At 40.6% G+C, this 141,207-nt stretch overlaps 9 protein-coding genes and 1 long non-coding RNA gene across 15 annotated transcripts in view; 4 read left to right on the forward strand and 6 right to left on the reverse strand.

Moving 5' to 3' along the window:
* The first annotated feature begins 1,043 nt into the window (after nt 1-1,043).
* Nucleotides 1,044-32,457, forward strand: LOC119908773 (polycystic kidney disease 1 like 1). Its single transcript, XM_038726627.1, is given in 56 exon segments — nt 1,044-2,855; nt 3,517-3,651; nt 3,888-4,051; nt 4,911-5,072; nt 5,209-5,531; nt 7,350-7,436; nt 7,815-8,994; nt 9,448-9,613; nt 9,838-10,080; nt 10,666-10,798; nt 10,919-11,122; nt 11,197-11,378; nt 11,480-11,683; nt 11,941-12,104; nt 12,213-12,434; nt 12,583-12,645; nt 12,905-13,189; nt 14,046-14,132; nt 14,206-14,385; nt 14,481-14,558; nt 15,161-15,303; nt 15,791-15,911; nt 16,008-16,149; nt 16,481-16,673; nt 16,893-16,949; nt 17,054-17,431; nt 17,526-17,783; nt 17,866-17,979; nt 18,123-18,274; nt 18,426-18,526; nt 19,184-19,382; nt 19,469-19,552; nt 19,825-20,032; nt 24,390-24,496; nt 24,679-24,778; nt 24,874-25,002; nt 25,082-25,255; nt 25,352-25,538; nt 25,745-25,839; nt 25,925-26,406; nt 26,563-26,647; nt 26,746-26,931; nt 27,005-27,123; nt 27,229-27,339; nt 27,432-27,540; nt 27,672-27,737; nt 28,117-28,223; nt 28,353-28,587; nt 28,763-28,867; nt 29,215-29,355; nt 29,600-29,734; nt 30,199-30,414; nt 30,844-30,999; nt 31,297-31,461; nt 31,633-31,715; nt 31,847-32,457. Coding segments are annotated over 56 exon segments (10,386 nt in total). The 5' UTR covers nt 1,044-2,532; the 3' UTR covers nt 32,205-32,457.
* LOC119908759 lies at nt 21,253-24,136 on the reverse strand. 2 transcript variants are annotated; one of them, XM_038726607.1, is made up of 11 exons: nt 23,828-24,136; nt 23,677-23,718; nt 23,384-23,446; nt 23,191-23,253; nt 23,010-23,072; nt 22,778-22,819; nt 22,620-22,682; nt 22,442-22,483; nt 22,289-22,351; nt 21,826-21,954; nt 21,253-21,605 (listed from the first exon to the last, which is right to left on the reverse strand). In XM_038726607.1, the coding sequence occupies exons 1-11, from the start codon at nt 24,105-24,107 to the stop codon at nt 21,322-21,324; spliced, it is 1,134 nt and encodes a 377-aa protein (XP_038582535.1). In that variant the 5' UTR covers nt 24,108-24,136; the 3' UTR covers nt 21,253-21,321. The 2 variants fall into 2 exon arrangements, with proteins under 2 accessions (XP_038582535.1, XP_038582543.1); XM_038726615.1 differs by lacking the exons at nt 22,289-22,351; nt 22,442-22,483.
* A 601-nt stretch (nt 32,458-33,058) lies between the features above and the next one.
* pdia4 (protein disulfide isomerase family A, member 4) lies at nt 33,059-37,280 on the forward strand. Its single transcript, XM_038726577.1, has 10 exons — nt 33,059-33,335; nt 33,839-34,025; nt 34,157-34,362; nt 34,471-34,609; nt 34,750-34,955; nt 35,083-35,241; nt 35,475-35,626; nt 35,844-36,000; nt 36,200-36,433; nt 36,623-37,280. Exons 1-10 carry the CDS (start codon nt 33,260-33,262, stop codon nt 37,036-37,038), a joined length of 1,932 nt encoding a protein of 643 aa, XP_038582505.1. The 5' UTR covers nt 33,059-33,259; the 3' UTR covers nt 37,039-37,280.
* A 72-nt stretch (nt 37,281-37,352) lies between these two features.
* On the reverse strand, nt 37,353-51,109 carry si:ch211-217a12.1 (alanine aminotransferase 2-like). Of its 2 annotated transcripts, XM_038726599.1 has the most exons (12): nt 50,994-51,106; nt 50,702-50,893; nt 46,526-46,615; nt 46,281-46,389; nt 45,979-46,112; nt 44,338-44,581; nt 44,151-44,230; nt 43,535-43,671; nt 43,211-43,385; nt 38,428-38,583; nt 38,239-38,351; nt 37,353-38,025 (listed from the first exon to the last, which is right to left on the reverse strand). In XM_038726599.1, exons 2-12 carry the CDS (start codon nt 50,846-50,848, stop codon nt 37,935-37,937), a joined length of 1,476 nt encoding a protein of 491 aa, XP_038582527.1. In that variant the 5' UTR covers nt 50,849-50,893; nt 50,994-51,106; the 3' UTR covers nt 37,353-37,934. The 2 variants fall into 2 exon arrangements, with proteins under 2 accessions (XP_038582527.1, XP_038582529.1); XM_038726601.1 differs by lacking the exons at nt 37,353-38,025; nt 38,239-38,351 and adding an exon at nt 39,530-39,660 and having other exon boundaries at nt 38,450-38,583; nt 50,994-51,109.
* Nucleotides 51,110-53,009: 1,900 nt separating this feature from the next.
* Nucleotides 53,010-70,637, reverse strand: ppp1r16a (protein phosphatase 1, regulatory subunit 16A). The gene is made up of 11 exons (XM_038726589.1): nt 70,554-70,637; nt 59,641-60,709; nt 57,882-57,952; nt 56,930-57,075; nt 56,547-56,650; nt 56,164-56,288; nt 55,752-55,877; nt 55,589-55,664; nt 55,237-55,366; nt 54,961-55,123; nt 53,010-54,861 (listed from the first exon to the last, which is right to left on the reverse strand). Exons 2-11 carry the CDS (start codon nt 59,885-59,887, stop codon nt 54,328-54,330), a joined length of 1,722 nt encoding a protein of 573 aa, XP_038582517.1. The 5' UTR covers nt 59,888-60,709; nt 70,554-70,637; the 3' UTR covers nt 53,010-54,327.
* LOC119908780 lies at nt 68,414-72,219 on the forward strand. Its single transcript, XR_005445342.1, has 2 exons — nt 68,414-69,408; nt 70,582-72,219. It is a non-coding gene; the product is annotated as an uncharacterized LOC119908780 (long non-coding RNA).
* Nucleotides 72,220-73,845: 1,626 nt separating this feature from the next.
* Nucleotides 73,846-79,006, forward strand: foxh1 (forkhead box H1). Of its 2 annotated transcripts, none has more exons than XM_038726677.1 (4): nt 73,846-74,137; nt 75,680-76,252; nt 77,000-77,104; nt 77,402-79,006. In XM_038726677.1, exons 1-4 carry the CDS (start codon nt 74,069-74,071, stop codon nt 78,368-78,370), a joined length of 1,716 nt encoding a protein of 571 aa, XP_038582605.1. In that variant the 5' UTR covers nt 73,846-74,068; the 3' UTR covers nt 78,371-79,006. The 2 variants fall into 2 exon arrangements, with proteins under 2 accessions (XP_038582605.1, XP_038582613.1); XM_038726685.1 differs by having other exon boundaries at nt 73,847-74,120.
* Nucleotides 79,007-79,537: 531 nt separating this feature from the next.
* On the reverse strand, nt 79,538-98,714 carry oplah (5-oxoprolinase, ATP-hydrolysing). Of its 3 annotated transcripts, none has more exons than XM_038726648.1 (28): nt 98,562-98,714; nt 97,703-97,909; nt 96,677-96,868; nt 95,919-96,033; nt 94,844-94,967; nt 94,011-94,206; nt 93,627-93,792; nt 92,933-93,071; nt 91,360-91,427; nt 90,644-90,819; nt 90,417-90,542; nt 90,179-90,291; nt 89,903-90,073; nt 89,634-89,771; nt 88,326-88,464; nt 87,964-88,076; nt 86,588-86,739; nt 86,270-86,430; nt 86,050-86,151; nt 85,779-85,953; nt 84,148-84,332; nt 83,895-84,041; nt 83,659-83,793; nt 83,235-83,384; nt 82,984-83,141; nt 82,718-82,878; nt 82,480-82,577; nt 79,538-82,122 (listed from the first exon to the last, which is right to left on the reverse strand). In XM_038726648.1, exons 2-28 carry the CDS (start codon nt 97,871-97,873, stop codon nt 81,970-81,972), a joined length of 3,924 nt encoding a protein of 1,307 aa, XP_038582576.1. In that variant the 5' UTR covers nt 97,874-97,909; nt 98,562-98,714; the 3' UTR covers nt 79,538-81,969. The 3 variants fall into 3 exon arrangements, with proteins under 3 accessions (XP_038582576.1, XP_038582585.1, XP_038582593.1); XM_038726657.1 differs by lacking the exon at nt 98,562-98,714 and adding an exon at nt 98,020-98,039; XM_038726665.1 differs by lacking the exons at nt 79,538-82,122; nt 82,480-82,577; nt 82,718-82,878 and having other exon boundaries at nt 82,999-83,141; nt 83,659-83,768.
* A 2,123-nt stretch (nt 98,715-100,837) lies between these two features.
* On the reverse strand, nt 100,838-115,394 carry LOC119883207 (voltage-dependent T-type calcium channel subunit alpha-1H-like). The gene is made up of 31 exons (XM_038693804.1): nt 115,263-115,394; nt 114,746-114,873; nt 114,318-114,406; nt 113,549-113,708; nt 112,780-113,104; nt 112,403-112,495; nt 111,619-111,785; nt 111,186-111,240; nt 110,966-111,091; nt 110,356-110,504; nt 109,825-110,014; nt 109,554-109,676; nt 109,297-109,452; nt 109,063-109,155; nt 108,760-108,876; nt 108,423-108,508; nt 107,625-107,748; nt 107,211-107,279; nt 106,731-106,915; nt 106,433-106,559; nt 106,098-106,223; nt 105,693-105,782; nt 105,038-105,215; nt 104,430-104,596; nt 104,209-104,318; nt 103,990-104,123; nt 103,816-103,874; nt 103,169-103,247; nt 102,654-102,775; nt 102,025-102,183; nt 100,838-101,444 (listed from the first exon to the last, which is right to left on the reverse strand). The coding sequence occupies exons 1-31, from the start codon at nt 115,377-115,379 to the stop codon at nt 101,349-101,351; spliced, it is 3,999 nt and encodes a 1,332-aa protein (XP_038549732.1). The 5' UTR covers nt 115,380-115,394; the 3' UTR covers nt 100,838-101,348.
* Nucleotides 115,395-134,967: 19,573 nt separating this feature from the next.
* The window catches only part of shrprbck1r (sharpin and rbck1 related), a 32,142-nt gene continuing 25,902 nt past the window's right edge, over nt 134,968-141,207 (reverse strand). The window contains exons 7-14 of the mRNA XM_038726738.1: nt 140,984-141,084; nt 140,622-140,792; nt 138,314-138,474; nt 137,998-138,109; nt 137,297-137,476; nt 136,885-136,983; nt 136,465-136,608; nt 134,968-136,234 (exon numbers count right to left, since the gene is read on the reverse strand). Of these exons, the coding sequence (XP_038582666.1) occupies nt 136,154-136,234; nt 136,465-136,608; nt 136,885-136,983; nt 137,297-137,476; nt 137,998-138,109; nt 138,314-138,474; nt 140,622-140,792; nt 140,984-141,084 (1,049 nt within the window). The 3' untranslated portion in view covers nt 134,968-136,153. The remainder of the gene's footprint in view (nt 136,235-136,464; nt 136,609-136,884; nt 136,984-137,296; nt 137,477-137,997; nt 138,110-138,313; nt 138,475-140,621; nt 140,793-140,983; nt 141,085-141,207) is intronic.

The following is a 141,207-nucleotide window of genomic DNA, read 5'->3' on the forward strand; positions in this document are numbered from 1 at the left end:
TAAACTCAGTTAATGGGCTGGTGTTCCACCCCCATCACCCCAGCTTTTATGATAGAAACCTTAAGTCTGTATCTATTATCAATATCGTTCCACCTCAAGCGACTTCACAGTATACCGGAGTCAGCTGTACTGGTTTCTCCTGCGGACTCTGTGTCCTCGGTATAGGGGCGCAGACTGCAGGCGCTTACATAACGCCTCGTCTGTCCGTTAGTGCTCTCCGTTACGCATCGCCACAGCGCTTCTCTGGCAACTTATTTTTCAAGATTTCGTTGACATAATCATTTGTTAAATGTGTCACGGCGTGTACACACTGAAAACACACCGAGCGCTTAACGAATGAAGCAGGTTATTCGGGTTTAGAGCAGGCCTGCCAGTGGGCTTTACGCAGCGTCTCCGCCACAGCGCTGCATGTTCGGTTAGGAAAAGCTTTTCAAAGTGTGAAATGGTGACCTCCACGGCAGTTCTCTAATGGGCTCCGGGGGTCCCGCAGCAAATAAAGCCTTATGTTATTTCCACCAGGCTACAGGCTAAATGAATTCACATGGGAGGATCCCAATTTAATGCGCATATGGGCGTCAAATATAGGTTTCACCCTAACGACTGATTTGTTTTCATGTAGCATATGCAGTTGAATCTATGTTAAATCATCAATACAAAAAAAAGACTCTATTTAGTTTTTTTTTTTAAATCAAATAAGATCTTTGGGCACATGTGGGCTGTGGGTGCTTGGTGTTTGTATGATGTGAAGACGTCTGCGGGTCCCTGAGAGGAGAGGCGAAACGAAATCTGCGCGTATTCCGTATAAAAAATGGACAGAGGAAATGTGTTTGATCCCCCCCCCACCACCCTCTGTGCCTCTCTCTGCTACAGTCAGCCCGAGGAGATAGTGCGGTCTGACAGCGCCCCCAGCTGGTCGCAAGTAGCACTAGACATTCTCTTAAAGGGGATGTCTGGAAAACCGGAAGATGTTTTTAAGGTGGACCGGTGGAGTTAGCTGCACGACGAGGACGCTTTTTCTCCACTACTCATTGCTCACGGGGCAATCTGGACTCGAGACGAAAAAAACATCACCGGTTCCGTTGTGTTTTTGCAGTTTTTAGCTCTGAATTACTCTGCAAAAAATGTGCGTCCGTAGAGGGAGTTCGTGCCCGAGCTCACACTACTTACCTTCCTCAAAGAAAGTTCAGAAACACCACTGCTGGTGAGCTCATTTCGCCTGTTTAAAAACGACGTTATAGAAGAATCCCCTTGAATTAAGCGAGTGAGTGGCGACCTCGACCCGAGCAGGGTGACAACAGAAGACTCATTCACACAGCTCTGTTGTAGGATGTGTCACCCCGTTGTCCTTTAACTTGTCAGGAAAATTAATATTGAGACTCAGAGTAAAACTAAAGGCTCAACGAGATTCGCATATTTTTCTTGTTGCATCTCATTCACTGTTGGCCACTGCTTTAATAGTAACCTAATATAATGACTGCTTCAGGTCGGCTGGCTAAAAAACTTTGGCACCGTATTTCTATTGACATAATAAAACAAGACGTGATTAGCACACTTTCTGGTGCTTTAGAAGATCCAGATGTTTTTTAAATGTCAATGAAAGAACTCAGATCAGCCTCTGGCCCTCACGTACTCCAACCAGATTCAAATGTGCTGAATCAAATCAATAAGGTGACGGCTCGACGCAACTTAGGTCTCACGAACTTGTCTGTGAAGAAATAATTTATTCCCTTCTCATGATGCAGATTGTGTAGGCCTAGCCTATGTGAAGCATGTGGGTGCGTGGCACAGGTCACTTTGTAGGCCAGCTCAATGTATCGTAATTAAATGATTTAATATCAGCAGACTAACAGAATGATTTTACAGACAAAAGTGAAGGCTACATAGGCCTATGGTTTGAACAGACTTTCTTTTTTTTTCCTCCAGTGTTTTGTTCAATGTGGCCACGATTTTCTTCGCACCATTAAACACACAATTTTGCAGTTTTTTGTGACAAAAGAACAGCAATACGCAACTTTTACCTGTGGTAGTTGCTTTATTTTGCACGCACTTGTAAAAGCACTAACTCTGGTAATACTAATTGGCATTGACCAGTGACCTTTGTAATTGTGATTTTCACGTGCAGACTAACAAGTGGCATTAAACCTTATATTAACTTAGAAGGAACATTATTATATTCAAAAGTTCAGGTGCAGATTTATTTCAAATCTTAAACATCACGACGCCATAAACAAAAAAGGCTACAGAAAAAAGTGTATCAGGAAAGAGGAGCAGTGATGCCTTCACCCTTACCAGCTTGACAGGAAACATACCGCCTCACTAATATTTAATTATTACCGACACAAATCCACGATGGTTTGCTTATTTTATTGCGTAGCAGCATATTATCTGGCCTATAATTAGAAGGTCGCTTCTCTTTTTTAACCCTTCTCAGTAAAAAGCAGCTTCCTCCTGCCTTCATTTGCACACAGTCCCTCTGTGTTTTCACCTCCCACACACCTTTTCTGCACAGATTCGGGGGGAGGGGTTTGGTCAATGCACCTGCACCTTTTCTCCTCCATTTCCTCCCCTCTGCTCAGCCTGAAACGTGCAGTCCTCTTTACGTCCTCGTCAAACACGGTCGGTCCATCCAGCTGCAGTAGTTGCTTTGAGGCCTCAGACATGCTCGGTGCTTTTGTCTACGCGCTCGTTTCATTATATCCGTTTTTTCATCGCTTGTCTGCGGCAGCCCACCCATCAGGTCACGAGGATTCACCGTGGTTCATGGGATGCGTCAACGACAGCAACAGGCTTTATGCACCCAAAGGTGGACGTGACCTTGACCCGGTAACCTGCTGTGCACGTTGCCTGGATGAGGGGTAAGCTGGAAAAGAGCAGGTCGAGTCAGTTGCATTTCAGCTAAAGCTGGTTTGAATATTTGTGTGAGATTACAGAAGAAAAAAAATCCACTTTATGATTTTTAGAAATACTCATTGGAAGGAGTTACTTCTTAGCAGTGAGTAATAATCTTGTATCAGAGCAGACCTCTTTGTTATGTTTTTAGTAGCTTTCTGCATTTGTGCAGTTGTGATGTTCTCACTCTGAAATATTTTAGATACAAAATTTATTTTCAAACACCAGGCCAGCTTAAAAACAAATACATATATATGTGATAAGTCCTTCTTTTCATCCATTGTTTTTCTTATGAGAAAAATCTGAAAATAAACTCAGTGGGCTTTAAGCTTTTAAAATGTTTATTTCAATAAACAAAAAGCCCTTAAACATTAAAATAAAAAGTGTGCTTTGGCCTCTGGGCTCAGTCGGAGAAATTGGCTGATTTTGCAGAACTTAGACATTATGTTGGAAGTAAGTATGTTTTTATAGTGTGCAATAACATGTAGCTTATTGATGCACACCAAATGTTTGTTGCATGTGAGTCATTACAATACTTTCACAAGACATCTTCACATGGGCACTGAGTTGATGCATGTGCAGCACTTAAAGTGGTATTTTATTAACTTTAAGTTTTTGTTGTTGAAGGTACCAGGTTGCAGCGTTGACCTCAGAGGGTTGTTACTGCGACAACCGGCAACACGGCTTGGTGGCCAGAGAGTGTTTCAACACATCTTCCAAAGGAGGGACAAAGGATGCCAGAGGAGAAAGTGAAAGACAAAGGTGAGCAAGACTGATGCCTTTTCCTTTTTCTATCCACCTCTAATCATGGCTTCTCTAGTTCTGTGTCATCCAAAAGTGGCAGTGTAAAACCTCTGTGTTAATATCTCCTGAATGCCACCAAATTCAGTCTGAGTAAAACATTTAAAATTCAAATGTGTACATTCTGAGCTGTAATGTCAGTACACCAGTCTCTGAAGCTTTTTGTGTTTTGACCTGCTGAATCTTTTCTTTTCTAGCATGCCTGCTGGAGGTGGACCAGGAAGTGTGGCACTCTACAGAACTGAAGGACCATTCCTGCACAGTGTTCGGCTGTCTACTTCTCCAGACAGAGTGCAGGCTGGGAAGGCTTTTGTCGTGGAAGTTTCAGGAAACCTGGCTGGACGCCCCAGCCAGCCCACAGGTCAGTGGGTACTTTCCTCAGGTTAAGTTCTTGGGAATAAGACTCTGCAAGTTGCACCTAGGTTGACTCCTGTGTTATAAATACTTTCTTACTTGGCAAAGAGGTTTGTTTGGATGAACATGTTTTCTCCTTTATGTGCAAGTGAAAATGATTTTTAATAGTTTACTGTATATAATAGTGTCTGTTATGTCCTTAACATTTATTTTCTGTGTGTTGTATATTTCTCATGGTTTTACATGAAGCACTTTGCTTGAATAAATGGATATAATGAATTATATTATTTACAGTTATATGAATGATGTAATATTATTTTCATTATAAACTATTATTATTACAGTTATTAGTGTATCCATGCACAAGACTGCTCCAGCTGCTTTTTAAAATGCAGCATTTGTGTAGTCAGTGTTTGTTATTGTGTATATATGTGTATTTATTTGAACTTTTGAAGGTTCAATTCTTTTATAAAGAAACAATGTGCAAAACACAGTCAAAGCCACCTCGCAATGTGTAACTAATAAAGTTGTGCATTGCAGTGGAAAACACATTTTCCGTTATTGTTTTTTAACAGCTGCAGATGTACTATGTAATGTGGTTAAAAGTGATCAAATAATTATAAATATGAACAATGATGTAATACAGAACAACTGCTCCAGATTTAATTCTAAATTAATGATTATTTTTTAGAAAATGTTTTGATCTATTTTATGAGGTACAATAACAACAATAATTCATTCCTATATATAAATATTATATTTACTCACAGACAGAAAATATCAGCATATTTGATTAATGTTTACATCATTTAATTTATTTTGCAGCATATGTTTTTGTTTTAAATAAGTTTTTCTGTGATTTTTAGGAATTCTGGGTCTGAGAGGGCAGGATCTCTCTCATGTCACTGTTGAGTTTCAGGAAACAACCCCTAGAGGTCAAAGTTCACATCGTGTGAATTTGTTGGATGACGGTTCCTTTGTTGTGTCATCTGATTGGATTTTGGAAACTCCGGGAAAATATGAACTCAGTAAGTCAACAGGAGCAAACACATTTTGTTGAATGATGAATAAGTAATGAACTAAAAGATGATGATGATTATTATTATTATTATGTTGTAACCCTCTCTCTCCCTACTCTTTTTCATTGTGTCATTTTCTGTGTAGACGTCAGTGTCTCCAACCCCCTCTCCACACTCTCCTCCACCCTCCAGCTCTCTGTCTTGCATCACTCCACAGACAGCTTGATGATCTCTGTTCTTCATGGGCCCCTGGGTGTCCCCTCCTGCATCCCGTTCCTACAGACAGGCTCCAAGAGCGAGGCAGTCGAGGCAGCGTACCTGGGCGACCCTGTCACACTGCAGGCATACACAGCTGATGGTCCGCCGCTAGAGTTTATTTGGTGGTTTGCTCACAAGGGAAAAGAGAAGAACACAGAGGGTGTAAAGACAGCTTGCCTTCCCAACTCAGGCTGTCTGAACAGCACCGTGGTAAGTAGGGCTCAGAAAATAGCACTAGTATGTGGTTCAGATGTATCTCAAAGTTAAACATTTTCAGCATTCAAGTTCCCTCTTTTTATTTGATCACAATGCTTTTTTAACAGATAGCCATTTACAGAGTCTGACAATGGATTTTTCTGTGTGTCGTGAGTCAACAAAACCTCAAAGTCTAAGTTAAATGAAGCACATTCAAAGACAACAAGAGATATTTGTTTAATGTATTATTAATACCAATGAATAAATAATGCGCCTGTAATGTCAGCCTGCGCATGTTTAAAGTCTAGTCTTTTTGTGACTCCTTTATATAACCCTTTCAATATTGAGCTAAACATGCTCTGCCAGTCATTATAAAAGTCTTGGCTCAGCCTCAAATATGAATAAAATGGGCTTTTTGAAAATAAAAATATTCATTTGATGTAAATAATTGGATTCAAGATTTATGATGAATTATATACACAGAATTCTTAGGATTAGGTTTGGTGAGAAAAGAAGTTCTGTTGTAATATGCATTTTATTATGAAAGTGTCTCATCTGGAAGATCATTACTGAACAGTAATCCAACTAATCAGTGAAATCTGGAATTTTCTGAAATCTGTTTGGTGAAACTCCCAACAACAGAATAAGGACCCATAAAGAACAGCCGAAAAGTATTAACCTTTCTTATTTAAGAGGGGTCAAGGGTCAATACGTAGAATGTGAAAAATTCACATAAGCATCATGACCAAGAGGGTAGGGCTGCTCTGACCAAAATATATACGTGTGTGTGTGTGTGTATATGTGTGTGTATATATATATATATATATATTATTTAAATATATATGAGTTTTTTCCTAATTATTTTTATGTTACCACATTTTAATATAGCCTACACTTAATTATCTGTTTAGTTCTATGTGAGTAGCATGAAGGGACTACAAACTTTCTTTTCATTATACAACTTTGTAATGATAAATAATTTAACTTGATATATATTTTTGGGGCATCCAAGGCTGAGATTGATTATATTAGTAACACTGTTAACACTGTGCAACATTACAGAGAAATACAAAAACGTAATAATGAGCCTTTAAAATATAATGAAGCGAGCCGCATGTTAATGACAATGATAATCGAAAAAGTGGTGAATGTGTCAAACAACCAGCAAGGAGACGGAACATTTTGTTCATTTACAGTATAACATCACACAAGACTTGTTGTTCAGTCCCGTCCCATCCGTGTTCACTGAGCTAACTAGAGTTGGCAGCAGTGTGCTGCTAAATGACTTCCATTTTACAAGAGAAAAGGTCCGTGTTGCAGCAAGCCCTGGATACTAACGACAAGGCAAGTTTGACATTGTTGTTTTCTTCGCTAACAAACCCACTAATAAAAACTGTGAACTGTGTACAATAGGCAACTATTTAGTGAGTTATTAATTGAACTTCTCTTCATAGCCTCCATGAAGGAGAAAGGGACACAACCAAACTCTGATTCGCATGTGTTTCTCAGATCGCCATGGCAAATGGAAATCCAAATATTGGATTTGGTATTGAGTCCATCTCTCTCAGGGTCCATATCCATCTAGTTTTAATTAATCATTTGATAGGTAAAGACACCACTCATCAAAGCAAATAGTAAGAATTTATAGGGTTTCTGTCAGTACAGAAGGAATGCTGTTCTCTGTTGGTGATTTACGAGGACAAAAAGGTGTTTTATGTAAAACATATCCAAAAAAGGATTAAAGTGAAAATTCTTTAATCTCAAATCTTTCTAAACTCACTGTCATGGTTTTAATCTAACAAATTAAAAAAATTAAATTCATTTTGTCTCCAGAACTGGACCTTTGAAACAGAGGGAGTTCACATGGTGTCAGTGAACGCCTCCAGTGCCTTTGGATGGACACAGGAGACGATATATGTTGTGAGTCCTTGTGAGGCTTTCATTTACTGAAGATATCATGTTCATGTTTATTATGGATAAGGCTGGTGATATTTTAAATGTGTCGTATCACCAGCAAAACCTACGAAAAGACCAAACTCAACAATGTCTCAAAGTCTGCCTGTCTGTGGCTCTCAGCACTAAGCCCCATGGCTCCAATGAAAACGTTTCACTTAAAAAAAAAAAAAACATTCCCAGTGATTTCCTAAAACAGCTGGCACCTTTAGTTTGTAGCAGATGTTACACAAACTGGAGGAAATTTTAAATAGGATCTGGCTTATCCTTAATCTCTTTCACATTTGTGTGTTTTTGTGTGCATGTTTTAATGTCCAACACATGTGGGTGTGTGTGCACTCACAGGCGATTGTGCGTCTTGCCGTCTCTGACCTCAGAGTGAGTGCGCCGGGGGATCCGCTAATGGCCGGGGAAGGCATTTCTGTAGACGTGGAGCTGTTCACCACGATGAAGCACCTACTCGCCCTCGACCTCTCGCTGAATGCTGAGGTCAGCAACATTGGCATGAGGGATAATTTAAGCAACACTGACGGTGGAGACTTTAGTAGTGACAATAAAAACATCAGTGACAAAGCTGAAAATCATTCAAGCAAAAACTCTCACCAGGAAAACAGCAACGATCACAACTGCAGCAGCAATTATCAACTCAACCAAAACCACCAAAACATCTATTTTCATGGTGCCACCCACTTATATGTTGGCTCTGATGCCCACCACTTCACCTCCCTTCATCTCCTCCACACCTCCAAACGCTCAAGCTGCCATTTGCACCTCCACCTTCACTGCCGCCTCCCCACCACTGCAGGACAGTATTGCCTCACATCGTCTGTTCTCTCCAATTCTGACCCTTCGTCAGTGCTGCTCTCCACCGTCCTGCCTCGACCCTTGATGGTGTACGAACACATATGTGCCCTGAGGCCTTCTGGGAGTTGGAAGTCAGTGGTTTCAACACGCTCAGAACTCAGCCTGGAGGTCGTCAGCCCTGCGAACCGAATGGGGTCAAAAGTGATTTGGACTTTTAGTTTGGATAGTGTTATTGTGATGAGCAGGACGACTGAAGAATGGAACGTAAATGTGTCTCTTGCAGTAGCAGGCCGTTATGAAGTGACAGTTAAGGCCTTTAACCCAATCAGCTGGGCCTCATTCTGCACACACATCCTCGCTCAAGACCCGGTTGGAGGGTTGGTGTTGAATGTTCCCAGTGTGATCACAGCACATCAAATGTACCCCGTTTTATTTAGTGTCACTGCAGGGTCAAATGTGACTGTGTCTCTGCTGGCGAATGCGACACTTCTCTACAGAAACAGCAGCTACACGACAGGTGAAGAGGCAACAGTGGTTTTGCTTCTCAACCACACCAGGACAGTTGCGGTGGAGCTTCGAGCTGAAAATCAAGTGTCTTCTCAGAACAAAAGCCTAAGAGTGTGTTTTGACAGGAACAGGATGTCGTTACCACAAGTTAGAGCTAATGCAACGTGGCAACCACCTACCAGTCAAAGTCCTGTTCACAGCCTCGCAGACAATGGTGAGGAAGTATTTTTAATTAACACCCCATGAGCAGTACAAAACATTTGGACATTAATAAAAAATTCTTTTCTTCTAACGGTTAAGTATGTGTCTGAGATTTTCATCTTAAATCAGTGTCCAAACATTTTTTCCTTTGATTATGACATTTCGTGACTAAGCTCAGAATTCACTTTTTTCCAAGTATGCTTTTTTTTTTATATGCACACTTAGTTCAATAAAGGTCTTGTGTTTTTATCTGAATCTGACAGCTCTAAGCTGTTGAAGAATCACTTATTTCCTGCCAGTTATTTTATGACTTTGGTTCTTAAAAAGTGAAAACATTCAAAATGATGAAGTCGATGAATGTCTGTGTTTTCAGGTCCACCTTTTCTATTGTTTGTTTGGCTATTTCTGTCATGAACCATGTATAATTTGTGGTATATATAAATATTATATGGTTTTCCCCTAACAGTGCGGATTTATGCAACAAAGCAAGCTTACCCCACAAATACAGATATAACTTTCCTGGCTGTGGCTGAAGTACCAGACCCTGTAGAGTTCCTCTGGCACTTTGGAGACTCTAGATCAGCCAGAACCACTTTAAGGACCGTCACTAAAAGATACCAAAAACCTGGCAGGTATGAGACATGAGTAATCAGTTTGAGAGCTTGTGCGTAAACTCTATACCCCGAATAGAAAAGAGAAAACAACCAGGAACAACAAGATATTTAAAATCCTAAAGTTCACTTTTAAGTTATTTTACCTGTTAACAAAAATTAATGGAGTTATGTACATATACAGATCTTTTCCTGAATAGGACCATTGGCAGTAGTATTTATCATGCTCCCTTTCCTCAACATAGGTATGATGTAGTTGTAGTTGCGATGCCAGTTGGCCGGGCCTCCCTCACCTCCGATGTGTTCTCGCTGGTAGTCCAGAGAGCAGTGAAGCTCAACAGGCTGCTCCACCAGGCTTCTGTCCTGCCGAACCAGACGGTGGTGGTGAGTTGCTGGGTCAATGTGGGGACTGACATCAGCTTCCTGTGGAGCTTCGGAGACGGTTCATCCAGGCCGGGACAGAGCACAGAACAGCACGTCTTCCACAGGTGAGTGCTGATTTTAAATTAGCATTATTGTAACTCAGGTAAATGTAAATTTGGATGTTTCTAATAGAGCTAGACAAATTGCAGATCTGTCGGTGTATATGTTGGTCATTATATATGTAAAAAAAATCCAATACAGAAAACGTATATTAGAAATCATTTTTAAAAAGTCTTTCTATTACCATATATTTATTATTACTGAAAAAGTTTCCTCTCAGTCCATACTGTATCTTGGTCACAATTATTTAATAAACCAAATTTGAAGCATCCTTCTCTTTCTGTTATGTGTTTATATATATATATATATATAGTATTGGTATCTGCCACAAAAATCCATTATCAATCGAGCTATAGTTTCCATTTACCAGCTTTATACTTAAGTTTAAAAGAAAGGTTTCTTCCACATTTTTACATGACCTTAAATTTCTTCTCCTAAATATTCATGTAATGAACCTTATTTTCATTGTTCCTCACGTACCTGTAAATCTTTAAATTACCAAACTGTTTAAATGTAATGTGTATTTTTGCCTGTGTACACTTAGTGTGTGTGTGTGTGTGTGTGTGTGTGTGTGTTTTCACTCTATGCAGGACAGGAGAATTCAGAGTGCAAGTAACCGCGTCCAACCTGGTTAGCTCTGCCTCTCTATCTAGTCACATCTTTGTTGTGGACCGGCCTTGTCAGCCTCCACCAGTCAAAAACATGGGTCCTCTAAGGCTACAGGTACATTTCACCAGCTGGGCAGTTACTTGACCATAATGTGAATGTACTATGGTAAAGTCTAGCTAAAAAGATAATTACATTTCTGCTTTTTCTTCTCTATTACCCTCTCCTCTCTTCAAGGTGAGAAGAAATGAGGTTATCCATCTGGCGGTGACGTATGAGACTGAAGTTGACTGCGACGTTTCAGGAGGCCTTGACTACACCTGGACCTTGTTTGACTCTGCAGGACAGGTCTTCCCTTTGCCTCTCATAGACACACACAGGCAGAACCTCGTTCTGCCAAGCCATCTCCTGCACTATGATACCTACACTGCCATAGCCAGGGTAAGTAGCGGACAAAAAGTGTCACGCTTTGGCCCTTAAACTAGGAGTATTGAGTAACTGTCAGTGCTCTGCAGGTTCAGGTCGTCGGCAGTGTGGTGTACAGTAACTACAGCGTGAGAGTGCAGGTGATACCAAGCCCTCCTGTGGCCTTGATCCAGGGTGGCACGAACATCTTCATTAAGAACAGGAACACCACAGTGGTAACCCTGGATGGGCAGAGATCTTACGACCCTGACTTCCCCATGAACCCAGTCAGGTACACAAATAATTTTATGCATGCACCAAACCTTTAATGGTTATAAGTTGTATGCATCTTTAACGTCTGACTCCAATGTGCATTCAATTTCCTCTTCACAGCTTCAGTTGGACATGTAAACCAGTGAGCTCAATCACCACATCCTGTTTCCACCATGACATTCCAACGTCATCCCCTGTGCTCGTATTTCCTGCTAGTTTCCTAAAACGCAACTTTGACCAGTTCCGGTTCACGCTCACCATCCACAGCGGTGAGCGGTCAGCTTCATCAGAGACCTTCCGCACATTAACATCAAATGTGATCAGGTGAGAGTTATAAAAATATCACTATTTCCCCGTCACTGTATCTGAACATGTGCATTAACAAGCAGATTAAACCTTTGAACTGCTATATTGCTTTTCTTTTTTGAAGCAAAGTCTGACTGCAAATCACATTTACATCTAAGGACATGAAATTTGGATGCTTTATAGTGGATAGATGTTTAGAAATATTTGTCACCATTAATAAGTGTACTGTACCTACCTTGTAATTCTTACCATGTATCTGAATGTTTCCAATCCAGGATGGTGTCAGTTTACTGCCCTCAGTGCCAGGGAGACCAGGTGAACTGGGATCAGTCTTTCTCTGTCAGCGCCTTGTGTGAAGGCTGTGATATTTCCCCAAAATACACCCAGTACACCTGGAGCCTGTACTTGGTCAATGTGTCCTCCAAGCCTGTCATAGAAGGTACAAAAAACATGGATGCACAGATGTATGCAGTAAATTTTCCATATTTGCTATTTAGTTCATTTGTAAGAAAAATGATGAGCTCAATTCTTTTCTCTTCTATTCTAGTCCCGTTTTGTTACACAGTGCATCTTGGTGCTCCGTCTACCATCGTGGAAGGTCCTGCCACTTCCCTGCATCCACCTGCTACAGATGCTTCACAGCACACCCATCCTGTCAATAACTCTCTTATTAAGAATGCCTCTGAAACTACAGCCAAAAAGCTAAATCTGAATGTGACTGACAGCGGAACATTATCGAAGAATAACAGAAAGAAGTCAGCTGTCTCTGGTGTGTAATTAAATGCGACTGGTGAGATAAAAAAAGCATCCCAAGTGGTTGCCTCTGCAAAAACAGACTGCGACATAAATCTGCATACTGAAATAGAAAATAACACCATGTCTCTAACCTTGACATCTCTATTTTCCTCCTCACTCAGGTTTGACAGAACCTGAGCTGTCGGCTTTCTCTTCTCTTGTCAACACAAGAACAGCAGGATCAGGTAGGCCAGGGCAGCTGTGTACACTGCCATGTTGCTACTAGCTTTTTTAATGGATATTGTTTAATTCTGTAGGTAAACAGGAATCAAATACTGTGAATCAAAATGTGAATAGGTAACGTTTTTCAATGCTCACAATGTTTATCTTAAAAGCATGCACATCAATAGGGAAAATCAACAAGAGTAATGATGTGCAAGGTCATAGTTACAGTAAAATGGGTAGTTTATGAATTATTTAACAGCTTATCCTCTTTATGTCCAGGAGAGGAGCCTTTTTATCTCACTCTGGGGGAGTTTGACCCTCCAGAGCCTTTGTACTCCTACACTGAATACCAGACTCTTGCCCTTGACAACAGTGGCGTCCTGTATTCAGACCACTTTGGCAAGAGTGACGTTATCAGTGAATTGCCAATTGATTCTGACTCCTCTGCTGACTGGGACTTTTCCTTTCCTGTGCTGGAGAGCGATGACTACGGAGGAAGACCAGGTGAGACAAAACTGAGCTGAGATTTGTGAAGCTGTGAAATTGCTCTGGTCTGGCAGTCATGCAAAATCAAACAGTTGGACTGTGAATGGTTTTGAATAGTGTTTTCCGTGATTCTGGCATCTGCTCAGGTCGAAGCTAAGCGGTGCTATGCTGGGAATTATGTGAGGTAAACAAACTGCGTGCGCCAATAAGGATGATAAAGCTGGAAACTGTCCCGCCCTAACAGGTGCAGTAAAGCTAACAGTATGTGAGGGAGCTGTCAGTCAAGCACAGTCTGTACATGCCCACACATTTAATTCTAATCAGGCACAATAGAAACACCAGCATGTACAATCAGTGTGTCATGGATGTGTTTGGTCTTTAGATTGTTAGCAGTTGATATAGTGAACTTGTTAGCAAAGCAGATAGGGAGCAACATTAGCTTTCATTTGTTGAGTCTTGTTTCTGTTAACTGATAAATATAAGCCCAATATTCACCCTTTTAGCTTTGTGTTTGGTATCAACCAACTCCTGAGGCTAATATCTGGATTTTTAACAGCTAAATGCTCCCCTATGTTCACCAGCTAGCTGCTAACTTTGTCTGACAGCACTTTGGTGCTATGAGAATAAGGCAACATAGGTTAAGCAGAGCCTTTTCACTGAAAATAGCTGCCTATTATGTCTAGAAAGGATGCTAGTAAAGACTGAACCAAAACATTAAAGTTTTAAGGTATAAAACTAAAACTAGCTAAAACTGCTAAAAGGTTCAGTAGAGCTGAGAGAAACTGCAGTCAGTCATCATTGTCTGTGTTTTATCACTAAATCTAAAGAGTCAAAGTGGCCAATTGGTAAAAAGTGAATAAAGAATAACTTTCTTTTATTTAAATGTACACGGTTTGTGCAGATTTGCAGTGTGTAACTAAATTGTGCATTACAGCTGAATATATTACAGATTCAGTTTATGATGTTCCCTTGATGAGCGCAGAGGAAGGAGACCCAGGGATCTCAGCAGGAAGACCCACAGGTACAGTACATGTCTGGGTTTGCTAATAATCTCAAGTGTGGCAGGTTGTGTGTTTACCCATGCATATCCCCAGATGTGGATGGTGAGAGCTTAAGTCCAGGAGATGATTCAGCGTTTCATCCAGCATTGCACGAAGATGAGGGGAGTAATCTGGTGGATTCCAGGCCATCTGTCATGATCCAGGAGCCGATCTTGCTCGATTTAACTCGGGACCCGGTAGACAGAGGCCTTTTTGAGTCCTACACTTACACTGGTCCGTTATTCAGGAAACTCACCGACGCACATTACCTCTCTTTATCCACTGAACTCAGCCTTTAGTCATATTTCTCTCTCTTTCCATCTTTCCAGGAATTTCCTCCCCTTTACTCAGTTTCAGACCTTTCAGTCTGAGGCCTGGGAGCAGATACATGTTGGAAGTTACTGCCAGTAAGTTTCACAACAATAACTGACATTTTTGCCAAAATGTAATGTGTTGTCTGCACTGAACTATGACAGAATGATGATGGAATGATAAATGTACATTAACGTGAAATTGAAATACAGATTTGGCACAGATAGGTATATAAGCCCTAAAGTCATAAACCAGGTGAGCCAGGAAGGGTTTAAACCAGGAACAAAATGCAGTCCTCATTGTCGTCACCATTCCTTAGAGATGGGCCAGAGAGCTCTTCCTGAACATATAAGCAGCTAAGATTATTTAGCAACTAAGAATTTATAGTTGAGGCTAAATGTTAATTGACAGCCAGGAGGATGCAGTCATCGCAGAAGTCCAAATTTCTTGAATTTCCTCACATTTGCTACAGTGCTTTTACATATGTAATAACACTGTTCTGATTCTTCTAATTGTCCTGTGAGAGTGATGCAGAATAGATGTAATGTGGTTTTCTGGATTGAGGACTACCACATTGGTGTCTACATTAAAATAATAATAATGACAACATCAGTCCTGTGTTAGCCCATCATTTATTTTTCTAATGACATTTGAAGGGATCTGGATGCTAGTCTGACTTGTTACCTGTTGCACTCAGAATCTCGTGATAGTTTCCTGGGCCGGACTCAGCTATTCTTAAAAACCAACCCTGCCCCAAAAGGTATGACGTGCCAGGTGCAACCAATCGAAGGAATGGAGTTATACACACACTTCAGCATCTTCTGCACCTCAGGGAAAGAGGTATCTCCTGTCTCATACTGTAAACACACACACACACACACACACACACACACACACACACACACACACACAAAGCTCTTAAAATTCTATGACTCATTTGACTCACAATGTACCAGATGGATGTTTTTTAGGATCCTTTATATGTGAGCCCTTTTTTAAGTACATTTTAAGTACTGGAAAAAAGTTTAAAAGAGCGGGAGGGTGTTTACCTTTGTATTCTTTATTGATTTTTAATCTTAAAGAATACTCTACATCATTAAAGGGAGCTTGAAAGGTTACCTAGCTCAGTAATAAAATACCCTAAAAAATTACCCTAAAATGTGCAGGGACTGTGATTTCTGTGTGAGTGAGTGGGTTCCTCTCACATCCCAGAGACAAGCACCACGACACATTTACAAATGTATCCAGTTTTTTTCTCCGGCATTGATTTCTTCCCACTGTTGGCTGCATATTTACCCTCGCATGTTTGTGTGTGGGTGTGCTGAAGGACTTACTGTATGAGTACAGCATGAGCGTAGGAGACAGACCTCCCAGGATGCTGTATCAGGGGAGAGATTTCCAGTACTACTTCAGCCTTCCTTCTGGTGACCCCAGTGATGACTATAAAGGTAAACACACACACACACACACACACACACACACACACACACACCTATTGCAGAAATTTCCTTTTCATTAATTGTGATTGATTTTTGTTCCTGTAGTAACTATTTATACAGAGATTAGAAGCAGCACATATGGGACGGCCACCAAACCCTGTCCTGTCACGGTTCAGGTCCAGCCAAGCTTCCTCAGAGACACCACTTCTTCTTCTTCTTCTTCTCATCTTGATCCTGATCTGGAGCTGTAAGAATAACCAATCACCATGTCATCAAACCCCATCAGGATTATGTTTATGTTGCAGGGCTTTGTAAGAAGTGTATTCTGTTTATTACATTATTTTTTTGTTTTTGATCATGAAAATGCACATCATAGTAACTCTGAAACTACTTAAAATCTTATGAATTTATTGTATTTTTATAACTTAGTACCACCTTCGAGTTTTTATTGCTTAGTACGCCCTTAATTAAGTCAGCTTTTGTATTGCCACCATGTCTGGAGCTGTACAGTTTAATACGTTACTGTCTTACTAGTTATGCAGTATATTGTTATGTTATTAGTATTTCTTTCTGTCCAGTTCAGAGTCAGGTCTGAGGAACCTGTCAGCTCTCGTGCGACTTGGGAACAGTGTGGAGATCCGTAACTACATCAGTCTCCTCTCCAGCATCCTGAACAGACTCAGCCTGGACGCAGATGCCAACACACACGCACAGAGACGCACACGCAATGTGCTCATTTGCACAGTGTGTAAGCTAGGGAGCAGTGAACAGGTATCCGCGCGCGCGCACACACACACACACACACACACACACACACACACACACCTGTGGTAAACCTCAAGATTACCTGAGCTACGCTTTTGATTTCAACAAATGTTCTCTTTGAGTGTCTCTCACTCTCTATTCCTGTTTCTTAAGTTTCACAGTTGGAATGCAAGAAAACTTTTCCCACCTTTTATAGCATTTTAATTGCATGTCATTGAATCATAGGCATCAATGTTGGACAACATCTTCATCCTCAGAAACCTTTTACAAGTTACAAGTCAGGTAGGTGGATAGTTGTCTCCTTTCATGCACTTCCACTGAAAAAGAGACACTGATAGATGCTGATAGATGAAAAACGTTTCTCATTCTTGCTATATCGTGTTTAGGTGACATTAGCGAGTGCAAGACGAGTGATAGTTCACGTTCAGGTCATCTCAGAGCAGCTTTCCAAGCCCAGCAGTGCAGACTGGAACGATCTGGACCAGGAGACGCTCACCACTCTGGTCACCCTGCTCTCTCACAGCCTGCAAGCTGCTGTCACTAATAATGGCTTCACACCAGAAATGTCCAACAGTGCTGACATTACACAGGCATTAGGATCAGACTCGCATGATGGAAACTTCAGAAATGCCATAGCACCTTCTAGTGGCTGCATACCAGACTCATCCAGTGGTGTTTACATCCAAAGAGGCCGATCGATTTCAACAAAGCAGACGGTGCAGCTTGTAGCTGATATTCTGCAGACTGCTTCAGACCTGATGCTGGTGAGAGAGAACCACGAGAAACACTTCCTTGTGAAAATCTGCTCATCAACTTACCTCCACATATGTCTCTACTGGCAATTCTCTTCTTTTTCAGAAATACCTCTTGTTCCACAGGACCCATGAGCACAGAGTCAGCACCGATCTTATCTCCTTATATGCCACATACCAAAACCAAACCTCCGGGGTCGTCAGCAGTGGCTCGACCGCCTTCTACATGCCAGCCTCCCTGATCCAGCTTCTGTTTGGCCGTCGCAGTAGAGAGACTGGGCGTAGACGTCATCAACCATGTGTGCTCTGCATGCTAACTGAGCTTACCCACAGCCCTTACACCTGGGCCCACTATCCTGGAAGGGTGAGACTGGCATGATGCGATGACACTTGGTGATTAAACAGCAAAAGGCATTGCTCTCATTTTCCCCATTGCTGATTTCCAGCTGAGTGGACCAGTGGTTCACCTGAGTCTGTACAAGTGCAGCACGAGGAGAAAGATCCCTGTTCCTTCCCTCGTTCATCCAATAAACATCGAGCTGCAACAACCACCAAGAAACGTATGTCGCTATTTCTTCTTTTCTGTTGTTTTGCAACAAGTTGACTTCATTTGCACTATACCACTACAGTAGAGCACATTGTTCAATGAAAGTATTAATGTGCTAATTGAGCTTGAGCAACTAACTCCAACAACATTCAGCAGAAGAGCTCTGTGCATGAGTACGTCCTCCTGCGCAGCCAGGTCAACTACCACAGCTTCAACATTACCCAGGAGCACTTGCAGCAGGCCATCCAGCTGAGTATATCATTCACACCACCGCTCAACAAGGCGTTTCCCATCATGCTGCTCTTCAGGTAGATTGCAGGAACTTGGTTTGTTGTTTCTTGGCAATTATCATCTGATAGTTAGAGCAGCATAACAACACAATGTAGTCATTTAATGGGGTTTTTCAGTAGATGGCATGAATGTGACACAAAACCAAACCAAGAGTTTCTGTTGCGGCAGGATGTTTGTGAGGCCGACTCCCAGCATGCACCATCTGCGCAGGATTCATCGCTGGGAGAGCAATACCACTCGCTTCACTCTGCCCCCACCCTACCTCAGTGGTAAGACATGCCTTGGTTCAGCTCTGTGCCTCTCTCCTGGTCTTTCCATCTGTTACTTTAACTGCTCATTCTGTAAAACATCAATCAAACTAATCATCCATCGAATTGTGTCCTCGCCTTTTCTGAACACAGTAATTAGACAGAATGTGTAACGGAAGCAATTACTCAGCACGGTGTTTTGTTGTTCTGATCATATTTGTGTGTAGTCAGTAAAAAATAAGTGATGCAGATTACAGATGTAATATTCTTTTGGTTACTTTTCCCTTCCCTCCTGCTCTTTCCATCTGTTAGAATAACAACTGTTTGAGAGTCTATGAAATTCATCATCCACAAACATGCTTTTTGTTTTTTAATAAAAACTCCAAAATCATCAAATACTTGAACTTTAAGAATGTTTGTTTATTTTTATAGTGACAAATATACAGCGTGTAGCATTAAAGCAACAATACAGCTCTTCTCAGTTAACAACTCACCAATATTACTAATCAGTGATATTCCAAAAGAAAAAAAAGAAAACCAGTTGTGATAATATCACAGATAAGAGTGTTATTTACCATATGAGAACGTGTCTCAGAATATTTATTTGTTTTGAAATGTCTCATGTACTTTCTGTAGTTGTTATAAAAACTGTATTAACAAAACAATAAAACTTTCTAGCTGCAGGGGTTGGTCATCTTGCCCTGCTGAATGCTGATTTTGGGAAAGCAACTAGACACAAGCACCTGAGTGAGCAGGTCAGTTACAGTCTCTCAGTGGACAGCAGCCTGTGTTTGTCCTGGGACGACCACCCAGGGGCCTGGACTGACCATGCCTGCAGGACACGGCAAGCAGACTCGACTACTACAGTCAATTGCAGGTAAGGAATGGACTACAGGAAAAACCCGAACATTGTGACGATTCACATAAATGAATCTCTTCTTGCTCGTTGGTGTTTTGTCTCAGTTGTCACCAGTTGAGGCCGCTGACTGTAGTGCAGCAGCAGATCCAGAGCAGCCATGACACAACCAACCTGGACCCGTTCCTAAGGTGACCTCATCCTCCTTAGGCCTGGAAGAAAATCTCTCTGTTACTTAAATTGTAGAAGCGATTTGGACCTTTTCTTCACAAGTACAACATGAAGAGCATAGTAAAAAGTAAAAAGCATTTGGTGATCAAAAAGTAAACAATAGGGAAAAGTGCCTCACTGAATGCCCTGCCATTCTGGTCAGTGTTGTCTGTACTTTTGAGACATTTATGTCAATGAATGAAAAGTATAACATCCTACAGTGCCTCTCCTCTCTCCCCCTCTGTCTCCTCAGTGTGCCCAGTGATCTGACAGTGTTGGCTGTGCTGGTGCTGTGTGTGTGCCTGTACTTCGTTGGGTTGGCGGTGTGTAAGAGAGCTGACGTTGTCTACAAGGCGAATCGGAGAGTACACTACCTTTCTGACAACTCCCCATGTGACCCATATCTTTATGCAGTCACAATCCACACTGGTCTCTGCTCTGCAGCCTGCATGAGTGCAAAGGTACAGTTTATATTTGTTCAAACCAGTCACATTTTGATGAATGATACTGAAACTGACATGTGGTCCTTAAATAACTGATTAGGATCAATCATGACCATAAGGCTTGTCATTTGGATATTGTTACCTTTCACAGTACTTTGATGGCAGGATATCCATGCAGTGACCACTGAGTTAAGTGTTTGAGTCCCATCATGAATGTTGTAATGTCTGATGGGGTTTGGTGCATAGATGGATTCATAGAATATCGTTGTGGTACTATACGAGTAAATATGTCATCCTCTTCATATTTATTAACACTAGAATGTAATTTCAAACTGTATGGAGTTTGTTTGATATTGTCGCTAAAGGACTTTCTTATTCTAATTCCTTTGTCTCGTTCATGTAGGCCGAACCCCCCAAAAAACACACATACAGAGATATTTGGATTTAATTTTCCCTCATATTCAAAAGAGTGATGTTGAAACTTAATGCAGCTGACTGTGGGTGTTAAACAGCTGACTTCACAGAGTAAAAAGTAGAAATCAACAAAGTGGTACGATTATAGGAATCATCCCAAATACCAAAGAGGGATCTGAGAACCATGGAGACCACATCGCTTTTTTCCAGTTGAAGAACAAATGCATTACGCACGACATAACCAATATCACAGCAAGATGCAGTCTGACAGGTCTCGATCAGTTCCTGTCTTTATATACACATAAAACAGGCCAACTGCTGTGTGAGAATTAAACAGATGTCATGATAACAACTTTAAAAATAATTGTAATATTGAATTGAATTGTGGTTCTTTTTAATTAATATATAATGAATAATTTCAAAAGACCAACATTAATGTCAAACAATCATAACGACTAAATTGTTGATAAATGGAATTTAATTTTAAGTGTGCATGGTTTTGACTCCCAGACTTAGGTTATAAATGGCTAAATTGGGACAGGGTTCTCCTGATGTGGATTTAGATATCCTCAAATTAAAGCTGAGAGTTCGCACTTGAACCAAATTCTCATTATTATATTTCACATCTAATGTGTTGCAGAACAGAGCCAGCACAAAATGTTCACTGTCCAAATACATAGAGACAGTTCTACAGTATAATTTTGTGTTTAGTAGATTGACCCTGGCCATTTTGTTTTTAAAAATGAACGTGTTTATAAAATGTACAGATGTTCTTTTGATATTTTATGTGTTCATCTAACCAGACAATAAAATACACACAGACACACAAATTTGAAATTTATTTTATATGTGCTTATATTTTAAAATGAACTGCGGGTACTTCACGGCTGCACTCACAGCGGAAAAAGTAGAAAACCATCAAAGGTGGTACGATTATTGTTTTCATCCGAAACACCGTAGGATGAGTTGAGAACCATGTAGATCACATCCCCCTTTTCCAGTTGAAGAACTAATGCATTAGACACAGCGACATAGCCGATGCTATCACTGTAATCTGAGCTCCACATCATTCTCTTGTCATTGTGATAGAGATTAGCACCCATCCAAGATGACTTGCGGTTGTCCCACATGGTGAATCTGAAGTAGTAGGCTCCTCTGACTGGGGCTGTGAAGATACCTGCAACATAGGAGAAAATCAGTGAGGGGTCAAAATTGTATTTTTCTCACTGTTCAGTGGCTTCTCCCCTCTGTTTAATGGGCGGTTGTTTCTTGATGCTTTAGCAAGCCTTAGGGGTGGGTTTATATAAGTAATCTGCAGGAGCTCTTGGTTTGGTATTATTTCCTTCCCAGATTAATACTGTAAACTGCTGTTATTGTAGCAAAACAAAGGTGAGTACCTGTAGTTGGGCTGTAGGCCTGGCCGATATTGGTAAAGACTTTACTGAACTTAAGTGTGATGTCAGTGTTGAAGGGTCCGACTTGTCCTGCGTCAGTAAGACCAACCGAGAACGCCACCTTTGGACGGTCTGTGTGAATGTGGAAGATGCGCATAGACAAAACTTGTCATATGTACAGTCTACGAAAAAAATTTATGAGTGCTGTATATCATGTCTTTAAAAAATATTTTCCTCATTGACATAATGATAGGCAGCCCCACAGCAGAAATGTGGATGCTGATTGTCAGCAGGCTTTTAACTCCAATAGAATAACATACTTTCTGACTAATTTAAAAGCAGTAGTCATAAATAATGTCAGTCTGCATCCTGCTGCACTGAATATGCTCCTTAATTTACCAGTTTCATTCTCACTGCTGACACATTATGACATTTTGACTTTATAGTTATGGTTTATGTAGATTACCTGCATTCTCTCTCTTGAGCTCATCCACCTCATTTTCACTGGAGCTCATTCTGGCCTCTAAAGCTGCAATCACATTTAACATTTATCTTATAATAGCATTATCCTCAGTTTTCACATTTTCCATTGATTATTTTGTAATCTTTGTAATCCTACCCGTGTTCTTAGTTTCACTTGCTGTTGCTCTAGCCAAAAGATCTGCGAAAAGGGAAAAATTTAATAAGTAATTTAATAATTCATCAATTTGTTAAACATGTTGAGAGTTTGAAACAAAAACAAAGTTTTCTAAAATAATATACAATATTTACTTTGTAATGATGTTTATGTAGATTACCTGCATTCTCTCTCTTGAGCTCATTCACCTCCTTTTCACTAGAGCTCATTCTGGACTCTAAAACTGTGAACCCATTAAAATTTTTTCTCATAAAATAGAATTATGATCATCGGTTTTCACGGTTTTCTCTGATTACTTTGTAATCTTATTAATCCTACCCCTGTTCTTATTTTCGCTTGCTGTCGCTCTAGCCAGAAGATCTATAATAAAGGGGGAAAGGATAGGTAGGTTAGTTCATCATCACATGTAAATCCTCATTCAAATGTAAATGTTTCTGCTAAATTTTTTGACTCCTCACCCGTCACTTTTACACATCCCATCTGAAAGGATCTTACACAATGTGTTTGCTACCACACTACTTTACTTTGTAATTATGTTTTTGTAGCTTACCAATGTTATCTCTTTTGAGGTCCACGACTGCATTTTCACTGGTGTTTATTCTGGCCTCTAAAACTGCAAACACATTTAACATTTTTTTTTACCAAAAGGAGAACTTCACTTTGATGATTGCCTCACTAAAATGTTTTTTTTTTATAATTGACATATTAAGCCATTTTTAGATATAGCTGACCTGCGTAGTCTCTCTTGAGTTCCTTCACCTTGTTCTCGCTGTCGCTCATTCTGGCCCCCAGTACTGCACAAACAAGTTTTCCACCAAAACGTCAACTCCAAACTCACCCTTTTAATTTAGTCTTAAGTATATTCTCATTGCTAACATACAGTATTATGCCCAACACACATGACATTCAGATTTTTTTGCTCACCTATGTTCTTTCTCTGGAGCTCCTTGACCACATTTTCATTGGAGCTCATTCTGGCCTCTAAAACTGTGAACACATTTAAAAAATGTTTTATTATAAAGTAGGTTTCTGATCAAAAGGTTTGTTATGAATCTAAGATCTTAATCTTGGTAGATATACACAGTACACCTTAAATATGTAGTTACATTTTACTCTGGATATTTACAAAATAACAAAACACAAATCATAAATGAAAGTGAATTAATTTCACATTTATATATAAAAGTAAACAGATAAATAAATATTTAAATATTTACCTGCATTCTTGCTTTCACTGGCTGTCAGTCTGGCCTGTGTGGCTGGGTTTAAAGCAAAGCAAGTAATTAGTGCCATTAATGAACCTTGCATGAATCTGTGCAACACTACAGTATGTGACTGATTATCACTATGTTTTATAAAGTGTGTCACCAGTATCCGTTTGCTCCAGCTTCTCTATCTTGCTCCTGTGTTCAATGGCCATGTCTCTCAGCTCCCTCAGCTCGGCCAAGATATCAGGGGTGATGTTGGTCTGGCTGCTGCTCGGATCATTAGTTGCTTTGATGCCGTGAATCTCAAACTGAGCCTCTTTCTTACTGATTTCCCCCTCTGTCTGACTGATACCGATCCCTGTCACCCCTCCACTCTCACCCTGAACCCACGTCCAGTGCAGACAGAGCAGCGACGCCAGAAAAACCGCAGCACTTCTCATTCTGAAATATCACCTGTTCAGACAGCAAGATGCAGTCTGACAGGTCTCAATCAGTTCCTGTCTTTATATACACATAAAACAGGCCAACTGCTGTGTGAGAATTAAACAGATGTCATGATAACAACTTTAAAAATAACTCAAATATCCTTGAACACATTAAAGTGAACAACAACTTTCAGTTTCAATTATGTTCTTTAAAAACAGGACTTGGATTTAACTAAACTATCTTCAGGGTTTTCTAGTTCCAGAGTTTCTGAGAAACTGTCTCTGTATGTTGACAAGGTTTATGTTGTGCTGAATGGTGAAGATGGGGTTTCGCAGACAAGAGAACTTAAAGTCCCAAGATGCACCCTGTTCAGGAGAAACTCTCAAGACACCTTTATATTCAGGTAAAATCCAAATATCTCCACATACAGCTATCAATAGATACATTTTTTTCCCCATGTAAAATTAATACACAGTATGCTGTGCATCTTACTACAGCGCAAAATAATACTTGCAGTTTAACAAATTAGCAAGTTTGGTTTGCTCATTGATAAACTCTTATTTCAATGTGTGTCTGATGCTACAGTGCAGCAGACAGCCTGGGTCCAGTATGGGGGGTTCACATCTGGCATGACAACTCTGGACCCTCCCCGAACTTGTACCTCAAACAGGTGGAGGTATCTGAGGTGAGGTCCATCTGCTTAGTCTTTGTGAAAGCGTTGTTACGTCTGTGTTTTCAATTTGACCGTGAAGATGGTTTGTTTGTCTGCTGTTTGTACAGGTGAACAGAGGGCATGTGAAGGGACGCGCTTGGCTCTTTGTCGCTCAGTGCTGGTTGGCCATGAACAAAGGCGATGGCCGGGTGGAGAGAATGCTGCGAGTTTGCACTCAGGGAATGGGCTTTGCTAAGGTATAGTGCTCACACACACACACACACACACACACACACACACACAATCTCTCCTCCATGTGACCCTTGTTGTTGGCAGATGTTACATCTCAAGCTATTTGACTACTTGGCCGACCACCACATCTGGATATCTGTGCACAGCTGTCCCTGCCCTAACTCGTTCACACGCACTCAAAGGCTTAGCATGAGTCTGCTGCTGCTGTTGGGGTACGCATGTGTCAACACAGTAATCATATCACAAATGGACGATCAGGTATGTTAAGAAAACCTTCAGAGTTTGAGAATTAGTGCATGAGTGTACCAAAACATGTTATCCATAACGCTGTTGTTCCCGATCTCTTGTTCACAGTTGCCTTTCGAGTTGGGCTTTATTGATGTGTCACCTGTTTCTGTGACGACCGGAGTATTAAGTGTGGTGGCAGTGTTGCCTGCAGCGGCAATAATATCCTTCCTGTTCCGACTGCGTAAGGTCAAGCGGACAGGGTCAGGAGTCCAACACGCAAAGGGCAGAAAGACTGAAAAATACTTTGTTGAAGGTGCCGTTTGTATTTAAATAGAGTGAGATTAGGTTCAACACCGACAGTATGACATAAATGACCAGCTGGCCATTTGATTCTGTTTTATATATAATGAATCTGCTTGGTCCATCATTCTGATTTTTATTCTTTTTGCTTAGCTTTTCTTGTCTGCTCACCTCCCTTTATATTTCCCCTCGTTAAAGATCTGTTTTGTCTCCTCACAGATGCTCTTTCAGTATCTGACGGTATATTTGAGCCCCATCTCTCTTGGAGCGGTCTTCAGCATTGGGTGCAGGAAGCCTGGAGAAAGAAATACCAGGTTACACCTCCGGCATCAACGTTTTTCATATCTTTGTTCTCACAATATCTTTCATCCCTGTCTGACCCGTCTTCTTGTGTCGTAGGGTACAGATCTGCCGCCAGCGTCCGCTGCAAATCTGGCAAATAAAAACACAGATAAAGAACCTGGAATCCAAACAGATATGGTCATAAGAAAGGAGGACGCTCTAGTGCTTGAGAACAATACGGGACCAGCGCGTCAAAATTTGTTGCCGATTACTGAGGGGAACAATGTTGAATCAGCGCCTCAGGGAAAAGAGTGTTATCTTTTAAGTGAAAGCAGCGGCTTTCATGGAACCCAGAGCGCTCTTTTGTCCGGTGCGAGGGATGGAGGTCATGCTATTCAGAAGGAGAATGATCCTCGAAGGAAAAGGAAGGAAGGCAGCCATCACCAGGCAGCGTGGTCTGGTCACAGCAGTTGTTACCACATCGTCAGTGGGCTGAAAGGGAGAGGACCAGTATCTCAGTGGTGTCACTGTTTGGCCTGGACGCTCTGTCTGTTGTCGTCCCTCTCATGCCTGGTGCTCTCTGCAGTGCTGGGAATGAGGTAGTAAATGTGTTATGGCGCTAAATGAATGATAAGTGTGAAGCCAGTGTTGTGGATTATGCCAAATTGATTTATTATTAATACTGACTTTCTGTGTTACATAAATGTATGTCTCAGAGCCCAAACTGTTTGCATGTGTGTGTTTTTATGTGTCAGGTTCAGCAGCAGCAAGGTTCTGCTATGGATACACTCGCTTTTCTTCTCCCTGATGTCTTGCATCTTCTTCATCCAACCAGCTGTGGTAAACAAATTTTTGTAAACTATATTTCAAATAAGTAAACATTTAAATGGATTTGAAGTTTCCACTGTATATATTGTAACATGCACCCCCTTTTCCAGATCTTTACAGTGGCAGTGGCTGTGTCCTTCTGGTACAGGAAAAGAGCAGACTTTCATAGTTTCTCCAGTATAAGAGAGTTTGAAATAGAGACTTCACATCTGCTAAGCCACAATTGTGATAACCAACAAGAAGAGAAGTCTGGGACATCTGCCTTTCCTGCTCAGAGATGCTCATACATTGAAAAGGTGACAGGCTTATTCCTAATTTATTCTGTTCTCATCAATTCACATCTATTAAAACGGTATCTCTGATTGAAAGCTGCTTGGTGCTCGTCAGCGAGCCCGGTACCTCCGTCTTGTGCGCCCACCGGCTCCATCAGAGCTGAGGAAAACTCGTGGGAAGGAAAGGAGACAGGCGCTTCTCCGCCACACGCTCAGGTATGTCTTTGTGTGTGTGTGTGTGTGTGTGTGTGTGTGTGTGTACACCAGTTTGTATGTGATTTAAAGCTGTATAAGGTGTTGTCTCTTTCTCTTGTCACTCAGGGATTTGTCTGTCTGTGGCTCCATGCTTTTCCTGATGCTGTGTATAAATTATGGCAGCTCATTCACTGACCATTACCGCCTCAATAAAGCTGTCAGGAAACAGTTTATATGGTAACGTTTGCACACACATGCTGTCTTTCTCTGAGTACCTTTTTGTTCTCTGATAAACACACACTCCAAACTCATATTTTATGTTTCAACAGGGGCCACGATAATGCATTTATGTCCATACAAAAGCAGGAGGACTGGTGGAAGTGGGCACAGACCATTCTCCCTAATCTACTGTACAAGAATGTATCAGCCACTACTGAGGTAGGCTCCAAAAGCTCTGTGGTGATTCACCAAAAGGATTCATCCATCCAATGTCAAAGAAAATATAATTACAGTTTACCTTGAAATGTCCCTATGAAAGAAAAACTCAATAGTTTGATGTTGTCCAACAGTCGCGCATTTTAATTGGAAAGCCAATACTGTGGCAGACGGAGGTGTCGAGCTCATTACAAGGCCAGGTAAGTAAAAAAAGAGACATGCCTTTAAAACATGAGCCATCATAATACATACAATTACTGAAAATATAATTATGTGAAAAGTTGGATTGTCAATACATTGCACTTGAAGAGAAAACAAAAAAGTAATATTTTATGTATGTTGTGCTTTATAACAAGACTTCAAGTGACTCCTGTGTATTACACTAACTTCCCCTGTAGAGAGTGCTGTTTCACAAAGATGGGCCCAGGCCACAAGCATGCAATATACAGTATACTGTGTTAGACCAGTGATACATATCAGTATCTGACCCTTCGTGTCACAGTTACCACAAGTGTTACCTTTGATTTTGTCCTGACTGTGTGTATTCTGTCTTTCTGTGTACTGTGTTTGCCTGCTCAGCTCTCTAGTGTGACTCTCGTACCAGAATGTCTACGCTTATTCTTGTCTGGGAGCCAAACATCCACTTATCCACAATCCAGTGCAACCATTGGCTTAGGCCACACGAAGTGAGAAACAAATACACAGTGGAAATTGTTAGAGTTTTTTCAAAAGCTAAAATGATTTCCTGCGGTAGTAACTCTTATGTCTGTAGCATCTTCACCACCATCTTTCAGTTGTCGTCTCCTCACGTTCAGGTCTGACGCAGCGTCCAAACTGAAGCTCCTGCATTCAGGTGGCTGGCTGGGCAGACAGACGTTGGCCGTGAAGGTCCACTTCACCTTGTTCAGCCCTGCACCCAACTTGTTCACCAGTGTGACTTTGCTCGCTGAGCAGAGCCCCACCGGTGTCCTGCTGCCCTCTGCCAAAGTCCAGTCAGTAAGGGTGTACCACACTCCTGCTGTGTGGGACTATGTTGTTATGGTGTGCCAGGTATAATGCTACTGTAAAAACAACTAATCTTTAACGCCATTGTAAAGCCACAAACTACTGATGATTCATTTGACCTTATAAACTAACACAACATTGGACTGAATGACACTCTAACTCTGCACTTTCATCACAACATGCCTTAACGCTGCTCATGTTTTTTCTTCCTCCCCTCCAGCTCCTTTTTCTTCTGCTGTCTCTGCTGCAACTCTGTGATCAGCTGTACACTGTAGGGCAGCAAGGGCTGATGGGATACTGGAGGAAACCTGGCAACTGGCTGGAAGTGAGTTTACCACGTATGCGCAAACACACACCGACAGAAATGTGAATTCCAGCATTTTAATTTAAAAACAGATAAAAAGTAAAACTGACATGCCCACAACTTAAACACACAGTGGACACATAAAGACATGCACAGGCACGCACACACACTCTGCGACTTACCAGTGCAAATAAGATCACAATGACCTAGCTGAAAGGGTAACCTGTAGCGCTTAAACTAACATAAAGTAGCTGTGAAGAAAATGGATTTAAAGGTCAAAGCACACAGCATGGTTTTAACTGCAGAGAATGAAATGTATCTGATTATGCTTTACTGACACTTTCTCTCTCTCCCTCTCTCTTTTGCAGGTCAGTTTGCTGACAGTAACCCTAGTGTACTATGTTTATTACATCTATCACTCCGGTATGATCTTGGAGGTTGTGGAGCTGCTGCAGAGACACAACTACAAAGGACATGTCGACGTCAGCCTCCTGGCTACCTGGGAACAAGTGAGAGAATGAAAGAGACGAGTGAAGGCAGGGAACGGATGGTTAGAGAGACAGGAACGTAAATACTTAATGTTAAGAAAACATGTCACTTCCTGTTCCTTTTTAAGAAGACTGTGTACAAGGTTTGCTGTTTATGTAAAACACACCCTTAATAAATACATAATGGAAGTCCTTCAGAGATCACGGTGTGGGTTTTAAAGACAACAATGATTCACAGGGATTAAGACGTCTTTTGTGCCTGCAGGATATTCGTACTCTGCGTAGCGTCACGCTCTTCCTCCTCACCATGAAGTGTGTGACTGCGTTGAAGGCAAACAGGACCATGGCCACCTCTGCTACACTGCTCGCTCGCTCACTCTCCAGCCTTTTCTGGCCAACGGTAAACACATTGTGCGGCAGCAACATCATCATCCCAAGCACTACTAATACTCATTTTAGAAAAAGCAAGTCATATTTTTCAAAATATGCATGATTACAACATCAGAAGTTGTGCTGTTATTTGTCATGTGTGCTACAGTGTGACGTTGTTCCTTTGGCTCTGAAAACTTAATGGTACATGTTGTCATAGCTTGGCTGTCATTAGCTTTTTGATATATTGCACTCCTGGAGATAGTGTCCCGCCCACACATGTAATACTGATATTAGTTTTGCATTTTTTGTCTTAAAAGCAACTTTGTAAGACGTGTGTGTGTGTGTGTGTGTGTGTGTGTGTGTGTGTGTATATAGGTATTTTTCACTGAAATGTCAGTAAAGAAGTTATTGTTCTAAAATATTTAATAAGAAACAAAGAGGAAGCTCACCAAACAGACAAATGATAAAAATGGTCTCCTTCTACTGTCCTAGTTTACCTGTCTTATCCTGGTGGTGGCGCTGTCCTGCATGGGGAACCTCCTTTTCGTGCAAAGCTCCGGGGCCTTCAGCTCACTTTCCCGCTCCCTTCAGACTCTGCTCTGCCACTGCTGGGGTCTCAGGGCTGTTAGGGGCCTCCTCCTCCCTGGGCGGGATTTCCTTTACGGTGGAATTCTCTGCCTGTCATCCACTGTGGTGTGGACAGTATTGGTACATATAAACTATTTCATTTCAAGTTTTTTTAATTTGGAAAAAGTTGTGACTGAATGGATAAGAGAGTGATTTATGCACACATTACATCGTTGTACAATTTATTATCAGTGCAAGAAACAATCTGTCTGGATCAGTGGTTCTCAAAGTGGGGTCCAAGGCTCCTTGAAGGTGTTCTACGGGGTCCCCCAGCAAAAAGGGAAACCATTTATTTTCACTATATTTCCATCCAAATGTAACACAGTGTATGACTATTTTGGTCTTTGGTTTCATAAACTTTCTGTAATAAAACATGTGAAAGCAAAACTCCTATCAAAAGGTGGTCTATTTTATGTATATTTTGGGGTCCTTGATGTGAAAACAATTGAGAACCACTGAGCTAGCTCACTGTTGTGTTCTAACAACCATCCGTCTTTCTTGTTCTTGCAGGCGATAGGTGTGGTGTCCTCATTGGTCAGAAGTGCTAAAAGATCACAAAGCAGGGGGAATGTCTTCACCTTGGCAGAGTTAGTCAGCTACATCAGACATCAGATGATCTCTGGACAGCATAGAGAAGCAAGGATTGAAAATCACGGGGAAGGGAAGGTGAGGAAAGACTGCTCAGTGCATAAAAAGACCAAAATGTTAAGTGAGCTACAAAACTAAAAAATGCACTTTGTTGACTATTAATGTTGCTTTGTAGTATTCTAAATATCTATATAATCATAGTCAAAGTACCTTGGATTATTGATAGACTGTCTCAATGTTTCTTTAAGTTAAGACTCCATTTCCCATAAATCCAGTTACCTCATCAAATGTTCACATATCACACCACCGAACTGTATTTGTGGAGTTTATGCTTCCACAAATTCAGAAGCATTAAACTTTCCCTTTTTTTTTTAGACGTATTACTTAGAGGAGTTTGAAAGCTTAGTGGATGAACTGCTGTTCAGACTCAACGCCCTCTCAGACAGTCTGCACCACACTCTGCCCCCCAAAGCCCACCGCTACAGGGAGGACAGTCCTGTCAGCTCACCAATACAGGAGCCCTCCGACATGGACGCACAGGCGAGTTTACCTCATGTCAATGTCAATTATCCAGTAAAAAACTCACAGACACATGCATCTAGCACATGCACATTTATATGTACTTGGTCTCACACACAATACATTATTTTAATAAAAAAGGTGTCTTCAGGAAAGCCGATGCTGTTTGAACAGTGTGTGGTTCTGTTACAGGACTTTGTAAAATCACAGGTGACAGAAGAGACAGAGACAGTCACTGGCTGTGGAGAAACCCTACCTGCATCTCACCTGCTCAGGTAATTACATTTGTCTAGCATCTACTTAGCATATAGACTATTCTTGGTCCAACATATATTATGAATATGAAATATTATGAATTACAAATTGAAAAGAATTGCCACGTTTTTTTGCATGACTGCATTACTAGGTCCGCGCTTGACCGGGAGATCCTGCAGTTCCTGCAGCAGCGAAGCCAAAAGAGTGACCATTCCCCCTCAGACATGGCATCAGATAATTCACAACAACCTGGAACAAGAGCGGAAGAAAATCCAAACGATAAAGAGCTCCAGACTTATTTAAAGGCACAAAACTACCTGCCACTCCCGGAGTCAGCATCGCTCATCAATGTTTGGACAGAAGATGTTTTGGAGGAGCAAGTTGACCAGTGGACTAAAACAAATGACAGTAGCTGGTTACGTAAAATTCAGGCCGACCACACAGAGGTGGTGGTGGTGGAAGTTCTGGTCCATGAGGAGCCTGGGAGTGTAGAAACAATGAGTTTCTAATAGAATCTGCATTTTCTATTACATTACATTGATACTGTACTGTATGTAATAATTAATCCAATTTTGGATTTTTGGTACTTCAAAACTGGCATTGTTGCAAAAACTTTATAACTAGTTGTTTATGACTTCGTAGTTGATTAACAGTTTACAAAACACAAGTACACCTTCATAATGTATAAATAAAAATGCATTCTTGGTTGCAAGGTTGTAGATAAAATGTCATTAATAAAGAGATTTTTCCCTTTCACAATAAGGAATCAAATGTAGTCTGTAGTTAGTTATCAGTAAATGTATTTTAGTTTGGATGCTCTGCAGTGTCTGTCCTGATTCCTTAAGATCTGACTAGATGTTATCATGCGGTAAAGGATCCCATTAGTTAGTGTACATCCCCTCCTACAACAGAATCAGAATCGAGTTTATTGCCAAGTAGGTTGTCACATACAATTTGCTTTGGTATTTTTGGTGCATAACAATAACCATAGAACAGTCCTGGGAATTTGTCTGAAATATACCCTCAAGAAATTGCATTTTTACTAAATAAATATTTTACACTGTGACCCTTCAGAGACTGAGTTGTGCTGCAGAATATTCATTGTTTGTGTATCATGAGGTGAAGACTGGCAGAGATGCACTCAAACTATCATGTAATCTATCACTAAATGCATTTTTTATATAAATAGGTTCTCTAGCACCAGGTGCCCACAGACAAACACAGAAGTCCAGGAAAGAAACAATAAATAAAAAGACCCAATAGCATCCTCCAACGTATAATTGAGTGGCGAATTATGATTGGAGGACAGCCGACGATGACGACCAATCAGAACGTGGCAAGTCAGACAAGTTCCAGACGGAGGAGGAGGCGTGCGTGATTTCAGAAGTGATTAATTTGTATGAAGCCACGAGCCAAAGGCGAGCTACAGCCACACGTCAGTATTGATCCGGACAGCGAGTCTGTGCAGCAAACAGTGTTTTGATGATATTCATCAGCATTATTAGCTAAGTTAATTAGCCGGCTACTTCGAAGAAGCGCGTCGTGAACACGTCGTCTGTGCACAATGAAGAAGGCTGCTCTGCTGCTGATTGTGTTGCTCGGCGTTGCACATTTTGCGACTGTCAGCAGATGTGAAGATGGTAAGTCTGAGCCTTTTGACAGCCTTATGGCGTCTATCACAAGTGAACGAGTTATTTATGTGAAGTAGTGTCTCTGCCGGCGGGTGTTTCCGGCAAGCTACTGTTATGCAAACCAGCTGGCTCAGTTACTGTAGAATTAGCTAGATCTGTTAGCACGCTAGCAAACAGGACAGGTCAGCTCATGTCAATAGGACTGCCGACCATATACAAATATGCAGGTACCCGGCTTGTAGCTGACGTGAGGCATATCCAAAATCATAACTGAGCTGGTCCCATTTCTGCTCCAACGTTACATTGTTAGTGTGCAACATCGTGACATTCCTTCAGTTACAAACAGGACGTGTGTTGCTATCTCTTCATGCTTCATGCTACATGTTGTGTCTATACTCGCTTTGTTTCCTTTCATCTATAAGGACTCAAACAAACATTTTTAAACTCGCTGTCTGAGCTTGTAACGTTACTCCTCTGGAATAAACTTGTCCTTTTTTATTTTTTGCTGCTAGATGTTGCAGAGGAGAAGGAGGAGACTGATGAAGAGGACAGCGACGAGGAGGAGGAGGATGATGATGATGATGATGAAGATGACACAGAGGTGAAAGAAGAGAATGGAGTGCTGGTTCTCACCGACCGCAACTATGACACTTTCATTGAGGGCAAAGACACAGTCCTGGTTGAGTTTTATGCCCCTTGGTATGTCTGTTATTCCACTTTATTTCTCTGCTCCAGCCCATTCCCTATTCAAAGATTTTACCGCGTGCTTCTTACTTTCCATGTCCCTGCAAATGTTTCAATATTTCTGTATTCTTTGTTTCCTTCTTAAGGTGTGGCCACTGCAAACAGTTTGCCCCAGAGTATGAAAAAATCGCTCAGACTCTTAAAGAGAATGACCCTCCTCTACCTGTGGCCAAAGTGGACGCAACAGTAGCCACTGAGTTAGCGAGCAGGTTCGAGGTGTCGGGCTATCCCACCATCAAGATCCTGAAAAACGGGGAGCCCCTGGACTACGACGGAGAAAGGACAGAGAAGGGTAGGAATAAGTAATTAATTTAAGCATTGTCACGGTTTCCCAAACCAAACCTGACCTCCCTTTTTGAGAAGAGTTGGCAGTGATGTGGCGGATGCCTGTGTGTTGCAGCTATTGTGGCACGAATGAAAGAGGTGGCTCATCCAGATTGGAAGCCCCCTCCTGAGGCGACGCTGGTGCTGACCAAGGACAACTTTGATGAGATCGTTAACAACGCGGACATCATCCTGGTGGAGTTCTACGCTCCATGGTCAGTCAGAACACTTGTAATTATAAAATACAGATCAGACACTGGCATCCATTGATGTGCTAGCTGAGCCTATTAATAGTGGCTGTAAAGACAAATGAAACCTTCCCCCTAATTATGTGCCTGTTATAACTGACCTCTAGGTGCGGACACTGTAAGCGTTTGGCTCCAGAGTACGAGAAGGCAGCCAAGGAGTTGAGCAAGCGCTCTCCTCCCATTCCCCTGGCCAAGGTGGACGCCACTGTGGAGAGTGACATCGCCTCACGTTTTGATGTTACAGGCTATCCCACCCTCAAGATCTTCAGGAAGGGCAAGGTGTTCGACTACAACGGACCCAGAGAGCAGCACGGTAGGTCTCTTGCTGCGTGATGTAATTTATACTACAGAGTCTTTCAGGTCTATCCTCGCTGTTTTCTATGTATGCAGGCCTGTGTACGCATTTTTTTATTTTTTTTTTTTTTATTCTTTCCCTGTAGGCATTGTTGACTTCATGAGTGAGCAGGCAGGGCCTCCCTCCAAGCAGGTCCAGGCAGTCAAACAGGTGCAGGAGCTCATCAAGGATGGCGACGATGCTGTCATAGTCGGCCTGTTCTCCAGTGAACAGGATGCAGGTTATGCGCTCTACGTTGAGGCCTGTAAGTACCACGAGCTGGAGAATGTGTTCAGAGCATCTCACCAATTATGTCACCACTGAATGTGCAGTTTGAGTGACGCTAAACAATAACTGCATTTCTGTGTGCGCTATATATATCCATCACTGTCTAAGTTCTAATATTTGTGTGGTGAGAGCACAGTCTGTCCTAAACTCTTGTTGTTCTTTACATGGACATGTGGCTGGTTCTCTTATTGCTGCCTGTCTGTCTTGCAGGTAATGCACTGAGGGAAGACTTCACCTTCCGTCACTCCTTCAGCTCCGAAGTGATGAAACTGCTCAAAGCTTCGCCTGGTCAGATTGTCGTTGTTCACCCTGAAAAGTTCCACTCAAAGTACGAGCCAGCGTCGCACACACTGGCAGTGAAGGTACTGCTGTTTTACCATTTTAAACCTTTTTTTTTTTTTTTTTTTTTACTAGTTGTGATTTGAATTGGTTTCATGGGGTATGAAACTGAATCTTAAGTGCCTCTGCATTCTTTCAGTTGTAGTATCGGTGTAAAAATAGACTAGATTAGCAGTAAGTAAGCTGATAGATTTGGAAAAGTCAGATTTGAACTTAAGAAACAATTTGTTTATCACACAGGACTCTACATCGGTGTCAGACGTGCAGGAGTTCTTCAAAAAGCATGCGATTCCTCTGGTGGGTCACAGAAAACCAAGCAATGATGCCAAGCGCTACACCAAAAGACCCCTGGTGGTTGTGTACTATGGAGTTGACTTCAGCTTTGACTACAGGAAAGGTGAGTTTCTCATATTTAAATTGGTCGGTTTGACTTGACGGGATTTTACTAAACAGACAGTAATCCACTGTCTTGAGTGCTGGTGTAATAAATTTTACTTTCTTTAATGCGAGTTTGGTTGTAGGTTTGTGCTCAGCATATAATGGTGTCATAATGAATTCACAGTAACAAATGTACCTTTTTGTTTTTTAATTTTTAGCTACACAGTTCTGGAGGTCCAAGGTGCTTGAGGTTGCCAAGGACTTCCCAGAATACACATTTGCCATCGCTGATGAGGAGGACTTTGCAGAAGAGCTGAAGAGCCTGGGCCTGAGCGAGAGCGGAGAGGAAGTGAATGTGGGAATTCTGGCAGACGGAGGCAAAAAGTTTGCCATGGAGCCAGAGGAGTTTGACTCTGAGGTGCTGAGAGACTTTGTTGTGGCTTTCAAGAAAGGTGAGTGTTGAGTTTGTTTACCGAATGATGAAGGATCATGTAGAAGTAGCATGTCTCATTAGCCCTGATCTATTAGTCTGATGAGCTATGTGAGGTACATGCAGTCTTTCGCCAGTAACATGCGCTGTCTTAAATGTTTTGATAAAAGCGGTTTCACACTTGTTCTGAAATTCTAACTTCTGTCCACAGGAAAGCTCAAACCCATCATCAAATCCCAGCCAGTGCCAAAGAACAACAAAGGACCAGTTAAGGTTGTGGTCGGAAAGACCTTTGACGAGATCATCATGGATACCCAGAAGGACGTCCTGATCGAGTTTTACGCTCCCTGGTGCGGCCACTGTAAGAAACTAGAGCCTGATTATTTGGCCCTGGGCAAGAAGTACAAAGGGGAGAAGAACCTGGTGATCGCCAAGATGGACGCCACAGCCAACGATGTGCCAAATGAGAGCTACAAAGTGGAAGGTTTCCCTACGATATACTTTGCACCAAGCAACAGCAAGCAGAACCCTGTCAAATTAGAAGGTGGAGACAGAACAGTAGACGGGCTCAGCAAGTTCATAGAAAAGCATGCCACAAAGCTATCACAGAAGAGAGATGAACTTTGAAAATATATCTACACGAGTAGCTAAGAACTCTTTTTCCACGCTCGGGGAGAGTCTTGACGCTGAGGCCTCTGGGAAGGTGAAGGGAATACAGCGGAGTTAAACTGTGTTACTGAGTTGCTGTGATTAAAATTTTCAATCATTGTTTTAGTTTCTGTTTCATTCCATGAGATTCCGCTTTCTTCTGTTTCTAAAAGCATGTAAGCACTGACAATTTACACTTTTTAAATAAAACTTAAATGATGGCGGCTTTGTGAGCCAGCACTTCACTGACTCTTTACTTTGTTTCTGTAAATCAATACAATGTGAAGCTGGAAAAGGTTTTGCAAATATATTCCAAATGTAAGAGCTGGCACTGCATACACTTCAGAAAACAAGTGTATAACAAAATCAAGTTTTTTAATCACATTTAAGAACAATTTAAACATTAGTAAAACAAATGGCTCTACAGCCAAATCAGATTAATCAAAGTTATTAAATTGATACTTCTACCTAATTTGGCTGTATTATAAGTCTTTGCTGGGAGAGAGATGCTCCCATAGCAGCTTCTGTGACAACATCTGAAGATATCTTAAACCCTATAGGTAACACAGTCAGAACTAACATATTTTTGAACAAAAACCTGGCCCAGTAATACTTTGGGAAAGTGCATCATGTACTGAAAATCACATTCACATGTACGAACACATGAGCAGGACTAGCTTTCACTCTGTCTAAACAAGGGAACATTCAAAGTTCTTCACTGATGTCAAAGTGTCTTTAAACGTGTGAACTAGCGAGAATCCAGCTTTGAGCTGAGAGATGTGCATTGTAGGAGGTTAACATTGCCTCCTTCACATAAAGGCACTTGACGATACTGGCACAGAATATGAGTTGGTTCTTGAAAGTTGGGGGGGTCGTTAAGAAAATTCCCGCGTGAACCGCAGGTGGAACTCGCAGATCTTCTGCAGTACGATCTTCAACTTCTCAGTAGAAGGCAAGATGGTCATCCTGGACAAAGGAAGAGGCAACAGCATGAGGGGCAGTTTCCCAGCAGTACTGTCAAAGATGTGGTTAAATCAGAAGCAATACTACACTTGAAGGCACTGAACTGAACTCCAAATTACTTTCATGACAACAAAACTTTTAAACTAACATTGAATCAGTAAAATACCCAGGACCATACAGAGATGGAACTGAGGCCGCCAGTTTAGCTGTACTGACCTGAAGTGGAAGGTTCCCTCTCTCTGGCCGAAGCCACTACCCGGTACCAGGCAGATACCCTCCTCCTCCAGCAGCCTCATACAGTAGACCATGTCTGGGACCTGGCCCTCCTCCTGTGGATGGAAACACACAAGTAAATCAGGGTGGTGTTCGTCAGTGAAGTAAGGCGTGTATGTGTGCAGTGCGGACCTTTGCCTTGTCGATGACCTTCTGAGGCAGAGTGATGCGGGGGAAGGTGTACATGGCCCCCTGCACAGGGTTACAGGTGATACCGGGTACCGTGTTGAAGACCTCCTCTGTTAGCCTGGCCTTCTCTGCTAAAGTTGCTAGCACAGCTGTCCGCTCCTGAATGGGAAGCAGAAGTTAAAGCTGTCAGGGGTGGAAGGTCACATGAATTCAAATCCGCAACAATATACAAAAACAAATAAAAAATTTTTTATGTGTTTTACATCTGATGCTGGATCAGCTGTGAAGGGGGGGTCTTTGAGAGGACCTGAGGGTCAGGCTGAACCTGCGCACAAGACTTGCTGACCTCACACCAACAAAAACGATTGGTGTGTTCACATGCTCCACATTTAACTCATAAAAATCAATATATTTCCCAAGTTTATCACTGCCAGCAAAGTGTAAATATCAGTACTAGTTTAATACACGATTATTTCCCCAACTTTATGGCTGAATTGGTGTACAACACATTGTGGGATGATCGTTGCTTTAAAGGATAAAACTGGTTGACTTCTCCACATTTTGGACAACACAGGTTGTCTTTGGAGAAGCCGTTCAAATGGGATGGAACATTATTGAATCTGGTTTTGATGTGGACTTCAGACAATCCAACTGTCGGACTGAACCCAGTGATTATCAGGCTTCTCTCCTCCTTGTGGCCAATGGAGGCACGACAACATGCAGCCTACCACCTAAGGCACCCAACACCCTGAACTACTCTGTCAATCAGTCTCCAACAATGCTTGTTTCAGTGTAAACTACACCCTCTGCAGGCAGGAGGGAGTAGTACATCTATTCCTTCAGTCCTGCTGTCAGACATACAGTCAAACATACGCCAAGTTTAAAGGGGAAGTAAAAGACACTTGTGTCCTTGCCTTCACCTAAACATGGCTCTGTGATGCAGACCCGGACTCGGACCGGTCACCGCAGATCACCGGCAAAAACCGAGGAGGAACTGTGTGCTTCTACGTAAACAAATGGTACTGTAACACTGTTGTGTTCAGAGAGAATACATGTACTACAGATGTGGAATTATTGACCTTTTCTCTCCGCCCCTTTTACTTGCCTCGTGAATTTCATTCACCCACGATCCAATGCCACAGCTGCTGCCCAGCTGATCACTGATGTCACGCATAAATTGGAAACATCTGCCCAGAGGCATCCAGGTTTATCCTGGGAGATTTTAATCACTGCAATCTAAAAAAAAAAAAACTTTGAGGACATATGAACAATATGTGACTTGAACTGAAATTGTAAGTCTGTATATTAGAGGGGACCTCAGGACAGGTATAAAATCAATGGCATCAATTAATCAGTCTTCCTGTGAGACCAAGCAGGTCACGGAAAACATCAACTATAATACCTGTACCGAAATCCAATAATCCAACATAACTGAAAGAATTCGGACCAGTTGCATTAACATCACTTGTGATAAAAGATTTCGAGAAAATACTGAAAGATGAAATTGTCTCCCTAATCGATGGCAAACTAGATCCACTACAATTTGCCTCTCAAGCTGGGAAAGGTGTGGATGACTCTAAGATCTTCATTTTAGACAGATTATACAAGCACCTTGAAAAAAAGCAAATCACATGTAAGACTTGTATTTGCTGATGTTTCTTCAGCTTTTAACAAGATGAAGCCTCATATTTTAATTGAGCGACTTGCCTCTTATTTTAATCTACCTGATCAGATTTTATTGTTGCTCTTAGACTCCAGCAGGTATTTGTGAATGGCCACATGTCCAGTATCATCACTTCAAACACAGGTTCTCCGCAGGGCTGTGTCCTTTGTGCTTAGCTCTTTATTATGTACACAGATAACTGCAGGACTTCCAACAGGGTAGCTATCTTGTAAAATTTTCTGATGACACTGCCCTACTGTCACTTCTTCAGGGGGCTCAATCGGGTCATGGGAGTGCCTTATCAGCATTTGTGAAGTGGTGTGATGATAACTACCTACCTTCATGTGACAAAACATAGTACAAAATAGGTAGGGGGCTACGCCGTCAATTTGAAGTATAAATTGCACTTAAGGAGTTAATCATTGATTTTAGGAAGAACAGTTTTAACCCAGAAGCCAGCATTATTCATGGTGAAAATGTTGAAATTGTAGAGACGCATAAGTACTTAGGAACCATGTTTGACTCCAACCTCAAGTTTGACAAAGACAAAGAGTCTATCGCTAAGCGGGGACAGCATAGAATCCACTTGATGCGGAAGCTAAATTATTTTAATGTTTCCCAGAGTATCTTATGTAACGTTTATTATTCGTTTATTGAAAGTCTTTAAACATTTTCTTCTATCTGCTGGTTTTATGGATTGTCTGTGAAGGACAAGAATAGCCTCTGCAGCATTGTTAAAATCTGCTCCAAGATTATTGGAGTTCAGCAGACAGACCTGAGCATTTCCATGAACATGGTCTTAGTCAGGAATTCTGTTTAATGCCCTCAGGACGGCGCTACCTCGCCCCCCAAGAAAAATGAACAAATGCATGCAAATTATTTTATTCCCTCTGCCATCAGGCTTTTAAATACTGCTGACAGCAGCAACTAGACATGTGCCAGGCGTAAACCTCTGTATGTATTTACTTAATATTTATTATCCATTTATCTATAAGGGTGGCTGTGGCTCAGGAGGTGGAGCGGTTTGCCCATTCATCAGAAGGTCGGCGGTTCAATCCCAAATTGCCCCTGGTGGCTGTTCCGCCAGTGTATGAGTGTGAATGTTAGTTTCTGTTTGAGCACTTAGGATCAGTGAATGGTGAATGCAGATGTAGTGTAAAAGTGCTTTGAGTGGTCGAAAATGCTATACGGAGCGTTTATTTATCTTCTTGAATTATGGTCCCTGCATTATGACCTGTGTGTTTGCTGCTTTGTTCTGGTGCCCAAATGCAATTGATTGTTGTCTTTTTGCCTTGTTTGATAAAACTGAATTGCCCTATTAAGTTGTTTGAAGTATTCCAAATACAACCAAAGTCTCAGATACAATCCATGATATATGGATACATCCTTCTGCTGGGGTGACTGGTATGCTGGCGCAAGGCCAGGGGCCTGTACACGAAGCAGGATTTGAGCTTATCCAGGTAACTTCGGGGTCAACCCTGGGTTTTCAGTACCACAAAAGTGGTTCACTTCTTACCGGGGTAGATCGCCATGGCAACTTTTGCTGAACTGCTAACCTGCTCCGGAGAGGTTCCAAATAAGAGATCAACCCTATGAAAACGCCCCCTACTGACCAATCAGCTCTCTTGAAAAATGACATCACCATCTGTAGGAAATCCCACAGACTGTTTTATAGGCTGCTTTATGTTTGCTGCGGTGATGTGGAGAAACTCTTGTAGGCTAAAGCCATATCATCCTACGGAGACTGATTAAAGGCCTTAGGCGATTGTTGCCTACAGGTTTTTACAGTAAGCCTACTTACTTGCTTTGAAATTTGTTTAATATTTTTTATTTGCTCCCAGTCCGTTTCACACAGCCTGTCGCAGCCATTACAATAAATGGGTTTCATTGTTCTTATGTTAGGCTGAATATTATGAGTAGTTTGGTAGGGATATTTAAATACTAAATTTTTTTTTGAACGTAGGCTATCTATTTTAGGTTAGTAGCTTTCATATAGGCCTATTACAGAGACTGGTCATGTAGCCTACCTCCTCACCATTTGCGATGTGGGCGCAGGTAATGAAGTGAGTTTTCAGCAGCCTAAATGTTGAGATTCAGTCTTTCAACCACTATTTGAGCACATTTTATGGCATGAATGGAGTTTTCGTTTCATTGCTTTATGAAGTTAATTTAGGACAATGTTTGGAACACTTTTGAGTGTGTTAAATAAATTAATCTAATTTTTGAAGTGACGAGCAGTTTTTTAAAGTGAGGTGGAACGGTCCGTGTCTTTTAATGTGGAAACGCCGACACAGCCGAGCTGAAAGAATAAGGCTGATATTTTCATACAGCTCATAAGAACATATCAAATCAACGCAATATTATAGACCACGCCTGTTCATTTAGGCATTCACACTGTCTGCGAATTTTTGTCTCCCTGCATTGGTCAGCTGCAGCTGTGCTACTTAGACTAGGCCCATGTCACATTTCTTTAGTGTTACAGTTTGCTCATTTGTAAAATATGCCACTCTGCTGCCAGTAGACTTGTTCACGTCTGCGATTGGTCATCTGCTGCCAACACCGCCTCTTTTATGTGAACGGGCTCACGGCCGGATTGGGAAACCCTGGGTTGAGTTACCGAGTTCATAACCAGCTTCGTGGTACCGCTGATCCCGACCGCGATTGTTAGGGTTAGTTAAGCCAGATAACTGAAAGACATCTTGGGTATGTTGAACTCGCTTCGTGGTACAGGCCCCTGGTGTGCTGGTTGCTATAGGCTGTAATCAAATCTCTTGCTAGGCCAGTCATGCAAGTAGATGCAGCTACAAAGACAAACTCATATAACTCATGGACACACTATTGTCCATCCTCCTTCCTTGACTACACAATGCTTCCACTTCATCTCAAACCTCTTTTCTCCTCTTTAAGTTGTAAAACATCTCTAAAGTATATATTATGTTCTAACAGAAACAACTAAACACACGTAGTAGCAATGAATTCACAGAATGTACAGAATTCAAAAGCTGATTATTCACAACCTACTGAGTGTCGTGTGAGGAGTTCAAATTCAGCTCACTCCGTACAGGCTTTATGTGAATGGATGGCGTGGTGTTTACATAAGTCATATGGGTGTGTTTTTCAGACCTTCATAAACGTGGTGTAGGAGGGCTCATCGGGCTGCGGGGGGTTGACCACCAAGTCCAGGAGAGCCTGTCCGGGGATGGGGGGGCACAGACGCACCGACACCAGTTTGGTGAGCTGGGCCTTCACCTCGGGGTCCATGTTAATCACCTCCATGTAGCCTCCACGGAATCCACACCTGATAAGCGCAAACAGAGGAAAGGAGTAAGTTAAACACAAAGTATACTCTGCAACAGGAGCTTACGTCTTAGAAGTAACAACTGTAAGAGTCATTTGAGTATAAATATACAAGATAACCTGATGTATGATGTGTGTGTAGCTACTCACTCTCCCATGTAGCATTTGGAGGTGGAGTGGAAGGAGGCCATCTCCACTATACTGGAGTACTCTGGTCCCATCTCAAACAACACCTTCTTAAAGGAGTGAAACTTACAGCCCTCTGCATACACATTATCCTGGTAGACCTAAAATGGGAAAACACATCATTATGCATATTAAAAAAAACAAAACAATGAAAAGGCATGTGCACATATCACTGATACTGTATTTAACTTATGTACATGATTATGTATATATGCCCTTATGTACAATTAAATAAGGTATGTCACCATTTTCAAAAAAAGAATTTTATTAAATATTTTGGAAACCACTTCATGTATTCGCTCATCAACAAGGACGACTGAAAGGTACATTTTTGTTATTGTTTATTATGTTTTGCTGATCACTCTTTTGTGTAAACACGTGAGGGGGGACGGAAAATTGGTTGGTGGCGCTGCTCTGTGTGTGGGTAGAAAAAAGATAATTATAATTCTGGTCATATGCCGAAAAGTGATGTGAAAGCAGGACGGCAGCCTCTTTTGGTATCACTAGTTTTGTTCTTGAAGACAGAGGAAACAGAGTGAAAAACCTCTGAATTGAGGAAATAACACTGGGGTATAATTACTTCATCAGCCATCAGGAAGAGATGCTCCTCCTTAGCAAATCGGATCACATCTTCAATGCACTGTCTGCTCTGGACCTGACCTATCACAGGGGACAACCATGGTTTCATGATGTAAATCAAACGACAAACTTACAAACTTTCCAGCAACTCTTTTGTCTCAAACACAAACTACCATCGCCAGACGTACCGGTGGGGTTTCCAGGGTTGATGATGCAGAGGACCCGGGGATTGCAGTGCTTCCTGGCTTCATTGAGGGCTCTCCTGAGCTCTATAACATCCAGACTCCAACACTTCTCCTCGTCCAGGTAGTAACTGATCTGCACGGCGCCCAGGTCTGCCAGGGCGGCTGAGTACAGAGGATACTGGGGAATAGAGATCATCACTCCTGTACGGTCGCGACCCTCGCCACACACCAGCAACTTCAGCATGGTCTGAGATTAGGAAGGGTAGGCAGGAGAAGAGAGGGTGAGTAGAAAACACAACAGAGGGGGCAGTGCTGAAGAAAGGATGAAAGTTGAGAGGGTAGGATTAATTACAGCAGACGATATTTGGAAAAAATGTGCAGTATGTAAACTGTCAGAATGGTCCCTTTAATGTCAGAAAAGCAGTTACAGTATCTAATAAGGAAGGTAGCTGTACAACCAATCAGCTCTGGTGATTTAGCATCCAGACAACTAATTAATCTGACAAGAATTATCTACTTTATGTACTTTATGACAGCAGAGTAAACATAAGCACCTCCACTGGTTTGCCATAATGTCCCAGTTTCAAAGCAGGCAACAGTAGGTCATTTGGTAGTAGGGATGAGTATTTTAAGTAATGTTTATTTTCGAGTACTTGCATTCAATTATTTGAGTACGGGAGTACTGGATTAAAAAAATAAAAATCTACTGTAGGAATTGGGTCTGAAATGAACACCCAAATAAAAATTTGCGGGTAGGGGTCACATTTCATGAGCTGTACAAGAGTGTAGAGATCAGCCTGTAATGAAAATCCATAGACAAACTTTGAGATTTCCTGTTATCTGACGCCGCTGTTTTCTCCCTGTGCTTAATGCGCAAATGGTTAATCATCAAACTAGTTGTTCTTGAACACAAAAGTTTAACATTACATAGCTTGCACTGCACAGACTGGTTGCCAATCTGCCTGTGATGTTAGACTGAGTTATGTCTGAAAACGTTGAACGCTATCTGCCCTTTACACAAGGCTGGCTGATATGGCCAAAAGTGTTATCACGATGTGGTTTTAAACTATTCATTGTGGTCAGAACATGATGCTTCATGCCAAATAATGGATCACTTAACACGTTTTAGGTAGAACATTCAAAACAATTAATGATAATGATATGATTCGTTTTTCCAACAAATATGCATGAGTAAAAATAAGTAAAATGTTTTTTGAAGTCCTTTTTCCTCAACAAAGTAAATATCTTAAGAGAAAAATGTAGCTGCTAATTTGTTCATGATCCCAATGAATTAAATCAAACATTTATTGGACATTTGATATATAGTTATTGAGGGAAATTATATCACAATAATTATCATTGTTGTTTTATTGCCCAGCCCCACCTTTACATGCCTATCCCTATTCAGTAGCCTGATTAGGTTGCATACCACTGGAGAACGCTGTATTGACAGTGACAAAGGTCTTCGGGTGGAGTAAGGTCACACATGTGCAAAGTACAGCCAAGTGTATAATTAACAGAAGCTGAGTAAACAACAGATTCATTGGCCAGTCCATGTCATCGGTGCCGGATTAAGGCAAAATGCCTGAACTACAGTAGGTCAGCACTTTTCTGCAGGAGAGACAATAAAATGTGAAACCGTACCACGATGGCATCACTGGCCCCAGTAGAGAGGTAGATATTGTCAGGGTTGGAGGAGATTCCACCATCTCTCTTCTCTATGTAGCGCGACACATCCTGACGGATGCACTCAATGCCCTGGCTCGCACTGTAGGCCCCTTGAAAACATTAAAATGACCTTTGAGTCTAACAGAACATACTACATCGATCAGTTGATGCTCTGTTTAAATAGTGTACAGACTCAGCTGTCCAAAGAAATTATTAATGAGTAGGAAAATGGAGGCGATATAAATGTGGATTGGCGGAGTGAGGGGGAGTTGTCTGACCTATACTGTGACCTCCGCAGGCCTGGAGAATACGCCGCGCTCTGTTCTTGGCGTCCTCTGGAAACTTGTTGTCTTCTAAGAGTTCAGGGTAAGAACACAGAGCCATGACCTGAGAGAGGTGGACAGAAAAATCACAACAAACCTCACATTAACAAGCATTCCTCACACTTTCAGTCTCTACGATGTAGTCCAGTTTAGCGTTTCATTACAATGAGGAAACTGAAAACTGTACAGAGTGGTCCTACCTGTCTGAAAAATGTGATTGGTTTCTGACCCATAGCGTGGGCGTCACCTATGTTAGCCTTGATGACTTCTGTGAAAGGCTTCTTGACTCCCTGGAAAGATAAAGAAATAACAATCAAGCCTCTGGGCAGAAATTAAGAAATAGGTGTTGAAAATTACTGAGACAGTGTAAAGAGAGAACCTGTGACTTCCTGTTATCTCTCACATGTAGTGACATCACTTCAACAACCAGGATGTGTCTGGACACGTAAGTAAGGAGTAACTGGGAAGGAGCACTGAAGACTTCTTTCGGCGCTTATTTTGCACACCTACATTAGTTTCCCCAAGCTATAAATTTCATTTACTGATAGTGGCTGCAAGCCTCAGACATTCCTCCCTCCAACAGCTTTTCAGATCATTAAAGGTTATTATGATAAGGAACACCACACATTATTTGAGCCTCGAATTGTCCCTCACAATACAATTAAAAATATTAATAACTACATGACTTGTCCCACTCATCTGCGTTGTAACCACCTGATGGCTACGCATGCAAATCAAACCACGGACACTTGTATTCATCTCACACATGCATCTTCCCTCATTAGCACCCTTTTGTTTTAGAAAGACCCTGGCACAGAGTCTGGATTGGCTTGTGGAGCAGGAAGTGACACAACCCCCACAAGCTTTTCTGGTTAAACCATGTGCTCCTTCTACCAACTCAATATTCATCTTCATTGAATCAGCAAGTCCTTCATCTTCTGCTCTTTGACCTAATTGGACCTGTGAACTCTGGTTTGGTGCCTGTAAGTCTGTTTGCTGGTCCCAACATGCTGCAGCTGTTGCCGTTTATCAGATGAGGTAATGTGACAATGGATGTCCCCTGTTACTGTTAAGCATGGGCAAAACAATAAGGTTTAAGTAGATATTGTGATAATCATGAGGAGTTTGCACATTAAAAAAATCACATCATTAAACTAAAAGTCATTAAATTTAACTGCATGCTGATGTGAAATGTGATGGAACAACATCAAACAAAACTTAAAGTGTGCAATAACATTATTTGAAATGTTTAGAAATTCATATTGTCAGAGGTGTAGAATAGAAACTGAATTTCAACTTGGACAGCATAATCATGTTCCTCATATTCTACTCAAAGAACAATGGTAAATGTTTGACGTTACACAGCTCTCCCTTTAACCCACCGCTTCTCTTGCTGTAGAGTACAGAAGAAGTGCCTGGCTCAATGAAACACATCCAAATCTGGACTTTCATGTACAGGTTCAGACACTGCAAGGAGGATTAGTTTTAAAAACCCTTTTCAAGTCAAGTCAAAGTTGCACAAAGCAGAGATACAAAAGCACACAAAAATGTCAAATGATTGACAGAGAAGTGCCAGAAAAAACAACAAAAAGAACACCCGCCTGGGTGGAACCCGTGTGTCTCTGTTCATTCGTTTTAAAAGCTTCTTGGGAAAATGTTCTCTTCTGCCAGCCTGTGATGTGATATAACGCTCTTTGCCAAAACCTACCTTAGAAAGATGGGTGGATGCCAACATGTCTTGGTGGTTATCAAATTGCTATTATCTTTTCATTAAGGTATACCAGCAGAAAGCTGGTGCTCTCATTACAACAGAACTGTAGTCACACGGAGGCTTATAGCCACTTCACAACATTTCCCATTCTTAATATAAGTGGACTATGGAGTGGTAATACACTCCATAATACTACACAGGCCAGCCATTTATCATCATGTCTTCAATGCCACTCTGGAGAGTTCGAACAGCAAACCAATAAAACACTTTTGGTTTTCCTTTGTCACACTGAATCTCTACATAACATGAATACACTCATGCACTACAATGCAATATGTTATATAATAGATTAAACACACATCCTTGTCATTATCAAGCATGTTCTACATGAACAAATACCAGGGAAAAGGCCTCCAAGGGCACAGGATCCTTTTGAGTCAATATTATCATTGCTATGTCCTTGTGAGGCCTACAAGGTTCTTTGGGTTGGCGTTAAGTCCGATGGGAGCTTTTTTGAAATCTAAATAACTGGAAGCATCACGTCCCCTTTTAAGTCTAAGTCCATGCCTCCTTCTCGAGCAACAAAGAGGCTGCTGTTCTCGGAGAAAGAGAGGAGCCAGTCGGTTCCCCCTGGCTCAGCGCTGCGTTCTCCTGCTCACTCAGCACCAGGCACTGATTATTACACAGGACGGACCAGTGAACCAGGCCAAGAAACGCCATGGGCCATCGGACCTGAATGGAGCCTGGCCTTAATTCACATTTCACTTAGTCTTATGATATAATCTGAAATTGGCGTCCCTCTAACAGCGTTCAGTCATGCTAGAGTAATTGGAACTGCTCTATCTAAAGCAAACTGATAACCGCAGCAGCTTCGCTCACATGATTTATCAAATTCCGTACTATTTCTAACAGTATGATAACTGAGATGAAAACAACCCTCCAAATTTACTCAAGAGGGGAATAGAAGAAATGTATGGGGGGGGGGGGGGGGGGTGAATAAGAAATTTTCTGTGATGTAACAAACAAGCCTGAATTAGATTACTGCAGTGAGAGCACGGTCATGCCAGATGTCTGGGTAAGGATTTATAAGGGTCATCGCCACACCAGCGCTTGCATGCACAAAAACACACACTTGCATAAAATCTGCTGAGCCGTCAGGAAAAGTGTTCCAGTCACAGATCTGACAGGAAGCAACCCCACAAATGACTGGGCAACTGCAGTGATGCAAACCCTCCTGACCGCTCAGAACTCCTGGATTTCACACAGCTTTCGCATGAATTTGCTTAACATGTGAAAATAAACAGGAAAGAGGAGACTTGCTTTTCCGAACATCCTTTTCTCAGGAAAAACACTTGTCAACACACAAATGGGAGCATGTCATGTTGACCTAACACACTACTTGCATATCATATAAAGCAGGTTTGTCTACACTAATGTTAATAAAATTTCTCTGTCTCTTCTGGTCTTTTGATTTGACCTGTCTAACAAAATAAACAAGAGTTGCAGCAAATGATTCTTGTTGTCTCAGTCAAACACTGACCATTAGATTTGTTTTTTTTTCCTCATTTTATAAGTGAGGAAAAACAAGTGGACTACCAAGAACTAGGGCACTTTTGGCAGAACTGGGGCTGCTTGTAATGACCCTCCTTGCAGATAAACTGGGCCCCACAGCTGCGGTTCCCTCCAATGAACTCTCGTCTGTGGGGAGGAGGGAGGTTTGCAAACCCAGGGACACAAAGGAGGACTGAGAATGTAATGTACCCTCTCGTCTTACATATTAACACTCCACCAAAGGCTAGAACAGAACGAAACGTACTAAAAGCCGGCTAGACCTGTCCCCTCTAGCTAATTCCGTGTCTTTTGAAGATGATTACTGCAGAGGAGAGGGTTGCATTAGGGCTTTTAAAATACTCCTGTTCAACCTTGTCCTTCCTTAAAGAACAGTGACACCAGAGCAGAATATGATTTGAGCTGCAGTTTGGCAGAAGCAGTGTAAAAGCTGACCTACGGTGTATGTCCTGTCTGCCGCCGTCCAAGGCAGGCTTATTCATATGGGCTACCTACTTCTCTTTCCTCTCTCTTCAATTTCTCACCATATCTTCAGGAAACAGGACAAGGAAATAACTTTTTATTTTGCTCACTGTCCACATTAGCTGGTGTGTCCCTAAATGCACCGAGAGGCACTTTTAATATTTTTAGGAGCTGCAGTGTTTTTTGAGAACAGGTGAATTTCCAAAAGGTGTCTGAAACAAAAGATAAAAGAATCTGCTCTAGGCAAAAATGACTTGTATGGCTGTTGGCTGAAGCATAGGGCTTAAGCCTAGTAAATACAAATTGTGAAATCGTGTGTGGGGGAGAGGATAATGGTATGTAGCCTACAGCTGTTGAAATGGTTCAACAGCTGTAGGCTACATACCATTATCAATTTGTATTTACTAGGCCTATAACCGCTTTTACCCTCATGAATATAAGCAATAATCCCAAAATATGGTGTCACATTAAAACGTCAACAGTGATATTATTAAAATTAACAAAACAACTTTTCATAACTTCACCTAAATTCCCAGTCACCACTACTGTAATATGAACCCTCTTTTCTTTGTTTCCTCCTGCATGATCAAACTCCGGTCCGCGTTGCACTCCCCCAAACATGACTTGACTTTACCTCTTTCAGCTCCTTTTCTATCTGCATCGCCCGCTGGACTATGGGACCACGGACCGCGTACTCAACCCGCCTCACATTGGGGTTCATGTTGTCCAAAGTCAGCACCTTGCCCCGGCACGGGCCCCCGTTCACCGCTTGCTGGGACATTTTTTCTTACTATCACGCGCACGGCGCTGGACACTTGACTGATATCTGAAACACAGAAGAAGACAGTCAAGAAGAAATATCAAGAATGAACAGAAATCCCGTTACGGTAACTGTACACGAGCAGATAAAACTTATCAGCTGTTACCAGTTGATCTACAAGGCGATTTACTTTCCCTCCAGCTCCTCTGAGCTCCAACTCACAGCTCGCGCTGTTCATATTCCCACCCGGCCGCCCCGCCTTCGCTCGCGCCTGCTCATGGTTGGCTGGATTTCTTCACTGACTTTGGCTTGGGCGCCTTCACGTGCTGTCGGGAAAAAAACGTTACCCGAGGGGGTAAGTAACAGAACAGCCTACAAATGTTTTGTAGTGGTGTAAGAGGTATTTTATAAGCTAAAGTAAAAATAAAAACTATTATTACAATAGCTGCATTCAAACAAAACTTCAAACCTGCTAAACAGGCTCATCCACAAAGTTCACTAGCTGGCCGCTAACTTTCTGTCTGCTGTAGCTGGAAACAAGATTCAAGAGAGTGGTGACTGAATCAAAACAGTAAAGTAGTTAGTGTTACTGTTTTGAGGCTCTTCTACAGCAAAATGATCCAAGTTGCCTTTGAGTAAATGAACGTCTCATAAACACAAACACTAAGCTTTACATTTAAGGCTTTGTCACATAAGGGTGTGTATTTTACAATACTGCTTGGGTTTGTTGGTCTTGCAAGGGGTCATGGTCCATGAGCCTTTAATCAGTCATGTGCCTTGCATTATGAACAAGGAGATTTTAGAGAAAGACCCTTGGACTGCAAAAGTTAATGCACATTCTCATGATTTTCCCGTTCATAGTGTTTTGTGTACAGCTGCACTTTGTGGGTGGGGTCAGGGGTCACAAAGATGACTGGTGGGGTTCAGGTTAAGCTACAGGTACTGAGAAATAGTGCTTGTGCTCATGAAGGTGTTTTGGCTGACGGAGATCAGCAGTTAGTGTGTTGCACAGTCCCTCTCAGGTCTTTATTAAACCAGGCAGAACGTGACACAGTGTTGGTGTAAGATAACGTCACACCAGCCTCTGTCCGTACAAGGATGTTGAACCTGCATCCGGGAACAGCAATGGGAATCACATTTCCCCAAAAGAAACGCTTATAGAGTTAACTAAAGGGCCAAGGAGGGCAGGATTTCAAAGAAGGCAGTCTCCGATAAGCAAAACTCTCTCTCTTTGCCTGTGTTTTGTTGGAGAAGGAGAAAGCGAAAGCTATCCACAGAACTGGCTGAGTGTGAGAAGGACAAAGTGAGAGACAGAGAAACCCCGCAGATGGCTTGGAAAGCTCTTGGGAAAGACATTTGATATCCCAAACAAGCATGTGATGGCCCGGTGACTTTTGTGTGTCACGCAGTACATATTTTGGCAGCATCAAGCGTCACTCTCTGTTCCATTCAGCCTATACGTACTTTTAAAAAGACAGCTCAACATCACGTAATAGATAATACTTTCAAACAGCTCTCTAATTACTCAAATATGAGCATTTGAAGATTTACAGGACCAGTCTCAGTAGCCTTGGCTCACGGTCAACACATGCATGAACATAAGCAGGTTCCATTTTTAACACACAGCTGATACCACAAGCAACATGTCCTGGACAGTCTTAAAATCTGTGTGTGCACGTCTTAAAGGAACACCACTAGAGCAAGTTCATAAAGGCTGCAACTTGTAATGTTATAGTAAGCTGAGACAAGGGCTCATAAACTTTTATCTACATCTATCTTGAAACTCGAGTGTACTGGTTTGTTTACTATGTGTATCATGTATTGCAGATGGATCAGAACGGGCCGTGACATTCGAGATGTGCTGGAAGTGAGGGGCCGCAGGAAGAGAAAACATATCGGGCAAGTGTGTAAAATGTGCGACTGCTCAAATTCACCACAAGAGGAAGACATACTCAACTTCAGAGAAACAAGTCTGCGGGATAAAAGTCTTGAGTCTTGACTCCTTCTCTAACCATAAGGCCGTTGTCTGACCCTAAAAAGCCTGAAAAACTTAAATTTGCAAAAATTCTTTACAAAACATGTTTATCTGATTCCCTCCCTTTAAATAATACCCAGAGACAGTCATAATGCCAAGATTCATTAAATAAGACCATTTCCATAAAAAAAAAATATACAAAAACCATTTGTCAAAACATGTTTTTATATTTTGTTTTTCTAAACAGGGCTCAGTAAAAATCGAGCAAAACTGAAATGCAATACAGAAATGAGAGTGCCGTGATGTCACATCACGTTGGAGTCCATGTCTGATAGATCATTGTATCCCACCGCTCACTAATTTACATGTGGGACTTTGTGCAAGCATTGCAAGCCTATATCAAATCTGCCACCTAAAGAAGGCACCATCCTTTGACAAATAATCGTATTACAAGTTTACTTGATTTGACAATAAAACGATATATCATCTTTTTGATAAATGTCTTTATGCTTTTATCTTTTAAAAAAAAGAAAAAGAGAAACAAAAAAAGAAAAGGGTAGATGACCTGTACACTGTAAGCCATATTCAGTGTCAGAATAAATAAGCGATTCCATTCAGAGGGTAGAAAAATAGAAATAGTGACAGAAAAATAGAAATCTAGAAGTGATAATGATGGACTGAGTAATATAGATTTAAATACAGATTAGCTCACATTCATTTAGAGACAAACACTTAAAGTACAAGTTGCGTTACCAATATTGAAATGTAGGCTTTTTGTGCACTGGAAACTTCAGTATATTTTCTGTCACAGAAAAAAATATAAAAATCAAGCAAGGAAACAGTCCTTTTTTAGATCTTTGTGCAAATGTAAATTCAGAATAACTATAGTGTATACTGTAACTATCATGATCAATCTCCCAATGACAAAAAACATCTTGTGTATAATTTAAATCTATGCAAATGTGGATCACGTACCTGTCACAGCACTCAGTAAAGAAAACAGAACTTCAACCTTTCTTTATTTAAATCATCATCTGAGCTCTCCTGAGATTACATTTCACTCAGCTTTTCATGGATAATTCAACTTTTACACGACTCAAAGGCTATTCAATGAAATGTCAATCTACGGTAGTTGAGTAGTATAGCAAGTGATGAGTAAAGTAACGAACAAAGACTGAGCAAAGTAAATCTTTGCCTGTGACCACAACACTGGAATCTGTAATTCTCCTCTGAGTCACTAAATGGACACCTGACGTCCAGCAAATATGCAGCAAAGAAGAGGAAGCAACAGGAAATGCTAGTGTAAAGTGTGCATCATGTTTATCAAAAAAATATGGTTAGGCTTAAATAAAGCACAAAGACTGCACTTCAGCTCTCTGAAATGCAGTGTGGATCAAACCCTCATTGGCATGTGGCCGTAACTTACAGTCTTCAGTGATTCATTTCAAACATGTCTGTTTTGAAAGGTTTTTGCCACTTTAGAGCGTAACATTCCCAGCTTCTCTACTCTACTCTGTCAGGCTGTCTACATGAGTCCACAGCAAGGCTCCTTATTGTTAGGCGGGTCCTCCTCAGGGGCTCTGAGTTTCAGCAGCGGAGGATCTCCACTGGCTGGGGTGAAGTACACCTGATTAGGGGAGGCCACCTCCTCTGCGTTGGGGGTCATTTGGCGCTCTGGTCGGGACTGCGTGGTTGTTGCCTCGGCTGCTGCCACAGAAGGCTCCTCCTCTAAGGAGGGGGGCAGGGGTGGCTGAGGTGCTGGGTACTTATTGAGCTTGGCAGCTGCCCGCTGGCGTTTTAGGTCAGCCAGGGTGTGGTGTGATTTCTCCCGTGTCATACTGTCCGCCCCCTCGCCCTCTGCAGACCCCAACCCGGCTCCAGATGCGGGGCTGAGCTGGTAGGAGGCGCTACGATCCATGCGACCTCCACCACTCCACAGCTCGCCAGGTACAGAGGAGGCAAGAGAAACCGAGGTCCCCCCGTTACCCAGGCTGGACACAATATTCCTGTCTACAGCTTCCAGTTGCTCTAAACGTGACGCGGCTCCGTCGCCAGCAATCTGGCGGCAACAAAGAACACATTAGTTTAATCAGCTTCAACTCTTGTGGCAAAAAGCAATAATGACAACATTTTCTTTTAAAACACTGAGCTCACTCACTATAGTGGCATGCTGGTGCAGCTCATTGTCCGTTTGTCTGTCCTCATCGTCGTCCTGTGGCTCTGGTTGCCGGCCGCGCTCCTGCCACACCATGGCCTCTTTGTGGTGCTCCCGCCGGTACAGACTGGAGCGCTCGTTCACACTAACGCGACGTACCACCTTACTGTATAGACAAACGAGAAAGGGTAACCGTAAAGGACTGAACTTGTTGTGATTCTTTCCCGCCCTCTGGCTCCCCTGAGCTCTCTTTATCCCCCACCTCACGTCCCCTCTCACCCTCTGCTTCCTGTACTAGAGGCCCGTCTTTGCAGTGTGCCCTTCTGGCGGTCCTGGCTCTTCATGATGGCATCATGTTTGTGCTTCAGGTCCATCAGTTTGGCTCTGACCTCTTCATCCATACATACATCTGAAAAGGCAGTAGCAGCAAAAGGTTAGACACCGGAAGGTAGGAGAGGAAAGATGCTAACAAGAGAGCTGTGGCATCAGGATAGTTAGTTCCTCTTTAATCCACAGCTATTATTAAACTTGTAGCAGGGACTTAGCATTACATCATTAAAGGTGAAAGGTACTGTCATTTATATTATTTTCCTGAGTCAATAACAGGATCAAAAAGACTTTCTGGTCTTACCCAGAGGCGTCTCCTCCAGAACAGACTTTGTGTTTAAACTTGCACCATGGGCCACCAACAATTCAACCATTTGGATCTATGGAACAAATAAAAACACCACTATTAATGGGTCATTTAAGAAAAGTGGAAGGTTCTTGTGTTTTGGTTTGTATGCAGCACTTACATGTCCCCAGCAGGAGGCGGCGTGTAGTGGCGTCCAGCCATCAGAGTCCTTAACCTCCACCTGAGCCCTGTGCTCTAGCAACAGTTCGGCCACAGACATGTAGCCGTTAGCAGATGCTATATGGAGCTGGGAGAGATGATCAACATTAATCATTAAAATGTTGGTCGAGTGATGCACTTCAAATTTTTAGAGTGCAACTTAAGTTTCCTTTGGCAGAAAAAAATATTTATACTTAGATTTTAATTTCTTGGCAGAGCTTTATTATTTTGGTTGGTTATTAAAAAGAAATTGTATGTTCTATAACTGTGAATGCACCATGAGGTCACAAATATAGTTAAAATCTCTGGCCTGCCACATCCTAATTTATAACTTTAATGTTCTTTATCTATACAGTCGTGTCCCTCTGTCTCACCAGTGTTGCTCCATTATCATCCTGAGCGTTTAAATCTGCTCCGTTCTGAACCAGACCCTGAATGTCAGCCAGCATGGCCGCCTCTTTAGCCCCTCGACATTCATCTATACGGTCCTGAGTTATCCCTACACACGGGGGGGAAGGGGGGGCAGAACCAATGATTCCAGTTAGCACACAGACTCTACCAGCACTCAAAGACTTTTGTTTTGATTTTGGTTTGGCACTGGGTCATTAGTGAGTGCCACCTGATTTCAAATAAGAGAGATGCGTTAAGCTTGTATGAAACATTTTTCTTCTGGGACCTGTTGAAGAGGAAGGCTAAACAACTTTCAAAAACATGCTATTAAAGAAACTACAACAGTTTCTGACAGTTTCTTACTGACCCTGTTCAGCCATAACCATCTCCAGCAGCTCAAGGGTGGCCTCATCCTCACAGAGGTCATAGGGCATATTGCCATCCGCATTAACTGCCAGCAGGTCAGCCCCACTAGAAGCATACACACAAACACACATGCACCCGTATGCAAAGACATGCAAGACAAGATTATTTGCATTGTTTATGTAAACTAGGTACTCTCTCTAAGAAGGATAAAGCAACATTTATCCTAATACAGTTGAGACACATGTCCACAATATATCAGCTTATTAATTAATACATTTAGATTTTTTGTTTACTGATATGAAAGAAAAAAAACTTTCTATGGTATAAATGCATAAATGTGGGGCTGAAACTGAGCAAAAGTACGAAATTCATGGGAAAACTCACGCCTGAATCAGGAGCTGCACCAGTCCAGTGTGCCCACAGGTGGCAGCAGCATGCAGCGGTGTCCACAGCTCACTGTCACAGGCATTCACACAGGCACCAGCATCCAGCAGGCACTGCACTATCTCCACAAAGTCATCAATGCAGCACTGAGGAGAGACCAGATGTAGATTTGTAAAAGCAATGCTTAAAAACATATACTATTATACTATTATACATATACTATTATACCATACTATTTTTTTCTGGTGAAATAGAAAACATTTGCATGCACATTTGCATTCAGCCATCCGCTGTGTAAAACACTTCCAGGGGAACGCAGAGTGAACTGCTTTTTTAAGGAGTTCTCTGTGCTCACAAATAACCCTCTCATGAATTTATAGTAGTGTGGGTATGTATGAAGTTATGAAGAGTAATTAACAACACAGAGGGCAGGAAGGGAGAGAAAGTATCCGTTTGGATTGTAAAGTAGCTTTAGATTTGTGTGCTTCAAGGTCCCAAAATAACAGGAATCTTATGATAGCTTCTTCTAAATCTGACTAACCGGAAAGGAATGTATGTCAAAACAGTTTGCCCTCACTTCTCAAAACACTGAAACTAAAACAGTCAGAATGGTTTACATGAAAATACTGATTCCTTCAATCAGTGTGTTCATGTAAACTTAAGGCCATTTAAGTGTATGGGGCATTTTGATTATGCCAAATCTGCCACATGTTGGCGTTTAGCTGATTTCAGATATGCTGTGAATGAGGATGTGCTACATGAACGTAAAATAATAATTAGGCAACGCAGGTGGCACAAGGGCAAATGTTTAAGTGAACTAGAGCTTGATTTCCTGTCACCATATGTCTGGCTTGGTTGTGCATTCCAGGAAACACAACTGAAAGTGTCAATGTGGGAAGCCGGTGAGATCACTGCCCTGGTGACTCCCACAACTAGGTGTTTGTGTTGGTACCTGATGTAGGGCTGTCAGTCCATCCTCGTTGACTAGATCTGGGCTGACGCCGCCGTTTAGCAGCTCCCTCACTAAAAGAAGCAGACATACAGCATTATGACTGGGTACCTGGGCAGAGTCCTTCTCAGCTAAACACTTGGCACATATCCATTTGCCCTAAATAGATATAAGAAACGATACTCAGTGTCTGTGTGTTGCTACTGCCACTATAATTAGCCTTGACCCTGCTGCTGACAATACCACTGAAAACAAAATGCCTTGACTATCACAATAAAGTGTGACGTATCATGTATAAATTATGCATGAACTGCTTCCTTTGAATTGTGTGTTTTACAAAGTAACATGCCACTGGCTGATAAATGCTGATGTCTCAAGAAAGGCAAGTCAAATACTAATGCTTCACTGATTTACTTCTAAATTAAAGAGGTCATATTATGCTTGTTGGCTTTTTCCCCCTCTCCTTCGTTGAGTTATATACCTTTTTTGGTCATGTAATAGGTTTGCAAAGCGAAAAAGCCTAAAAACACCAGTGAAAAAAACTGAGCTGAGCTGTAGCACACAGTGACAAGACATTAGCTACCCTCCAGGCAGCCAATGGACATAAAGTTGTTACTGTGATGTAGACAGAGCTCAGTTATAACTTTATGGATGAAAGATACATTTGTTACAGATTAAAAACTCACCACTCTGAAACTCTTGCTCCAGTCCATGTTGCTTCTATAAGATTTTCAAAATGTGATAGACCACAAACATGAGGAGAAAAAACCCTAGATTTAACCGTTTTGCTCCTATAGTGTGTGGTGTGCCATGATGTGACAAAGACAGCACACCACACACAAACAGATTTTCAACCCGAGTCTAGACTAAACACAGGAAATCTCGCGAGACTTCAGAATAAGCATGGCGAGCGATATGCAGGAAGAAATTGCGACATTGAACAAACATTCGTGCTGTTGCCATGACTGTGTGTCTTATGCTTCCGTCTTCAATCATCTCGCTTTCTGATTGGATATTGTTTCGTTTCATGTGATAATCTCCAGAACAGAGCGCGCGTTTGTCCTCGGGGATCCCCCCACACATCAGGATTTCTGATCGTAAATATTCACAATATTTACGATTCGCGATCGGGGCGCCTCCGACGTTCTTCCGATCAGGTTCGGACACTCTTAAAACACCTCACACCAAGAGATAATCTGATAAAATAATCTGTAGAACCATCAAGATAATCGGGACATAGCTAGGATTGTCAGGAGGGGGGAAATCGGCCCAAAATCAGCCCAAAATCAGCCTGATTATCTTTTGGTGTGTACCCAGCAGGTAAGGGGATATACAGCTGAACCGAAGGTGTGTTTACCGGCTTCTCACGACCTGGCCTACTCTGCTTCTAATTGGCTATTAGTCCTTAACTAGGAACTGCACATGTGCAACTCCCAACAAAGATCTTGTAGAGGTAAGATGTATCACTCCATAACTCCATAAAAAAGCATTAAACACACAGGGTGAAAAACAGGAGCTGCAGCAATGTGTAGTATGACAAACAATTTGGTGTTTTTTGAAAATGAAACCATGCAAAGCTGTTCTGGTACAACACCTAAATAAGATTTTGAACCTGAAAATGAGCATAATATGATATGCTTTAATAAAAGAGTAGTTCTAAAGCTCTTTGGTACATACAATTTGAGGCTCTCTAACATGACTTTGCCCTAGGAGTGTGTGCGCGTGTGTGTGCGTGTGTGTGTGCGTGCGTGTTAGTACCAACCCTCCTCCAAGTCATTGCGTGCAGATGCATCTAGCAGGGTGATGGCATTTGGAAATTTAATTTTGGTTGTGCGTGGCTTCTTCTTGTCTGCTTTGGCCCTTGACCCTCGTGTTGCATCCTTCTCCATCTGCGCCCAGCCCTTCAGCTGCTGAGCACGACGCTTCTGGGCGTGTTTTAGGCGCTCTGTGGCACTCAGACGCCCGATCGTGGCCATCTCAGCCAGCAGCTCGCCGTGATCTGCTGCCATGCCAAATTTCTTACGTGCCCCCCTTGTGCCTCTTAAAGAGGCCCTTCTGTGAGGCCAAACAGGCCTACGTTAGGGCCTGCAGTTAAGCACAAAAAGATGCTGCAGTTTATCTGTACGAATATATTTTCATGAAAAAAAGAATGAAAGAAAGAAAGAACACAACACAACTTATGTTGTATGATCAGGTGGGAGATATCGCCATGACTTCAGAAGTAAGCAACACGTAGAATAGTTGCAATGTCTCTTTCCCATCTTTCAGATGATAACTCTTATGGTGCTGTGGAAAAAAGGCGAGCGAAAGAAGTCCACAACATAATCATCCAAGCTGTGGATTGTAACCAACCGTCAGTCCTCCCATCCATATCAACTTTGGGTAGCTGGGCCAATACTCCACAGGGGGAAAGACAGACAGAGAGAGAAAAGACACTAGTGCTAGAAAGGCAGAGTCAAACTACCCCCCAGGTTAGACCCTCCTCCTGAGCTTCTAATCCGAAGTGTTGGTGGTGACTGTGTTGAAGACTTGGATCCAACAGAGGCGCAGGTCTTTGAGAATCCATAGTGAGAATATAGTGGCAGGGAACAACAAATCCACAAGGTAGGAGGAACTGGGAAGCTTAAGCAATGACAATAAAAAGGTGCATTTGCAGGAATCCAACAAGGTCTACTTTAGTTTATGCAAACAGCAACAGGATTCAAATATCCCTTGGTTGTGAGTGGAGTGAGTTGTTGTTGGTGCACTTTTTGGCAGGTCTTCAGCAGAAGAAAGCTGGGTACGAAAGTCTCAATGACTCGTTCCTCAACGACATTGTCTTCTGTCTGCAGCTGTGGGCAGGGACAGAGAAGGGGAAAAAGGCAGGGAGAGAAAATGTAAGTGCTGCGTTACAGTATAATGTACACACGCTGCTCCCCTAATCCTGTTATCTTTAACCCCTGAGCTCCTTTCCCTTACTCCCTCCTCTCCCGGAGGAAACCTGAGCCGGTGGGACGCTTTTCATTAATGATTGACACAACTTGCAGCCCGACACACACTTAGCTGCCATCGGCATGCACGCAGGGCTGAGACTGAAAGAGGGATGTTGTTGGTATGCGTTTAAATAGCTGGTTTGTGACAGGTTTCAGTGCAAGTACCAACCCTGACAACCTTGGTCACCAAGATCGCTCTCATTACCTTTCGTTAACTTCCCAGGTGGTTCACACACATACCCAACACACACACACACACACTCGGATCTCTCCAGGCTACTCATTTATTATTTACGCTTGTGCCTGTGAGCGCTGAGAGGAAGGTCAACTAGAGGCACTCAGTGAGATAGAGAGTGTGACTGACAAGACCGTAGCCCTGGGCCTCAGAACCACTGCAGCAACTACCCGACAGGATGGGAGGTGGAAAGACCACAGAGCTCGGTGAAATCAGCGGATTAGACGCCTGGTGATTCATAATAACCGGGTTATACGAAGTTCCTCTTTGGTTTTTATCCCAATGAGGTAACAGCAACAGGTTTAACGCTTTATTATTTTTTTCCAGAAATCATATTTAATTTCTCAACAAACAATATGATTTACTGGTCTAGCCTGATAAAAAACTAAATCACATGGAACTTGCTGTAGTTATTGAGGAAAGTAGCTTTTTAAAAGGTTTTTAGACCCAACTACATCAACCAGCATCCAAATGTGACCAGGTGGAATTCAACTTTACAGCTACACTGTTTGGTGGATGGATAATTGAACTGGATGGTGATGTAAACAGGGCGGCAAGTATATAAAATTGGTAGGTACCACTTTTTAATAGAACCCTTTATGAAAAAAAGTTTAAAGTTATCGTTAATAAATAAGTTACTAATGGTTTATAAATCAGTTATAAACTATTAATAATTGAATATTTTGGGTTGCCTTGTTCTGACGATTCCCTTTGGCTGGTGTTAATCCTTTCTGTTTGGTAAGAATGCAGCTATAAATCTATTAAATGTTTCACTTTCCAATAAGCTATAACGTCTAAAAAGTAATAAATGTTAATAGGCTGTTTACTTCAGTTCAGGTTTTTCCGAAAGGTGAGGTCAATTAAAGTGTTTACCTGGTGAACTAAATAATCAAAAAAGATAAATCAAGTGTCCTGATGAAGGAGGATGAATAATCCAGGAACCCCAAAACCCCGTTATTTAGGCGGGTTTTTCAATGACCGATGCCGATATTTAAAGAGGAGAGAGGCTGATGCTTGATATATGATGCCAATACCAAAACAAAGAAAAGTCATGTATAATTCCATCATTCCTTGCAGTGTACATGGTTATCTTAGCCAGTAACGTGTTAATAATTAATGAAATACAAAAATATAATTGGGTTCTGCTGTAGATTTGAGAACGTGACTGGTGTTTGAAAAAAGCTTTAATTGATATGGTGGAACGCAATGATCGATCAGTGACAAGTGATGTGAATAGCAAATAAAAAGTAGTTTTAAATGATACCAGAAGATGAAACCAACGGAAAGCCAAGCCTGTTAGGGGCCGTTAAAATCTTGCATGGACTTGCAAGGCACAGAAGGGTAAAAAGGTGTGCTCTTCGCTTTCCTTTGGTGTGTTGCTTGCGTGTTTGGCTGCAAACAAAACCATACAGTCATATTTTGCTGTGATCTGCTTACAAAAAGTATCGAATGAAGTACTGATTTGACTGGAGATGTGTCGAAACTACTCGATACTGGGCTGTTTCAGTCGATACCTTAAAAAGGTATCGCTACTTGTTACCCATCCCTAAGGATGAGACTGATTAATCTACTTACAACAGATATATAAAGCATTAATGCAGGAGTTATTAACAATTAATAAAGTAATTTCTTACAATGCATTCATCCTTTATAAATGATGACTTATTTAAAAGTAGTAGTAGTATCAGATATGACACACTTCTGCTACTTGAAGAGTAACAGTGTCTGCAGCAGACAAAGTAGAGAAAAGCCTTTTACCTGTCCAACTAAAGTCCCAATAGTTCTTGCTTTGGGGATAGACATACTTTTGTCATTTGCTCCTTCCTTCTATTTTTAGGATACCTAACCTCTCACCCTTTGTCACAAGCTACAATGTAAGGATTTCCTTAGACTGAGGTAACAGCTTAACTCGCCCCCATAGAGTGGCAGGCCACTACAAGGATCATTCATTCAAACACCACACGCATGAACACGGATCGAGACATGAACGATGAATGTTGGGTTCATTTATTAACCTTGTCTTCCTCAAACAGGAAAAGGCCATGGTGTCCAAACGTCCATGGTTAAAAAGGTCAAGAGGAAACAAACTTTTTATATGACAAAACCCTTGATGAACAAGGGCATTAGCTCAATCTTTGGAGGACTTTGCTTGGGACCCAAAGGGTTGCCAGAGCAAGGACCTGAACCCCTAACTGCTCCGCGGGTGCTTCACAATGCCTGCTCCTAATTTAGGATGTGTTAAATGCAGAGAATAAATTGTATGTGGCCAATAAAGTTAATTATCATTAAGACTCAGACATATAGTTAGTAGCCTAAACTTGCTTTTGGTCAGCATTTTCTACCACAGTTAACAAATGAAAAAGGCGAGAATGTTTTGTGGTATTTTAAGGGGCTTTGAAAGGAGGGAGGACTGGAGAAGAAGGGAAAATCCTTGCAAGAACTCAACCGCTGTATTAGTGGAGTAATGCCAGACACAATCTGAAAGATCAGTGGGCTAATGATCCCAATCTTAAACAATACTATTGTGTGGCTCACAAACTGAAACTAACTTGCTGTATTTGACTAATTTTTTGTTATTGCCCACACCAGACTTTATTAGTAAATCAAAAATTGGTTTGATTAGAGGTCAAATTCTAAAAGGGGCCGTGACATAAACCAGAGAAAAAGAGATTTGGCCATCTGCATGTCCCAATGCAGCTGCGTCATTCGAGAGCTGTTGCTCTGCACGTTTGTTCCAGTTGTGCAAATCAGAAGCTTACTTAATCAATGTTTACATTTTTGCAAACAAGATGCTTCTGATGTTCATTATATTGTTTGACTTGAGTCCATTATTGTTTCAGAAGTTTCCTGAATAGGCTATGACAAATGAGCAGTGTTAAATGTTCTTTCAGCCAGACATTTGAAACATACATGCCTATAGTTTGATGGCCACCAACATAGTGTGCCTAATTTGGATTAGTAATATTACCTTTCTTTGATTTGTAATATCACCTAGCATTGCAACAATGCAGGCTGGAAATCAGTGCCGTTCTGTTTTAGTAAATTCAATCAAATCTAAATCTAAAATAACTTCACTCCAAACTCACATTCATGTATAAAGCAACAGTGTGGGCCACATACTGAGCATGTTACTAATATGTCTCCCATTGTCTCCATCTATTTTTCTTTTAGCACCAGTCCCTGATCACGTGATCATGACAATAAAACCGGTTTATCGTGTTGCCACCCTCACCCAGAAGAACATGGTGCCTCACCTGACCGTGGGATCTGTGCTGACTTGATAGTGCTGAGCCTCCTACCATGTACACTTAGCTGTAAATCTAACATCTGTAAAGATGAAAGGGATTACATCGCTTTTTTAAAGATGTTAATGGAAATGTTACTACTTATGTGTAGTTTTATTTACATGTCAACCCACTTCTAGCCCATGTTGAAAGCACCGGAATAGCCAACACAGACCTTTTCTGCCTATCAAATATCATCTTTAAAACTTAAGTCTTAGTCTACACTCACTTGACTGACGATAATATCATCAAGAACTCAAGCTTCTGCCCGATAACAGGTAAAATACTACTTTAAAAGACTTTAAGTTTTTCTTAACAAACTGCAATAGACCTCATGGAGGCCTCATCAGCAAGCTAAGGTAGATCATAACCTGTTGAGTATATTACACGAGCGATCAGCCTTGCAGAATGTGGGTCAATAAAATCATTTGATGGGTCAGTGGTTAGCTAAGTGGAAATAGTAATTAGGCTTACTCACGACACAACACGAGATTTAAAAAAAAAATAAAAGGGGGGGAAAAAGCTGTTGACGCACGCACACTTACACATCAGCCAACTTTGACACAAACTATGGATACATGCAAAGTCACAAAGAGATCCTGTCAGTGTCCCACTCATAATATATTTACATGTACACACACACACACACACACACACACACACACATAAATGTTTCCCAATTACCTGTCTTGGCAGAGCGAGCCAGACAAAGCCAATCAGTGAGGGGTATCGCGGGGGAATGGAGCTGAGGCAGAAGCTCAGACAGTATGATGTTTACTCGAGTCTGCCTAGTCACACACAAGAGACACATCATGTCCCACCAAGAACACAAGTCCAAATAAACATTACTTATGTGTTGTTTAGCAGTCAGGTCCTCCCGATCCTAAAACCAGGCTACTGTTTTTCCTGGCTGGATTTCTCTTGACTTCCATACTACATTCCCATAAAAAACTTCACTAAAAGAACACCATAGGCCTGTGCTACGAAGCAGGATTTTAGCTTAGCGAGGTAACTTCAGGTTTAACCCTGGGTTTTCAGTCCTACAACAGTGGTTCTCTTCGTACATCGCCATGGTAACTTGGGTTGAAAGGCTAAATGGTTATGTTGGAGGTAAGAGATCAACGCAGGAGATCGCACAGACTGTTTTATAGGCTGCTTTTATGTTTGCTGTGGGGAGAAACTTTTGTATAGCGATATCATCTTTCAGAGACTAACTGACGTACTAAAGCCTTGTACGTATTGTACTTTTAAGATATGACAATAAGCCGTCTCACCCCTTTGAAATGTGTTTTTTATTTGCTCTGTTTCACACAGCCTGTGGCAGGCAGTAAAATAAATGGATTTCATTTTTCTTATGTTAGGTGTGTTAAATAAATTAATCAGATTTTTTAGGAGACGAAAAATTCTCAAAAGTGAGCAGAACGGCCACTTATTCAGTGCCTGTGGCTTTTAGTGTGGAAACACCGACACACAGCCGAGCTTGTGAATTTAGGCATTCACACTTGTCTTCCTGCATGTGGCAGCTGCAGCTGTGTTGCTTACAGCCTGGATTGTGTGTTTAACTATGTCGTATTTGTCTTATATAAAAAATTTCTCTTCGTTTTTAAAATATGCTACTCTGCTGCCAGTAGACTTGTCCTTTGTGATTGGTCATCTGCTGCAAACACCGCCCGTTTTATCTGAATGTGCTCACGGCTGGATAACCAGCTTCGTGTAACCACTAATCCTGATCGCGACTGTTAGGGTTAATGAAGCCAGATAACAAAAAGACATCCTTGCTTTGTAGTACAAGCCCCAGCTCTGCTTTCACACACTGTAGCAGAGAGGAAAGGTATTTTACCTAGAATTGCCAAATTAAATTCTTACACACAATATTACCTAAATATATTCCAAGTCCCAAACATGAAGAAAGATATCAAATATTTTGTAAAAGCTTTTAGCAGTGTGAACAGTAATGCTTTATCTCCCCATAGGCCAAAAACTGAGCTGAGCTAAATATTTTACATTAACAACACAATTACTAGTACAACATTTCACAATGTCAGCAAGCTACGAGTACATAACAAATTGTGCATATCATAGAGGACAAGCCAGATGCATTGATGTGTTCGCTCGATGGTCAAGCTATTTCAAAAGTGGACTGAGGAAGTTCTACAGTGCAGTCGTGTGTGTTATTAAAAGAGCATTAGAGAAATGCTTGTGCCTGTTCCATAATTATTAGACTGCAACTCAATAAATATATGAAAAAGGGAACTAACAGGCAATATGCAGAAGTTGGGGGTGATGGGTGTGTATCCACATAACTCGTTACACACTCCTGCTGTGCGTAGGAGCCTTGTACAAGTGAATGCCAGTCACCACTCCTCCGTTCTCTCTCCTCCCCGGGTCTTTGTGTAAACCAATACTTAACACAAGTGTTTACATCAAAAGTGCCATGGGATCTTATTTAAAAATTTTACTCTGACTTAACTACAGCCTTTCAGTCCAGTATATGCTTTAGAGCTAAGAGACAAGTCCGAGAGCAGCCTCCTGGAAGGTGTAGTTTAGGGCCATTATTTGGACGTAACTAAACAAAGTAAAAGCCAGGGTGTGGTGAAAAAACAAAAAACACTTCAGGATCCTCTCATTGTGAGATAGCCGTCTTGTCTGATAACTCGCAGCTCAGTCAGTCTCAGCCTGCTGCACTGCTCACTCACAGAAAGAGAGAGAGAAACAGCCATTGGTTTGCGCTGCAGTGCATTCAGGTCAAAGGGAGACAACACCATGTCATGTTAAAATACTTGAGATTTAAAAAAATATATATATTTTTTTTTAAGTTTGAACTCAGCTGCTCAGAATCCAAAAGCACAATTTTCATTTCTAAAGCCGTCATTTTGCCCCAAAATATTCAGCAATTAAACAAGGAGAAATCTCTCACAGATGAGGCAGAAATGGCAACTTCTACTCCAACAAGACCAACAAAAAGTCCAAATTTATTATTAACAAACCAACTGACCTACCACATATACTTATATGCCCATATATAAAGATAACAAATGATTATGTCTTACCTCATTCATCTGTGTACGAAACAAAGACTAGCCTAGTTGGGAACTGCTTTGCTATCAGTGGATGCAGCAACTTAAGCTAGCATTTCATTAGCCTCTCCTAGTTTTGTCCCTTTATAAAATAAGTCCCAGCACAAATGGGGAATTTGTCGGTGGCTAAACTGTGTAAGAGTCTTGTGATTCCCTGAGTCAGGCAAAGCCCAGACAGATGGGAGAAGACGAGGTGAGATCACTGATATTATACAAACTCTGGCATGGCAGCACACAGACACACAGACACAGGGAAGTACGCTAAACATGTTGCATGTTCGGAAAAATGTCCCTGCTTCAATCTGACATTTGTAGACTTCTGACTTTTTCCACCTAATGACCCAACAGGAAGGGCTGTCTACAGCCACTGAACATAAACATCCATTCAACAGCTGGAATGAATAGACCACTATGAATACACACACACACACACACACACACACACTCATACATTCATCAAGTGGGTGCTACCTAAGTATACAAGCTTGTGACTGAACTTACAGCAACACAACAGGACACACAGCCAAAACTCCTGCTCAGCCTTAAACCTGCCTACACTGGAAACAGGCAAACGGTGCTACATGCTCCAGTCATGGTTTGACATCGCTCAGCTGTTGTGTACGACCACCAGCCCTGTGTGCCGTTTGTTGTGACCTGCAGGACCTTCCTGTTCATTGAAACAAACAATGCTGAGTCAATGTAGCTTGATGATTCGGGAATGATCCCGCCTGCTATCTGAACCAATGCCAAGTGGCTTAATCTGCCTGCCTAATATTCAGAAAGGTTGTTTCTTTCTGCTGCTGTGCAACTTAAAATGAATTTAGAATAAAAGTAGAGTTTGTCTACTTTGTTTTACTCTGACATTCAAAAAAAACCAAAACAACTATTAATAAGGGAATCCAGAAAATAATCTGGACCTTAGCTGCAGCCCTTGAAGGATGGACTGAACAAGAATGACTGCAAAATAGAGCAGGGGTGGGGAATGGCGGGGGTGTCCACTTGAGAAGAGGTGGGCACATGTTAAGTCCTGTCATATGTAGTGGTTTGAGCTGCTCCATATAATCACTAAGTAATGCCATAGAGCAGCCAGATCAAGGAGAGCAAAAGGCCATGGGAAAAAACAGAGAGTGTGTGCATGTATGATGGCGGCAGATTTGGAGAATTTTGGTGATACATATAGACAAACAGAAAAGGAGTCCCTGCTTTCTCTGGAGGACAGGATGTGGAATGAGAGGGCAAGAGGATGTGGAGGAAAAAAACCCGAAGGAGACAGATGAGGAGGAGGAAGGATGGGGAGGAGACAGACAGACTAGCCTACTTTAACTCCTCTGACTGCAGGGAGTAGGGTCGTATCACGCAGGCACAGAGGTGACGGGAAAAACAGGGATAAAGAATCTTTATATGGTTCCCACAGGATGAGATGGACTATATGCCATGCACCTTCAGAATCTTTCACATTTAAACAAACGCACGCGACGGTAAAGAAATGCCTCAGATAAAATAAGACTGATAAAAAAGGGGGTTGTTTATGCACAAGAGAAGGAATGTAACAGAAAGCCAAACCTTAGCAAATACAACTTGACCTTTAAAGAACAGCTGGAGTCATTTGTTTTGTTATCTAACTGTTCTAGGATGACATAGAAATATTTTTATTATGATTATCTCAGATAACACACTGGGTTGAGGCATTTGTCCTTCCACCGTATCTAACTATGTACTTGTTCAGTTAAGATAAGTGTAGTTGCCATAATGGAGGACAGAAACACTGGATCTAAACAACTACAGTGTTCAAATGTAATCTGACCTTTTTATGATTTTCCCCCTTTGATATCACGCAAGCCGTCACGCTGAGTATCAAGGAGCCGACAAGCTAATCTCGGTCTATATTGTGAAACCTGCAAATATTTGACCACACATGGGAAATACTTGGGAGCATTACTGGCTTGACAAGAACAGATGACGGTGAGTTTATTTAGGTTACTAAGTCAGTGATGTAGGGTTAAAGTCAAATAGTCAGTGAACTACAGTATATCCTCCAGTCAGTGATCATCAGAGGGAAAACAAACTCAAAGACCAACAAAAAATCCTATGAAATACAACAAAGAAAGGCAGCAAATCCTCTTATTGGAGGAGCTAGAACCAGAGCGTGAATGGCATTTCTGCTTGAGAAAAAAAAAGCAGAAACTGCCAATCAATTATAAAAACAGTTGCTGATTCATTTTCTGTCAAACAAATATTTATTTCAGCTCTATAGAAGATACCGGGGGTTGGCACGAAAAGATGATGAGCTGTACAATCTAATGCAATCCAACACACTGACCCTGCCAGAAAAACTGCTTATGCGCTGCTCTTTATGTTTTAATTGTATTGAGAGCGTGTTAAACTCTATGCAAGTTTTGACAGTAAGTACGTGAATGTTACTGTTTATGTAAATCAACATTACAACAGGGATAATAGTACTGGATGTCAATAGACCTATTTGACACTGAACCTGCCATACAGCAGATTTATGTCACCTTACTGTGGTAACGAATTTCACGTGTTGCCTTATCAGGAAGCTGTCGTATATTCGCTCTGTTTAAAAGGTCAAATTATTTACAACAGTTGGTGATAAAACCACCGTAAATGGCCTTAAATACAACAGAAAAGGTTTGCTCTCGTCCCGTGCCGTGCAGGATTAACGGTGAGTGGCGGATTAGCTAACCTGCCTTGCGGTACACAGACAGGCTCAACAGGTGGCTAGTCTGACAGGTAACGTAAGCACTTCATTTAAGCTACCTGGCTTCATTCATCAAGCCCGGGTGAAAATAAAGTTAATGCCAGCGAGTTTATCCTATGTGGGTGACTCTTAACTGTTAAAAAAACGGTAAAAACAAGTGTTGAGCAGCGATAAAGTCGGCTGCGTTTGATGTTGTGTCATGCTAACGGTACCTTAGCCTCAGGTTAGCTTGCTCCTCGACAGTCAGAGTCGCGCTGAGTTGTAAAGTCAATTAAATGTTACTTCGCTTTAACTAAAATTAAGTTAAGCTGATACAAAGCGAGTTAAACCGAGCAAGGGTGTATAATATCAACGTAAAGCGATAGAAAACAACGCGGGGACACCTTACCTGTTGACTTGACTGTGCTCCTGTGCAGGTCTGCGGCTGTGAAACTGAATCAGCTGCTGTCCCCTGCTCCTCCTGCTGCAGCCAACCCTCAGGGGAAATGCTTCACCATAACAACCGGACTTGCACCCTCTCCTCCTGAAGGATGGTCGCCACCAGAGGGCGACAAAGCATTGCAAGCCGTGGTGCATGCAGTTTTTATGCCATGTTTTTATGTTAGGCTACTCTTCAGTCCACCGCTTCTATATAATACTATAGCACCCTTCAAAACAAGAGTTACAAGGTTTTTTACAATGTCACATAAAATACAGTAACATGGAATATAACAAAAAATATCAGGGACTGGTCCAACATAGAGAGATAAAACCTTATACAGGTGGGTTTTAACAGCTAAACATTTTAAATAGACTCACTCAGCCGCTGAGATACTGAGGGGAAGTTTGCACCCCAGTGTTTGAGCTAAAACATTAAAGCAGGATCCCCCTCTGTCTTAAACTTAGAACTTACAACCTTTGGATGCCAGACCTTTGGGGTAATGGTGCAAGATAACAAGTTAAAAGATCAGAAACATAATGAGTCCAAACCAAAAATTTATACAAAAAAATTAATCCTAAAATGACTAGAGAGCTAATGTAATCCAGCCAGACCAAAGAGGCATGATTTCTGTGTCTGGTGTATGCTTCCTTCACTCAGTGTAGATGAGAAAATAATGTATCAATGAAGCAAGTAAGTAATGAATTCCAGTAGTCAAGATGAGAAGAAATTAAGATGTGGGTAGGTCGCTCAACTATGTCAGTGTTGAGCATTGGTTAACTCTGGAAATGATCAAGACTGAATAAGACTGCTGAGGTATGGATAAAAAACCACAGATGTCTGGCTGGATTTTTTAATTTAGCTTTCTTTAGTCCAAGATCAGGGATGAGACTTCCCTTTCCTCATCCCTAATGAAGCTGCCATTGCTGCCATTTCCAGCACCATTGAGGTTTGCTGCAGCCCACCCTGTCACAATGAACACATTAGTGGTATTTAAAAGAAAATCTTAGAAAACAACAGACTCTACGTTAGACACTGCTGCCAGGACACACAAAGTTCAAGAACAATTATCAAAGAGTACACGCAAGGCTAATTTTGTGTGAGGGGTCAATATGTACCTAATATGTATTCATTATCATCTGTAGCAGCAATAGAAGGAAATAAATAGAGATGAGGAGAAAAAGACCATTTCTAATCAATTTTAAAATAGCAATATATAGTACATAAATGAAAGTATTTGTATTACTTGAAATTGTGTTACAATACTGACTTATATCCTAATTTTTACAGACACCCTTAAGGAAGGAGAAAGCACACTGACTTTACAGAAACAAGTAGGTGTGACATGCCATAGTGCAAAAGCACCATAGCCTTGTTTATTAAGCCCAGTGTAAAGGGTGTGTTTGCATGCAAAAGTATGTGTTTGTACAGCTATGTTTCTGTCACATAATTAAAGTTTTAATATTGTAAATCTGTTTTGCTAAATATGAATGGACTGAAGTCTTTTCACAATAAACTGTTAAGGTGTGTTTTCCCTCTTGGTTATACAATGTACTGAACACAAGCCTGAACATGTACTCCTATAACATCCACATAATTAAATATCAATTTAATAAAGTGAACCATCTGCACAGTTGGAGAGTTTCCAAGCAGTTGGATTGTGTGACTGGTTTCTTAATCATAAGCAAGCTCCCAGTAGTATCAGAATCAGCTGCTAGAAACAGATATGCACTGGCGACCCTGTGATCTGCTGACCCCTGCAGTGAACTGGCCAACCAACACAGCAGCCAGTGACACTCTGCAGAGACGCAATAAGGAAACAGCTTGGGAGCATGAGCTACGGTTACATCTCTGGTCCTGTGGATAAGACACAGTGCAGTACTTGCCCTTTATAGTGTTTAAAACAGGAACATTTTGCATGACATGTTTGCAAATAAAAGAGCAATGAAAACAGTTAATAGTCAGTACCCAGATTTAGATATATGTGTTTATGTGTTAATAATAATAATACATTTTATTAATAATGCATCTTTCTTAACAACACAAAGTGTTTTATTCACTTTGTTGATACAAAGTGAATAAAACCATGCAAAGTAGATAAAATGAGTATATGGGCTATACACACAGAGGAAGTAAAGTACAGAAAGAGATGTCTGTATTCACAGCAATGTGAATGGTGAATTAAATTTCCTTTTTGAAGCTCACAGCATTAAAAAATTACATTTTAAAATGTCATCAATGCATGTTTCCTGAAACAGCATCCAGCGTACTCTGAATAATCTATAGGACTTCACTGGGAACAGTTTTCAGTGACACTTCTTTCCCCCGACAAAATAGTCCTTATGAGCACTTTTGACTGTGTGTTTTGTGGATTTTCCAGAGAAACTGGGGCACCATTTCTGAAAAGAGATGTTGCTGTTGAATTGTTGAGAGATTGTGTGACTAATGACATTCATATATCAAAAGTGGCATGTCTGGATACCACTAGATGAAAGCAAAATAAATAAATAATTCGAGTGAACCAAGTCTTACAATGGAGCCTAATACAGTTTGCAAGATGCAGACAGGAGGCCTCCACACAGGGACTACAGATGGGAATGAGCTTTTAGCTATACTTGGTGCAGTAAATATAATGTGTATCATGTCCGTTAAATAAACAAAAATAAATAATAAAGCAAAGAAAAAAGTAATACTTTATACAACACAGATTAGCTACATGTCATTCCTCCTCTCCATCTCAGTTTCAGGATGCATTTCAGGGCAGCTTAGCAGGGATTTGTCTAGACACAATCAGCCTATGTGAACAGCCTTGTCCTGCATGCTATCCTATTCATACGGTTTCCCATTCTTCTCATGCATGGCTCACTAATCCAGCCAAAACCTATTAACTGGCACTCCAGTAGACAGGAAGAGATAGATTGACAGTTTGTATTTAAATCACTTCTCTATGTGAAGGCATGTAAATTGGGTCCAAACATTGTGTATGACGAGGGAGGGGTTTGCCTGTACGTGTTTAATTTTCCAGCTCACACAGTGAAAGCCAATTCTCATTGATGTGAAACTCCATCAAATGAGAAAGCACTCTTAAGTGGCTGCTTGATTTTTGGAGACCTTCATTTGCAGGAGTGAGTCAAGCTTCTCACTGAAGTTTGAGTGAAACCACTAGAGGGGGACACACTTTCTGTACTAACAGTGTGTGACAACCAGAGAAGAAAAGTACTGATGCAATATGCAGCAGGTGAGGAGGTTTGTTTCTCACTATGGTAGGGAAGCTATCTGACCTGGAAAACAACCACAAACATTTTGAATTTTACTGCAAAAAAATACCAAAGCTGTAAATTCACGTGGTAAATTTTTCCACTAAGGGCAACATCAACTATCATCAAGCAGTCCTCTTTATTTCTGCAGACACCCGATAAACAGGATCTGCCATCTGTCTTGTTAATTGGGAATTTAAAACTAGGCCTAAATGATGGAGAGGTCAGATGTTATTTGGTGCCATCAAAGGAAAACGCTCCGTAGCACTTCAAATTGAAGGTGAATACATTCTGCAGGTAGCCACACACTTCATGTCAAAATGTCACTTAATTAAGCAGTCCTGTTTAAGTTGTGTGACATCAATTAGAAAAGTCTCAATGTGAAATCGACTTGTTTCCAGTTCTTTTGTTTGTGTCTTTCTGGTGACACGCCTTGGTGGTACAAGAGCCGCGTTTCATTATCTTATCAGATGAATTGTGGAAATTATATATAAAAAAAAGGTTTAACATAAATAAAACATCAGGGCTGTAGTCAGAGGCTGTGTGTGCAACACGATGTAGAAAGTCACTGTAGGTTGTTGATTCTTGGATCGTGTAAAGCTGTTTTTGTTTGCGAGATATCTTGAGGCCGTTTCCAACAATTCGGGAAAACATGATTGCTCCTGTTTAAGGTGTGAATTTCCTACCTAACAAGGACACTTAGCAGCTTGTAAGCGCCAGAAACCCCACAAATGGTGTTGAATAGCCCCCCCCTGTATTTCCTCACATGCTAAGCAGCTTCTCTGGGAAGGGACAGTCTCCAGCTTGGCAATGGGGGTCTTTCTAATCCAACTTGTTTTCACTGTCTTGCTGGGAAGAAAGCGTTTGCACATTAGCCCTACATTAGCTTGAACAAAAGACATGCATTCCCGAAAGTTAGTCTTTCACCACTGAATGACACCCTGCATAGTCACAGGGAGCCCCTACTGTGCGCACCCATCGACTTTTGCGCTATCTCTAAGCACCGCCACAAAATTATTTATTCAGCATATCTGACCACTTACAAATTGTAAATTGTCCTCAGAATAGAATAGTTTTTTTGAGTGGTTTACATGTGCATGGCTGGCTCTGTGGAACCAGGCTACCCTCTATCAATAATAGCCTACTATGCAACTTGGTTAATTTTCAGCGTAATCCTCAGTTTAAAAGGAATTCCAATGACTCAAATACTTTAGAGACTAATTCATTTGATATAGCATATTTAAAGGTATTTCTCGTAAACTGCTGCAATTTCCAATTTCTTACATTTGTATATTAGCCATTCCTTATGTATATTGATCACCAAAAATTGTTGATTGCACGTAAGCTTCAATCGAAATCACTTTTCTCTCTTGCACCCCGCCCCATCCCCCATACGTGGCGCGTTTCGCCTCTGCGCCCAAGTGTCACTCTCTAGAAGAAAGTCTTGATGGTTTTATGTAGCTAATATGACATGTTCTATGGTTTAAATATAGATAGTAAGGTGGAGATGTTGTCATTGTCTCTGTAGTTATTAAATGTAATTGTGGTAAGTGTATCGCCTACTCCAAATGCTCACTTAATGCTTTAGGCCTTCATGCGTAAATCTTCTTAGCTTTGATTCCAAAGCAAACTCGGAATCTCTGCTTTGTAAGTGGCACGTTGATATTATCATAAGGGTTATTTACAGGTTTACTGTCTTTCTCTCGCCCCTCCTCTTACACAGACCCTCCCCAGCACCCCGGGGCGATCAGTCATGCTACACTCAGATAACGCCTCATTCTCCCCTAGATTACGCAGCGGGGTTTACATGAAACTGTTAATTGTTTGCTCTTCAAATAGAGTCAGCCTGGAGCCAGCAGTCTGCCAGAAGTTAAGGACCGACTATTTGACCTCCCTCCCCCTCTCCGTGCTCCTGTCCGAACCCCCCGGCTGATCAGCATGACAAAACACTGGTGGGAGCAGAGCCTCTTGGCACTACCCTCTCTGTCCCACCTTGGAGAACACCACGACAATCAACTTGACTTCCACAGAAATGCGCTGCAGAGTTTTCCTCCCCGCGGCGTAGCGCGGAGCACTCCAACCCAGCACTGGCCTCAACACCCGGCCCAGATGGTTCCCCAGCAGCAGTCGCGTTTGGAGAAGCCCGCAGCGCTGCCCGAACAACTCACCAGTGCCACGGCATTCATGGATAAAGCCGTACCACCGGGCTCATCATACCCGAATCCGCAAGATGCCAGCAACAAACGGGAAACTGTTAACCCGGAATCGTGGAACAATGACCGGGAGAAGAGTAGCAGCAGCGCTGGGAAGAAAAAGAACTATCAGCGGTATCCAAAACCACCTTACTCGTATCTTGCTATGATTGCTATGGTCATCCAGAGGTCCCCAGAGAAGAAACTGACGCTATCTGAGGTAAGAATTAATTTCTATCTCACGTGTTTGAGTTCCCAGTGCTATTCTGGAAGTATTTTGGTAAAGATGGCTCATGGTGTGTTTTACGCACGGTGCTGCTTATGATGTTCACTTTTGTCCCGCAGCATTTTATTGAAATAAATCTCAGGTGAAGTACAAGACTCTGTAGTATAGTTGTATTAGTAAAGTAGGTTCCTGTACGTTTAATCAGAGTAAATGTCACATTTCTATTAAACATAGCTGACGATTACCCACTGACAAACGTATCATTTACAGTTCATGATCTATGACACAAAACAGCAGCCTCTTGGTAAGTGAATACCACCACTACCATTCTTGGTGTGCTTTGATAAGGTTGCACTGCAGTGAAACCAGACACTGATCTGTATCAGGAACGTGATAAGATTTACAGTTCATGGTAAAATCACCTTTCAGTTAGTAGCATGGCTTCTCTGAAGTTGTTATATTGCCCATACAACTTAATTTCTCATATTTTAAGTGTTAATATCCATTCTCATCTTTTTTAAATAACTAAACAACTTGAAGTGAATTGTACATCATGTGTAGTTGGCATCCACTTCTGCCCAATTACCCTTACATTAACTTTAAAGCTCTAAAATCAATGTTATGTCACCACATCAGTATGTCTTTAGCATTGGTCTGCTGCATAGCTTACCCAAACTGAAATATGGCAAAGAAGAGCATCTTCTTCAGACAGCCATACTGACGTATTGTTTTGATTTCTAGATCCTCAAGGAGATCAGTACTTTATTCCCATTCTTCAAAGGAAACTACAAGGGCTGGCGGGATTCTGTGCGACACAATCTCTCCTCTTATGACTGCTTTGTGAAGGTATGTATGTTGAAAACTGTTAGACAATTTTATGGTTAAATCCTGGTTAGTCTCATCAGTGTGCTTGATGGAAAAGCTTCCCAAAATAGAAGATTAACATCTGCATTGCACTGCCCTGCCCTGAGGTTTGTGATCCTCTTTAATCATTGTAGAAATACGCTTGAGAACCTTCAAACTGGTTTTAAGATTTTATCTTTCAACCACTGTTATTGAGATGGTAAACTGTGACACTTAAAGCTCTCTCTAGATTATCAAGTCAAGTGCTCATCTCACTGTCCATCCTCCCTCCACCTGTAGGTGCTGAAGGACCCAGGGAAGCCTCAGGGCAAAGGCAACTTCTGGTCGGTGGAGTTGAGCCGTGTTCCTCTGGAGCTCCTCAAGAGGCAAAACACGGCTGTATCGCGGCAGGATGAGACCATCTTTGCCCAAGATCTGGCCCCCTATATCCTGCAGGGACACAAGCCAGAATCGGTGCCTCCCTCTGCCGCTGTCCCAGCCCTCCCTCCTATGTGTTCCACAAACCCCTCCCCACCGCAGGAGGATTTGTTCCGACCCAGGCTGGACTCGTCCTTCGCCATCGACTCTCTGCTACACAGCCTGCGGCCACCTAGTGCCTCTGAGGATATGGATGTGTCTACCAGCGACTGCTGGGGCAAGGTGGAGCGCCCTCACTCTTCGCCACCTCCACGACCCCGCTACGCCTCCTCTGCCCGTAGTGCTTCGGCCAGCTCTGCGAGCCCGGCCTCCACCTCCTCCTCCTCTGATGAGGAATGGAAAGGGATGTCCCTTTCTGGCAAGCGTATTCCTCTTGATGGTGAAGCTGGGTCAGATGGTTATGAGGACTTCAGGCCGCCACTGCACAAGTTGGCCCGACGGGAGACTGTTGCACCGCCATGGGAGCTCCCTACCTCCTACGCCAAATACGCTCCCCCCAATGCTGTTGCCCCACCCAGCATGCGGTTCAACGGAGGTCCTCTAATGCCACTGCATAGTGGACTTCCCATTTACGGCTATAGTGGCTCTCCCGTGGCACCTAGTCACTTCTTAAGTCATGCCTATTGGCCCATCCTCCCCAGTGGACGTGTTTCTGTCCAAGCCCCTCCCCTCATCATGGACCTGGACAACATGTTGCAATCTGTGCCTCCAAATAAGAGCGTGTTTGACGTTTTAGTACCAACCAATCAAAACTCTCATTCACATCATCAACCACCCAGTCAGTACACCCTGCAGAATGGGCCTCCCCTAAACAGGTACCCTCAGTACTGACTTACTCTGAAATACTGACTCCTTTTACTTTAACTGAACCATACTGTCACTCAAACACGCACAGATGGGAGGGAGGTTTAATCACAACCTCCAGCTCAAGAGTTGTTCACAGCTTATTATGCAAAAGGTCACTGAACTACACACAGCATAAGGAATGGATTCAGGTTTTTAGCAAGCTGAAATGTCAGTGATTCAAATACCCTCTTGTTTCTCATCATTTTGTGGAGTATTACCTGGAGAAAATGGACCTCAAACAGCTATACAACAAAACAAGTATCTACCTCAGTCTTTCAAGGAAATGGAGTGTGTATTACTACAGGCTCTTTGCACTGACTGTCTTATTTGTACAGCTTTTTATTGCCATGAATTTGCTTCCTTACACACATGTCTACCTGTTGTGGCCGCTGAATGTATTGTTGGATATAATCTTGAATTTTACAGTTATGTGAAAAACCAACTGTAGATGGTACGTACAGTATATTGTGTCAAATTATTTTTTTTTACTGTTTTTCCTGACAGCATTTTAAACAGAATATAGGATTATTTGGTAAATAACTAGCATCATTTCAGTGGAAACATCTATTTTTCCTTGCATGCACACAGAAATATACAGAACAAGTCGTTTACCTTCATTTACCTTAAATTTCAGTAAGTCTGGACTGTCTGCATTGGTCCAGTGCAGCTACAATAGCATATTGACCTAAAAAAAGCCTTTCTGCAATTTCACCCAATTTTTGGCTTTTCATTTAGGGTGTTAACTGATGTTTTCTGTGGTGGTGTTTTGAGATTTGACTGTTTCACATTACATTAAGACTATTTGTAGCCATAAAATGGGCTATATTTTAGATTATAGTTGATGTGTAAAAAAGGCTGCACGTTCTCAAGACACAGGAAACAATCAACCACTATTCAACCAGTATCTGCCTCTGTTTATTAATGTTTCCTGTGGACTTTGCACTGCTGGTTATTTGCACTATTTTGATGTCATTATGATGGTCTTCCAAAGGAAATTGCTTATAAATACCTACCTACCTTGACGGGTGAATGTTTTGTCAGATTTTTGCCATTTGCCTGTGGTCTTGTTAAAGGTTTGTACAGTACTGAGCTGAAGTGAAAGCAGCTCAGAGGTTTAAGTATCAAAAGAAGGTTATGGAGTTCAACAGGGTATGTAATAAAACGCTGTTTATTTTAACTGTGCTGCTCAATGGTGTGTGTGTATAGAAACAAGTTAATGAAAACTGCACAATCTCAAACAACTTTATGTTCATGTTATTCGTACATGTTGGATTCTACTTTGTCACTGTATTTACTTTGCTACAGTCTTTTTCTTCCATATTGTAGAATTTGACCATTTTGAATTGAGAACTTGTGCTCCAATCGAGGAAACTGTCTTGGCGCAAAGTGTATTTTTAAGTTGCATAAATTAAGACTTTCAGACAGTCATGGTGGCATCTTTCCCATTGGTAAATACAAAGTTCTAAATTCTCATGGCAGCTAGAGGAAGAGTTGAAGCAGTAACATCAGGAGGTGCATGAGAGATGCACAGTATAATGTAAAAACACCACAATAGCCTCCCATCTGACTTTGTAGTCATTTGGTGCCTAAAATGTAAAATATGCACTTGTAAAACTAGCAGGATATAAATATTCAAATGAAAAGTAAAAATGTGAGTTGCATAACATGACATTAGATTGTAACATATGTAAATATAATTTTATTATTGTAGCTGGCCACGGTGGAACTAATTTGGACAATTTTATATTTTGTTGAGTTTTATCTTTACCAATGTCTTATTTTTTTTAGTTTAAAAAAAAATCCTAATTTGTAAAGTAACTCCAGCTGTCAAAATCAATGGAGTAAAAAGTACAATATTTCCTTCTGAGAAGTATAAAGTAACAGAAAATGGAGATACTTAAACAATCTGAGAAATTGTTTTGTTGCTTAACTTTAGTGTTTTCCCACTTTTACAATTTCACTCTGTTTCCTAACATACAGAAGCCACTAGTTCTGTTATTAGTGCTGCTATTAGTCTGAGCATTACTAATGGCATGCTGTTATAATGTAACCAACAAAATATTATGTAGATGCTTTTCCATCTCCAGACAGATTGGCTGATGCAAGTGTTGCAATTTTCTTCTTTGACAAAGCATTTGAATTAACTGGATATTTTGTCATAAATAAGGACTTTGTCTTGATTCATGCTTGTGTCTCACATTCTCCTATAAGTGTAAAGATGGAGAGATTGTTCCAGGCAGCAGCAGGGGGTGTCTCAAATCCTCTTATTATGATAGATTGTTTTACCACAGGAATTGTGAACTATAAACAAGGAAACTATCTTTGATCCACAGTCCGTGGCCTCTGCATTGGAGTTTCCAGCACACACAGCTGATTTACATCAACAGTCCAGCAGCCGTCAGCCTCCTGCTGTTTCCACTATCTCTTTATCAGCTGCCTACGCATGCCTGCACTCCCTCACCATCCTTCCTCCTCTTCTCCCAAATCATTCCTGACCAAAAGATGGGAGGAGGGGACACCACTTAAACAGGGACCCCCCCAAACACACATTCTGGGTTGTATCTCTACAAGCCAGAATGTTTGTTTGGATGCATGACTGGATGTTGGTGTGTTGTACGTGTAACTGTTGCAAGTCCCTGATCAATAACACCTGGCAGCAGTAAAGGCTCAAATAATTTGAACAGCTTACGCAATAAACAAATATTTTTGATAAGTCAAATCAATGTTACATGCAACAAGAGCAACATTACATTATTAAAATGATATGGAGATAGAGCATGCTAAAAGAACCACGTCACAATTGAATTTCACAGTATGATTTGCTAAATCTTTGCAATCATTTCACCAAACAGATTCCCCCTGTCTTACAACCAGAAATAATTAAATTAAACCGTTTTCTTTGAAAGACAGGACTGGGGGGGGACAAGGGCAACGTCATTAGTAGAAACTGGGTTTATTTGTCCTGTTAAAATAACAGAACAGTAAGAACCTCATGGTGTTAGCTAAGTTATTGATCCAGGTAAAAACAGATTAGCATGTTTCACATGTTTGACCAGTTTTAGATTGGAAACCATTTAAAAAGTGAAAAACATTACAGTAGGCAAAAATATACACAATGTGTTGGCTAACACGGCAAATACTTATTATCAAAACAGGACTGCAAAACTTTCTTGGGGTTACTGAGATTTTTCTTGTCTAATAAGAAAAATATTCCAATTAACAAACAAAATGTTAAATTTATCTGATCAACATGTTTTGTGTCCATCACACAAATCTGCCTAATGTTATAGCCTGATCTGTTCCTATTCAGTCACCTGGCCTGTGAATTTGTTCCATAAACCATGATAATGTGACATTTCTGTTTCTAGGCTTCAGTTGTTTAGCTAACTTTAGTATGTGCTTTCTTTATTCCTCACACTATAATGCTTGTTGCCACTGTTTTTTTTCAGTCACTTTAAATAATCTTTCCACCTTTGACAAAGAGCCCCACTCTGGTTGTCTTTCCCAGCCCTCACTCTGCTTGAGTAATTTCCTTCTCCTATTCTGGCCTGTCTGTTAACTCTACCTCTCTTTCTTATTTCTTTTCACACTCCCTCTTGTGCCATTCGGTATTCAAAGACGCTTCCTCTCTCGGGGAAAGTCTTATTTAAGCGCCTGCGCTTGGTCTGGGGTCTCCTGTTCACATCCTCCTCTATTCCGTACCCCCCTCCTCCAGGGGTATAGAGGCAGAACATGTCCTGGGGGAGACACACAGACAGAGGATTCAGCACACAAATCATCAGTTTATAACAGTTACCTGATCAAAATGATAAAATGTAAAGGATTAACCAATAAGTATTTTGATTACTTTCAGAGTGAATGGCCATATTTGAAATGTAAAGCTAGATTTAGCACATGTTATGGTATCATATGTGAAGTCAGAAGCCGTCTTAAGATGTTTTCTTTCAGTTATTTGTTATTTGTTATTAGAATACAATATTTTTTCATGTAAAATTACAAAAATAGGTTTGTTATTGTAGTGTAGTTATTTGGAATAAGTAGTGCAATAATCTGTATACTTGATAGCTTTTGTTTCACACATTACACAGTCTTACCCCAGGCTGAAGGCTGATGCTGGTTTTGGCTCCCAGGTTGAGGACTCGGCCGTCTGCCCTGTGAAGCAGGTTCAGCCCTGCTGCACCCTCCTCACCCCCTAACCAGCAGAGAGAGGTTAGAGAGGTTAGAGTATAAACAGTAGAAGAAAGAAAGAGGCCACTAATCACTAAGGAAGACGCTATCATGATAATAGCTGCTGAAGATTTTTGTAGAGAGGTTCAAAGGGTCAGAATTTACCCTGGAGGCCGTAGGGGCGGGTGGATCTCCTCTCGGTCAGTACAGACAGAACCACCTTGCTCCTGAACAAAAGTTTCCGCATTACACCGTCTCCACCGCAGTATTTTCCTGCACCTCCTGAACCAGGCCGCAGAGAGAACTGCTCTAAAATGACTGGATATCTGAAGGCCACACGGACAGCAGCAACATACAGACCAATTATACTTTTTAGACCATTATTATTACGGGACACAACAAATTTAGACTTTAAGTTTCTTCTGTCTGACCTCTTCTCCAGAATCTCAGGGTCAGTGATGCGGGTGTTGGTCATGTGACTGTGAACTCCACTCCGCCCACTCCAGCCTGGCCCGGCCCCCGCTCCACCAGCAACTGTCTCATAGTAACCTATCCTCTCACTGCCAAATGAAATGTTGTTCATGCAGCCCTGATGGAAAGAGGAACGACAATAACTAAGCAAACACCACAAAGAAAACAGGAGAGGTGACATTTCTTTATGTACAAATCTAGTTTTTCTCACCTGAGAAGCGGCGCACACCTCAAAAGCCCTAAATATGACGTCAACCACTCTCTGGGATGTGAGTACATTTCCTCCAACCACAGCTGCATTCTGGGAGGGCTGAAGGATTGAGCCAGGGGGTATGATGACTTTAATTGGTGCAAGACAGCCCTGGATTTGACAAAAGGAAACAGTTGAATAAAAAAAACTATTTGAACAGTGGGTAATTGCAATCGAATATCATTTCTCAAGCATCTGAATAAAAAATTTAATCCGTTTCCTGACAGTAGTGGGGGAAGTTTTCCTTGCAGGTGTCAAAAACATCCGAGTTATTGGGTTTGATCATGACATCACAAAGCAGCCCGACTGAGCGTGCCTGCTTTAAAAAAATGTAATCAAACTTGACATAAAACCCACCCATGGGTCTTGGAATAAACCACTTTACCTGATTAAGGGGGATGTCCTGTCCGACCATACAGCGCAGGCAGTAGATGAGGGCAGAGAGTGTGATGGCGCGTGGAGCATTGCAGTTCCCCCAAACCTCTGTTCCCGTTCCTGTGAAGTCAAACACCGCACTGCCCTGTGGTGACGGAGGATTTTTACATTTTACTGCATATTCACTCTAAGAAATGATCTGAATTCATCTTCTCCGTGCATCATGAGGAGGTTCTCCCTGCTAACCTCTTCTTCATTTATCTGAACCCGCAGTCTGATTGGCGTCCCATCATCCATGAAATCCTCCGACTCCACCTCCAACGAGCCAGTCTGTTGCCGTCGACGACGTGCAAAGTCTCTCAGCATGTCCCTCACTGCCAGCTCTGCGTTACTCTGAAACATGAACACATAGGTTGTGGTAGCGCAGCACCAGCAGTACTTATTACTTTTCAGAATAGTAATATTTAGTTTTTATGGTTTCATTTGTAGCCACAGTTACCTGAATGTATCCCATGTAGGCCTGGACCACGGCTAACCCATAACTGTCAATCAACTCCCCCACCAGCTGGCTGCCTCTCTGATTGGCTGCCACCTGAGCTCGCAGGTCTGACAGGTTGTCATGCAGATTACGAGTCCCAGAGCAGTCTGGGTACTGGGCCGGAGCCATCAGCGCTTCAGTTACAGCTGATATGGAGACAGAGGGAAAAAACAAGAGAGAAATCCAGTGGGAAAAAACAAGAGAGAAATCCAGTGGGGAAAAACAGACAAACAGTAAAGCATTATGGGAAGTGAGAGTGAAGAAAGTGAGGTGAATGTTAAATAAGATGTAAATTGATTCATCAGCTCTCCTCAGAGGGCATTGGTTTTGCATGTTTAGAGCATTAACTACATATGTACACATATAATCAAGATTACTGCTGATCATTTCCCAAAGCAAGCATTAAGGTTTTACACTGATTTCAGCCACTGGTTTACAGTCACTTCATTATGCTAAAAAAGTCATTCCAGAGAATGAACCCAGTCACTTTAAATTTACTTGTTAACTTACTGTTGCGTTATAACACAGTTGAGAGTAGGGGTGGGGGGAAAAGTTGATTCTTAGATGTATTGCAATTCGGACTTGGACGTTTCTGAATAAATTCGCAAATGTCAAATCGATTATCTGAATGTTGATAAGAAGATGAGCTCCAAGTTTCAGTCTGGTAGTAAATGTACAGTGTAGGTCACAGTGTATCCGTTAATTAAAGTCTGTCTGTCTGTTTTGCAACTGCCGTAAAAGTGAAGGCAGTTTGTGCTAGCTAACATCTCTTCAGACTGAGGTCTGGAAGCTGAGCAGAAAAGCTAACATCACCTTTTTTTGGCTGCTAGTTCAAGTCATTCATCCACATAACTGGTACACAAATGAACAAAATGCCGTTTAGCAAGATTACAATAATCTCCTTACAAGACAAGACACAATACAACCATGTAACGTTAACTACACAAGATGACACAAAAAAAACCCAAACAGCTCAATTAAGGCAAAGTGAACTGTGGCTGGAGCATTGTAAAGTGCGTGGTGAAGCCCGGATCTGAATCTATACTAATAACAGTAGCATCCGAACTGAAAATAGCAGCAACAGAGGTCAGTAGTAAATCTGAAATAATGCTATGTAAAGTTAGGGAGTAAAGTAAAATAATCACATGTAATTACTACCTACTTGGTTGGATTATTATAAATTATTTGCTTTGAAAGTAAAGTTTAAAAGTGTTCACACAGTGAGAATGGTGTTACAATTGCATCGTAGCCCTCATAATCGTAAACAAATCGTAAGGTACCTAGAGGTTCTCACCCTAGAGGTAACGCACCGTGATATCGAATCGAAGACAGGCCACGAAAATTCACACCCCTACTTGCAAGCAGTGGCTATATTAAAAATACCTTAATGGTGTGTTTTAAGACATTCTGATTCATGAGATGTCAGTCTGCTGCCAAACAGCAACTTTTTAATGCGAGAAATTACCAAATTCATAAGTTGGTATGCTTTAAAAATAGCTTTACTTTGTCAACAAGCTACAGCTCTGTATTATCTCTGACCCCCTCTCATCAGTCTCTCACTTTCATGCTTGCTTCACCTCCTCCTCTCTTACCCTCTTCCTGGAAGATGCCCCCTGTGACGAGTTTAAAGGAAGTGAAGACGGCACCCTCCTGCTGTAGAGAGGTGGAGTGGGGGGGCATGGAGCCCGGGGTGATGCCTCCAATGTCAGCATGGTGCCCCCTGCTGGCTACAAAGAACACTGGCCCACTCACCCCTTTCCTAAACACCTGGGGTTAAAAGGGGGAGGAACAAGGAAAGGAGGTATATAGTAAAAAGAAAAGATTGATAACGGGGAGAGCAAGGATGTAGACAGACAGACTGACCGGTGTGATGACTGTGAGGTCTGGGAGGTGGCTGCCCCCAGCGCATGGGTGGTTACTCAGAATCACATCGCCTTCTTTCAGCGTGTTCCCTAATGATCTGATCTGCAGAGAAAAGAAGAAGAAACACAACATCCTGTCTGTCAGAATGGGGTGTTTTAGTGTTTTTAGTGTCTTTGGTGTTTCAGTAGCATGTCTAAACTCAGAGGTACACATCCCTCACCTGGTACTGGACGGTCTCCTGCATGGCTCCCAGGTGGACAGGGATATGGGGTGCATTTGACACTAAACCACCATCTGGCCCGAACACAGCACAGGAGAAGTCGAGACGTTCCTTGATGTTGGTGGAGATGGAGGTTCTTTGGAGAACTCTACCCATCTGTTCTGTAGGGGAACAGAGATGGAACACAACTGAGCAAGCAGACAGGAAATAAATACTCCACTTCACTCCATGCTCCCTCGCTTTCTGCCTTCCTTCCTTCTAGTTTCTCTCCAACAATCTTCCAACCCCCTCCTCATCCTCTCGCCTCTGCTGGTGTACCTGCTATGCTCATGAAGCGGTGGGAGAAGATGGACAGCTGCACAGTGTTGAGCTCAGTGCCAAGGGCGTAGTGAGGGTCGGAGCCTACAGTCATACAAACATCGCCCCCTTCTGTCAGACGGGCCTCACAGCACGGCTCCACCAGGATGGTACTGATGGAGCAGATAAAAGTATAAATTTATACAAGTTCACTTCAAACTTAACCCAGAAAAAGTAAGTACAGTGGATGTGTGGATGTTTCCGAGCATGTTTCTGTGTGTGTGAGCATATATATATATATATATATATATATATATATATATATTCTGACTTTAAAGAAACAAATTTAACATTGAAGTACACTATGCTATACTATAATAAAAAAGCAGGTAGTCCTGATTTGTCCCTGATTTCGATCTGAGTCTTATGGAGTCCGATCCAATATTTATATTTACCTACATGTTTATTAAATATATATCTGACACACTGAAATTACAGCTGCAGCACACCTTGTTTTTTTCACAACCTACTTGATACAAATATTGAAGGTCCTGATTCAAAACTATAAAGTTGATAAGCTTAATTTGTTGACATAATATGAATGAAAGTTTAACTTGGAGAATATGACCTGTTTCCTCCTGAAACTGACGTTGTTAAAGAATATTTATTAGGGGGCTTAATTGATGTACCAGGGAAAGGTAAGACAGGTATAGCTTGGAGTCATTAGCTGAGCCCACAAGTGTTTAGTGACCTTCCAACTCTAGTTATTTTATTCATGTAATTGTCCTTGTTAAGGAGACAACAGTTAGACTGATAAGGGATAGACAGTAGCTCAGGCGTCAGGCTAGTAGATATCGGTGTTCTCTGGGAATCTGGCAAGGTTGAGTTTTAAGAATCTTCCAATATGACGTAGCATTGCAATCTAAACATCAGATAGATTAGTTGTTCTAGGTTAAGACCAGTTACAGATGAGGGGAAACACTACAGGCAGTAAGGGGAAGACAGAAACATAAAAAGGGACCAAAAGATGTAATCCTTCAGATTAGCACTGGCACTGTAGCAACTTGGCTGGGCTCAATAAACCATGCTATGTTAAGTCTTCATCAGTCTCTGAAACTTCTTCACCACACCTAAACCTGGATCACAATATTTCTTCAACAAATGTGAAGCGATCAGTTAGAGAAGACGTCTCACTCTGGTGGAGTTTATGTGACTACAGAAACACTCACAGCTGTATGCAACACTAGCAGGCCGGCAAAATGCAGTAGAATTCAGTAAAAACAGGATCTGATTTTGATCATCTCGGGACGTTTAAAAAAAAAAAAAAGAGAAAAGGGCTTCATTGATGTTTATGTTTATTTGAAAGCTAGAATTAGCATTAATGGGAAAATGCCTGCCTGTTTTTGTCGATGATGATGGCTGGTCCCTGGATGCTTTGACCACATGGTAGCTCCTCCCATAGATACACACTGGTGTCCATGTAACCTTCCTCAAAGTAACACTTGGTCGTCTACAGGGAAGAAGAAACAGATAAAATGGCCACATGATAACTGTTTCCAGACCAAAATTTTGTTCTGACTTTTCATACCTTTGAAAACTATTTAATTCATAAGTGTTTTAATTGTTCAGCATAATATATGTTTGTAAAAGGAAGGGGAGGGAATTAAAAGAAAATTATCTGTTATCTGTTATTCCCTGTCTAAGTTGTAAGAATTCGTCTGTGTGTTTACATATATGATAATTTCCGCTGTATGTGTACCGTGACTGGCTTGGCCTGTCCATGTCCCATCTTTGTTTTATACACCGATTTGATTCCAGATTTCCCACAACCCCTCACTCTGATGTCATCAACCATGATTGGTCTGTCTGGGATGGTGAATCCAAACTCCGTCAGATAACTAAAAGAAGAAAAAAACAAAGGAGGTGCCACATAAGAGAAGGAGAAGAAACGTAGACTGAATGTAAAGAAATGTCCGCTCTAAAGTTTACTAAGCTTATCCAGTGTTGGGCAGTAGCATCACTACAAGTTGCACCATTACTATCTTAACTACATTTCTCAGTAGCTTGGTGGTAGCGTCGCTATTTTCTGAATCAAATAGCTTTTCAGTAACAAAGCTCTTTTATTGACCGAGTAGCGCGGTAGCTTCCGTGTGACGGTGACATCACGTACCAATCCTTGGGCTGATGTCTGTGACTTTGCTGCATGGGAATATAGACACACGTGACTGAGTTTACTTTTAATTGTGATAGTTACTGTAACACTTCTTGTGAGAAGGATCAGGGTCCAGCCTGGACACCTTTTCCTACTGAGAAGGAAACTTTCATATGTAGTGGCAGAAACTTGTTTCCATGAGATGAGATGAGACATTTCTCTCTCTCTCTCACTCTCTCAGACCTATTTCCATGAATGTTTAGGTTGCAATGTTGCCAGAGCACAAATTCACATATAAACAATGAAAAAAATATAATTAATAAACAATGAAATGACATTATAAAAACTAAAGAAAGAGGAATAAAAACAACAAAAACACAATATAGGCCTTTGTTACATTAAAAATATGTCTTGCTTTTTGACAAGCAGTATAATTTTTCAAAGGAACAATTATTAAAATAAGAAATAGTATTACATGACATACACATATACACATGAAAATGTGATAATTAAGTTACTTTATACAAACAACAATGGTTTATATATATATACACACATATATACACACACACACACACACACACACACACACACACACACACACGACCTAACTATAGAATATTTAAAAAATTGAAGTAACTTAGATGTAACTAAGCTACTTTTGTGTTGCTGTAGCTTAGCTCACTACATTTTCCAAGTAGCTTGCCCAACACTGAGCTTATCTCCTATGGAAAAACGACACATTAACTTGATAGTGTGTTTGCTTATGCAATGCGAACAGAGGGCTCAGCGGAGCAAAAGTTTAAGTGGCAATGATTTCTCCACTCATGAGTGAATACGGGTTGCAGTTTATTACAGCTCAGTGAATGAATAAACTTACAAATCTTTGAGCAAATGAGTAAAGAAAGAGCTAACCGCTTGGTGAAGGCACTTTTGAAGTCTCCAGATAGACAGGATTGGGCGTTGCTGGGGTAAGTGGCAGCGGTAACCATGAGAGCGCAGTCGGTGCCCTCGTAACGCAGGTGAAGGAAAACCTCAATGGTTATCTGGCCGCTGAAGAGGATAAAAAGAAAAAGATAAAAATGCATGTATTCAGGGAGTATCAATGAAAAAAAGTGTGTATTAACACAGCTGGAGAAGCATAAGGTTAACCCTAAACCATGCAGTGTTTTGTGGGTGCTGACCTGGTGAATCCACGTGTACAAAGTGTATCGTGGCAGCGTTTCGAGAGCCGCTCCACCCTCTGATCGAGCTTGCCGAAAGAGTCCTGTTCATACTTCAGTGAGCACGGCTCCTGCACTTCCTCCACCACGTCAGCTAGAGCCAGACCATAGGCTGACAGCACGCCGCTGTATCTACAACACATACACACAAATACATATTACAGCAAAACATGTTGCCCATGAACACGGCTCTTTCTTACAACACACATGCACATACACACAACCAATCACCCTTACTTATGTATAAAGACAGTCTTCATCCCCAGGGCTCGGGCAATAGCGCATGCATGTTGGCCACCTGCACCCCCAAAACAAGCCAGCACATGTTGAGATGTATCATGGCCTTTAGCCTATGTGGGTATGGGCCAAGAATGAGAGAGTGACAGAGACGGGAGGGTGAAAGTAAGAAAAAAAAAAAAACATGAATCATATATATATTTTAACAACCAAACATTCAGTAGCTGAGACTTTATACCTGTGTCAGAGCTCTGATTGGCCGGCACATGGCCTCATTTGCAACACGAATGAATCCCATAGCAACCTCCTCCACACTCATCTCTGACGTGCTGTTGTGCGACTGGTTGGGCCCATTTGTGGTAACCTGTGAAAAAACATTTTAGCCTTATCATCCCTACATCAATCCCCTACCGAATTATTAAGAACATCTGAAGCTCAGCTTAATATCTCAGTAAATATTAGTGCCTGTGATTTGTTAGAAGACAGGAAGAGGTTGATCTCCTGGGCCAGAAGATGGAAATGCTTCATGGTTTCTTCCAATGACAGTGGTTCGTTCTCCCCGGGACCAAAGATCTTTGGGAAGAAGGAGGGGAGGAGGCGACCCAAGGCTAAGTTGGCATCGGTTACAGTCAGAGGGCCACCTAAGAAAATCCCACAGGGAATCAATTTTATGTTTTTAAACTCATGCTGTTCTAAGTACAGGCTGCTTTTGTGTAAGATGCATTGCTAGGCGTTTCAGTCTTGTATTTTAACATATTTCATATAACTCTGTAATGAAATGTGAAAAAGCCCTGGAGATCTGACCGCTCACCTGCAGGGAACATCAACAATGAACTCAGAGTCAAGTTTCGTTTTGTAAACACACATTGCAGCTCAAACTGAGAACAATGAGGCAAGCTTCAGTTATATCATCTGAAACTTGGACTCTTACCTATTTTCAACCTTCACACAGTTAAACGAGATTATCAATCAGAGAAGGGGTATGGGAACAGAAAGCTCTGTGTGTGGCTTTTTGTCCGACAGCATGAAGGGTCAGATGAATGTAGGAGAATTATTTAAAAGAGAGTGAAACCATTGAAGGTTGGGGAAAATACTATCAACCAGGCTGTGTACTGAAGAAATCACAATAATACACTGAGAAAAAAAACGAAATAAAGGGAGTTACAGGGGACACCTATTACCTTTCCTGTAACAGGCTGGTCCTGGATGTGCACCTGCAGACTCTGGTCCAACCACAAACATCCCTGATCTGAGAGGGAAGTAAAGGAAGGAGAGATGAGGAAAAAGGAACAAGAAATAATTCAAATAAATTCTTAATTGATTTCAAATTAAACTAAACAACTGGATGCAGACAAGTAGCCGTTTTAATGAATGTGAGAGTACAAGGTCAGCTAGTTATTATTTACAACAGACTGGCAAGATTACATTCTCACATTAACCTCAAACTTTTAAAGCTTTACCATTGCTAACAAAATGGATCCCGTATTTTACATAGCTTAAACTGGGGTCTAATTTAATCATGCAGTAGGTGTTTAACTTAAGTTACATGTTATTCTTTTGTCATAGTCATTCATATCGCCTCACTCAGTTAATCATCCACCAGAACGATACAGGAGCATAAATTATGTATTCACTGTTTAAAGCTGCAGCTGGAAATATTTACCTGTTTTTTTGATATTTGCTTTTTTTATTGTACCAGCTAAATAGCAGATGTAAATAGATCTATAGTAAGTAGGACACAGGAGAGGAGCTTGATAGCTGAAGGGTCTGGCTCCCATTCTGCTTTTAGAGACTCTAGGAACCACAAGTAACCCTGCATTCTGGGAGTGCAGTGCTCTAGTGGCGTAATAAGGTACTATGAGCTCTTTAAGATAAGATGGTGCCTGACCATTAAGCTTAGGCTTTGCAGGTGAGCAGAAGGATTTTAAATTCTATTCGGGATTTTACAGGGAGCCAGTGCAGAGAAGCTGAAACATGAGAAATATGATCTGTTTATTTAGTTTTTGTCAGTACATGTGCCACAGCATTCTGGATTAACTGGAAAGTCTTAAGGGACAAGTGCATGATCTAGTTTTTTTCCATCATTTGGAGACAGGATGTGCCTGATGTTTTGCAGTGTTACATAGATGAAAACAGGTGGTCGTTGAAGTTTCTTTTATGTGAGAGTTAAAAGACATATCCCGATCAAAGATAACTCAGAGACGATGGAGTCCAGGACGATGCCATCCAGAGTAACTACAGTATATCTTTAGATAATGTGTTTCGGAGGTGCTTGAGGCCAAGTACAATAGCTTCAGTTTTGTCTGAGTTTAACATCAGTTAATTGCAGGTCCTGAAGGCATGATTTAAGTTTAGCTAACTGATTTGTTTCATCTGGTTTGATTAATAGATATAATTGAGTCTCATCTGCATAACAATGAAGGCTAATGGAGTGTTTCCTAATAATATTGCCTAAAGGAAGCATATATAAAAGGTGAATAATATTGGTCCAAGCACAGACACTTGGATTCATCATGTACAAACTGAGATCGATTTGATAAATAGGATTTAAACCAGCTCAGTGTTGTTCCTTAATGCAAATTAAAGGTTTGAGTCTCTATAATAGGGCGTAATGGTCAATTGTGTCTAAATCTAACAAGACAAGTACAGAGACAAGTACTTTGTTCGATGCATTCAGAAGGTCATTTGTACCCTTGTGCGATAGTCAAAAATCATAAACAAATGTGTGTCAAGACTGGCGACTGACTAACAGACCTGAAGAAGAGTCGTGATCCTCCGCCTGCAGCCACAGTGTTGATGTCCAGCTGAGGTGCCTGCAGGGTGACTCCAGCTGTTGTAGCCTCGAACACGTGTTCATATTGGCCTGCATACCTGCTTACATCAGTGGATGTTCCTGGAGAGAAAGACAAGAGATAGGCTTTCTCCTTAAATACACACAGAAAGAGATGTGTAATTCTATGTACAATGTGTAATTCCTGGCCACATTCGGCTCCTCTGCTCTTTTCTAATCGCATGTAACGTCAGAGCTTATCTTTATATTATCTCTGGATTAGTGGGTGTCACTTCTTCTGCAACAATGAAGTTAAAAAGACCATCGCCTTGTATGATGATCTGTGGTGAGGGGCACAAGCGGTATCAAAAGACAGGATGCCCTGTGGCTTGCTGTGTTAGCATGCTAACTTCAGTAGATATCTCCACAACACATTACATAGAAGTCTTGGACATAATGTCTTACACATTGTACCTTTAAACTGTAATTAATCTATGCACTTAATAACATTTTAAACAATTGCAAGTGAAAGACAGAAATAAATCAAATCTAATCAAATGTACTGAATTGACAAAAACAAAGAACTACAAAACAATGGCAGGAAGTTCCTCACATAGTCGGTGCACTCAGTAATTGTTTAGGGTACTAACAGTATTCCTCAGCAGTCCCCGTACTCACCACCCATGTCAAAGCCAATCACAGGTTTTTTCTCCATCTGGCTGTAAGAGGTGATAGCGTATCCCACCACACCCCCTGCTGGGCCGGACAGAACGGCCCGTGAACCGCAGAACTGCTCCATGGGTGTCAGACCACCATCTGACTGCATGAACAGGACATCCACATCCTGAGGATGGAGGGAAATAGGGGATGGAAGAGATCATTTCAATGTTCAGATGAAATAGGGTCTTAAACAGACACCCAGCTACTCAAAAATCTGGAAAACCCTCTCTGTGATCTGTAAGGTGGTGACTGATTTATACCTCTATAGACTAAACAGTAGACTAAAGAAAAAAAGTAAAAGAAAAACACAAATGTTGATCTGAAAAATACACCGGAACACACCTTCAGGCCGCCCTTGAACCCAGAGGTAAAGCCTTTTAAATACTGATGAATTTTGGGTGTGAGGTAGGCATCGGCGCAGACAGTGTAGCCCCGAGGGACCGCCCGCACCATGGGCATGACCTCGCTGGACAGAGAAACCTGGGTGAAGCCCAGACGACGTGCCAAAGCGCCCACTGCTTTCTCATGATCGGACCATCTAAAACAGAGAGAGAGAGACACACACAGGGAGAGGAATGGAGTGAAGCTAGAAAGCAAGTCGGACATAAAGCTCTTCTGCAATATCACCTCTGCTCTTTATTGTGTCTGTCTTATCACTTAAAAGCCTTTCAAGACAAATATTTCCCAATGGAAAGGAAAGTATGCATGTGATTTGTTGGTGTGACATGAAGCAAAACTGCTTTGATTACTTTCTTTATTATGAACTAGAAGTAATAAATCTGCTGACTGTTACTTCAACTGTGAATGGATTTCAAGGAACAAATGGAGGTAAAGAGAGAAAATGTTGAAGAGAAACATGAACTTCCACCCAGTTAACCTCATTGATTGATTGCATACAATAGAAACAGGCTAGTGGACACCAGATACCTCTGACATTTACAGCCTACTTTTACTCCCGCAGACACATACAGAGCAAAAATTGCATAAATGAGTATACAGTGACAAAAAGAAAAAACAACATATAAGTGAGCAGTGAGTTGGAAGTTAAGTTCCTGGCTCGGCGAGATGACCTGGGAAGGAAAGGAAAGCAAGCCAATGAAAGAAAGAGGGAACAACATATCAGATTATTGAGTAAATATGCCAAACAGTACAAAAACACAAGCTGTACTACTGACGTGTATGAGTGCAGCAGAAGCACAGCCAGACTGGTGATCCCGCGAGACAGAACTCCTCTCAGGTCTTTTTCCACTCGCTCCAGATCCAGCTCCCTCCACACCTCCAGAGAATCGCCTGTACTGCCTGAGGGACACCAGCACACACACAGAGATTATCAGGATTATTTCAAATTATACACGGCATTCAGGCAAAGCTCTCATGTGTGTGCGAGTAGAATGAGCTTACATTCCTACATTTACAACCAAAGAACATACAGAATATTGCATTTGTTGTAGCCCTGTCACCACCGAAGGCTGAGGATAACTACAGAGGAGATTTGGAGGCAGAGAGATGTTTGTAAAAACTTTTGTATTTATGCGTACATTTCATTTACATAATAATTCAAACAAAATGAGAAGTAATGCATAAGTAAACATAAGTAGTAAAACACGACTTACAGCCTCACAGAGCTGCTATAGCATGTAGCTCTTTTTTGTGCACTTATTGAAGTTAACTGAAGTAAGTTACTGATTTAAAAAACCTATATAACTGTCTGTAAACTGCGTTATGTATTAACAAGACTCTACAGCCAACCTTTGAGACTCTGTGAGGCTGTTCTCAGGCACCGCAGTGCTTTTTACCAAGGTGCAAACATGCTCACAATGATAATGCTAAGTTAAAATGCTGATGTTTAGCAGGTATGTTTACCATGTTCACCATCCTAGTTTAGCATCTTAGCATGGTAACATACGCTAACTAGCACTTAACATAAAGTAAAGCTGAGGCTGGTGGGAATGTCATTCGTTTAGCAAGTATTTAGTCATAAACCAAAGTATTGGACAAACTGAAATTGAAAAGTTAAGTGATTACCAAAGTTATTACAATATATCCTGAGATGGACATAAGTGTGAGTACCAAATTTCATGACAGTCAATCTAATGGATTTTGGGATATTTGAGTCTGGACCAAAGTGGTGGACTAACAGGCAGACTGATATTGCCATTAGCCAGGCTTCTAGCTTGGCTAAAAAAAATGTAGCAGCATAAAAGATCTACACTGCATTTAGGGTTTCGGCCAAAAAGTTGTGTTTCACACCTTTGACAATACGTTTGGGATCTTGTCTGGGCAGCTGGCAGCCATCTTGCCTGAGGACGACTCGCTCATCCACCTCTATTACCTCCTCGTAAAGCACTTCAGGAACTGCCACCTCCTGTATACACACAAACAAAAACACACACACAAGTTGTGTAAATTCAAAGCAGGTGTTCCAACAAGAGAAACATATGACCAACCGTACATGCCCGTGATATACTGATAAGACTGAGCGCAACATAATGCAGGAGGCTGGGTCAAATGTCAACAAGTAATGAACTAGTGGTCAGAGTAAGCCTCCATGTTTGTTTGATGGGTATAGTTTGCCTATACTGTATGTGAACAGCACTTAAAATTAGCAAAATATAGTTTATTGCAGAATAATCTATACTTTGTTATTCTAATTAGCCTTTTCTATATCTGTGTTTCCAAAAGTTTGCTCTGTAACACAGCATCAGCTTCATAGATCGGTGAACACTTAAACCATAAATGGTACAACTGGTCTGGGGACAAACTCCAACAACTGTCCCTTGTTTCTGTAACATTATCTGTAAGATAATGACTAAACCTTTGTGTTGCAGGGACACTAGACCTGTACCCAGGCTGCTCATGAACACCACATACAGTATAGTCAAAAAGGCATAATGATGACGATAAACGTGAATATGTTTGTGACTTGGGTAGCTGGGGTTAGGGGTTACGTAAGCCTTTCCGAACATTTATGTATTTACTCATGGGTTAAGAAAACAAGCATTACAAACCAAATCAAATAGTTTTGGCCTGGCCTGTGTGCCAATGTGCAACAAGTCCTTGAAGCCCAGTGTGACCAAGAGCGCGGTCCTTTCTCCCTCTCTCTCCAGGAGCGCGTTAGTTGCCACTGTTGTTCCCATTCGGATCCAGCCAATCATAGCGGTATCTACAGGCTGGTCGCGAGGAAAGACCTGCCCTGTTTCCTGTTATAAATCCACACAAATATGTACAGTATTTCACTTTACTGTTCATACAGATGATGTAGTGATGTAATATTACATATGAAATTATCTTAAATAATAGCTAAATATGATTTCTTTGTCTCTTTTGTGCTTCATTCGACTGCTGTCTTTACAGACATGTTTTGATCTGCTCTCAGGCTGTCGGCTTTATAATAATCTTAAAGTTCAACAAATAGTTTTTTAATACTCTGTTTTAAACTAAGGCAGGATTGCCTAACCATGCTTCCACCTTTTTGGCAATAGCCTGCTGGGCTACCTGTCCATTACAAATACAATATCTTTGTTTTGGCAGCTTCATTGGTATGCTTGGCATGTGTCTTGGGTCAGACTCATGTCATAGTATTATGGTAAAACTGTAATAAGAATTAAATTGAACGGAGGAGCACATTAGGAGTCAAAAGGCAAATCTCAGGATTCGGGACTTCCAAGTCAAGACTGCCATCTTGAACATCTCTAGCTCGACCAAGCCAAGGGCATCTTTTAAACCCAAATCCAGCCCCTAGTAGGTAGCAGTACCTAGCTTTCCAGTAACTCATCACTTTCAAGGCTTCAGGCAATGACCAGGTGTATTTCTTCATCTCCATTTGACCTCAAATTTCACAAAACTCTTCCCATGTAATTTTAACTATGAAATAATATTAATAATATTTCAGAAAAGTATGCATTAACACATCCACCTATCACAGAACCGGAATCAGCTTTATTGCCAAGCAGGTTTACACATACAAGGAATTTACTTGGTGTTGCTAAACAATAAACATGACAGGTTGAAAAACATAAGAAAGATCACATTACCTGTTCCAGTACTCTACGGATCCCCTCAGTGGGAGCGTCTTTGTAGTTCTGGGGGTCCCGGGACAGCAGCTTCAGGACTCTTTCTCGACCATCGGGCAGCCGGGCAAACACATCGGTGAAGGTGCCACCCCGGTCGATGGCAAAGTCGAATTTCCCCTTAGTCTCAGCCATCGTGAAGAGAGAAAAGAGCTGCTCCTGAGTGTGTGACTAAGGTAAGAGAGGGGGAGAGATTAGATACTCTACTCTGTAACATTATACTGATAAGGTTCCCTCACTGTCCACTTCTAGCACAACCAAGCTTATATAAGCCTGCCCACCTCTCATTGTCTTTCTCTCTCTCTCCTAGGCTCCTCAAGGTTTTGGGTTGGTTTGACATGTTGCTGCCTACAAAAAGATTAAAATACATTCCACTAGTGACGCATCTAAACGCCACACCTCATGCTTATATTTGTCTAAACAGTTTATATGAAAGAAAATCACTTTAACTTGGCTTGTCTTCCCTCACTGTCACATACATACTTTGAACTTAGTTCGTAGTGGCGTGATTTCTGCACCTTTTACACGGCATGTCAGAATTGTGCGTTAAAGGCAAATCCCAGAGGAACCCTGCAGGAATATAAATGAACCGGGACGGCCACCATAAAGCAAGATAAGGCAGGGAGACTCGTTTTTTGTTTGGGCGATAAGCAATGGCAGTGAATAATACGAGAACAGTTGCACTGCCTCAATGCTATCGAAATGAGCTCTGAATTAAATACTTGAGAGGCTAAACCTGGGGCTACAACCCATTGCAACTTGATGTGGTCTATGCCGAAGCAACGAAGCTAAAGTCGGTCGGTAAACGGACAGCTTTACTCACCTGTTCGCTGCTGGTGCACTGGCAGTGTTAATCTTTATAATAATCCGTTAACTATCAGATCATCCTCCCCTCACCTCTCTGTCGGCCTCGTTACTAGGAGGACCTCATCGAAGAACCTCTCTATCTGCGGCTGCCAGGGCTTTAAACCCCGCCCACATGTGAGTAGCTCAAAAAGCTTTGCTGTCTGTCGATATTAGTGTTTTTCCTGAGTGTAAGTGTAAAATGTTAGAGTTCTCTAAATGTGTCTATGTGTTATTGAAACACTGAACTCATGTACTGTGAAATATGAGAGGGCATCTTTATTCATCACCAACGGCATTGTCAGCCTGCACTACCAGTAACTCGTCAACAGATGTCAGTGTCGCTGTGGTGGACACGCGTGTACGCGCGTGTAAGAGGGGAAGTCGGATGTCACATTTAGCAGGTGCGCTGTCAGTACGCTCTCAGTGGCTAAATAAGGTGTCATCATAGGGTGTCATGAGAGAAGTAGCGTCATGGTCATGGAGAGCCAAAGCCTCAAGCACACAGACCAGACATCACATGCCTCACACTGCATCCAGGTTCTGAAGCATGTTTTCTGAATCATTTTGTGCTACATGACCTTTAGGCACGAGCATGGCCCTCTCCAGGCCAGCAGACACACCAGTACAAGGTGCAAGGTACAAGATCAATTTAATCATCATATTACAACAAGGTTGGAAATTGAAATACAGTTTGTGGTTCCCGACCGGGTCCGTGTACGTTTTTAAACACGGACGGAGACAGGATGCAACTGTGCACTGCAAACAAAAACACTTAAAAGTTAAAATAACAAGACTAACTGGGCATGTGGCATCCTTATCATATTAAATGACACATGGCCTGTAACACAGACATGTCTTATAAATATTTTTTTGGCCTGGAAATGTTGTGTGCCACATAATTGAGGAACATTATATTTATAACATGTACTTGGGCCCTACTATAATTAACTATGGAAGCCAACCTATGGTTTGACTTGCAGAAGATGACCAAATGACAGATTGTAAGCCCTGATAAAACCTTAGCTTGTGTGTACCAGGAAATCAATTATATGAAGGAGAAAACAATTTTCTCTTTTAATGACTGGCTGCAATATGCAGTTTTCTAATATAAAGTCCTTGCTTCATCATTTATAATTATATTATCTTGGATCTGCAGGACCTGCCACTCAGACTGACTTCCACAAATGTTTGCATGATTCTTTGCTTTTAAATTAAATTATGAGACTGTTGGACAATTTCCTTCCACTCTTATGCAAAAGTGCTGAATACTAAGGTACACAATACTAAGGCGGGGCGCGGCTGTGGCTCACGAGGTAGAGCGGGTTGGCTGTTAATCGGAAGGTCAGTGGTTGAATCCCCTGACTGCATGTCAAAGTGTCCTCAGGCAAGATGCTGAATCCCAAATTGCCCCTGGTGGCTGTTCCACCAGTGTATGAATGTTTGTGACTGGTGAATGCAGATGTAGTGTAAAAGTGCTTTGAGAAATGACTGTTAACATACATTGTACTACAATGCAGAGAAGAAATGCAGCCGCTGAAATACATTCAAGCTAATTTTGCAGGGTGAGGCAGCAGAGGAAGATCCTGGGAAAAAACAATACAGAATTAAATCTTTGAAAAACATTTAGTGTTTTTCTTGACTATAGCGTTTCCAAGGTCAGTGTGATAGGTAGACAAGATCAGTGCTTTATTTCATCATTTCCTGTCAGAACAAAATGGTAGAGTGTCTGATTTATTGTAAACTGCAAAAACAGTGTACTCTGACAATGCAGATAATACAAGTAGTATGTACAATGGAACTGGGACAATGGTCTCCCCCCTGAAGGAGGAAAATCTGAGGCCTTCAAAGATCAAGTTTCCACTTCCTGTTTAAAAGTAGCTTATAGCTGTTCCATGTTTTCATGCATTTGTTACATGTTCCCAAATGGTCCAGCAACATCCACCAACCCTTAAAGTAAGTGGACTTCAGCCCTAAACCACATATATTATATGTATTTATGTGTTTAGGATTTAAAATATTTAAAATAACACTGAAATGTATTTATTAAAATAAGTTGCTTTTCTTTTCCCCAGTGTTTGTTTTCTGTGTACAATGTGTCTGCTGTATTATGAGTCATGTTCCGGAGATGTTTGAAAATTCCTTGTGTAACCCTGTTCATCTCTTTACACTTTTACTACTCCCAGATTAAAGCTAGTTTATATCACTACTTCAAACAACAAAATAGTGGATAAAAAAAAAGTGTCTGTGTAAATCAGGTTGATTACATTTATTCAAGAAAAATTATATCGGAAATTTATACATAGTCAAAATGAAAAACATCTATACACAGTTTACTACTTGAAAACAAGAACGATAACTAGAAAATTATATATTTAATATCAATTACCAACAACTAACTGTATAAAAATCACTCTAATAGCTTAAACATTAAGTTAAATCAAATATATACAATTTATTTACACAGTTTATATCGCTAATTAAAATGAGAAACTAATAATTAAAACCTTCTACAATTTCAAAATCACTCTAATAACATAAGAAGATAAAAACAACTTCCATCAAAAAAACATGTGGCATTAAATCAAATATATACAATTTATTTACAAAATATTGTTAATTAAAATAAGAAAATAATAATTAAAACATTATACAATTTCAAAATCCCTCTAAGATGATAAAACCAAATGCCATTAAAACCAACATGTGGCATTAAATCAAACATATACATTACTCCTCAAAACAAGTAAATAATTTCTGTGCGACCTCACGTCTCTGAGGAGCCCTCTGCATTGACGTGGCTGGCACTGGGTCTGTCACTCTCCCCTGGAGACAGCCGGGCCTCGTCATGCATTCCTTCCTCCTTTGGGAGAAGACAGCAGTCAGTAGGTTTGTTGTGAAATATAAACATATTCTTCTTACATTGGTATGGCAACGTCAAAGTCAGAAATCAGTGCTTTGTTTATTATTATTATTTTGTCCATGTCATGGTTCCTCCCACAGCACAATCCTATCTAAAAAAACAAACAATCTATTATTGATTTTAGCTGTTGATGATGTAGGGGTCTGGTAAGGATGTTGAGCTCTTACTCTGGATAATCCACCGGATGCTCTCGACGTTTTCATATTTTGTTTGGTGGATCATTCAGACTAACAAGGACATCTTTCCTGTAATTTGCACTGCACTTTTTCTTTGTACAATAAATTGCAGTAAAATCACAAGTAAGATTCATTTGCTACAGTGATTTGTTTCTAAAGTTCTGAGAAAGAATATTCCTTGAAAGAATGGCTCAATTCAAACCCAAGTAATTATCAATTTATTATCCATTAATTATTGGAAACTTTACTCTTTTTATATTTTGATGACAGTACCTAGAATTAGTACCAAATTAAATATTAGCTTTACAGCTGTTCTTACCAAAGAACAGCTGTATGTACTGTACCTTGTTCGTGTCCTCCAGCGCTTGCATAATTGTTGCCACCACCAGGTTCACTAGCACAAACTGGGCCATAACCACGAAACTGATGAGGTACAACGGAGAAACCCAGGAAAGGTAGCTTATGCAGCCGTGGTCACCCGGATGGCATTCTCTCATTGCGTCCTTGAGAGACACAGAGCAAGATTCAGAAAGGAAGAGGGACTGGCACACAGACTGGAGGCAACATGACAAAACCATTCTTTCTCAGAAATCTTAACTGTTTAATAACCACAGTAATTATAATAATTTGACAATTGGAAACTAAATGGTACAGCAAAAGTTAGAAAAAAACATTACTATAATGCTTTATTTTATGGGTCTGTAATTTAGTCAGAATTCCCTAATGATTCTGTGAGAAGTTTCCAGTGAAGTAATACAAAATGTGGTACTAATGACAGAAAAAATAAGTTTGTTAAAAGAACTGCAAATTGAATTAATGATGATGATTAATGATATGATATAGTGGGATAATTCCCTTCAAAGGTATAGTGCTTGTAATTGTTGGGTAATTATCCCTCACATAACGACGGTTTCAATAGGGGATAACATGCTGTATATATAGAGCTTGTGTAAATGTATGAGTGAGTACATACTTTCAAAACCACGCTCCAGTTGTCTCCGGTGCACACGCCGTACAGCGTGAGCAGGGCCACCCCAAAATGTCTGAAGTTGGCTTCGGGGCGTAAACCCAGGCACGGGCGGTCATCATTGCATTCTGATTAACACAGAGACACACAGCACAGACATCCAGATATTGATATCAGTGCGCTGTGGACCTGTTGACTTCAACCAATAAAATCCTTCAGACGTGTGTTTGAGTCAGCTAAAAAGATGTGGCATTAGAGTGGGCCTGTAGTATTTATCCAAATGTAACTATGTTGTGGTCCATTATGATTTTATAAAAGGATTAGCTAATGGATAAATGATGCTCTGGGGTGACTGTGGTATTTACTAGGCTGCCTCCTGAGGTTTACTACTACTTGAGGTTCAGCTAAAGGGTTTCTGGCTTTCCTTGGCAACAATGTTGATACTGAGGTCATCTCTAGAACCATAATCCTTTGCTGTAACCCCGTGTGTACGTGTGTTTTCTGCTAGTAGTGTGACTGACCTAGCTTGCCATAGAGCTCCACTCCCACCGCAGCGTAGATAAAGAAAAAGAATGTGAAGAGCAGACAAATATTTCCCACCTGGAATCATAATCAATGTTATATCTCCTGCACAACAAACAATGTAGATATTCTAAATACTCAACCAGGGGCCTCAGCTAAAAGGAACTACTTTATTTGAGACAGGCTATCATTGCAGACATTTAGGAATGTCATCTTTTGAACATTTGGGTTTTCCCATTTGCTTTGTTAATTTGCTGCTGCAACTGTTGTCTGTTGATGCAAACTCAACACTTCCTCCTGTTGATCTTCAGATGATCCCTTAATGCTGTTGTACAGCTAACTTGAGTTTTATGACTAATTTGAATATTAGGCCCTATCTGATGTGTTTAGTTTTTATTAATATGCAAAGTTAATAATAAAACTGACTGGGTTGCACAGCACTGTCATAGGGTTTCTAATGTGCAAACAGAGCACAAACAGAGATACCTCAGGGAAAGAATCTGCATACTGTAATGTGGGTAAACATCAAGAACAAATGCAGCAAGAGCAAGGTTATCCCTGTGCAAAATAAATTAATTTATACTCACTTTACATTCATAATGAATCAGACAACAAACTAAATAAATCCCACAGTGTCTGTGTTTACCTGTGAGAGAGTCTTCATGATGGTTTTTAGCAGAATTCTTAGCTTTTTGACTTTTAGGACTGAAGAGAGACACAAGAGTGGTCATGGATAACTTATACCATAAGTGCACACACACACACACACACGCGCGCGCACACACACACACAGATTTCACTTTGAGTGCGTGTATAGTACCTTGTGCTAGTCTGAGTACTCTACATACTCTCAGGATGCTGGGATTAATGGGAACTGTGTCTGCCATGTTCATCTTGTGCAAAACGATGCCGATGATGGAAACCGTGAGTACAGCAACGTCCAGCAGATTCCAACTAAACACATGCAAACGTCATTAAACACAGTGCTTACACACAAATGCAAATAAGGGAAAATAATTTCTTGCTCACTCTGTGTCACCTGATTTTTATGAACCTCCATATGCCAAACGCCACGAGCTTCAGCAGGACTTCAATGATCAGGATGATGGTGCACACATAGAAGGAATACTCCGTAATCTTCTCTATATACTGAGCAGACACAGAAAGGTTTATTCTACAAAGCCCATGCAAATAAATTTTTTGTGGCAGTTCAGAGCTTTCAACTCCTGCAGGCAGTGACTGTATGTGTGTGTGCATTACCGGAGGTTGATTGTAATGTTGGATAGCCATCACTGCGACACTGATGACAATGATGACAATCATGAAGAGGTCCAAGAAGTTGCTGGTACACAGAGAATGGATAGCTCGTCGTATGGTGGAGTAGTGAGTGTAATATGGCATCTGTGCAGGCTCTGGAACACACATGTCTACACACACACAAAGAAGGGACACAAATATGTAACAAACACTAAAAACATGTAAAGCTGCCCTAATCAATATCTTTATATCAACAATGGATCACATGGCTACACGCATGTGAAAGGAGTCGCTCAGAGTGGTGAACCCAAAGGGAATAATCACCTTTCTCCAGTTCATCTCAGGTCTACAGAGCATCTCAAAGTCTTCCAGATTGTTATTTTTTGGTTTGATGGTCCACACTTTTATGTTTAATGTTCCTCTCATCAATGTTACATCGAGCTGCAGCTGTTTTTAGCTCTGTTAAAACGGTCTGAATACATGCATCACACTGGCCAATATGATCAGCCTCTGTTTGCATGACCTAACCAGCCTTTCTCTTTTTTTTTTTAGACTCTGAAAGGAAACGCTCAGAAAAATAGACCCGCAACAAGCCCCTTCATTCTCCTTACTGTTGCACTGGACTTTTCCTCCCTCTTCTAGTAACTCTCGATCTCTTCTTTTTTGATTCTGCTGACAGTGGTGGAAGGTCTCCACCATTACACCAATAAACATATCGAGGAGAAGGAAGCTTATAATCATGAAGGAGATAAAGTAGAGCAGCATCCACTCGTTGTGATTCCTCACAGGCTGAGAGGAGAAGAGCAGAGAGGAGACATTGAGGACACATTTATTACACTGCTGTCTGTAGAACTCGTGTGTTTAATATCTCCTTCTGCATGCTGACATGTGCTTGCTCCAGCCTATCCATTGTTGTGAGGATGGGTGTCATGCAGACTGTAACACTTTGGCTATGGGATCAGGCAACCAACTAGTTACTGACTTGTACAGAGGATAATTCAACCATCCCTATTCCATCTGTTATTGACAGTTGTTAACAAACTGCGTCCTCAAATATATGCTATACATTTACAAATATTTAGCTATATTGTTCCAACTGCTCCAGGCTGCCAGTAGTTTCCATTTATTTCTGTGCCATTTGAAAATGAATTAGCAGAAGAACGAAACTCAGTCACAATGAACATCAAGACTGCATAGTCCCTTGTTCCTTTATCATATAAATAACAATGTAAACACATCAATAAAATACTTTGCCAGTAAATATACCTGTTGGTCCACTCCCACAGCATCCAGCCCATCATACATGATGTTCATCCAGCCATCTTTGGAGAACATTACAAACAACGTCATCAGAGCCTGAATGGGAAACAGAGAAATAACTGGTAAGTCAACACCCCAGGTCTATTTTTTTCCAGTATACACATTCGTTATATTTAGATGAATATGATGCTTTTGTTTAAGCAACTTAAAAAGAAACTAGACAGCACACAGTGTATGCAATCCATCATCCAATGTGATCATCTTAATGTGTTCGTTTGGAAGTTCTGGATCCACATCTCCATCATAATATACATATTGATAGATCACGTGATCATGCTGATTGGCTGAACATGAACAATTTTAAGACAATATCTAAAACCTGTCCTGTGTGCTCGGTGGGTTAGTCTGTACCTGAAGCAGATTGTCAAAGTTGTACTCCTTTCGTATCCAGTGATAGTTGGCAGACAGACAATCAGTCTTGTTGGTGATGTTTCTTATGTCCGCACCAACACAGTAGTAGAACTTCCCTTTGAACAACTACAGCGTTTGTGTAAGACAGAGATAGAGTGTCTGTAGTGTTAATTTATTTGTCCTGACATCATCTCAATTTCTCGATTACATCAATTACATCAAAGCTAGTTGGCTATTACACTCAACAGAGGTGTTTACTATGATTACTTGACTAAAAGCTGACCAGGGATCATGTGTGTGTGTGTGTGTGTGTGTGTGTGTATGTGTCAACTCACCTGCAACCCAAGGATGCCATAGAAAAAGAAGAAGGCGAAGCAAATGAGAAGGATGTTCCTGATGGGTTTAACTGAGGCCATCAGAGCTTCCACAGCCAGCTTCAGTTTCGGAACTTGCTCGATTACCCTGGAACACACAAACATAAACAAACAGATGTTTGTAAGAGGCAGCACACGTAACTACAGACACAAAATGATATGAAATAATATGGTATGCTTACACACAGACAGTACATGAACATATTAACTGGTATCAACCCACACAGACATCAAATATACACAAAAATAAATTGTATACCTCAGTGGGCGAAGAATCCGTAGCAGGCGTAACATTTTGAGGATGCCCAGCATGTGACTATCAACCGTACTGACAAAAGTGACGAGGATGTGGACTAAAGACAGAATCACCAACAAACCGTCCATGATATTCCAGGAAGACCGGCAGTAGCTCTCCTTCCCAAATATCAAACCAAGAGCCAGAACCTGGTATTAAAGCAACAATACGCCAATTTAACATTAAAACATTATGGATTCCTTAAAAAGGTAGAAATGTTTGATCCAAAAGTATATCCAAAATTGTAGAATAATTTGCAGTATATACATAAAATGATATATATATATATATATATATATATATGTATGTATCATTTCATTTCGGATGTCAACTCAATTAACAGCTAAAAAGTCATAAAGTAATTTATCTATCAGAATATACAATACCATCTCAGTTACAATGGCCATAGAGCTCTACAGTTAAAAAAACAAAACTGACGTTTACCTTAACAAGCATCTCTACCAGGAAGACAGCAGAGAATACGTAATTAGACAAATCCAGCATCCATCGCTCCTAAAGGGCAGAGTGAGATTCATTTTTAACTTGTATGTATTTTGTATTACATCTGATCAAACTACTATTACATATTATTTGTTTTACTAAATACATAACATCCAGCTTGACAGAGTGGAAGTGTGTGTAGGGTGCATGTGTGTCTGTTCATCAGACTGCGGTGACGCTGTATTTGCTATTTCTCATCACATCTCTGTGGACACGTGCATCTGTCTATATTTATTTTACTATGCTTGTGTGCTTCAGATTGGATATGTGTGTCTCAACACTCTGTGAGGGTTCACTGTATATCCCTGTCTGCAGTAAAAGTTACTGTAGGTTACATTCAGTATATGTGTGTCTCACCATGCTTTTAGAGTCTATTCCAGGCCTCTCCAAAACAATGGTGACACAGTTAAGGAGAATAAAGAGCAGAATCATGTGGTCAAACATCTTGTGAGAGATCACACGAAGGCAACAGATACGGAACCTAAACACACACACACACACACACACACACACACACACACACACACACACACACACACACACGTTAATCAAAATAGCTATCAGTGAAAAAAGGAGGGAGTCAAAACAAACATTAATTTATATATGAATACATTTTATATGTCTTTTGCTTCCTGTAAAACATTAAAATATTATGAAATTGTCATTTAAATGTATCCAATCAGATTTGATTTGACTGGCTAAAATCACCCATGATACTACAGCGTTTATTAACTTTTAAAAACTAACACAGTTTAATACTTGTTTCACGATCATACTGGCCAGAGTATGAAAGCATCATGGAAGACCACATGATAAGAAGAATTGAATTATTTATTAGTATATTTTCATTAGTTCCCAGTAGTATATAACAATAATTCCTAATGTTCTAAATAATCAAGGTAATGCATTCTGAATCCTGATAACTGAGCAGAAAATGAATAGATGGATTAAAGCTACAGTAGGTAATATTGGAGAAACTAGATTTTGAAAGCATACAACCAAAAAAATCCCACCCCTCCTTTCAGGTCTCCCTGTAAAGCCACTCCCAGTGAGTGCAGGGGCAGAGTGCACGCAGGTAGACAGGCAGGTAGGCCAACCAATCATTTCATTTAACCCAGATGAAATGATGTGTGTTTTTGTGTTTCTGAGACTTACCTGTTCAGTGGAGACAATATGTAGAATGACCACTCTTCATGCTCTTTGCACCAGCGGCGCACTTTCTGGGTCAAGTTCAAAGGCTTCTGCAGGGGTGAATAGTTACACATCAGTCACATGTCTTTATCCTAAATAAAATAACCACAAGCAACTCTGAAGAGCAGCATTACACTAGCAAAATGTTGCTAAGAAAAGTGACAATTTATTTAAAATCCAAAAGCGGTTTTGATCACACCACCTAGTCACTGGTGGTAAATCTTGTAAAATCTTCGCTAAGGGTTAACTCTCAGTTGAATTGCAAACCAAATTTTGAAAACTTTAACTCTTAGGAACTTACATTGTCCTCATTGGCATCTAGAGGTGCAGAGTCTTCCTCGGGGGCTGAGTTAATCGCAGGGGATCTGCTGGGCCCAGGGTGAGAGACAGTGCTGTCTTGGTTGTGGCTTGAGTGGTCCTGAAACAACATGAAACAGAGTTGAGCAAAGGGGAGTGTAGGATACTTGGTATGTTTGAGAAAGTACAGCACCTTGGGTCTCCAAACTGTAACTAGTATCTCAACAAGGGGGAAGTAAACAACTCGCTCAACACAAGCACTAGCTCAGAAACCACAATTTGGAATCTATGACTCATAGGAACTTACATTTTTCTTGTTATCTCTCTGTGAAGAGGCCAAGTTGTTTGGAGAGGAGCTGGCGGACCCACAGGGATCAATTTGATCAGAATCTGAGGAGCGCTGGAACAACAGGAAACAGAGATTGCCATAGGTGTGCATGTTAGTGTTTCAGTGTGACGTACTTCACAGCAACATTGACGTGTTTTTCAGTAAAGTATAAACAATCTAGCTATTGGAGAAAACTAAGAAAGAAGGCCTTACCTTTGCCTGGAAGCTGTCAACCACTATGCCCACAAGAACATTGAGAAGAACAGATTTTCCAAACACAATGACCGCAATAAAGTAGAGAGCGGCCCATGGGGAGGTAGCAGCCATCGTGTTGTACAGCACCAGATTCCAGTCATCCTGAGTCAGAAGCTGGATTGATAGATTTAATAGAAGAGACAGAGGTTGAGGCACAACTTGCATGATGATGCAATAAAATGACAGTGGCACAAATTGTAAAGTCAAAAACTAACCTCAAACACTGTGACCATGGACCAGAGTAGTGTGTCAAAGTTTTTTTGGTCAGGGACGATGTCTCCGCATGGTGTCTTGATGTTAAGTTTACAACCAAACAATTGCATACCCAGTACACTGCAAAGAAACAACAAAATTCAGTCAGAATCATTTAAATATCTGCGTCGTGTGGGTGATAATCATTCTAGTGATACAAAACCATTTGGTTTTCCTGCAACATTACAGCTACAAACAGATGAAGGAAGGATTTTTGTGTCTGCATGTGTGTACTTGCCTAAAAATGAAAATGACAAACAGCAGTAGCCCACCGAGTGGGGCTGCTCCTTCCACTGCCATATTCAGCACTTGCAGCTGTTTCTTCAGGTAAGGGAAGAAGTGAACCAACTTCACAAACCGCAGCAGGCGAAATGCCCGCAGAACTGACAACCTGCCATCAGCTTTAGCAATTATCTCCCACAAACTGAAAAAAACAGCCACATTTTAATACACTGTTGGCAACTTCTGTGTGATTTAATATACTGTATCATGAGATTATAGGTAATACTGTGCTAGTTTTACTTAAATCCAGCCTGTTACTGGTTATAAGTGCTGGTATACATTGTATTCCAAGCACTGAAGTCTCACACTGCTGAGTAAGTGTCATCCTACTCCAATATGATAGAAACAATGAATTTATCTTAATTCTGCAACAGCTTTTGTGTACCATTCTCAAAAAACTAAATGGGTGGCTCCAATGAAACAGTATTACAAGACAAAGCAATAAGCAGAGGTCAAAAGTCAGACTACACAGGACCATATTACCTGATGATAACGATGACAAAGTCAAACATGTTGTTTCGGTCCGTAAAGTACTTCCATGTGAGAGCCACCAGCTTTAAGACCATCTCCAGAACAAATACAATGGTGAAGATGATGTTACTGATCTGTAACACTTGTGTCATCTCCTCAGGCTGTAGGAAGAGAAGGAAGAAATAAATACAATGAGAGGAAGAAAGAAAGGACAGAGTGGAACAGAGATATAGATGGAGAAAGGGGGCAACAGAAAACAAGAGAATGTGAAAATGCAAAGATAGGGAGGGTGATAAGACAAGCAATCAATATAAAATATTCAAAAAAGAACAGTTACGTAAAGGAAGAAAAGGAAAAGGAAATAGTTTACATCTCATTCTAGTCTTCCTGTTGGGGTATGAGAATTAGTATGGAATTATCTCTCTTCATCCCCAGCATGACAAAATACTTAAGTCCAAATGCGTGTGGTAAACCTGAAATATTTCCTGAATTACAGGAAATGGCTAAAGCAGCTCTCAGCCAGAGCCATTTTAGCTTTGAACCTTTCAGCTGCTCAGGTCTATCATTCACCTTACACACTCGAGTAGACAGATACTGTAGTAAGCAGACGAAAACACATTACCTGCCCGTTGTGCTCTACGACCATGGTCAAAATACAGAGTACAACTGTAAACATGATCCCTCGGTCAAAGAGGTTACTGTTGACAGTCCTCTCAGCTGTATTCTTGATGGGTATCCAGGCCTGAGCCTGAAAGACAGGGGAGTCAGTTAAGTGACCTCTCGTTATTGAGGCAACAATGCTGCTGCTGGTGGTAGAGCAGAGAGATTCTGACTGGACTCACCAATGAGGACGTGTTCAAGCTGCTACTGCCATTAGGTTGTACTTTGTTACGATGTCTATTGGTAAAAGGACAAGACATAACAATAAGTGAAAATAGAGGGTGTTCTTTTCTGGTTAAATTGAGACTTAATGGGTTTTTTTCCCCTGGTAGTGTGTGTTGGGTGTTTGTTTGCTTTTGAAAGCATTAGTTCATTTGTGTCTCTAATGCAAACTAAACAATTAAATGCTGAGAACATAACACATTTAGTTTGATCAAAATGTCCAATAAAATGCTCCAGACACATAGACACAGTGAGACCTGAACAAGGCTGAACAAGAGTAATATCTAAAATATATTTAAACTTTGGTTGTACACACATGCCACTGGAGACTGCAAATCTGACCACAGCAAAGTGTTTTAAGTGCTATTTAGTAGTACATTTCCAGTTACTGACCTGTTGTATCTACGGGAGATCTTCCGCAGCCAGCAGGTTAACTTGTCACAGAACTTAGTGATGGACACAGCGTCAGCAAGAGGCTTTCCTGTCCTTCTTTCCATACTCTCTGAGAACTGGGTGGCGATGACGACTGCGTACACGTTCATCATGATGAAGGAGCCCATCTGGTTGGGGAAGTAAAGTGTAGCTATTTAGAGCAAGGGTTGCAAAACTCCGCTTCATAGAAATTGGACTAGCAGCATTTGCATATTTGGGATTACTGCCTCCAATTTAATTTAGACCCAACAGGGAAAAGGTAACCCACACAACACTGCAAATAGTTTAGTTGTTCATCAAACAGGACTGCAGTCCAAGTGTTAACCATAACTCTCTTTGAGGAGTAACACACAATAAACTTATAAACAATAATTATGCAGACTGTGTAAATGAGGGCAGCATTAAAATGTATATTTCAATTATTGCTTCTCATCCTGAAACTAAATGCCCCAACTCAGATTGACTTTAGTGTATTCTATCTCAGTGCAATAGAGCATAGAATAAAGCTCAAATGTGTGATATTTTAGACCAAATCAAAACTCAAATTTCAGTGTATTTTGCTGCTGCTGTTGGATTTTCATAGATGTCAATTAAGTTATTTAACCAGCTTTACAGACCATGACCATGTCAAGTGCAACCAAAAAGTGATCAGTCTGGAAGAATACCAAAACCTCTTTTTGAGGTAGTTTTTTGAGACCTATGAGAACGGTCAAATAATAAAGTTGTTAACTAAGTGGGGACTTACCAGGGTGACGAATACAAAAAATATAAAACTCCAGGGGGAATAAGCATCCATAAAATAAAACATGATCTCCATCCATCCTTCCATCGTGACTACCTACGGTAGAGAGAGACAGAGAGTGATGCAAATAAAATATTACTTTGTGGCAACACTTTAACACTTTAATAAGCTTTCTCCAGCCAGATGAAAGCTAGACTTTGCTATGATAGATCGATGATAGTGTATGACAGAGAGAACATTAGTCCCATCCGCCAAAACCCACAAGAACCATAAATTTCATGTCTGACAAGTGCAAAAAATTCTGACTGCTCATCATTGTGTTTTTTCTTCAGCATGTCCAAATCCAAATGTATTTCTACACATATCAAAGCCCCTCTTACCTGAAAAATGGCTATCCAGGCATAGGCGATGTGATCAAAATTGATGGCTCCCAAGTGAGGGTTGTGGTCCCCAGCACGACAGACATTATAGTACAAGTTCCAGTTCACACAGGTGTTAGCACTGGCCCCAGCCCCTGTGGGGACTAACTCATTTGGAGCTGAAACATGGTGGGGTGCAGCCAATGAGCAGGTTTCCCCACCCTTTTTGTAAGGTGGAACATCATGGCAGTGTACCATCCCATTCTTGTCATCAGGCGAACAGATAAATGGGACATTTTCACCATACGTGGACGTGTAGTATGGACTTAAGGACACATTGTACATTCTGAATAGAAAAAGAATGATAAGCTTTTACACACTAGAATTGCTTTTTTATAGTTATCATTACATAGCTTTTAGTTTTCACATGACAGGGTGTATGTGCTACATGTTAAGAAATAAAGAATGAATGTATATATGGTCATATAAGCGATACATAGATACAAAGAGTGAAAAATTGAAAAAAACAGGATGTAGGATTTGTTGTCAAATTTGGCAGTTAACTGACACACTACAACTCACTTCCAGTTTAAATGGCAGGATATTAACTTAGTATAACCTAAGTTATTTATGCAAAATGTTCACAATTGTGAGGATTTGCAGTTCACACATCATCACATTACATATTGTAAATTAGAGCAATATCTGGAGGCCATTTGTGCAACTTCTAGCCCAGAGAGAAGTGGAATAAATACAAACACTGGAAGAGCAGACTAAGCAATTTCCTTACGCGGGAATGTCCTCTCCCAGGAAGCAGCGGTTGAGCAGCTGCCCCGCCCACAGCTGGACTCCCACAACGGAGAAGATGTGGATGACAAAGAGGTAGAGGAGGAGAACATTTGTAAGCATCGGCACAGTGTCCAAGAGTACTGACACCAAGCCTCGCATACCTGCACAAATAAACACAAAAAGAATCAGAATTTATTTTTACTAATACTTCATGTCACACACACATCACAAACACACACACACACACACACACACACACACACACACACACACACACACACACACACACATCACAGCAGTTGACATCCAGTCACAGTGAAATTTGGAAATCTTTTGCTAATATAATTATCTACAAGATTAACATGACAACATACAGAGATGGGCAACAATACATTGAAATGGATCTTTTTACAAAAGACAAAATACCCCTCAAATAAATGTATCAAGATAAAATACACACACACACACACACACACACACACACACACACACACACACACACACAGTATGTAGCATTTTAAAAATACAGGAAAATGCATTTATAGTAGTTTGGGGTATTTTGAAAATATAAAATTACTCCACTCTAAAGATTATTTAAAGAGACCATATGATGATCATTTTCAGGTTCATACTTTTATTTGGGAGTCTAACTAGAATAAGTTTGCATGCTGTTCACAACAGTCTGCTCTCATTGGTCAGCTGCTTCGTAGGTTTGTCTGGAAAGTTTAGCCCATTTCTGACTTCAACTACTCATTAAAGTTACGACTTACTTGTTATTCTGCTTATCAGTCGCATTGGCCTGAGCGCCTGACCGACTCTTAAGCGAATGCCAAGAGAAGCTAAAAAATACTCCAACAACCTGACGGGAGAGTTTCAGACAGAAACAGGGAGATGAGTCTTATTTTGCATGAAATGTACACACATTCTAACACTGAATATGAAAAACGTAGAAGTTGTTGGTTCAAAAACCTTTTTGAGGAATGCCTTTTCTAAAATACAGTCAAAACTTCAGGCTAGTCTGACCAAAGCTGTCCAAACTTTACTGTGTTTCTGGTTTGAAAGTAAGAGTACTGCTGTGATTGAGCATGTCGTCTTTAAAACTTAAAGAAATTAAATATAATGTTTTCCTAAGGTGACTATGAAAAAAACAACAAGAGTGATTTGTCCGCATGAGCCATAGGCATTGTGGGATACTAACTTTTCCAAGTTGATGAAGAAGTCAAACTTGTTCCAGTTGTTGCTGAAGTAACTTCCTTCATAGCCAAAGATTCCCAGGGCCACCATCTTGATGAGCATTTCCATCACAAAGAAAACAAAGAATACATCCTCCAAGATAAAAGAAAAAATGTACGATTAAACATACAGTAAAAAAACAACAACGGTGGCAAAATACTATTTACTACTAATACAGAAAGACATTTTGATTATCTTTAGCTTTTTATGTTGCTAATTTAGCTGGTCTCAAATGAAACGTGATATGGCCACTTATTTACAGATACACAATGTAGCCAATGAAAGATCACAGCACAGGTATCTAGTCACGCTGCAATAATAGAAACTGAGGTAAACAGTTTTGGAAGGTGTGTTACCATGGAGAGGAAGGAAATGCAGATTAAACACTTTTAAGTGTATTTGAAAGGTGTTAAAGATTCAGTAAAAGATAAAAAGATTCCACTGCCAGTGTCCAATAATAACACTGCAGGGGTCCCACTAACCTCTAGAGTGATGTTCATCTCTTCACAGGGCTTGTACATGCCCAGAGTCACACAGTTAAGCAGGACCATCAGTATGGACACATTATCAAACCACGTGGAGGAAGAGGTTAAGGTCATAACACATAGGATGAGAGATCATATTCATTCATTCATATAATTAATCAACAAAGAAGGATTACATACTAGAAGAACCTAATGTGATTAATAATGGCCGATTTTTTTACAGTGTCGTAAAGTTTTAATCTGCGTCAGCCAGACAGGTGAGAAAAAGACGCCTGTGAATCCTTTAGATACACTCAGAAATATACATAATGTTTTGATATGTAATAATACTTAAAATGTGTTTGTATTATTATTATTACACATACATATTTGGTATTTTTAGACTCCTAGCAGTAAAAAAGGATATTCTGTATTGGTCACTTGCAGACACCAGTTACGGGGTCTTGTTGTTTGTTTCAAGCAGTGCCAAACCACAGGGGCCAGGTAGCGGTAGGGCCTCTCCTGATCCTCGGAGTCAAGAACTTCTTCTGGTACAGTGAGCGCCACCTCCCCCGGCTCCTCCTTCTGTCCCTCACAATCAGTCATGATGAAGTTCAAGTACGTATTCTCTGGAGGGAGGTCAAAAAGAAAGTGGTTGGAAAGAGGTGAAGAGAAGAGGGGGAAAAATGGGGAAAGCAGGCATGTGAGAGAGGAAAATGGAAGGAGAGACAGAAAAAAGCCACAAATAAAACAACATACAACATATTCCAAAGTAACTGGGACATTGTTCCTGCAAAGACATGTTGTTGTTTGGTTTCTGAAGTGTAATTTTTCAGTGCTATGGGCACCACAAACAAATTTCCATACTCCTCCATTATAACATGTAATGTTGGCTAAACGCCTCCGCACAAAGACACAAGTACATCGCCTTTACTTGAGTTAAAGTAATACTATACTTCATTACAAGAATAAAATCATTTAGTGTACTGTTGTTGTTTTATGTTTTGCATTATGCAGACTGGCATATCTGCCAACGTTTAAGTTTGGATATATGGAATTTTGTTCAGTGGAGGGGGAGACGGAGGGGACTTTTCAGTTCACCTCTGCTTAAATTTGCAGCTGTGTTTGGATGTTTTAGGTGCATCACCTTCCTGCCCTGACATTTCAACAGATAAATTAGCTGTCCCGTCTGCCTGCGCAGAGAGCAGCTGCGCAACTTGGGTGACGTCAGACAAAAGACCATTCATAATAAATTTTGATGCAAATAATGGAGGTTTCCTGGGAGACACAAGTAAACATGAGGGCGCCGGGAGATGGCTGTTAAATAAGTTAAAACTGCTCATCGGTAAAGTATCTATAACTAAACTTGTTAAACGCATGTAGTAAAAAGCACAATACTTTACAGTGAAATGTAACTTATCACCCTAATTAAAAACAGCTTTGAACTCCAGGTGTTATCTTACACAGCACACCACTAACGTTACACTTGTGGTGGTAATGTTAACTTTTCTTTACACATTTCTGGAAGCATTTTCCCCTTAGTTGTTTTATAGAAGAGAAATGACAAAATGTCCCGAGTTAGTAACTTTATTAGCGACAGAAGCAAGTTAGACGCTCAAAACTGCGGCCAAGTGAACCAGTTTTTCTAACCAGGTCACCGTTACAGTTATTTAATGACTAGCCTTAAGTTACTGTAATCTAACATTAGCTCCGTGATTGCTACATGGCAACTTAGCCTTTCATAGTCATACACATGAATAACAGACACACAAAAAATAAGAAACTCGACCCAATTATTTATCGACTGATGAAAGTTTCTTCAGGTTAAATTCACCAGTGAGTTAGCTGAATGGTAAAGTTGAAGTACCGTTAGCATCAGGTGGCTAAGTGTTAGCTAGCGGCTTAAAAGAAAACACGTCACAGTAAACGGCCGTTTATCCAGTTCAAACATTAACGTACATGCTATTAATTAAAACAATAATATCAAGAATATCAAGAAATCATTGATCTCAATTTCTGGATATTCTTCATCAAAGTTAATTTTAATGTTGATCCACCCCAACCACCATCATATTTAACATTTCCATACTTTAACGTTAGCTGTTACAAACCATGTAGATAATATGTTTGAATGTGTTGTAAAGTTAAATTTTGATCGCTTCAGTCTTATCTGTAACCTTTTAGATTCTGTGATGCTGACTTTAGAGGATTAACGTTAGCTAGCCTTAACATTAACTACCGTGAAAAACACGGAAGGGTGACTACAGATGACACCCCAAATTTACAGAGGGACTGAGGTTGGGCAAACACATGTAACAACTGTCAAAATAAAATGTGTACATTAACCTTCTCTGTAACTATGGGCTCAATTTTGCATATTGACAGCTAACGTTATCAAAATGTGTTTAGGTATAATCTTATGTAAAGCTGACGTAACCTATATTAGTTACTAACTGTTAAGTCACCCTATTTAACCTAACTTGAGCCCATGATAATCAATGTAATATTAACATCTGAGGTATGTTAAGTTAGCATATCATAGGAAAAAACAGCGATTAACTACATGAGAATCACAAATTGAGCAAAAGCACTTACCAGAGGAAAAAGACCATAGCTTGGCTGCAGTCACACTGTTGTCCACTTGGTATGACCTTTTATAAAGTCTGAAGATTTACTTTGAGTTATCCTAGCTAGCTAACATTAACAGGGAAGACGTGCAACACATTTAAAAAAATAATATTACTCAGCCTCACCTAAATATAAACAACACATTTAAAAACATACTAAACCTTACAGTCCCCAAATATCAACACATTTAAAAACATACTAAACCTTACAGTCCCCAAATATCAACACATTTAAAAACATACTAAACCTTACAGTCCACAAAAATCAACACATTTAAAAACATACTAAACCTTACAGTCCACAAAATCAACACATTTAAAAACATACTAAACCTTACAGTCCCAAAATCAACACATTTAAAAACATACTAAACCTTACAGTCCAAAAATCAACACATTTAAAAACATACTAAACCTTACAGTCCACAAAATCAACACATTTAAAAACATACTAAACCTTACAGTCCACAAAAATCAACACATTTAAAAACATACTAAACCTTACAGTCCACAAAAATCAACACATTTAAAAACATACTAAACCTTACAGTCCCCAAATATCAACACATTTAAAAACATACTAAACCTTACAGTCCCCAAATATCAACACATTTAAAAACATACTAAACCTTACAGTCCCCAAATATCAACACATTTAAAAACATACTAAACCTTACAGTCCACAAAAATCAACACATTTAAAAACATACTAAACCTTACAGTCCACAAAAATCAACACATTTAAAAACATACTAAACCTTACAGTCCCCAAATATCAACACATTTAAAAACATACTAAACCTTACAGTCCCCAAATATCAACACATTTAAAAACATACTAAACCTTACAGTCCCCAAAAATCAACACATTTAAAAACATACTAAACCTTACAGTCCACAAAAATCAACACATTTAAAAACATACTAAACCTTACAGTCCCCAAATATCAACACATTTAAAAACATACTAAACCTTACAGTCCCAAAATCAACACATTTAAAAACATACTAAACCTTACAGTCCCCAAATATCAACACATTTAAAAACATACTAAACCTTACAGTCCACAAAATCAACACATTTAAAAACATACTAAACCTTACAGTCCACAAAAATCAACACATTTAAAAACATACTAAACCTTACAGTCCACAAAAATCAACACATTTAAAAACATACTAAACCTTACAGTCCACAAAAATCAACACATTTAAAAACATACTAAACCTTACAGTCCACAAAAATCAACACATTTAAAAACATACTAAACCTTACAGTCCACAAAAATCAACACATTTAAAAACATACTAAACCTCACAGTCCCCAAATATCAACACATTTAAAAACATACTAAACCTTACAGTCCACAAAAATCAACACATTTAAAAACATACTAAACCTTACAGTCCACAAAAATCAACACATTTAAAAACATACTAAACCTTACAGTCCACAAAATCAACACATTTAAAAACATACTAAACCTTACAGTCCCCAAATATCAACACATTTAAAAACATACTAAACCTTACAGTCCACAAAAATCAACACATTTAAAAACATACTAAACCTTACAGTCCCCAAATATCAACACATTTAAAAACATACTAAACCTTACAGTCCCAAAATCAACACATTTAAAAACATACTAAACCTTACAGTCCCCAAATATCAACACATTTAAAAACATACTAAACCTTACAGTCCACAAAAATCAACACATTTAAAAACATACTAAACCTTACAGTCCACAAAATCAACACATTTAAAAACATACTAAACCTTACAGTCCACAAAAATCAACACATTTAAAAACATACTAAACCTTACAGTCCCAAAATCAACACATTTAAAAACATACTAAACCTTACAGTCCACAAAAATCAACACATTTAAAAACATACTAAACCTTACAGTCCCAAAAATCAACACATTTAAAAACATACTAAACCTTACAGTCCCCAAATATCAACACATTTAAAAACATACTAAACCTTACAGTCCACAAAATCAACACATTTAAAAACATACTAAACCTTACAGTCCACAAAAATCAACACATTTAAAAACATACTAAACCTTACAGTCCCCAAATATCAACACATTTAAAAACATACTAAACCTTACAGTCCCCAAAATCAACACATTTAAAAACATACTAAACCTTACAGTCCACAAAAATCAACACATTTAAAAACATACTAAACCTTACAGTCCACAAAAATCAACACATTTAAAAACATACTAAACCTTACAGTCCACAAAAATCAACACATTTAAAAACATACTAAACCTTACAGTCCACAAAAATGGCAAACATAACACATGTAACAGTTATTAGACAATAATTAAAATTTATGAATAAAACTAACATTTATAGCTGTGTATGCACGAGTATATCCTTACCAGCAAAAACTACAAATCCCAATATGCACAGCATCCTACAATATGATGTTCCAATGTGTTTCCTTATTTGACCTTTAAACATCGATTTCTGTGTTAATTTAGTGAAGATTTCCATGATTTGATTGCACTATATCCGACTGTATATGTATATCCAAGTGTTTGCCTTGCCTCTGTTGCCTGTCTGGTGGCTTATGAATATGACTCTAAATTGTGTTTTAATTGACTGTACTGATATAATGGAGGTTTGGATTGTAAAACTGTCCATGTTGAAAGTAGAAGTGCAGCAATCATCCTGTCTCCAATTTTTAGCCAGTTTAGCCTACAGTGCATAGCATGCACTGTAGGCTAAACTGCATTCATCCATATTATAAGTATTTTATGCATCACCTTGCTACAGCAAGTGCCTTACCCATTCTGTAGTATTGATGTGTTTTGACCAGGACAATATTAGAACTGCAAAGGTTGTGATGAAAAACATTTGGTCATTTGTTTATAGTGAGCAGCAAATTTAGATTACAGACACGTCTGAATCATCATCATTTTGTACCACGTGGGGTTCTTAATTTACACATACTCTATATGTCAAAGGTGAAGTATTGCATTGTGGGGAGCAAACAGCGTACCTGATATGGATGCAGCGTTTTTTATTGCATAGAGGAAGTATGTTGTGTAAAAGGTTCCAATGAACAAGCCTTCATCTGTCTTCTCTGTCTACCCACCACAGATGCAGACCAGATGTGCTGTGTAAGGGAACTGGCTGATCACAGATATCCTCTGTCACTGAGGTTGGCCTGGGACAGATGAATCCATTCTTTGGCATTCATGCGAGTGGTTTACAGAGGTGAGTACGGAAAATGATCTTTCAAGCAACTCCAAATTTCTTCAATTTTAGTACTTTATTAATTCCATTAGACTTTTATCCACTTAAACAATGACCACCTTTTCTTTTTGACGCTTTTAATTGTAGTGTGATCAACTACATGGAACCACAATTATTTCAGCTTTAGCTGTAGCATGACATTTAGTTTTTAGATTGACAACCTCACACAACAAGTCTGGTTTCAATGACATCTTCAGTTAAGTCTCGGTGTAATGAGATGGACCTTGTCGACATATAGCATTACTCCTGGGTTTGGAAGCAGGGTTTTCACCAGGAAATGGTTACAGCAGGTGCTCAAGTGGTACTTTCTGTGGCAGCCTGAGATGCCACAGGCTTACTGGGGCACTTGCTGCTTTTAGCAACTACCGCCAACCTGCTGCTGTTTGTGGCAACTACCTTCACTGCAGAGGACTTGCCACCACAACTGCTGGTGTTTGTGGCATCTGCTAGTGAGATACAGACTTTTAAAGTTTATGAACGTTTTCAATGTAGTAATAGACTGGCTGGACTTTCCATGACCTGATATTTTGTAGTAATTTGCAAGGTTTCCTTGATTATTTCACTTTTTAATTGATAACACAGTCTGTTATGTTGCAATTCTGAGAAAAGAAATAAATGGCATTACGTTAGGTTGCCACTGACCTCCATGGCAGCTGTTGCTGACCTGGCAGTGTTTGTAAACTAAACCATTTTATTTTATCTACAAGTTTTCTGCAGAACATGTCACACTCCTCTCCTCTTTTTGTTTAAACAAAAAGCATGAAAAGTTCTGCACATAATTCTCTTTCCCCCTGTTCAGGTCCTGGAGGTCTTTTGTCTGTTCTTTTTTATACATCTAAAGGCTAGCAGAAAGTTTCAGTCTTCCATCAAAACGTGCCTTATGGCATCAGTCAGCTGCAGTCATACTGTCTCAGACTGTTTTCCTGCAGTAAAGATGAAAATATGGACCATGTACATCTGTTGTTTTAAAAAACACTGAGTGGTGACCATCGAGAGTGCAGTGTGCTGCTCTGGCAAATAAGTCACTGGCTGCTCATTGCTGAATTTCGTCAGTGGTGAGTTGCACTTTCTGTGAGAATATTTATGTAAAGTTCTTAAAACACTTGAGAAACTCAGTGGTATTATTCACTAGCTCAGCAGATGCATGTTGACACTGACAAACCTCATCAGTTGGGAACAGGTTAACATGCATAGTAAAACCAAAGCAGTAAAATAAAGTTTATAAAACAAAAGGTGAATATAAATTGACAGTGAAACCAACATTAAAAACTCTGTCAAATGAAAACCAGAAAGTGATATTATGATGTTCTTACTAACTTACCAAATAAGAATCAGAATCAGAAACAGCTTTATTGCCAACACAGTTTTACACATACAAGGAATTTGCTTTTGTATCTTGGTGCATAACAAAAACTGTAGCAGGTAGAAAATAAAATATAAAAGAATTTTAAAGGATATGGACAAACAAAAGTTTGTGCAGGGATGTGCAGTGTGGGAGTCAGGTATACTATGGATTATGATTTTTTCAAAATAAAAGGTTAAAAGTCTATGTCCGTTGAGTTTAAACCCAGTGATTTAAAACCTCAATTGTCTTCAGATCAAAAGGGATTATATGAGTCCAAAAATGCAGAAGCAGCAAGTCTCTGGATTTAAGGTCTCTGAAAAACATGTTTTAGCAGCATATCAGGAAATCATTTTATCATTATCATTTTAAGCATAAAGCTGAACTTTCTTAAACCTATTTCTTATAGATGCGTCGTAAAAGAAGAGAAAATGAAGTGTAAGAAATTTCTCTTTTTTGTATTATTAATCTACTTTTAATAATCACTTTGGTAAAACAACTCAAATACAAGCACAACAGTCATACAATGTTAATTTATGTGAAAACAAATATTTATATACTGTGTTATATCAGAATTATAGATGATCTTTTCAGCCATTATGTTATTTTCTGTCCAGCTTGTAATACACACAGAGCAGCAGCATTTGATAATTGCTGCCACCTTGTGGTTGAAAGAGACTTTTTACAAAGAGGTAAAGATAAACAAATTTTTCAGAGATGAAAAAAGTCCCATAATCTTTTCTACACCATGCATCATGAAGCCAATCTTATTTATGTGACCTATTCTCACATCCCACTCATCAATACATTTATATAAATAAATCATCATCTTTTAAAAAATAAATAGACATATCAACTCTTGTTTGATACACCAGCATTGATACAAGATCTGTGGCCCTCTCCTCCTCGCTCTGATCAGTACAAACAAAGTAATCTTGACAAAAAACATTAGGGGGTTAAAATATTAGGCCATTTGTCAGATGATTTAACTCTTTTAAGTCTCCAAGAAAGCTGAAGTCTAATTAAAATGATTGTGTATTTGATGAAATCAATCAAAATGATGGGGCTGCAAAAACAGTTTGAAGTTGTAACAATATTATAACTATAGTTAGAAGTAACTGTTTTTTTGTGTAGCTGTGCCTGAAACTAATGCTCTGTCAACAACAGTGTAATTTACTTTGCTTTTGGAATTATTTAAGATGATTTTTGAGTAATTGAAAGACAGATTGTTCCCCATATTGCTAATGGTCTAATAGTCTAGTTTAGTCACTGTATACACTCTTGGCACATTTGCACAATAACCAATTAGGTGTATATTTTGTATTATATTTATATTCCATCTTTCTTGGTAACTCCAACATTGAACAAGTACTGCTAATTTATACATGTGTTATCACCATACAAGTTAGATAAAAAGTGAAATGGAGTACAAATGTTACCTATAAACACAAATGTGCAAAATGTCTCTGCTATACATCAAGTACTTGTTTTAGTCTGGACCAGAGTGAGGGACCGACCAGCCGACACACCGGCATTGCTGCTTGTATGGCTGAAAACAAATCTAAAGTATCCGTAACAAGGTTGTTTGCTCATGTTAAAAAATAGCTATTGGCCGATATGTCATTATCAGATTGTTGTAAGTATTGGCCTCAAAAATTCACTATTGGTAATAATCATACATATTTGAACAGCATGTCCAAATCTGTTTTATTAAGTTTTGTTTGTATTTAGGCTGCTCACTCTCAACCATCCCTGGTCTTATCTGTGTCCTTCAGACTGCACCCTTATTCACACTTCTATGGCAATGATCACCAGGACAAGTTACTTCATCAGCAGAGCAGGAGGATGGCAGCAGTACCCAGGACAGTGGAGAACAGCTGCCAGACGAACAACAACAAAACACCACATCATCCACAGCGAGGCTGCCTGGAGAACCACAAAGTCACAGAGTAGACAGTGCTGTCACCTGTTCTTTCTTTACAGTACTGTTTGTCATTTGCCAAATATCCATACTCATCTATTGAGAGAACTGTTTGAAACATCCCCATCTCGAACACTTGGTTCAGTCTCTTCCCACCTGGCCACAACTGCTCCATAGTGATAGAGGTTTTCCACCAGACGATTCATCAAAACATTTTTTGTAAAGCTCCTTAGCTTGGGAGGGTTTTCCTTTCTCTGAGGCCCCATCCGCACTACTCCGTTTTAGTTTATAAACGGAGAATTAAAACGAATACGATCTCCGTCCACACCAGCGTTTTAGAGTTGATCTCCGGCTCATTAAAATGACTGATAATGCACATGTAGTGGCCGTTCAGGTACACTGGGCAAATGCGTGCCGGTGTAAACACGAAACAGATGGTCTATTCCATAGTTACAGAAGATTTGGAGAAAGAATAAAGAAATGTAGATGAAGAATCAGCATGGACCAATAATGAGCTGAAAACAGACTTGGAGTTGTTGCAAAGTAAACAGTGACATGCTCAGTACAATTGTTATTTGCATGGTAAAGAATATTTTAATAAAAATACTGAGTCAAAAACTCTGTCAGTAGCACCATGTGTCTGCTTTTCATGACTTATAAGAGCATATCACAGAGCCAAGCGTGAGCGTCTGCATCATCGTTTCTAAAATAACTCTGTTTTTTTCCATCTTAAGTTTCAGAACGAAAAACTGGGTCGGCAGTGTTTTCACTCTTCTTCGTTTTAGGTCTTCATTTTCGCCGTTTTAGTCTGGATGGGAGGTGCAAACGTAGCAAAAGATCTCTGTTTTTAAACAAAAACACAGTAGTGTGGACGGGGTCTGAGAGTCTTACAGGGTGTTTGTGTGAAGATAACAAAAATGTTGACATTGTTAGTGGAACAGAGCCGACCATCAGAAAGAGACAGCAAGAAACAAGCTGGGAATCAGATCACAAGACAAGAACTTGAATGAATGAACTCTCACATTCACACACACATTAGAGGTAAACTGTCACTGATTGTCCAAATTGTTAATAATGAAAATCATCAGTGTGTTTCCAGTCAGAGACCGTTCCGTCTGATTTAACAGAGAGCTGACCTTTGACCTCTTTATTTACATGGAGCTATAAATAAGGAGCAGAGGCCTGAAGGTGCATCCTGGGAAGGAAGAGAGGGAGGAGTAAAGAGGTGATGCTTCACTGAGGGAGGATGAACTCAGTTTCATTTGCTTATTTAATCTGATTATTATTCTTATCTTAACTTCTGCAAGCACCTAAAACCAGGCAACTTGATATTAATCTCTCTGTTGTGCTTTTATTTGAAATTAACACATAATAATGCAGCTTTATGAATTTAAATATACATATTGAAATAAGGGTTTAACACAAATGTGTATGTTATATATGTGTTCTGGATTAACTAAATTATCAGTGAGATGAACAACAGGAGAAAAATAAAATCTAGTGAAGGTAAAACTTTTTTGCAGAACATTATCCCTTTAATTTGTTTGCGCAAATACAGACACATTTCTGTTGATTTTGTTTTTTTGAAAGAGTCTTGAAGAAAGCAGCAACTGTAAAGCTGATATGACGCCTGCACCTAACGGTCACAACATTTATTACAAGGATGCAGACACATCTTTCAGTGGGACAGTCTGACTTTTGATGTTTTTCTCTGAGGTCTGACAGGCCAAATACACTTTAGATGCGATAACTTTATCCAGTCTGACATCTGGATGGCCAGATAGCTGCTGATGTGGAAAGTCTGGTCTGGTTGCAGCCAACCAGCTCACATCTGCAAAACACACAGACTGACTAGACGGACAGACCAGGGTGGCTTTGTTGGACTGGAGCTCAGCACTGGACGGAGGGGAAGACTGTCAGTAGAGGAGGAGGAGGGAGGCTGGAGCCTGCAAATACATGAAGGACATTCATCAAATAACTAGGACAATATAAAAGTCAAAGAAAACAACATGACACAGGTGTATGAGGCTAGTATTTGTGTTGACTGTTAATAAAGTACTTTCAAGGTGTAAAATGCTTAAATAAGTCAAAATATACAGAAATAATATACAGAAATAATCATCTACAAAATGAACATTTTTGAAGTGAAAACTTTCCAGTTTATCACTGACACAGTGGTTTATAGGCCTATAGGAACAAAGTTCCTGAATTTAAATGTAAGACAGTAGACTACTTTAATACAAAACAAACTGTTAGAAACGCTAAAGGCGTGGTTAGAAAAGTGACCTTTTCTTAACAAGCGGATGCACAAATGATCTTTAATGCGTCAACTGGCCTATTTCACGTGTTATGGCCATATTTAAGGCTTGAGGTCAGATGAAGTCCAAGCCAGAGCCCTTTAAAAAGAGAGTCGCGTGATCTCCGTTCACTCCAATTGACCATTTTTTTCACAGCAATGGCGGATTATGGAGCGTCTGAATAGTGTCCGCAAGTTAGCATCAAATGCTAGCAGCGCTGCGGAGCTGCAATACAAAATGCTATTTGTGATGCACGTTTAAAAGGTAAGACGTGTAAAAGATGAGATTATACTGTATATTATTAGCTCAACTGAATCAAGTTAAGCATGTTAGTGGATTTCCCCCACTAAATTAGAAGATTTAGGGACATTAACGGTTAACAAATTAACAAACAAATTATGATACTGGCAATGGATAAGGTTAGCAGCACACAATATAAACAGGGGCAGCCTATTAATTTATTTTAAAATACCTATTTTCTAGGGGGTGGTATTTAATTGTATTTCAATATATTAGTGGTGCATGCATGCTTGCATAAAAGATTTTAAAACGTTATTCATTTATTTTGGGGGGAGCTGGGGATTTACCCACTGTTGGAGCCATTCTGTGTATAGCCATGGGTTGGCGCTGTGTGCAGCCACAAGTCTACTTAAGACATTGGGTAATTAGTGCAGGTGTGGCGCACTGCGAGGTGCATGGTTTTTGACCGTGAGGCACGGCGTGTAATTATGGAGACTGACTTGAGTTAAGTTATTTTTGAATAAATGTTTTATTTTTCGTTATGTTAATAAATGGATTGGCATATCCGACGTTAAGTTCAGACTTTTGAAAGTTTATTATTTTATTTTATTTTATTATTTTAAGCCAAAAGGAAACAGCACGCCTGAAACACGCGTGCAAAACAACTTAAATGTGCGCCAACACCCACACTAGTAAATAACATATTTTAAAAGCAATCTTCATAGTAAACATGAATTAGAGCAGTAGACTCTGCGTGTTGGAGGAGCAGTGATGCTAAAGAGTACTGAGCGGACCAAGGTGAGATAGAAAACAACACATGATTGTAAATGCCTATTATAATATACCATTTATAAGAAATCATACTTAAAATGTTATATTATTTTCTTTCCCTTCTCTCAGTGTCTGCATCCCTTCTTTCTTCCCTTCTTAGTCTCTTTATTCCTTCTTTCAAGAGACAAGACATGGCACTGTTAATGTAATATTTCAAAATAAGAAATAATACTGCTTAAGAGTTAGTACTTATTACACCTGTCTCAATTTTAAAAGTATAGCTTTGATCAGCAGCTAGGACTTTAAGATTTACGGGTTTGAGGAGGATGCACAAAGATGATGGGAATAGCATGTTTTCAGCCTAGTCTCGACCTTTTTGTTTGACAAACTGGTCTGCCTCAAAATGTGCCTGCAGAGTGACTTGAGCTTATTTTCCACACAATAATTCAGGTTTATTTACCCACATTAATATATCATAGTGGCTGAATGCATCATATTGGTGAACGCTCAATTCTTACTGGATATGTTTACGCTAATTACATAATTACTTTGTACAAATTCATATCACATCATCATCAAAGTTCCTGCCATTTGAAAAAATAAAAGCATTCACTAACTAACAAACTATCTAGGAACTGATGCCAACATCAGCAGCAAAAGCTGTTGATGAAGTTCCAAAACTTAACAATGCATAACTTTCTCAATCAAACCTGTAGCTGTTTACAAGAGAGGTTGAACTGAGGGCAACTGGACTTCTTCTGAAACGTCATCTACAACCAGTCCAGTTGCTCCCGCTTCAACTTTTCTTGCCATGACCTGGATGAATCTTTACAGATGTGTAGGTTTGTCTAACCCTTTCTCTCTCTTGTTCTCCCTCTCTCAGCACAAGAATCACAGGGGGTTCAGTAGAGCCTGAAGATTATCTGCCTGCCTAGGACTTCCGGGAACTACCTGCGGTCTCCACGAACCACGTGACAATCAACGCCAACTTTGTTGACCAAATATATGTAAGGTACACAACTGAAGACTGTGACAAATGAACACTTTGTCCTAAGAAACAGATACTGTGCATGAACGGGCCAGGTATCCCGGAGTAAAAATACAGATTCAAAAATAAAAGCCAAAAATGTCTTTTAACAACATTCAGGCATTCAGAGGGGAAACACAGTCAGGATTTAGCTGTTATGTATGTTTTCCCACACCCACTTATTGCATAAAATGCATCCTTTAATAATTACCAGTTAAGAATTAGTGCTTCCTCCCTCTATGAATTAAAACAAATTGATATTTATGTATGTATTATTTTAAAAGAAAACATTGATAAGGAAAACCTTGAAAAAGTTTAAGCTCGCAACACAGAAGAGCTACCAGCAATAAAAAAAATGTAATGTATTTCTCAGTTCAAATTTGAAAACAACACAGGAGCATTTTGAGTTAGATTGTTCGTGCCTTTTTATTCAAAGCCATGGTGACATGGCATAAAATAAATAGAATATTAACATATTTACAAACTTGCATTGAATGAGGTAGTATATATCTGAGGTAATAGAGCTCGGCACATGGCATTTTAATAACTAAGGGGCACAAATTTTACTTAAATCAGCTTCTGTACACTAAATGTGGAGCAGCAATAGAGAAAATACAACTCAGTCCTGGAACATGTGCTTGTAAACCAAAATACTTTATAGTACAACATAGAAATACATGTTTTTACAACACTAATTCTCTCTGTCTGTGTCACAGTGATGGATGGTGATAAGGAGCTGGAGAAAGCAATGCGGAGCATATCACCCATCAAGGTATTTGCACAGTAAGTACATTTTTTGTTTGATTTTCTACTTACTGAACATTCAAAATTGATTTTGGCTCAAACGGTGTTATTCAATGCCAATCTGTCATATCATTGAATCTTTTTGTGTGTTGCCAGTTGCTGCTCCATCATCATCATCACTTGCTGATGTTCCTGGAAACCAATAGTGTTCATGAACTGATTTCCTCAATAGTGAGGGTAAGTACCCATTTTTGTCTTCATGTAAGAAAAATCATATTGCTTCACCTGCTTAGACTTTTTATTTTAATTGAGCACCGATCCAGATGAAAATGCGTGAATGAATAAAGTGTATCACTATTATATTACCAATTGTTTATCATATTATAATATAAACATTTCTAAGACTTTGCAGGTGAAATAATATTTTAGTGGTCTGTGCCTTAATCAAGAGAGATGATGAGATGTTTCTAACTGACATAATAATGTCTGTTTTTAGTAGCCTCTGCTTCACTGCCCAGACCACCTGCTGACACCCGAAGGAAACTACACAAGCCGCTATTAGATGTTAATTACAGCGTAATTTGTTTCTACAGCTGCAAAACATTCATATTAATCAATAAAATGTATTGTCTTATGCTCTGTGGTAATTCTGTTATACTTCAGTCATATACTAGTGAATGTTTTTTCTTATCTTGTTGTCTGTCCATCTTTGTAGCCTCCTGAGCTGCAGTTTCTGGTGAAAGAGCTCCTAGTCACCAGCAAACTGAGAAGACCAGGTGTGTATCACGGGAAGATTTTTATATTCAGTGGTATTTTCTTCTAAACAATGTCTACACTGTGGCCTGTATGAGTGTTATACATATCTATAAGGATGTACAGCAGTGGTAAATAAATAAATGATGCAATATAAAGTAAAGAGAGTTTTATGGTTTTAATTGAACCATGCATGATCTTTTCAGGAACCCTCTCACCTTCTGAGACCTCCTCTACCCCTCATACACCTGAGCCACCACACAGTAAGAGGTTTTCTTTACTCTGAAGATGTTACTGTGGCCCAAGTGTGCAAGTAAGTCTTGTAAAATTTCGACATCTCGCTAATTTAGCTTTTCCTTTGTTCTCTCAGCTGGGCCTTCTGCTGTTGTTCCCCCACTGACACCCAGACCAGACCCTTATACACCTGAGCCAACACACAGTAATGGACCAGCTACATTGAGTTGGTACTATCGGCAATGGACAACAGAGGACAGCGGGCCAAAAGCGAGTCGAGTAGAGGTGAGGAGAGTTGAGCCAGCCATGGAAAAGCACTATGGGTATGATGTTTTTAGAACCACTCTGAAGATGTTACTGTGGCCAAAATATGTTCTCATGTATTATACAATCTGAGATAATAATACAATGTGTGAAAATGACTAGATGTCTATGAAGATTCTCAGTCATCCAGGTCATAGTTATCCAACGAATGTTAAAAATCAAGGGCAGCTGGACTTGGTTGAAGATACTGGAAGACGTTTCGTCCCTCATCCAAAGGACTTCTTCAGTTCTGTCTGACTGGCAGGGAAACTCAGCTATTTAACCTCAGTGGGATCGTTGGCCCGGGTCATCGATACCGCTGGTTCGTTAGTGTTCCTGGTTGCTGTGACGACAGTCGTTACAGTCGTTAAGACTAACGGTGGCCAAGACTGAACGACCATCGTTGGTATCTTCACCTGAGGCCAATAGGTTACGTTTGTTGGTTTCCTGGGAAGTGATGAAAGGACAGCATTGTAAGTAGAGGATAAGTGGTGGCGTAGACCCCCTCCCCTGTTCAATGACGGCTTCTCAACCCTGGTGTAGATGGCTTCCTTGACACCTCTTTCAAACCATCCATCTTCTCTGTCTAAAATGTGCACCTGGTGGTCCTCAAACGAGTGTCCTCTGTCCTTCAGATGTAAGTAGACTACATGTCACTAATAATGTTTTTGTTTTTCATCCTTGTCCTCACAGCTGGGCCTTCTGCTTTTGTTGCCCCACCGGCTAAGAGACCAGATCAGGATATAAGCAGGGTTAGGACAGAGCTCCAATCTCAAGGACTGAGGCCTGGATCCCAACATATGCTCAAGCCAGGAAACGCCTTTTTATTATAGTGTTTGTCACCACATCCAGAACTCATTGACACTGTGTCAGCGTTCCCATCCCGGAATTTCTTTCAGCTTCATCCTTGTTTGGGGGGAAACCAGAGAGTGACATAATCATGAGACTGAGAAATAATTACATTCTGTATGGGTTTGCTATATGTATTTTCTATGATAAATCTTAATTGTTGTTTTAATGGTGCGTGAGTAGACAGTATCGAGTAGGCTACGTCACTCACTTTGCAAAAAACTATCAAACACATCAGTCACTGCATCATGCATGCAGTAAACGTGCTAGAGTTAAAGAAGCAAGAACTGCTGAAAGATTCATGACTGAATTTAAAAAACTAGTGAACAAACAGAGCCAGGAGATAAAACATGGACACTACCAGCTTCCCAGTCTAATGTTACGTTGTTAGATTGAATTGCTAGACTTGGATCAACCTCACTTGCATGGAGCTGTGAAAGACCACAAACTAACCACCACACAGAATATCAAGAATATAAAAAGCTTCGGGAGTCAGCTGTCCACGACAGACCTGAACCAGCCGAGGTACCAGCACAAAAACAAGATCTGGTTTATACACCGCTACACTGATGACAGAATCAAACCCACTAAGACAACAGCTACGACAGAACTCAGAGCTTATCTGGCGACAGATGAAATGGTTTACTCATACTTGCACTGTTTGATGTCCGTAATACTTGCGCTGGTGACTGAAATGCTTCAGTTTTAAAGAAATAAGACCTGTTTCCATTAATGTCATTAGTAACCAACACTTAATGTACTATTGTTAACCATTCCTGTTCGGTTCCCAGACTGTAGTCGACGCTAACTTCTAGGCTTTTTTAAAGGATGCCAAATGTCTCTCTCTCTCTCTCTCTCTCTCTCTCTCTCTCTCTCTCTCTCTCTCTCTCTCTCTCTCTCTCTCTCTCTAATTATCCCAAAATATATATAGAATCCCAGAAACTATCTAGATAGTATTTTTGTCAATAATGCAAACCCCTACTACAGTGTCTTCATGGTTGTCTAAAGCCAGATACAGTCTCCGCCGGTGTGGATAGGCCTTAAGTGATTGCTTTCAACAGTGGTCAATACTACATCTTTGCTTCACACCTTAGCTGCATGGATCTGGTTATCTAACAGCCCTATGTGGTTGGATAAACTGCCAAAGCGGTTCACAAACATCCTGCCAGCACCTACCTAACTTACAATAAGGCCATTTGTAAGTCTGTGCTTCATGAGGGCCATGAGCTGAGGTGCTCTGGCAAGTCTCTCTCTGACATGAAAAACCAGGTGAATGAGCTGATGCACCTTAAATATGAACAAATTCTAACTAAATTACAACTGTGTGTAAATTGAATATAATGTCATTTCTTTGTGTATAAATATATAGCTAAATAACCTTGTTCTTTTTTTGTGTCAATGTGCATCTCCGAAATTATATTTATTACTCTTTATAAATGTATTTGACTGATTTGCTCGGTATTCTTCTTCTTCTTCTTCTTGTTTCACCACTTTTCAACAACTTAGGCCCAGCTCTGTCCCATTGCTTTGCAGATACTATAATTTCCCTTGTTTATCTTTGTTTCAGAACTCTCTTTATTCCACTGAAAGGACGTGTTTGAGTAGATATAATAAAACATTGATTTTAAGTATAACTTTTGATTTCGTCTTCAAAGCACTTGTTAGCTTTTTTTCAAAATGAATAACAGGTCAATAAGTTATTGTTTAATTCAACTTTGAACGCAACAAAATATCCTTGATTGTAAATATGATTTTTGCAGTGTAATATTTCATAGTAAACCGATATAACATACTATATTTTGGGCATTGCTTTATAAAATTCTCTATACAAAAAAATGATTTCAAAATCATTCTAAACTGAGCTGACTCACCTGTGAAATTTTGAATAAGTAGTGCAGCAGCTCGGTACCATTGACAGGGAAAGTAAAATTGAATACTAAAAACATTAGTATTCTCCTCTTTGCCAAGTAGGCTACTATTTAATATTAATCAGAAGAAAAAGTGCCTACCAAAGTGGGATTTACATCAGTTTATTAAAATATAGCCGTTTATCTTTGATCATGAATTACAGCATTTGCCCCAACTGGGATTCGAACCTGCGTACACATAATCTTTTAGCACCTTGGACAGCGGCCGCAAAATGCTGCAATCTGATTGGCTGTCAGTGAGTTACAACTATCCGCGGCTGGCTGGCCATAGCTGTATGAAAATATCAGCCTTATTCTTTCAGCTCGGCTGTGTCGGCATTTCCACATTAAAAGACACGGACCGTTCCACCTCACTTTAAAAAACTTCTCGTCACTTCAAAAATTAGATTAATTTATTTAACACACTCAAAAGTGTTCCAAACAGTCTTAAATTAACAATGTTTTCATTGCTTTATGAAGTAAAACCATAAAATGTGCTCATAGTGGTTGAAAGACTGAATCTCAACATTTAGGCGACTGGAAACTCACCGTCCCCAGAACATGACTACAGTCTCTGTAGTAGGCCTATAAGAAAGCTATACTAACCTAAAATAGAAAGCCTACGTTCATATTAAAATTTAGTATTTCAGTATCCCTATCAAACTACTCATAATATTCAGCCTCACATAAGAAAAATAAAACCCATTTATTTTAACGCCTGCGTCAGGCTGTGTGAAACGGACTGGGAGCAAATGAAAACATATTTATTAAAGGGGTACTTTTCGATTCTTATCCAATACACTTTGTTAAATTCGGCGAATATTTCCTCACGGGTAGGTAGCTCTCTGTTTTTCGTGTACTCGGAAAAAAACCCGGTTTTCCTACACAGCCCCTGGGTCTGTAAATTGAGCATATACAAAGCTGCTCGGAGCGAGCAGCAGGTGGCGGTGGCGCGCTCGAAGCAGTCAGAGAGACTGTAAACAAACAGACTTCTTATGGGACTCTATAGCTGTGAAGATGAGTGAGAAACAGCCACAGAGGGAAAGGTCTGAGGAATTGTGAGACAGTTGACCAGGCGAGGGGAAGACCTGTGTTAACATCTGTGAGGGGTTTGGATGCTGGATAAATCTACGAGATGTGAAAGGAATGAAAACGATGCTGAGCTTGCTCTGTTTCTTCTGGACAGGTGAGTAAGCTAAAGTTAGCTTTGCTGTTCCACATAAACGACAGGTTCAATATTACAGTCTTGTCGGTCTGTTGTCATGTTTGTGATGATCCCAGCTGGTTAGCTTTGTCCGTAATAACTTAATAACTGAGCGAATGGTCCCTTCCTGTTTCTAAACCAATGCCAAATGTGGTCATTCCAGCAAGGAGAAAACAGAGTCAGATACTGTACTTTAAAACACACGCAAAGACGTTTGAGAGGTTTAAGGGTATTTATTGATAATTAAGGCACAACGGTAAATCAGCAACACAGAGCTGATATTTTAACACAACAGTGAAGATTCATGGCTTGTCAGTCCCGGGCAGTAGTGTAGTCGAGGGCATAGTCTGGCATAACAGAGTGCAGTGTGTGAGGCTTTGTTAATAGAAGAACAAGTTCATGCATAGATGCATTAGAAAACATTCAAATATTACTATGGATAATTAAAAAAGTAGGCCGGCTAATATAACCATTTGCACCCTATGACATTTGAGCCTATCGACAAAATGTGTTTACATGTGCCTCCTCCTACAGAAAGAATTCAAGTATTTCAATTAACATTTGGCTATCCATCAATACACTCTTGCTATTTATTGATTTTGTCATCCCACAATACACAGCTGGTCAGCAGCTCAGTGACCTTTGCACCCTAGGCACAAGCTGCCCTGCTCGTCAACATTCAGAGGCACGTGAGTCATGAACTCCTGCAAACGGCCTGGTTCAGATTAGGTGGTTCAACAACAGATAAACAAGCAGACACATTCTCGTTTCAAACACTCTTTGACGCACATGCAGTCCGGACACAAAATATATAACCACTTATATAACTCCACACGCTTGTTAGATCTAGCTCTATGCAGAAAAACTGCATATCAAGGACATGACAAGGATTTCTGTCATGTTTCACAGAAGACTTCATCATAAAGCCACAGCTTTTGTACAGAAGACTAAGGCCACTTTAGTTTAATGTAATGCATTCTGGTATGTAACCTACCAAAACAGAAACCATCACACCTGTATTGCTACATTTGCAGGGCAATCTTTTAAAAAAGCACCAAATGCAATAAAAGTTAATACTCTTTCCCTGCATACTTCCAACCACCCCTATCATCATACAGTGAGACTACATCATTTAATTTATACTAAACACACGTTAAAATTCACACATCCTGCATTTCACTGTTTGTGAGAGGAAGAGCTAAATCTCAACATATAATTTATGTTATTCTGAATACTGAGAGGAAATGTGTCCAGTTAAGAAAATGCATTGTACGTAACAGTCAGTCAGTTTAGGCTTAAATATACTTTTTTTTAATTCACCATAATCCTCCTTTCTTCTTCCCTATTTTAGAGAGTAGTCTATTTCAGGTTGAGTCTTTCATTCCCTACTGCAGTCGGACCACTCAGTGGCAGTTTTGGCATTTAGGATGGCATTTCTGATTGTTGACATTGCAGCGGCATCCTCCACTGGTGTCTCCAGGACCCTTGGAAAGGATCAGAATAAGAGTTATCAAACCTTTGAGTTGTTTTGTCTATAACTTTATTACAAGTTGGAAAGACAATAATCAGATTTTTGCTGGAAAAAAGGCTGAATTGCACCTCTTCTCTACAGATATTTGTTCTTTTGAGAGTCTATATAACCAAGGTTTGGGGTTTAGGAGATCTGGTAGATACAATAGATAGGACATGAGGAAAGGAAAGAAGGATTTCTTACCAAAGGCCCCCAGCGGGGTCCCCTGGTTACCCAGCAGATCTCAGTGTGACAGACTGTGCAGCGCAGCCAATCACATCCATCCCTCTTCTGCACAATGATGCCACACTGGGGACAGTGCATTGCCTCCCCCGACTGCACAAGAGTCTGTTTATGAGACCAAAGTTCAAGAGAAAAGAAGAGAGAATATGAGATGAGAGGATGTGGTAGGTACCAGTTTCTGTTTGATCTGTTAAGCATGAAGAACACAAAGTCATCTATCTCTGTGTTTCACAATCCACCCCTGCACTTAAGACATGGATGGGCTGACAAGTTCCTCTAATGCTGTACATGTGACAGCAGTTCCAAAAACAGCGATGGACAGCTTAGAGGATGTCTCTCTTTCTCTTTTTACTGCATACACAAGTGCCTGTTACAGCTCACCTTGAGTAGATGTGTCGTCCTCCTGGCAGCAGAGTCATTTATAGCGCGGGCTGCAAGATCATCCTGGTATTGCTTACAGTTCATTCCCTCATGGATGGACTGAGGAGAACAGAAAATAGAAACAAAAAAGATGATGCACAAAGATTGAAACACGGATGTCTTTGAACAGCAGTTAGCCTGAGGGGATCAGACAAACTCTAAAATGTGTAGTGCCAATTGTTTCTTCAAAAGTTATTATTATGAATTAGCTCTAAGTGATTAGTATGTGGTACAGTTTCACCCCCACTTGTACCATGGTTGTGCGTACAATGTCGTGTTTACCCTGAGCACAGAAAACAATGTCCTTGAGACTATGGGAGCAAATGATCAAATACCGCATTAACTGTGTGTTCACACTGTATATATTTCTTACCTTGCAAATCAGGCAGTTGTGTTTCCTGCAGACGGGGCAGTGGAAGACATTGACTGTGTCCTCGTACACACACCAGCCCAGACAGTCTGGAGTGGCACAGTGGTAGCTGCCCTCACACCGAGACTCTGCCACAGATAGACCTCTTTGAAGCCAGCGCTCATACTCCTCTGCTGACACCAACTGTAAAGGAGACAGCAATTGTTGAGGAATAGTTAATCATAATACCAACACTAACAGGTTATAATCAGAGTTGCAAAAGAAAACAAACACAGGTGAACACTGTATTTCCAGCAGCTTCATCAGCTGTCACTTCAAAGCCCATCTTCTACTTTTCAACTACACATCTTCAAACAGAGGCCACATTCAAATCCATCCCCTGGCTGTCTTCAGCAGTCCTGGTTGGATCATAGTTTGCTGTTTAACAGTCATCAGCTGGCGAGGTTGGCCAACTGTTGTTTCAGCTGGAGGATGTCCACAGGGAGAAGAGCCAAAGTATGGGCTGAAAACAAGTAGCAGAGCAATAGCTCCAGCTTCTTGGCTGGTGTCGACAGTGTTAAGAGTTTTCTTTTTGTTAGTACTACATATCATATACAGTAAGATTTATTTACACAATCTGCTTAAGGATGCTAATACTACCTGCTAATATGCCATTTAGACAGGTCAATATCAGAGACAATGCTGTATTTGTTGGTGTAACTCACAGCTCTGATCTCCCTCTCCTGCAGAGAGCAGGTACAGGAATATGTATCATCTCTGTAGGGACAGGCCACCTCCGGCTCCTCACTCAGCATGATGACTGAACGCAAGCACTCCCTGGGCACAAACATGCAGACACGCACAGCTATGAATCATGACCTCATGACAAACATCCAGGACAGCCCCTCTCCAGGCTATACACCTGCTACTTTCTCAAAACCCCTTTTTCCCTCCCTTGACATGAGACCACCTTTCCCCATTAGAATACATCTTCATTCTCTCTATTTGGGTTTATATTCCCCACCGCCTGCTGAAACTTACTTGCAGAAGCAGTGAAGACACTCCCTTAGTAGGACGCCCTCTCTAGGCTGCAGGTCCATGTAACAGATCCTACAGTCCACAGGTTCTGGGTTAGGCAGCAGGTCCTGTCCGTCCATCATCACCAGCCGGGCAAAATTCTCCCTGCGCTCCTCTTCCCTTGCCTGGGACAAGGGGTGGTGTTGTTGGGCGAGTTAACACTATATTTCACAAGTATATTCGGCAGGACAACTAAATTTAACATGTTTCACCCTCACATGGTCACACATGCAGATGCACACATTGAGTATAAACATTTTATTTGTATCTGTTTTATACAATAAACAGTGCAAAATTAACAATTAGGCTAATACATTCAATTTAGAGGCAACCTGTTTTTTCTCCATTAAGGAAGCCACTTGATGAAAGTCAAAAGTGATGATGATTATCTAGCTAAATGGTCAATATTGAGGAAAAGTCTTTCACAACCTTCTAACTAGAGCTCGACTAATAAATGTTACAGGGGGGCATGTGCCACAAAACGAGATTAATGGGTTAACCAGCTATCTTTGGGCTTCACTCAGGTTTTCCACTGGCATGAAACACGCTCACTTTTAGCTGGGGTGGATAACATTGGCCACCTTTGCTGCCCGGCCAACTTGTTAACGTCAGAGGATTAGATCAACACCTGTAAACAGCGCGACCAGTGACTAATCAGCTCACTGGAAGTATGGAGCCATCCTTCCTACAGGATCCTGACAGGGACAAAATAGTTTACAATAAAATGACAAATAATAAAGAGCAATAGATGTTTTTTTTTTAGTTAGTCGAATTGGGTTTGTTGTTCCAGGTGTCCATTCTGGTTTTAAAATAGAGCTTCTAATAAAACGGGGTAATTTACGACACTAAATAACTACAGAATGACCATTATAGCTGCATTTTTAATTGCAAAAAGGTTTTTTTATTCCTGACAGTGTGGATGCTTTGACACTTTTACTCCCATCACTGCAGCAGAAAATCACTTTTTTTTTAATGTGCATCACATTCATAATAACTTGTTCATCAGGCATAAAAACAAAAGAAATACAGACATATATAATAATTCCCGTGCTTATTCATAACCTGTGAACTTTACTTAAATATTTTAAAATTAATTCTGGTGTTCTATAGCTTCTTATGCTATTCTAGATTATACTGTTTAAATTTACATCTCATTTCATATTTAGTGCTTTACTCACAGTTCAGATGATGCCGCTTTTAACAACTCTGCTTCTTCTTCATGAACGCGCTCTTTGCTGGTATAGAAAAACCCAGTTAACAGAACCAGCTTATTACCAGGTTTGTGATACTGGTCATCCAGGACGGCCAGTGTAAGCCTCAGTGAAGCCATGTGACCCATAGAAAGCCAGAATAAGTTGAACTCACTTCGTGATACATGCCCCAGAGCCAAAAATGTTCATTATTATGTGACAAAAAAAACCTGTCTTTGTCAGATGTTTTTAAACTCTCAAATGTCAATATCGGCCTATGAAGTCCAGTGTCGGTCAGGCCCTACTTTTCACCAGAACAGAGTTGGCACATTTTCACAAAAATGTCAACTCAACTGTAGTCATACAGTTTCTCTACTGAAGGATCTCATGAACATACAACAAACTGGAGCCAGAAATGCACCTACGCCACCACTTTTTTATTTGGCCAATACTAGACTGGAGTAAGGCCAAAATAGGCTTCACAGATTCTTCAACAGGATCTTATGCTTTCACTTCCAGCATATAGTCGTGCATATAGAATAGACAGTGTGCATGATGATTTCTCATGTAGTCTAAAAGTGAGTGTCTGAAGAGTGCAACGAAAACGGTGCTACAAGTTCAAACTGTCAGTGAATGAAACATAAATAAACAGTGCATGTACGCCTGTGTCTGTGTGTGTTCAGTAGTCCTGGTCCAGGTTATACAGGAGTGAGTTGTTTTGAGCCCCAGCGCTCCTCAGCACCTCTCTTCTCCCTTTCTCCTTCAAAAAAACAGAGACAGAAGAGAAGAGAGTCAAACTGAGAGAGCCTGTAAATTTTTAATTCTAATGTCAATTCTGAATCAATTTCATACTCCCCCCCCACCCCCTCCTTATTATAGTATATTGTCCAAATTTTAGCCTGCGTTGCCTTGTACCTTTTTTAAAGTTTTATTTACACTAATTTGACCTAGGCTTCTAATTGTCACCAAATGGTACGCAAACATAAGATTTTACTATATGGAAATATGATGTGTGATTGTATATGTAAGACTGTGGGTGCATTGTATGCTCGGTGTTAGAGGTGCCAATATGTTTTTCCAACCTGCTGGTACTGTCTGATAGCCTCTTTCTCCTGCTGGATCCGTCTGAGTTCCAACGCATCAGGTCGGTATCCACCCGGGATGACGTAGTTCTCGGGGCGGTTTGTACTGCAGATCTCACAGCCCGGCCGTGTTGGTTTGTTAATGTAAGTGCAAGAAGGGCACGACCAACCCTAAGGCACAGAGTAGTGCTTTTACTCTTTGTCTTGTAGAACTTTGTCATTCGTGTGAGAAGCGGCAAACCATGCAATTTATGTCTTATCAAATGAGTTAACTTGTGACATATTTTATCAGAACATGCAACATTTTGAACAGTGTGTGAATAGAGAAACATTAAACAACCACCATAACTGCTGTCTATTACCTGGGTGGAGGTTGTGTTGGGGCTCAGAGCTTCATTGAGTTGAGGCATCTCTAGGTTGATGAGATCTCTGATCTCATTGATGTTTCCTCTTTCTGACCCACCTGAAACATTTAAGGAGAACAAAAATATTTTAATTTAATATTATGATTTGTTGGGCACCTGATGCATCAATCTTTTCTTGTGTAATGTCTAAAGAACTAAATAAACAGGTTTGTGTGGGCTCA

Source organism: Micropterus salmoides, unplaced genomic scaffold, assembly GCF_014851395.1.
Source record: "Micropterus salmoides isolate LMB-PRFRI ecotype aquatic unplaced genomic scaffold, ASM1485139v1 Ms_hic_scaffold_1, whole genome shotgun sequence".
Classification (NCBI taxonomy): Eukaryota; Metazoa; Chordata; class Actinopteri; order Centrarchiformes; family Centrarchidae; genus Micropterus; species Micropterus salmoides.

Excerpts from the sequence above, each read along its gene's own strand:
- LOC119908759 (XM_038726607.1), bottom strand. The coding sequence starts at position 24,107 with ATGAGAAGTGCTGCGGTTTTTCTGGCGTCGCTGCTCTGTCTGCACTGG. Across the intron at positions 23,073-23,190 it reads ACTCAAGAGAGACTACGCAG|TTTTAGAGGCCAGAATAAAC; the intron begins GTCAGCTATATC and ends ATGTGTTTGCAG. Across the intron at positions 21,955-22,288 it reads GCTCAAGAGAGAGAATGCAG|ACCGTCCAAAGGTGGCGTTC; the intron begins GTAATCTACATA and ends ACATTCACACAG.
- pdia4 (XM_038726577.1), top strand. The coding sequence starts at position 33,260 with ATGAAGAAGGCTGCTCTGCTGCTGATTGTGTTGCTCGGCGTTGCACAT. Across the intron at positions 34,610-34,749 it reads GTGGAGTTCTACGCTCCATG|GTGCGGACACTGTAAGCGTT; the intron begins GTCAGTCAGAAC and ends ACTGACCTCTAG. Across the intron at positions 36,001-36,199 it reads CAGCTTTGACTACAGGAAAG|CTACACAGTTCTGGAGGTCC; the intron begins GTGAGTTTCTCA and ends TTTAATTTTTAG.
- si:ch211-217a12.1 (XM_038726599.1), bottom strand. The coding sequence starts at position 50,848 with ATGTCCCAGCAAGCGGTGAACGGGGGCCCGTGCCGGGGCAAGGTGCTG. Across the intron at positions 46,390-46,525 it reads CAATCACATTTTTCAGACAG|GTCATGGCTCTGTGTTCTTA; the intron begins GTAGGACCACTC and ends CACCTCTCTCAG. Across the intron at positions 43,672-44,150 it reads TCTTCCTGATGGCTGATGAA|GTCTACCAGGATAATGTGTA; the intron begins GTAATTATACCC and ends TTCCCATTTTAG.
- ppp1r16a (XM_038726589.1), bottom strand. The coding sequence starts at position 59,887 with ATGGCAGCAGATCACGGCGAGCTGCTGGCTGAGATGGCCACGATCGGG. Across the intron at positions 57,076-57,881 it reads GACTGACAGCCCTACATCAG|TGCTGCATTGATGACTTTGT; the intron begins GTACCAACACAA and ends GTCTCTCCTCAG. Across the intron at positions 55,124-55,236 it reads TCTAGTACAGGAAGCAGAGG|TAAGGTGGTACGTCGCGTTA; the intron begins GTGAGAGGGGAC and ends TTGTCTATACAG.
- foxh1 (XM_038726677.1), top strand. The coding sequence starts at position 74,069 with ATGTTATTTGGTGCCATCAAAGGAAAACGCTCCGTAGCACTTCAAATT. Across the intron at positions 74,138-75,679 it reads AAGGTGAATACATTCTGCAG|AGTCAGCCTGGAGCCAGCAG; the intron begins GTAGCCACACAC and ends CTCTTCAAATAG. Across the intron at positions 77,105-77,401 it reads CTTATGACTGCTTTGTGAAG|GTGCTGAAGGACCCAGGGAA; the intron begins GTATGTATGTTG and ends CTCCACCTGTAG.
- oplah (XM_038726648.1), bottom strand. The coding sequence starts at position 97,873 with ATGGCTGAGACTAAGGGGAAATTCGACTTTGCCATCGACCGGGGTGGC. Across the intron at positions 88,077-88,325 it reads GACAGGCCAAGCCAGTCACG|ACGACCAAGTGTTACTTTGA; the intron begins GTACACATACAG and ends TCTTCCCTGTAG. Across the intron at positions 82,578-82,717 it reads CCGCCCCTACGGCCTCCAGG|GGGGTGAGGAGGGTGCAGCA; the intron begins GTAAATTCTGAC and ends TCTGCTGGTTAG.
- LOC119883207 (XM_038693804.1), bottom strand. The coding sequence starts at position 115,379 with ATGACCTTAACCTCTTCCTCCACGTGGTTTGATAATGTGTCCATACTG. Across the intron at positions 114,407-114,745 it reads TTCTTCATCAACTTGGAAAA|GTTGTTGGAGTATTTTTTAG; the intron begins GTTAGTATCCCA and ends CTCTCCCGTCAG. Across the intron at positions 107,749-108,422 it reads ATATTGTCTCCACTGAACAG|GTTCCGTATCTGTTGCCTTC; the intron begins GTAAGTCTCAGA and ends GTGTGTGTTTAG.